A 101,882-nucleotide genomic window follows, 5' to 3' on the forward strand; every position below is an offset into this window, starting at 1 on the left:
CGAACAGGTGATTGATCGATGTGGAGGAAGCAGAGGCAAAAACGACTGTGCTGTGCTGTGCACTGCTTCTTCAACTTCAAGGTTCCCTACCAAACCAAGCCCAGACGTCTTGGTCACATCCCACGCAGCACCGACTCAGCAAGGCCCCGACCTCACCTAACGCGCGCATGTAACCGTCCGCCCCCCGCGCGCGTGTCCGCTCGGCTGTGGTGCCAACTGCCCAAGGCAAGCAACGCGGTCGCATGGGCGCCCACGCGCCGTCCTTGTCGCCCGCATTTAAGCCGGCAACAGGAGGGCCGTTGCGACGCCGACCCGGCGCTTCCTCACTGCTTCTGGATCTGCAGACGCGAGCGACGTCCGCGCGCGCGACGGGCGTGCAACGCAGACAACGCAATGCGCTGCGTGCGCTGCACGGCTGCACCGCTGCGCTGCGTTGTCACAACGACAAGGAAAGCCCGTGTGGCTACCTGCTCGGAAACAGATTTTGGCGGTGGGGCTCGGGCTCGTCCCTGCGCCTGGATTACTTCAGCGTATCTTCCTGCGGAGTACGTGCCCACGCAGGGCCGGAGAAGTCGCTGGAGAAACGGGGGACACTTCCGACGAGATCGTTTTCAGGACGATCCTGCTGTTTTCTAAGGCTGCGTTTAGTTCAGCGCAAAGTTTATATTTTGGTTAAAATTGGAGATGATGTGACTGAAAAGTTGTGTGTATGACAGGTTGATGTAATGGAAAAGGGCTGAAGTTTGAATCTAAATTTTATATCTAAATACAACCTAAGGAGATGGCAGGAGAAGTAACATCAATGATGATGCTTTGTTGTCAATTGTCATGCAGTGTACTAATGTCTACCACACGGTTCATCTGCGAAATGTGGTGTTTCTAGATACGACGAGAGAACAGTCCGAGTTCTGTGTGTGAATTTCAGGTGTTCTTCTGGGTGTGAATTTCAGGTGTTCTGGAGCTGCGATTGCACCTGAAATTCCCTCTTAGGATCGTAGTTTGGTTCTGTTTAAAAGTATGGCCGAGTTTAGATCCAAACTTTTTCTTCAAACTTCTAACTTTTCCATCACATCAAAACTTTCTCACACACGTAAACTTTCAACTTTTTCATCACATCGTTCCAATTTCAACCAAACTTCCAATTTTAGCGTGAACTAAACACACCCAACAGAATCTAAGTTGAGTTTGGCAGAGTAGCAGGGAACCACAACTTTTTTGTTTTGGAAAGAATGTTTTTCAAACTACTACACGATGTGTTTTATGCAAAAGTCTTCTATATGAAAGTTTTTTAAAAAATAAATAAATCTATATAGTAATTAATACTCTATTAATTATGCATTAATGACTTACATATTTCGCGTGCTATTCAAAATCCCATCCCAACTGCTTCCAAAATCCTTAAGAGGGATTGACGATAATTTTAGCTATAGGATATCTACTTTTCTTAAAAAATTTATTGGTACTGGACATCGAAAAAAGTTTCACGATGGGATAACACAAAAAAACAGATAATTTATCCGAGAACATTTCCGGAACAGTTGGAGAGAGGAAATCTTTAAAAAAAACAAGATTCTAAAAAATAATGCAACTCTCAATCAACCATCACTTAAAGTATATTGCTAGCAGATATCATATTTCATCTTTACTTCAATGTCAGATTAAATTCTCGTTACTCTAGGGACATTTCTGTCTTTTTAATAATTTCTATCTCCAATTTGAACTGAATGTACTTGGCTAAATTATTAGTTGTTTTTTCCTCCAACCATAACACATTTTTGTGATGTCTATCACAAATTACATAAATTTTGAATGTTCTATAGCAAAATTTTCCATTGACTTGTGTTGAATTTCATTTAGGGATTGACCTATGTTAAAACGGTGAAACAAATCCAACTTGTTTCTCTATAACTTGTGTTCTAAAATTATACTTTCTTTGGTAAAAAGAAGTTCACATCGACGTGGTAATCAAAATACAATTCTAACCAATAGTTTTTAATACAAAACGTTTAAAAACCCCAATACAATTATAACACAAATCTGCACATCGATCAAGTCCATTACAAAACGTTTAAAAAGTTCTAAAATTAATTATGAAAGTACTTTACGAGACAAATCTGCACATGGATTTCCAAATATTCAACAGAAATATTTAAGGTATTGATGTCAATGGTTTTTATGTACTTAAATTAACGATCGATGGTATTCACCGAACTGAACTGGCCTAGTTGGTTGCTTGGTTGTTAAGTATTGACAGTTACGGTGGCTAGATATACAATGTCGAGAGTGGCTAAACACGTTAGCTTGGCTCTTCAATAAAGCTTCTGAAAAGCCAAGGCAATGCCAATCACACAGAGCATGGCCCTGTTGAGTTCATGCCGGTTTATTCGTAATTTCTCTATTAAAAATGAGTTATATTCATAATTTTATTTCATATTATTATGATCCGGTTATTCTGATATATTTATCTCGTTAAGTATAGTTCAATGAATTAAAGTGCCCAACGGTGACATAATGCACCTAATCACTCTTGCCAATAATTCATGCATAGTATAGTAGATATATAGCTGTGGGATCAATTTTATTGGAAGTAAACTGATGCAATCAACAAGTTTTAGAGTGATGCTGACATGATTAGATCGCATAATATTTTTTCCTCTTATACCTTTTAGGCTGTAGTTTTATTTTATTTTATTTTTTTTTGAGAAAAGTAGGTTATACACGCATAGTTTCAGATGAAAGGTCTTGATTCATCAAGTCGATCAGTCTTGCCAATAATTCAGCATATTAATTAGCTAGTTCCAATAATACACACACACACACAAAATAAATCATTTATAGTCTGCGATACCAGTTCTCTAGAATAAAAGCCAAGAAGAGATGAGCTGAAGTACTGTAGTATGTAGTGTTGAACAAACATTTTTGGATTTCTCATTGATCTTGTACATACCACATGTATATGATGGCACTTTTGCCGTGGCACTATTTTCTCCAACACCAATCAAGAAATTTGATGCACTAAAATTTCTCCTACCATGTGTACCGGACTTGCTCCAAAGCCAAAAACGCCAAGCAATCCACCACAAACACCTACGACGCTACCACATATGCACAACAGATTAACCAGACCACACACAAGGCACACGACCAAGAAACCGACGACCCAACTTCGACGTTTGTTTCATCAGAGATCGATCGATCACTGCGCCTGCGCGACGGCCAGCTCCAGGTTCTTCAGGGTCACCTGGAAGCTGACGAATCCCATGAACCAGAACTCGAAGCCGTCGTCGGTCACCACCTGGACGTACTTCTGCTCCGGCCGGTGCTTGTTCTCGCTCGGCTTGGCCGTCTTCACCCTCCTCAGAGGGATGGCCACCTTGTACGGCACACGCACCGTGTCGCCGCTCGGGGTGGTCAGCGCCAGCGACCGGTCGCTCCGGAACGCGATCCTCTCCGTCGATATGAAGAGCATGCCGGCGATCGGGCCGGCCGTGGTGGACAGGTAGCACTGGGAGGCCCTCAGGAGCTTCTCGCCCTTGCCGACGGCGAACCACCGGCGGAAGACCTTCTCCACGCCGCCTGCCTGGAGGATTCTCGCGCCCAGCGTCAGCTTGCCTTTCATGGTCTCGTACAGTTTTGGTCCTAGAGTCACTGCAAATCATCAAGAAAAGATTGTTCAGTACCAATTCTCCAATTCGCAACCATGAAAAATCGAACTCATCCAAGATCAAAAGTAGTATGGTCCAAGATGGACTGGAGAAGAACGTACCATGTTCTTTGATGCCTTGAGCGAGCCTGTCCCCTGTCCTGCCAAATCTGGAGCTCGTACGCGCGGTTGCAGAGCTTTTCGCCTCGGCGTGGTAGGCGGCTGCTCCTTCGCTTGGGAAATCCGGCTCCTCGATGCCGAAAGCCCTGTTGCTCACTGGGATCCCGATCACATGCTCGTTGCACGCTGCCTTCTCCATCTATTGATCCTTGGGACGAGGAACAACCGAAAATTCCTCCCTGCTCTTGTGCGAGGCTGTCGTTGAGTGGTGAGATGACTCCTTGATGTGCGTGGGTGGTTGTTGCTCGAGCTCCGTGCTTCAAGTAGGAGGAAGAGGGGTGCCTTTTATACAAGGGTTTTCTCCTCAGAAGGATCAAATTAAAAAGATTTGGAGCCTATCCAGTACACTTTTGAATGGAACAGTCACCGTCTCCCACCGGGATTCAGGATAAAAGGAGTTTTTTCCTATATGGAGCTGGCCTCACCTAGTGCTGTGCTGCATGTGCAGAGGGGAGGGGAGGTGCCCACTACTGCACTGCAGCTTTGTACAGTCATCCAAGCATGGACTGATACTCTATCATCCAACCAGTTGTCACGTACATGCATGCATGTTATAGCATGGATACGGTTTGGGATACGGATAATTTATGACATGGACACATGGTACCAAATTTGGGAGGGGATCAGGGGAATCAGGTAGGGAAAGAACCAAATTAAGAGGCTCTGTGGCGTGACTGTACTGTGACTGTTCCTCGCCGTCGAGTGCGTCATTGATCTTTCTATGCGTGCAACGGTGCATGGGTAAAGCAAAGTAATAATCCCAATGTGCCCGGAGCAACTTTATGTGTCCAGATTACTCCAAGTTTTCTTTTTCAAGCATTTCTGCATCTGCATGAGCAATTACGCACTCGCGCTGATCTGACGACGGGGATGACGCGGAAACAGATGGATAAACTGGGCGATGGGTCCAACCCCCCCTACTACACGATCACCACGAGCGAAGAAGTACGTACGTACGCGGCCGCGCGACCATGGAAGACGCCGTCACACGTTCGGTCACCAAGGCCCCCCCCTTTTTTTTTTCTCGCGCACTTTCGCGGTTTCCCCTGCTTTTTCCCCTTCACGCCCACGTTGCACTGAGTCAGCGTCGCGTCCTACCGGGCACCGAGTCGGATCACCCAACCGTCCCCGGTTGGCAGCCGCGCGCGCCACCGATCGTGGCCTCGTGGGTTGGGTTGGGTTGGTGCCGACGTACCGATATATCGATTGATCGATCCAGCCAGCCTGCAGGCAGGCAGGCAGATCGATCGAGCTGATGGGCTCTCGCGTCGGTCGTTAGCTCGGTCGTCATTTTCTATGGCGGGATCAGCGGCGGGCGCCCTCGATCGAGAGTTGACAGTTCGCCGGCCGGCAGCAGCATGCATGTGCTGTGATCACTGATCAGGACATGCGCATGTGTGTGCGTTATGGCTTCCCTGTCAGTGATGATGCGATCTGGCAATGTGTACATGTCTCGTTTGGATTTTTTTTTATGTGTTGCTTTTGTGACCATGCTCTGTGTTGTTGCGTGGGATATGGTCATATGGAGATAGACATCGGAGTTAAAAGGTTGTTGGGGGAGCTGGCGTTTTGATTTCAGAGGTCAAAGTGGATAACTTTAGTTTGGCCTTCCATTGACTATAGCTAAAGCACTCTTGCTGTGACAAAAAAAAAAAAAAGGAAGGAAGAAAAACATGAGAAAAGGTGGAGAAACTGCGGGATATGCGCTGGGTTTTGCGTGGAAAATATTCCCTATGCACAGCTAGAATAGATAAGGACTGGAATATACAAATAAAGAGGACATGTGTGTGTTATCTCATATTGATAGATTATTAGTGTCTGAAAGGTGAAAGTAGCATGTATCTGGTGCGAAATTGGTCTATTCAAAATCTAAATCGGTATGTCGTCAAATTAGATATACTTGGAGCTCAATGGAAAGGAGAAGCTAGCTTCATTGTTATCCAATGGCAAATGTATATGGATGCAGACACCGCATGCATATTCAGTTACTGTAGTCGTAAGTGCTTTGTAGTATATTTAACTATGTATATGACCCCCCTAGTAGCTCATCCCACTATGCGTTTAAGGCACTATATCATATTCTTATACCAGCTGGATATGTTTACACCATGAGAACAAGGATATGCGTGTGAAAAGTGATGACCCACCAAACATTGATGAGCTAGCTCTTTTACTGTTTTTTTTTCCTTAGTCGGGGAGGTGCAAGTTAGGTTGTGAAGAATGACACAGGTCAGGCCCTGCCTGCTTACTTTCAGTGTTTGCAATTTGCAAAGTCCCGTTCTATTGGTTCCACCCGGACGCATGGCAAAAGAAAAGAATGGGGGTATCAACGTGTCGTGGCATTGATAAGCCATTCACATTAGTGTAAGTAACCCCATGTATAAAGTTCTCGGAAAAAAAAGGCTATAATCCATCTTCTACTATGGATAATTCTTATGGGTTATCTATCCCATGCTATATTCTCTTAAGATATGATACACGCTTGCTAAAGATCCACCAGGTGCAACATTATAAACATATTGGGAACGTAAATAATTGACAGCAATGAAATTCCAATCATCTGCTTTTATTTGCAAAGTCTCTATTTCTCAATGATCAAAGCCTAAGGATCTTGAACCATCTCATGTATGTCTGACTAGCCAATTAGATAACCAACATTATTTTGAGGCTATTACTGACCATTGCAATCCATGACTACTACAATAGAGTTAGGATAACATTTGCCTTTTGATATTCCTCGGCCAATTGAGATTTTCCTCATATCTCAATCTATCGATAAATGCCCTTGGATCAAGATCTAATGGTCGGCTTAGCAATCTTCTTCACATCTAGCCAAGAGTGAGGTAGAAAGATAACTTGAACTCCTTTGGTGACAACATCAGTGACGCCTAAACTCTAGTAGGCTTTGACGGATTAAGCTTTTGACATTAAAGACGGTAAGAGGATGGGGGCCAATGAGAATGGCTTTAATGGAATGGTCAAGTGTTGGAAGACTAGTGGTTTTGGAGCGGATATGGACAGGCAGCAAGGTATTGATAGCCAGAGATATAGGCACGAAGGAGGGCAGCGGGTGAAGTGAGCTGTGGGAGTGATAGAGGCCTTCTAGTTAGAAGGTTGGGGGTAGCGGTTGAGGATCCGACATCTCATGGTTGAGAAAAGACAAGGGGGAGGGATGGCGACATACTTGGAGATGACAATGATGAATCTTGTGGAGAAGGAGGGGGGAAGCGGCAATCGGCTGGCATTGGGTTGACAGAGACTGGTAGAGACCAAGAGACTGACAACGGCAATCAAGTCAGGTTGGCTAGAAGTGGTGAGGAGGAGAGGGTGGTTAGATAAATAAATTAGGGTTGAACGGATCTTGAAGCAATCCCAGTTGTAAAAAAATTAATAATACTTAAGGAAAAAATATCGATGACTAATGCTACGATGCTATTATATTTTCTAAAATAAACTACTAAAATTTCATGTTGGCGAAGGTACAAGTATAAGGATGAAAACATATGATCTTGGCATTAGCTCAACGCAAATTGATACATGCCATGATACAATCACACGATTTCCTATTCGGACGGTTGTGGCATGCTATATAGAACAGGAAAACGGTAAGTAAAGATTTTCCATTTGATCGACGCAATTGATTATGTTTATATCATGGATATTAAAATTAAGCATTTAATTTTTTGTCACTTTTAAGATGTGACAATTAAGGATTTACCACTTACAGTCTATGACATGTGCGTTTTCATGTGTCTATAACATGTGGGTTCAATGGTATCTTATAAATAGTTAAATATCTTATTAAAATTATGTTCCTTAAAAAATGGTTTATGATTATCTTACCTTGTGAGGGATGTCACGTTGCCACCATTACTTGGAAAAAGCAAAATGGAAAAAATCAACTTATTATTTTTGAGAGGGAAAGTTGCATTCCTCTCGAACTAGTCCAGTACTCTCCATTTGACTTGTGTGCATTGCAGATTTGCAGAAGAACTACTGATACCCTGCGATCGAGTCACCCTTTCACTCTACCGGTGTCCCAGTCTAGGTGGAAGCAGGGACATGCGCCACGAAATGGAGCCTTATAAAGGTGCAAATTGTTCGTCAGAATACATGCAGCAGAATTGCAGAAAGCAAAATGGAGGAGGAGAGGATAGTACGTACTAATAGATTACATGAAATCAAGGATGGACCTCCACCATGTGGTAGATAAAGAAGCAGATGCATGGCTTATATCAGTGTAAAGCTACGGTTGAGCTACGTGTGTTCCAATCAAAAGCTCGCAGCAGCTTGCTTCTGCTTGATCACCTAAAAACAAATCAGATCAAATAAAAAAAAAAGGCAAAGAAGAAAAGAAAAGTTTCGCGTAGCAGACAAGACCTGGTGGTTGGCGGTTTAATTATAGGTCCTTCTCGCGCTCCTTATTCGGTGGTGTTGCAGTTTGTGTCACGGATGAATCAGCTAACCAACTCTTTGGTTTTCCCTTGGCTTGTCCAAATGCAACGCACCCAGCATCTTACAGTTGTGTTGTGTGGGGGCTGCAGTGAACTTTTTGGCCAAATTTAAGTAGGCCATGCATAATCTCGATATCTTTTCCGGCGATTAGAATGGCATGGGTGCATTCAACTGTGGGCCATTCGGCGATTAACTTTTATCCAGGCCTCTCTCTCCTTATATCGATGATCTATGCATAATTTTTCACCATTTCACATCAAATATTTAGACACATGCATGTAGTATTAAATATTAAAAAAACTAATCACACAGATTGCGTGTAATTTGCGAGACGAATCTTTTAAACCTAATTGCTCCATAATCTGACAATATGGTGCTACAATAAACATTTGCTAATGATGGATTAATTAGGCTTAATAAATTTGTCTCGCAGTTTACAGGCGGATTCTGTAATTTGTTTTGTTATTAGTTTATGTTTAATACTTCAAATATGTGTCTGTATATCTGATGTGACACGCCAAAACTTTATACCTATGGATCTAAACACAGCCATAGTGTAAGCAACAAGCTTTTTTACATAAGAATGCATCATATCATAAAAGCATATTAGCCGCCCATATTTAAGAGTTTGGATAAACGACGACCATTGAATCAAAATACATGCACTTTTTTTAAAAAAAATACACAAATAAACTAAACATATGAAAATTTTCGGAGATTTATAATGTCTCCCGTTAGACACATAAACACGGAGAGAGAGAAAGAGGCAAAGACAATGAAAAAGATATATATAGGAACCTTCTAGTTATTTATAAAGTAATCTAATATAATTTAGCTAAATATATAGTTGGCTAGACCAATTGATACTTAAATGAACTTACATCAAAACCTTCTTGAAAGCTAAGATAAACTAACAAATTATATACAAAATTAAGTTCTTAAATTGAATCAAAAGTCACACAAACCACGACTATGTGACTAGTTAAAGAAGTTGTAGTATAGTAGCAAAAGAAAAGGAAAATAGATGTGGTTAAAAAAGTTAAAAAAGAAAACGTGGCTAGTTAAAGAAGTTGGAGTAGCAAAAGAAAAGAGAAAAAAAAAAGTGGTTTTCTCTTCTCCCATTGATCCATTCTCTTTTCTTTTCGTTTCCTTGAAACGGTTTTGTGGGGAGGAGAGTGATTAAAGAGTAGCATGACAGCAAAATCCCAACGGAAAGGAGGACCATTAAATCCCTAATACTCTGGAGCGAGCGAAAATAAGGACGATGCCAATCACTCGATCGGTTTCGCCGATATCGAGCTGTCCGTTGAAAAATACTAAATCCACAAAGGCAAATCAATCAGTCAGTCCGTCCACGCATGCACCCACTGGGGTTGCTGGCGATTACGCGGGAAGTAAGGTGAGGCCGGTGTGATCAGAGGGAGTCATGGCGATTAGAAAAGCTATAGCTCCCGACCAGCCACGCGTGTCTCCCTTTGTTTCGGCCGGCGGTCATGGGCCTCGCGGTGCTCTGCCGCCGCGACACTTGTGGTGCTCTCCGGCTTTGCTGATCGAAAGGTGGAGGAGTATGTCAGTTAGGGCACCCACAATGGTTATCTATAAGCTCTCTCTACAAGAGATCCATGTCAGCATATTTTCCTACTTGGAAGAGATTAAATGAAGAAAGAGAGCAAAACTATCTACTAAATGGAGATAGTCTATAGAGAAAAACGAGACAATGGATTACAGAGCTATAGATACCCATGTAGACATACCATTGAAGTGGTTTACTATTAATCTAGTCTATTGCTGAGGTGTACATGTTTTATAGATAGCACCTTACTTTACCATTGCGGGTGCTCTTATAGAGCTGGGAGGTGGAAGAAAACAAAGCGGGATCTTCCGATCTTCCGCGATTGGTTCGGAATCTTCGCTCCATTTGGCAGGAATCTGCCAGCCAGTTCACATTTCGTCATTGTTTATGTCGGGGAAGGGTGATGTGGCCCACAGAACAATAGGCCCAAAGACCTAATGGGCCGTTTCAAGGGTATAGCGAGAAGTTTGCGGTAATATCTTATTTCTATAAAGTTAATATCCACTAAACATCTAAAGTTCAACATACAAGCATTTATTAACACTTTTAAAACCTATATGCAAGTATGCCACACTAACCCATTAAACACACAAAGCTCAACATATAAAAGTATATAGTAATTATATCTATAATCTACTTCATTCTAAAACTAAACATACACATGCTAGATCATCATTCTCAAATCATTTTCATAATATCTCAATCCAAATTATTTCATCATTTCTCCATTATCTAACATATATCCCGCAGCAAAACGTGGGGCATCATCTATTAAGGCTATGTTTAGATTTAGGGGTGTAAAGTTTTGGCGTGTCACATCGGATATATGACACATATTTGAAGTATTAAACGTAGTCTAATAACAAAATAAATTACAAAATCCGCCTGTAAAACACGAGACGAATTTATTAAGCCTAATTAATCCGTTATTAGCAAATATTTACTGTAGCACCACATTATCAAAATCATGGCGCAATTAGACTTAAAAGATTCGTCTCGCAATTTACCCGCAAACAGTATAATTAGTTTTTTTTTGTCAACATTTAATACTACATGCATGTGTTCAAATGTTTGATGTGATGGGAAAAAAATTTACCGTGGATCTAAACACCCCTAAAAAAACGCAACGCCAATAGCCGAGTTTCACGTGGAGGAGGAAGAATGGAAGGAGTGAAATGAGCGCCAGGCGTCGCGTCAGCGCGCGTGTGACTTTGGTTGGTTGTCTTCCTCTTCGCTGCTTATTTGCCGCGCCTACGCTGAGGCCGGCCAAACCAACGCAACGCACGCATCACACACAAGCATAGCACACCACGCGGACGCAGGGGAGACAATTTCCTATTCTTCCTCGCATCGCGTTGGCTCTCGGCCTCGCCTGAGTCTAACTCTCCAAACTCCGTCCGGTGACGCCGCGACCCTTGCCCTTGCCCAAACTTTAGTAATATGGGCAAGGCCTTTCAAATAGGTAAACTGTCAGGTCAACCTGGTAATAACCAAATAGAAAGAGAACTGACGATGATCTCGCATAGACACAACTAGGAGCGAAAATGATTTGGAAAGTTTATAGACTCCTGACCTATTTTTAAAAACAGAAAGTGCCGGTCGGAGTATTTTTTTTAGAAAATTTTGGAAATGAAAACAAATTTGATTTTTTTCTTGGAAATGAAAGGCACTATCCATAGGAAAGCGAAAGTTGCCTAGAAACTTCCTGAAAAATTCTTAGAATTTTGAAGTAAAGGCCCATATTACCAAACATCAATTTGGTCCAACCCAAATAGTAGGGCCTACTACTCCTATATATTAAGATAGTCAAATAGGGGTGATCAAAAACAAACCATCCACTAAAGACTGAGCCGAACCGAAGATGTGTTTTCTTACTAAAAAGTTAAAAGCTCAGTTTAGAGGGTTTTATATTTCGACAAATATTCATTATGATATTCACTCCTATTTATGTATGATCCATTTTCATATTGGTTTTCGATTTCGAAAAGAAAATGATAGAGCTGGTTACCTACACAAGGCGCAGGCCACCACCGGCACCGGACGAGAATTCTGTGTTGCTGATCCTACCCGAATAAAGATCAAAATCAGTGCGGGGACACAACTTTGTCATATTCAGAGACATTTATAGGATGTTTAAATTGTATTTTTCTCGAAATACAGCAAGGGGATGTAGCTCAAATGGTAGAGCGCTCGCTTTGCATGCGAGAGGCACGGGGTTCGATCCCCCGCATCTCCATTTTAATTTTTGTTTTGTGTGACTCTGACTCTGCTGCCTTGTGTCCTTGACCCCCCCTGTTGTCAAAATCCAGGCAGCCCAAAACGAGCTGCCTTGTTTTTTTTTCCCCGTATTGTGAATTTTTGATACACGGCAAGTGCTTTCCCCTTCTTTTAAGAAAAAAAATTCCGTGAGACGAGAAAAATCGAGTTGGGAACTTGGGACTTGGGATTTGGGAATTGGTCCTCTCTTCAGCTGTAGTACGTGGGATTGGGCCGTAACTGAATAGCTCGCTGATCGCAGCGTGAGGAGGGCTTTGTGTTCCAATAATTTGGTTTGGCCCGGACCACGGACGCCTGTTGGACCGCACGGCCCAGGCGTGCCATCATCTTCGCCGCGTCTATTCGAAGCGATGCTGAATCCAAGACCGAATGCCTCCATCCTTCTTCAGTCATTTTCGGAGTGAATTTGCTCCCTCCTGCACACGAACGAATACGGCAACATCATGGACGATAACGATTGACAAGCTAACGAGAGTGATTCGTCGAGAAGAAGCTAAGAAGCAGCTTTTCATGTCCACTTCCTAAGCGTGTTCATCTATGGTTTTGAAGGAAGCGTCCAAAACTGGAGATGTGCAGCGATTAGCATAGCTCCCAGCCCAACGTGCTTCAAAGCGAGTCGAGGCCGGTTTTGACCGGACCGTAGATAGGATATTTGTATAGCATGAAGAGCAGTCTCTTTTTGTGTGTCATTAATTCATCTTTCTAGCATTGCGCGCGCGCGCACCCACATATATATATATATATATATATATATATATATATATATATATATATATATATATATATATATATATAGGACACTCATATGGGGCACCATGGTGCTCGGGCACCATGGTATCAAATACACAAAATCACTCAAATTTTTCAAAATTTTCAAATTGTGAGTATATACCTAGTTATAATAACTCGATTCATACCTATACCTATCAACAAAATAACTCAAATTTAACTTTATTTCACAATCCATGATTACATACCTAACTAATTATATGTATGGATGCTATATACCTAGAATCAAAATCTAACAAAAACAAGTTCAAATTCAGTTCAAACTTGCTTTGAACTAGTTAGTAAAGTAGCTAATGTTAATATCTAAGTAATTGAAAAAGTTTCATACTCATTTGAATTAGGTATATACTCAATTTCAACAATGGTGCCCGGGCACCATGGAGCACCAAACAAATTTACTATATATATATATATATATATATATATATATATATATATATATATATATATATATATATATATATATATATATATATATATATATATATATATATATATGTGTGTGTGTGTGTGTGTGTGTGTGTATGTATGTGTGCGCGCGCGTGCGTAATGCTAGAAAATCTTTTATATATATATATATATATATATATATATATATATATATATATATATATATATATATATATATATATATATATATATATATATATATATATATATATATATATATATATATATATATGTGTGTGTGTGTGTGTGTATGTATGTGTGCGCGTGCGCGTAATGCTAGAAAATCTTATAATATGAAACGGAGGAAGTATAAAATTTATATCCCCAAATTAATAAAACGGCAGCTCCTAGTTATTATTATAAAATTTATCTTTAAAAAATCTCCTACTTTTTAGGCTGTTTTTTTAATAAGTATAATAGATTATCTTGTAAATATAAATTTATCTTTGTAAATTAACTCCAAACCATCTCCTATCTCATGTCTCTAATCCCTCCCTCCCTGTAGTCATTGCCAACTCAAATACGCAAGACCAATCATGAATGCATATTGAGTAGACAATGACTAGAACTAGAACAAGAACGTGCGGTTGCCCTTGTTGAGTAGTCGAGGTGGCATAGAGTAGAGGGACGCTACCACCCTAATGGACCCCTTCGCAATCAAACCGATGATCTTGTACGTGCCACCGCTCCAGCTACTTCGACATATCGATGACAAGCCCTGGAGCGGTTCGAAGACTACAATCTCTACTTCCACTGCAGACATCACATAGGAGATCACTGGGATCGCATTAATGGTTTCTCATGGTGTTTGTCAATTTATGACCTTTAAGTCATTTCGACTTTTGTCAAAGTCAAAATGGTTCTAGTTTGATAAAGTTTGTAGAAAAAAATAGTAATATATTTAGCACAAGACAAATATACTAGAAAAATATATTCAATTATAGATTCAATGTAACTAATTTGGTGTTGTAATGTTAGTATATTTGTCCACAAACTTATTTAAACTTAGGGTGTGTTAGGTTGGGCTTTTCAACCTGCTTTTGCTTTTGCAAAATCCAAAAACCAAGGCCTAAAAGCTACAACTGTTTTTTTTCCCAAAGCCAGCTTTTGGTGTAGTACAAATCAAACACACCTCTACCCTTGCTTTCACATGCTTTCGAGGAAAAAATTACCTACCACTGCCATTAAAAAAAACGGTTTGCTTTTCTTTTTCTCCCATCCCTTCCACAAGCGTCGCTCCTCATCCTCCTCACTTCGCCATCGCCGCTAATCCTCCTCCCCGCCGCCGCCGCCGTCGCCGCTCCTCCAGTCGAGCTGCCCGTGCGTGCGAAGTCGTCGTTGTTCAGTCGTCGTCGGCGGGCATGGGAGGTGGCCGTAGTGGAGCTCCGGCGACGGCGAGCGCGCGTGCGCGGCGGCCTCCGCCCCACTCGCGTCTGCCTCTGCCTCCTCACCGAGCTAGCCGCCCACACGTGCGAAGTCGTCAGCCGCCAGCATGCTCGTCAGGGGAGGATGGAGAAGATACCTATGTATATGACATGTGGGGTCTACTCGTTAGGGGAGAAGCTTTTACAAAAGCCATCTGTGTGTAACCAAACGAGCTTTTGGTTTTTTCACAGCTACTTTTCAAAAAGTCACAGCACACAGCTATTTTTTCAAAAGCCACAGCCCAACCGAACACACCCTTAGGCTGCGTTCGGATATGGGAGATGGGAACTCATTCCCTCCGCACGGAAAACAGAGCGGTCCATTAGCGCGTGATTAATTAAGTATTAGCTATTTTTTTTCAAAAACGGATTAATATGTTTTTTAAGCAGCTTTCATATATAAACTTTTTGCAAAAAAGTTTAGCAGTTTGAAAAGCGTGCGTGTGGAATACGAGGGAGAGGGGTTGGGAACCCTTTGCAATGAACACGGCCTTAGAGTAGCTTGACTTTGATCAAATTCAAAACGATTTATAATCTGAAACGGAGGTAGTATTACACTAATCATGTTTAGGCTAAACACATATTCCCTCCGTCCCAAAATAAGTGCAGTTTTGTACTATTCACGTTCAACGTTTGACCGTTCGTCTTATTTGAAATTTTTTTATGATTAATATTTTTATTGCTATTAGATGATAAAACATGAATAATACTTTATGTGTGACTAAATATTTTTAATTTTTTCATAAATTTTTTAAATAAGACGGACGATCAAACGTTGGGCACGGATATCCACGGCTGCACTTTTTTTTAGGATGGAGGTAGTAAATAGTATAGTAGAAATCTACACTTGACTTTACGTGCACGATCACCCCTTCCTAGAAATGGATCCGTAGAGGTGCATAGGATGGGATGTTCGCCCCTGTTGTCCACCGTCTGATTTAGGCTGTGTTTAGTTTCTTCCAAATTTGAAAGTTTGGGTTGAAATTGGTACGATGTGACTGAAAAGTTGTGTGTATGATAGGTTGATGTGATGGAAAAAATTGGAAGTTTGGATCTAAAGTTTGGATCTAAACACAGCCCTAGTAAAATGGATTGATTGTCTAGATCGATTGCTATATCAGTCCACTCGCTACAGTATTCTTAGAGCATTAATTTGTTAATGCTATGATAGTGTTTTCGTTATAATGGTGCCACTCCCACCCCTAAAAAGAAGCCCCTACTAAGTTGGTGGAGAAGAAGGTGGCGAGCACGAATCTCCAAGCAATGTGACGCTGCATGACATCAAGTTTACATCATTTATTCGGGTTCCTACAAATTTGAAAAATACAAAATCGACTCCCTCCCCCGTGAAAAATACTCGAACCAATATTTGCAATAATGTCTTGGACCATCTTTAGCCCTCGAGCACCAGGTTTTCAAACAAATCCAGCCAAGGCGGCCGGTACCTCTCGAGTTCCGTGGTACCCCTGCCGGTCCAGGCGCGTGTACATGTGTGCCCACAGTGCGCTGCCATCCTTGAGGCGATCGGCCCGCGCCGCCTCCTTGTCGAAGCTTCACATCCGGCCAGCCCCAGGACGGTGACGCGCATCTCTCGAACCGGCCGGCCGAGACCGCGCCACCACCCTACTATCTACGACGCTCGGCGAAACCTGGTGAAAGATCGTACTCGTACGTACCGGTGTACCTCCACGCCCGGCCAATCCGCGCAATGTCACGGTGCCAACCGTCCGGTCAAACGCCCACCACCGGCGCGTGCGCGCCACCCCACCCGTTCGTCCGGCCACAGGACGTACGAGAGCCTCACGGCTGGGTGGTGGGTCTACGTCGTCCGTCACGTGAGGGTGGCGTTCCGCCACGGCGCCGTCCGCGCGGATCCGGGGCCGTGCAGCACCGCACGCGTGGGTGCGGCGCGCGCGCGATTAAATGCGCGACGTCGCGTGTTTGCGTGGACCGCTGCGGCTACGTGGTGGTGGCGGCCGCGGTGGCACCCCAGTACCTATGATGCATCTACGTATTATGCTTTTGGGTGGTAACGACCCGCGGGCCATCCACGGCGCTGCCCTGCCGCCGAGGGAGGAAGGGAAAATCACCCGCCGAGCCGCTCCGCGCGCTCGCACACGCGTTGATGCGACGGGCACGAGCCTAGCAGCCAAGCCATGGCCTTTTCGGGATATTTACGGAGGTGAGGCCCCGGGCCTGGCCGGCCGCAGCGTGCACGACGGAAAAGCAGAAAGCTAGGTTTTGGACCAGTTTGGCAAGCGGCCGGCGTAGGGGCTAGGGAGGGGTGTGCTACGTGGCGCGCCGTGGTAGCTCCGGCGGCGCCTTCCGAGCCGAAGCTTTGACTGCTATTCTGACCACCTGACCTCTCGATCGCGTCCTTCCCTCCCGGCTAATATCCTGCTTCCAGAACCTTCTATCCTGCTTCCAGAAGCTTCTTCCCGCCAGAGCCATATGCATCGTACGCGACACTGAAATCAGTACTGCTAATATATATAGCTATTCACGTTGTTAACTGTACTGGAAATGAGATGCTACGAATCGATTGTTCTTCATATTTCAGAAGTTGGTTGAGAAAAGATAATTGTTTCTTTCAGATTTCCATTACCTAGATTCATGGACTGAATTTTCACCCTGCACCTGACCGTTCTTTTTCTCAAGGGGGAGTTTGAGCTGCTGTCGAAACGCTGGCCACACAACTCACACCGGCTCATTTTAGGAGTTCACAAACTTCATCTCTACTGAAAACGAAATCTGATCGAGCTTAAGCAATAAAGAACTCCAAAACTGGTTCACCTATTGACCTGCAATCGCATTATTGACCAGTGCCGTGGCCGTCCTTGCATCCACACACACGCACTAGATATTTCCCATGGAACAGCTGCCATATCAAAATTTGACACTTGGGATCATATCGCTAGCTTGAAGGTCAATGTACCGGGCCACACCATCTGGTACTTGTGCCACTTGTCCGGACAAAATTTCCCCTTCTGAAATTGTTTATGAACATGAAGGTACACATAAGAGCGCGGGATCGATTGGATCGTGCCATCTGTCAAATACAGTTCGTGTTAGTCTCTCTTCGTTGCAATCATGCAACTGTTCATGCCCTTTGTTGCCTTGCAATTGTTGGCAACCTGAAATTCTTGGCCATACTGTTGCTTTTGGAAGTTGTTATGATCATCGAACAAGCAAGCAGAAAAGGCTAAGCTGAAGCGACTTACTGCAACAAGAAAGGAGGCGACGATATCATCATCCACAATCTAAAAATCGCCCTTTTGTATAAAGTTGGCTTTTATCATTTCTCTGGGCGAAAAGGTCATGAAAAGCTCTAGTAGTAACATGCTCGGGCCGGTCTCCCTGCTTTTGTTCAACTTTTAGCGAGGATTTAGCAACGGGCGTGTGATATCAGAAATGTATCTCACGCTACCTAGCTCTGCTGTTGGTCCTCGCTGTGTTTATCTGCACAGATTGTAGCGTAAGTTTGCACAGCTCACTAGCTTGTCGATAAGAGGGAACTGTCCGTACACTCCACAGAATATACAGTGTCAATCTTCTGCGAGGTAGAAATGCTAACTGTTAATTCTTGGTGTAATTAGCGGAAACAACTACGAATCTATGTCACACACAATACAGCTTTGCTCCACGGCCAAGAGATTAGCAGGAATTGTCTCCTCGCTTGTCAAATGATTAGCCATGTACTAGTGTCGTTCATACTGATTACACGATAACATCAATCACGTGTGGAATAACCTGTGTCCTAAACCTTTGTTTGGAAGCTAAGAAGGACGCTGGTATACTTATCCACAAAAAAGGAGGAAGCCTGCAACAACACTCAAGAGGCACCGTGCCTTTCCCCTTTCGGCACGAGAATGACACACGCGTTGATGTCAACCACAATTTGTTAGTAGCAGACACGGTAGGTGCCATCAGATTCTTCACTGTTTCTCTTACACATGACCACATTACAGCAAGATGGCATCTGCAGCAGATACGCATGGGATTAGCACTGGCAAAGAGACGAACCAAATTCAGCAGCGAATGCATGCATCCATACGCGTGCAGATTTGCTGAAAAAGATTTGGTCTGAAGAATCTGCATCCACAAACTGAAGATTGGGCACGAATTGGCTGTATTACTGGCAGTACTCCAGAGTGCAGACGGTATCTAACCCACTTGCTCACAAGGGTTATAAGCAGTGATTAAAATTATATGGTTTAATTAAGCACGTATATTTAGTATGACCACCGATAAATACTCCAAACGGGTAGCAGTCTGAGCCCAACTATACTATGATGAGCGGTGGCAGCCATATGATTATTTAATCTGATCCGGAGGATTAAACAAGTGGTGATTATGTCACGCCATGATCCAATTCTGGAGTTGGTTACGTTGTGACGTTTGGTTAGGCCTGCGAAAAACCTACTTGAAATATACTACGGCTTCTCCTACAGCAACAGCATCTAGTATATACGGCCACGTCCACCTCGAAAAAGAAAAGAACTTTGGAGTTGTAAGAAATTCGAACGTATATTTTAAAAAGAATTAAAATTTAGGCAAAATTTAATATGGTTGACCACTATTAGCGTAGGAAACAGAAACAGCTGTACAATAACAGTTCGATTACGATTTTATTAAGCAGTGGCAGCTTCTCTTTTCACAGGAGAGTTCCCAGTTTCAACGCATTTAGACGGATAGTACTTGTACCTGGCGACCGACATTATTCTACATTTCTACTCCGAAGACCAGGCACAGCCACACAGGTGTCCCCGATTAGGCTAGTAGTAAATCACACGAGGAATCTCCTGGTAGTTCACGTGACGATTAAACCGTTGGTGTGCAGACGAGGAGGAGATCGCTAGCTAGTTTGTCTCCGTCGAAGAAGTAGGCGTCGTCGAGGGCTCGAGAGATCTTTTTTCCTCCGATGGCCTCCGTGCAGCTGACCAGCTGTGCTGTGTGGTGTACTGGTGTGTGGGCTTAATAATTGTGGGGTAGATTTGCATTTGCATCAGCACGATCACAAAGCTTCTCCCCTTTAAATAGGACAAGTCATACACAGGAGTAGCCTAGTAAACATCTCTCTCTGCCTCTCTCTCCATCTGACTGCTCGACCAGCAGCAATAGGCTCTGGTTTCCTCTTCTTGCAAGTTGCATGCTCCCTAGTCCCTAGACTTGAACAGTTGAGCCCTTCCTGATTTTGTGGTTCTAGACCACCTCTGGCTTGCAGCGAGAAGCAACGTTCGCTCGCATGACGTTCCAGCTCCAAGATTAGGTAGGTTCTTGGTTTCCTCCGGATTTTCCAGCTTCGTTTCCATGATCTTTGAGAAAAGTTTGCGAATGCACTTTGTCGATTTTTTTAAACTGCAGTAGAGGTACGCTGATATCAGAGGCTAAATATCGGATGACGCATTGCAATTGCAACCCTTTCCTAAGTTTTTTTCTTTCTTTCTGATGGCACAAGTTGGAGGAACTGTTCTAAACACAGAATAATACTACCTCTTTCGATGCGAAAAGTATGCCAATTTGGCCGTACATTACGCCAAGTTGTGCTCTTGCTCTGATGTTGATCGGTCCCCTACGAACCAAGGGATAAGAGTTTTGCTTCCTTTTGTCCCTCCACTGTGTTTGCGTTCGGTGTGGTGCTGCGCGCCAGCCTGCAGAAGAAGAAGAAGAAGAAGAAGAAGAGAAGATAGTGGTGGTGGGTTCAATCAGAGCGGTTCTTGGTGTCTGAAGAAACGCACAAAGCCGAAGTGGAAGGAAGAATAAAGGCAAGAGCTTTTCTCCATCGCCTCACCCTTTTTTTTTTGTTCTTGTTCGATGGAATTCTCTCTCTCCAATTGCGAAATTACCGTACTCGCTTACAAGTTGTAGTTTTATTTTTACTCAATTTGATAAGTTTCATTCTTTTATACCTTATCTTGGTTTTACCCTTTTGGATGGTTCCGGCGAGTAACTGATATTTTTTCGATTGCTGGGTGTTCTATTGCACCGTGGTTCTTGCAGGGTGAGGTGAGCTAAGTCGTAGGCTGTCTGCCGCGCGCGTACCATGGGTTGTGGGCTGTCGAGGGAGAAGGACGCCGGCGGCGGCCCACGGCGGCGGCCGGGGAGCGTCGGCGACGTGGTCGTGTTCCTCCCGGGGCTCCGGGTGCCGAGGAGCGTGGACTTCTCCCAGGCGCTCGCCGGTCGCCTCGACGAGGCCTCGTCGAGGCTGTCGTCGCTGCGGGCGCGGGTCGTCGACATGGCAATGCAAGAATCGGCGGCGGCGCTGAAGCCGAAGCGGCGGGCGGCGGCGCGGCACGGTGAGTGAGGGTGGTGGTGGTAGCGCATCTGAATTGCTGGCTGGTTTTGCCTGCAAAATTTGGATTGGTTCTCATTTCTTTGGTTATTTTTTCTACAGGTTCGAGCACTGCTAATCTCCTACAGGCTCTGGAAGACTATCTGCCAGTGCTGCTAGGATTGGTGAAGGAAGGTGAGGAATTGCTCCGATATGGTGGATTGGTGTTCTGTTGGTTGACAATCTTGTTGTTTCGTTTGATTCAGCCTGTGAACTCTGCAGGTAGCGAATTGCGGCACGGAGTGCACTTCGTCTGGACTAACCAAGAGGATAATGCTGAGGTATGTGTTGGGTCCTAAAAATGTGGTGTGTCATCTTCCTCCATGATGCCCGACAGTAGCCATTAGATCTAACATTGGAATTGCCAACTGCAGGAAACGGCCATGGCAGATGCATGGTATGAAGTGTTGTCCGTTCTGCATTTGATGGCCATGGTCTGCTTGTTGCAGGCCAATTCTCTGCTTCTTCCCAGGTCATACGGTGATGGTTATGCGCCAAGGGTTTCTGAAGGTATAAAACTGTTTTTCTGAACTTCTGAAGCAATATGGGCATATGAAAATGTTCATGTCCTGCTTTCCATTGAGTTACTTCTTTCAGTGTTTTTGTGCTAATAATGCACCATGTATTGCCAATGTACACAGAGAGCAGACGAGCTACTGTTGATGTTTTCTTGAAGGCATCTGGCTACCTAGACTGCGCAATTAGACAAGTACTACCCCAAATATCGTCGGAGTTAAGGTTATGAACTTTTGAGAAGCTGAGTAGATGATTTTGAGGATTTAAGCTGAAAGAAGGTGTATTGACATCCATTTCAATGTATGCATTACAGGAGACAACTTCCAGTAGATCTGGCTGAAGGAAATCTCAAAGCTCTTAGCCTGCAAGCTCTGGGTCAGGTACAATTTTCTGGGCTCAGCTCATTTGGCTCTTTCGTAAATGAACTCAAGAACTGCATTCCTAAACCTAATGGGCATTACATTTGTTGTAGTACTTTTTATGAAGCTGAAACTTTTATGCTATAGTCCCAAGTGACATATTTGCTATATTACCCCTGAAGCTCCTATATTCTGATTAGGAATGATGCTTAGTAATCTATTTGCATTTTTTCTGTGGGCTGAAGTAGAAACTATTAGCACTAATTCAATTTATAGCAAATTTCATGATTCACTGTTCTACATTGGTCCAAGTTATTCTCGGTGCAGTGGTGCTTTCTCTGGTCAGTAAATTTGATATCATGTCCTGAGCAATCGGTAATCTTTGACCTATAGGGAGTCGACATGCAACTTGGTCTGGCAATTGATAGCCCAAAGGCCACTCTAGCGGTAAAACGGCGCTTAGCTTGCGAGATGGTCAAATATTGGCATCAAATTCAGGAGAGCATTCCAGAAATTCCGGTATCCGATGGATGGGGGAAAAAGCATTTATTGTTTGTTAAGTGGAAGTATGTTGAAGCAAAGGTGTGTAAGTTGGTTTAACCTTTATTTTCCTGATGTTAAATTACTTCAAGTTGCAATTGTACGTCTCAAAACTAATGTGCACTTTTTTTCAGGCTGCAGCATACTATTTCCATGGTTTGATTCTAGACGAGGGAAACACAGAGAAATCTCATGGAATGGCAGTAGCTGCCTTGCAAGCTTCAGAAGAATTTCTGAAAGAAAGCAAAAGGGCTTCTGAAGCCTTCCATGCAACTCCTCCAACATCAAGGCAAGACATTTTACCTTTTGAGCATTTCGCTTTTCAAATTTTCTTATGTTTTATTCTCAGCATAAGAACTTTACCAAGATGGTAAACTGATACTACTCAGTATACTGTTTAATGAATAGCTATTGCTGTTCAGTGTAAAAATCCACTCTTAAGCATGGATACTGAAGTCAATACCTGGAATTTTGCAGGAGCCCCACTCCTTTCGGAACAGCTAAGTACATGCTTGACAAGATTCCAAAAGATGCTTCAAGCAAGGTCAAGATCAATCAGGACCTGTATACGCAAGAGAGGTACTAAGAATTTGTGGTGTAATATGCATACAACAAAATTTCTTGCAACATAAATAGTACTACATCTAGTGATGTTCAGGGTATTGTGAACCTCAATAAGTGATGAATTTTTTCGTTGTGGGGAATCTGCAGGGTCATTGGAACACCGCCTCCATTGCCGGATTTTGCGTTGGCTCTAAAACCTGACGACTACGATCTTCCTCCATTAGATCCACTTTGGAACAAAGAAGACAGCCGTCAGTAGCAGTATATTCAGCAAGAATGTGAATGTTGTCTTTCAGAGGTTCAGGCTCTAGTATACCATGTCGAAGCCAGACGTGGTACGAATGAAGTGTACAAAATTTGTCCCAACAAATTGTGGTGTCAGCAAAATTTAAACAAGGCCTGGAGATAATCTCAAGAGCATTGTACAGGCGAATCTTATTCTGACAAAGGAAATGCTTTGCCAAAAAAAAAAGAAGAAAAAAACTAACCATTTCAAAAGATTCCAATATGACTCGTGGATCCATTTTCTCAGGATTCCCTTCAGAATGGCTTGGTTTTGATCTATACTGAGTACTGTGAAAACTGTCACATTTTGATCCTGCTGCAGCGACTATATCATCTAGACAGTTTCCAGTGTTCTGAGATACAACTACACAAGCGAACAAAACGAAACTTGACACGCTCGTTTCAAAAGCCTTTGTCTGATGTTCTACAATCGGTCCAAAAGGCAAGTATGCGTGCCAAATAACACAAAGAAAACCACGCGAAATGGCGCATATATAGTTTGCCTACTGCCGTGAGCACATATATGGCTACAATTTACAGACTCCAAATTATAAAGAAACATCATTATTGTATTATGTTATTTACATGTTACTCTTAATCATACACGATTGCTGTTTACATCAATTCTATTCTTTACCACTAGGTTTGTTTCTGTTCAATAATATTGCTATCAGGTATTCAGGCAGGAACATATTCCTTTCCAAAAACATTATACTCCTTGCCATAGTCATCAGTGTGACCGACTACCACCTTTTTATTTTGACAATACTAAACTTTTCTGGTACTGTAAAAGTAACTTTATATTTAAAACCGGGCACTATTCAACCTGAACTACTATAAAACGTCAAGTTTGCCCAAATGTAAAGTGGCTTTGGATGATGCGTTGTTGACCAAGAGTTATAATATAACTTCAGAGTTAAGAACAAAAATCATCTAACCAACCATATGTGCAATTGGTTCCATTGTCTAAAGACATATAGATGCGTCACAAGATCAGCCACCCATCCAAATGGAATGCCAGTACAATTGAAGTAAAATATTCCAAGATATATTGTAGGATTGCTGAATAGTACCGTAAACAGAAGTAGAAGGCAGCTTTCAGGGAATTATGGCATCCCCAAAAATATTCACAAAAAGCCTTACCGTTTACTTTCTAATGACAAGAAAAAAGAGAGAAGAAGTAAAATCTTATGATGAAATTAACCTTGAACAATAATGAAGACATATTTTTTTCTCACAAAATCCTTATCAAAAACTTAAAAAGGATCTTCAGTAGTTGCTACTCATCAGTCATCCTACCAACAATACGGTTTCCATACAAGATACTTGTTATCTCTTCAACAAAAGCCTGATACCAAAAGAGGCAGCCTTGAATTCTGATTGACATAAAAAAATGTTTTAGCAGCCAATATTATAACTTGGAACACGCAGCTCTAACAAGGATGAGATGAACAAAGTACAGGAACAATCATGGATGCCCAAGTGGTTACCTGTTCTTCAATTATTCACCAGATGCACATAGAATGTTTGAAATTCATTAAAGAGATCTCTTAGTTAAATGATGTCTCTTCATGTCGTCTACAAGAACTGATCTATAACAAAATAGTAGGACCCAACAAGTAGAAAAGATGCAAATCCACTTCGGGCCATTCGTTGACCAATACCACGGAACAGAACATTCCTATCGGCAGGAGATATTCCTGTCTTTCTCTCTATCCAATTTCCTGGTACTTTCCATTTAAGAAGCCTCCTCTCCATCGCGATATACTGAAGTAATACAAGCAGAAGTAAGGCATGCTTGCAAATAGGGAAATTGAGTGTTTACAAGTTGTAAGCTCTAACACAATGAACTACAAATTTGCATTAGTAAACTAACAGAACAAACTATTCAAAGTAGGGCGATGCCAATACCTTTGGTATAACAGTGCATTCCGAACGACTTTTGGCGGTATCAAATGTATGGGAAGCAGCAGCTGCTACAACTCCTGAGAAGCCTGCAGCAAGACTAGAAGCAAAAGGGGATACAGGGCCTGCTTCTTCCAGTTTGCTGACAAGAACAGAACATCAAAAGGTTAGACTAGACCTAATGCCAAAAAGATAAACAGTTATGATTCGATTACTATCACTATTTCCTGAAAAAAAAATACTACATTCCATTACCTGGGTTGAGGGTTCATATTAACAGCACTCCAAGTAAGCATCGCTGTGTGTATGAATTGCCAAGTTGAAAAGAACATTCCTCCAAAGACGCAGTCCCGGGTCATCCCTGGTCTAAGTCCTCTCCATAGAGCACCCCATCCTTCAAGTGCTATCACTCTTGAAGGAACCTGAACATCAGAGGGCAATGGGGGCTTCCCTGAACCAGTAAGCATCCACGGATGCTGTTTCAGGGCACCCATCATGTCAGGATGCTTTGGGGAAAGATTGGACAAAAGGCTGACACTGCTATTCCATACTCTGATGTCAGGGACATAACCAGGCAACAGTTTGGAGAGCAGTGGAAATGCCACTTTTGTAATGTTTGCTGGGTCTGTGGCTTTCATTGGTTTCACAGAACCAACTTGGCTCCGAAGTTTCAGAAGTTCAAATGGTGTGCACAAAACTGACTCAACAGCACCAGCAGCTATGCCGGCCAACATAGCCTCAGAGTAAGAAACATAGTTGTCCTCCTTTCCATCTGCGGGAGATATACAAAACAAATGTCATTTGTCATATTTCACCATCAAGTGATGAAGTCACCAACGAATCTGGTATAATCAGATATTGCAGTACTTATAGATATGATGTTTCGCGTAACAAACAATTCATAAGAAAGTACTTGCATTAGGAAAGGAATACTTTTAACTATCCAGAAACGCATGCATTTCAAAATGATCTACAGATTGTTGCATTGGACAGCAGCAAAAAATTGCAGTGTCAACGGTAATTCATAGTACAAATAACTAAACAGCATTTGGCAATTATTACATTAAACGATACAAGGAGGCTAACCATTCTGTAATAGAGGAAAATGATAATAGGAAGGCAAGAGAATATGACAGAGAAGTTGGCAAATCATATACTTAAATGAGTGTATTGTTTGTTCATAACTGCAAACAAATGGACAGACAAAATGATTCTATAAGGCAGACCATCCTGAGCAATAAATTTCTGGAACCATGCTGTACCTTTATAGAAGGCTGTTAAGAGTTCATAAGTTCCAAAACGTGCTCCCAACCCAGGCAGCTTGCCCAATACTGACCATCCAATGCCACTGTAAAGGCCTAAAAGCACACACAATAAATTCAAAGGAAAATAATTTCATTCCAATGTAACATATATATAGGTGATGAGAAATCATCACACAGGAATTAGAAAAAAGGGCAGGATTCACATGGTTTCTCCCTGTATTTCTCGACCAGGAAATTTTATAAGGAACAGACACCTAAGAATATGGCCAAAAACTAAAGAGGTGGCCTGGAATTCTATTACAACACCAGCTGCCAAGTATGACCAATATGATCAATTTGCAGCAAGTTCTTTTTACAAATTTGATAGTTTATAATGTGGGCACTACATAAAAATTACCATCCATTTTAGAATTTTCAGTCTCCCAATGCTACCATGATTTTTGGATGGCAGGCTGAGCAAGTAGTCACTCACCACTAACCGCAAAACTCAAACATCACCTATCCTCATAAACCCCCAGTAGCTTGTAGGTGTTGGAAAGCTATGCATATCGACATGCCCTAACGCAATTCACGATATGGGATTACCACCACTAAAAACAGTGGAAGATCTCTAATTATCTAGCAACTGGGCAAGAAACCCAAACCTGCAGGGCCGGAGGCGGACATGAGCCGGTCCACCACTTGGCCGAGCCCCATCTTCTGCTGCGACCCCGTAGCGCTCAACTGCACAGCCAGCACAGGAGGGAAAGTAAAACACCCGCGAATGAGTACCAAATCAAAGCCCCCGAGAAGGGGCCAGCAACAGCATCAGCGAGAGAATCTGAGGGAGGAGGGGGGCGCTCGCCTGGAGGAGGGTCTTGACGGTGTCGAGCGGGTGGACGGCGACCGCGGAGGCGGTGATCGCCGCGACGCCGGCGGCCGCGTGGCCGGCGAACACGCTGTCGCCCAGCGGCTTTCCCATCGTCGCCGGCGGCCTGGAGCTCCCCCGAACCCAAGCCGCGGTTTAGGCTTTAGGTTCTCCGAGGTCGCGAGCCATTCACCAAACGGGCCGGGCCGGCCCAGTAAGCCTGTCTCCGCGTTGCACGAATCTTGATGCGATTTGGACGGCTGGGAAAGCGCTCGCCGGAGTTGAACTCGGGTCCAATTTTGCTTCCGGTGATGTGGTGGTGCTCGGGCCTGTTATTTAGTTGGACTTGGACGCCGGCCGACTTGACCACGCTCCAACTCGCCGCGCCGCCGCTTGCTCCCGTTCTCGCCGTCGCAGCCCGGGAAGACGAGAGAGTGTGGCCGCCGCCTGCTTCTTCTCTAGCGCTACACCTCGATGGGTCAAGGTCTGAGCCAGCCCGCGCAGGCGGTGGAGGAGCCTTCTCCGCCTGCCGTCGAGGCGGCGCCGTCGTCGTCGCCGTCTCCTGCCCCGGCGCCATCTTCCCTCGAGGCGCTCGCCGCAGGTACATGCCAAAAACTCTGAATATTGTGATCCAATGGCGATTTTCTCGTGCACTCGTGACTTTTCATTGAGATGCGGTAGCCGCGCTAGATTGTTGTGTTGCTTTGGATTTGGGAAGCTTTGAGATGCAGTAGATAGTGCAGTGGCAAGAGGTGTGTGGTTTTAATACCAAATTTCTGTGTTCAATCCCTAACATGCTCATAATTTCATTCTTAAGAAAATGTTTGGAGCGAAGTCTCTCCCTCCAAATCTCTCTTTTTTTAGATCGAATTCGAGTATGTGATTGTGCAGGGCAGGCCGTGTACCGGATAGTGAACTGATGATAGCTGATATCTTACCAATCATTCATGCCGGAATTGACAATTTAGATAGATTAAAATATTAATGTCATGCACGTGATGTAATAAGTCAATTACACTGTACCTTGTTTCCCCCAAAATCTTAATGCATCGGCAGGCAATCCTTTTGTCTGATCCTTTTGTAAGTTAATAACACCCGGGTCCCTCTCAAAAGAATAAGAACACCCGGGTCAGAGGAGTCACTGAGCTAATATAGTATTAGTGGCAATTTCACTACTCTCAGTTCCTAGCAAGCTTGCTATCTCAAAACCCAGGGGTCTTATAGCTAGCTCCACAAGGTGGTAGGCTAGCCGGCCTAAGTTTGAAGCTTCACCCCTTATATTTATTTGATATTAGGTCCTTCCCTAATATTCGCGTTTCTTTTTATCTCAAAAAAAATTGAGTCAAAATTACTGCAATGGCCATCAATATTATGGACTTCTCTCTCTTTTTTTTCCTTAAAAAAATGCATCACTTAAGTTCTCCATAGTTTCTCATGCTAGCATTCTGAGGTTGGATTCCTTAAATGCAGAGGCTATGTCATTTGACGAGGATGGCAATGAGGTATGGTACTTTATTTTGCTTTTGACTTTTGAGTGGGATGCTTATATATCACTATCCTATTTGCTTTACTATTTCTTGGCACCCTGGATGATCAGTGAACTTAGTATTTTGTGTATTCAGTCAATTGATGTGAAGGTACAGAAAGCACTGGACTGTCCATGTGTAGCTGAGTTGAAAAATGGTCCTTGTGGAAGTCAATTTGTTGATGCGTTCTCTTGCTTCCTGAAAAGCACAGAAGAGGAAAAGGTCCTATTTCTTTCTCCATGGCACCGAGCTGCTTGCAATTTGCAATGCAAGAATGATTCATGCACATCACCATGGTGATAATATATTAATGGTGTTCATGAAAAACTTAGTCAACATAAGAATCACATTAATAAGTATTCTAAAATTTGGAGCTAATATTTACAAAAAAAGTTGTTTTATGGATGCAATTTTCTCATGTGCAGTCTTGCTGATGGGTAGTGTAACCTTTCTATCGGTTGCCATATATATATTTCTATGTAATCCATTGTTTTTACAGATATCTGATAATTTCCAGCTGATTTGGGCATTCAGGCTGAAGCCATGCCACTGTAGGAAATGTGTCTGTGTTTCTTTCTATTATACAAATATAAAAAGCTCCCTCAAGTTGTTCGTTGATCTAATTGAACATAAGGTCAATCTTTTCCTATGAGCAAATCATTTTATGACCCCAATATAATAAAAGCACAAAAATTCTTTGTCTTTTTCCTTTGCCACTCTTTGCAGTCATATTCTCCTCTACCAACAAATTGTTATTGCCCAGTCCAATTGTTCACCAAAAGACCATTATGTGTTTATGCATTTTGAGAATCCATGGAAAATCAAAATGTCACAAAAACTGAAGAACTTCAGGGATCTATGTTGCATTAAATGTTTAAAACTTTCTTGAAAATTTTGACATCAGAGAAATTATGAGGATGCTATATAAGGGTCTTTTAGGTGCAAACTTGATGGGCAACTGAGTAACTGGACAGTGGTGCCAAACAAGGAGAAGTGTAAGTTTTGAGGTGAATCGAAGTAATCTGGTCAGGATTTCACACTACGGCTTGGAGTTGGGTCGGTGTTGTTTGAGTCACCTTACTCCATAGATGCCACTTCTATCTTAGAGAAAAGGCTTCCTCTCTTATCAGAAGTGATAGCAGGGCCGTGATAACAGGAGAATTTTTTAGCTTGGGTTGCTCACTTGCTCTAGCCTCGATGGGAGAGTGCACTGCGTAACATCACCAGTATGCCTTTTCCCCAGGTCAAGTTGGTGGCAGAACAGAGATTAGGGCTGCAATGAGTGCATAAAGAAGATTTTCTCAAATCAAATTGGTTACACAACAATGTTAATGTAGGGCAGATTCTTTTAATTAAAGGCACTTATTCGGTTACCTGTTATTTGTTCAAATAAAATCTCAAGAACTGGCTGTTGTTCACGTTTGGAAGAATGCTAAGTTTTTGTTCATCGTCTGTTTCTCCGGAATAGTAACTACAATTTTGGACTCTTTGCCTTCGCAGGGATCAGATTGTGTGAAGCCTTTTATCGCACTGCAGGACTGCATCAAAATCAATCCAGAGGCGTTTTCTAAAGAGATTTTGGAAGAAGAGGAGAATGACGAGGAGGCTGAGAAGTCCAACCTGAAAGTTAGAGCACCAGCATGGTCCAGAGAATCTAAGCCAAAGCTTTGATTAGATGGTGTGGTGTTTGGCTGATACACTGATACAGGCATTCCTCCACCAGTCGACACACAACATCACCTTGTTTCTTCTACGAGTGCTTCCGTATTAGATCAATTGTTTTTGAGATGGTGGTACATAAATTTGAGTCAGCAATGAAGCGTCCAAGACACTTCGGCGGAAATAAGTAGTATTTCCACAATTTAATTTACAACAAACACTTACTGTTCAAATGGAGAACTGACGAACTTGTAATATGACGTCAGTTCTAGACGGATTATACGAGTGGGTAAAGATCAAAGTTAATTATTCTCGCGATTACTGTCAGCTAATGATGGATCAATGTATTGCCTTGAATTGGTAACTGTTCGTCAGATCAGCTGTCTGAGGTGAGGTCCGTGCTTGTGAACTGATCAGACGACTGCTATTTCACTGCTTGCCTCGCCTCTCTAGTTCACTTAGCACATATAACTTCGACTACATTCATATATATGCGTGACTTACTCCATCCGTCCCAAAATATAGCAACTTTTTGTTGGACCTCATGTCCAGATTCGTAGTACTAGGATACATCCAATCCAAATAAAACTTGCTATATTTTGGGATGGATGGAGTAATAATTTGTGACAGGAAAAACATGTTCAATTTACCGATTGGTTTCTTCAGATTTCTGAAGAACGGCCCATCCAACGCACTATGACAAGAGGCCCAAATATGATAGTACTCCAAGTTCGGCCTTTCGGCCCATTGCTTCTTCTTCCACCACCAACTTCACAAGTTTGGTTCAGCTACTTCCCACTGGGTCTCCGTCCTCGACAAAAGTGCTTCCAACCTCCGGCCCTCCGCCGCGATAAGCCCTAATCGTCGCCACCCCGCCCGCCTCCATGGCGACCGCCACCTCCTTCTTCCAGCCGCTCACGACCCCCATCGCCGGCGCCGGCGCCGGCGGTGCCGCCCGGCTCCGTCGCGGGACCCTCGCACTGCCCTTCCCCACCCGCACGAGGCCTCTCCGGCGGCCGACGCCCCTCCTCGTCGCGCGGGCCAAGCGCCCCGGCAGCCGGACCGCGGCGGCCTCGAGGCAGCCCGCGAACCCCAGCGACGTGCCGAAGCGGGAGGCGGACGAGGAGGTGGAGGTGGAGGAGGAGATGCCCTGGATCCAGGACAAGGCGCTGGACCTCGTGGAGTTCACCGGCACCGTCACGCAGGCCATACCGGGGCCCCGCGTCGGCTCCAGCCCCGTGCCGTGGCTCCTCGCCGTGCCGCTTGCCTACGTAGGCGTGTCGTTTGTGCTCGCCGTCGTCCGCACCGTCCGCAGGTTCACCTCCCCGCGCACCCAGAAGAAGCGAAGGGTAAGTTTTCCGTGTCAAAATCGTTTGTAGTTTGATACCCAGTGAAGAGCCATCGTTTATAGTTTGGTGCTCATTGGGAAGCTGGGGAAGTGACGTGATTCGGAATGTAATTGCACTTATATCATCAGGTAGCTGCTCTATAAGATCGAAATTATTCTATTCTGTTACGTTTTCTAGCTGGCCGTTCTCTTGAGAGTTGAGATCGACTTTTAACCTCTTGGAAATTTAGGTACATCATGGGGAAAAGTAGTTTCTTAGGATTGATCTAGCATTTAATTTACCTATGTCAGTGACTATAGGCGATGGGAACAGCAGGGGATTCTATATTTGGAAGTTTATATCTAGGCATAAAGTAGTGTATACCCCACTAAAAATTTCAGTTTGATTGAGTTTGTTAAGTATATGGTATTTCCTTTAATGTTGCAGTCTAGTATTTCTAGTGAGTAGAGAGGATCAACTATATTCACTTTATGCATTCATGATGTTTCAAGCTAGATTATAACTTAGCATACTCAGAAGGGCAATGAACTTGCAATGATTTTCTTTCAACCATGACTTAATTTCACTCCTCCATGCCTTTACGCAGATGCAAAGAACTGTCTTCTGAGTTTGCTTCCTCTTTTTTACTGCAATATTGAACTTGACTTTATTTATAGAATAATTATGGTGCTATACCTTCTTGGTATTTAATGGTAAAGCAGTGTTCCTTTGCAGGTGAGCAAGAATATTTTTTTGCTGAAGTCACTAGATGAGTTGTTTCAGAAGGGCAGGGAGGCAGTGGATTTTCCAGCTCTCCAAGAACTAATGGAGAAGGTGTGCCCTTGATTCAACCTTTATATTAGACTAGTTCTATGATATGCTTGCTTTATTGTCTATTTATGGATGATGAGTGTACTTTAGCCGGCATTAGTTAATGGATATCTTGTGATAACAGGAAATCTTGTTATGACAATCAACTGCTGATGGTGATATTGGTATCCTGTGGTATACATCTTTAGATTGCTAGCCACATTGTGATTATGATCTAAATTAGAAAATTTGCTGCACAAAGTAGAATGATGATTTTGGACATAGTAATTTGTTAATTCTTTGCACCAATACATCCATTGTTGATATGATGATATCTACTTCTGTTTCAGGAATGATTTGATGCCTTTGTATTTAGTGGCAAAGCTACCAACCACATGATTTAACTGTTGTTTTTGGCATGTATTCAGACAGGATTTGACATGGATGATGTAGTAAGGAAGTACATTCGATACACACTGAATGAAAAACCATTCAACCCTGATGTAGTCGTGGATCTCATACATCTTAGGAAAGCGTCAATGTTAGAAGATGCTGAAGTTGCTGAAATTTTGAATGAGATTTCAAGACGAATTGTTCGGGAAAAAGGTATTGCTCATTCTTTGGGTCTGATTCTACTATTCTAGTGGTAATAGTGGATACATGTATTTCCTAAATTCAACTCTGGCTTGTGTACTTTTGTAACTCAATGCTATTCCTCTGGTAATTGATAGTTGTGTGTCCCACAATTTCCTATCGAGTTGTTTTTATATGCTACCCCATGGGAACTGCACTTTAAAGAACAAATCAAGGTAGAAGAAGAAGCAATTACCATGCTTAAAGATTTGTGCAACACTTATTGAAGGATGACATCCCCTGCTTATATACTAAGCATGCCTTTCGGTTGTATCTCCCATCGTTCTCAATTACACATGCTCTGCTAGCCTTCAGATATGTCCATGACAAACAATTAGTAGTGGGGATTTTCTGTTATGTTGTTTCGTGCAATAGTACAATGTCCAAGCGTGAAAAACATGTCTGTATCATAATGTAAAATCTTTGACTTACTGTTGTCATGTTTTCCCAAGAAGCATTTTAACATACATGTATGTGGGGTAGCAATCCGCATCCAGTAATAAAATTTCTGCAATTCCTTGTTATTTTGTTTATGCCAGGTGCAAACTAATTAACTGTTTTTCAAAAGTACTGAAAAAGATTCTATGAAATCAACGCAGCATTTTGTACTTGTAAGCCATACCATTATGCTTGTACATTTTTATGCTTTATTTGGTGAATTTTTAAATATGTCAGTTGAAATCTATGATCTTACTGCTTGAAGGCAAAATTTCTTCATACAATAGATGCATGAGCCATATAGTATGAATATACGTAAGGAGAGTATCCTTGATTCCTTATGATTTATTTATCTCCTGTCACCTATCAGTACTTGGTAATCATGAGGTTATGCTTCTGGTTTGCGAGAACAAGTCTGTGAGAAGTACTCAAGAGATTTTGCATCTTTATGATCTTGCAGGACCAGTAGTCATGGACTTAGCTGGGTTTACAGAACAAGGTTTTAAGCGTAAGCTTGCTGTGCAAACGTTGTTCGGAAAAATCCTGTACTTATCAGAGGTAAGCTGTTGATAGTTTATTTCTCTTGACCAAAAGGTCCAGTTCTGTTGATGATAAGCCAGATTTTGCTTGACCTCTGTACTGAAATGAAAAGGCTTGATAGGGCACTTATTGCTCTGCTTGCAGCTCATGATAATCTTTCATTTTTCAAAAACATTATCTGTCTTTGTTCAGTTAGAATTTAGAAGTTGTTACTTGTATTATCATGGTGATACTTGTATGTTTGTTTTTTTGCCTATGGATTCAGTGGAGTGAATTCGATACAGTATTTTCAAAAGTTATATAAACAACTAGATTCAAAGACAACAGAATCTGTTTAGGTAATATTATTGTTATGATTTAAATTCCTTTGGAGAATAATAAAATTTGGGGTATAAAACTTATTCCATTATTGTTTTGATGCACCGTGCTTTGTCAACACCCAGAGAGAAAAATGGATTAAAAAGTCTTGTCTAGGTCCTGTAATAAGATCTTTCATAGTTTTTCAAACTGGTCCAGTGTCTGATTTTCTGTATTTTCCCTTGCTATATATAACTTATGACTGTTTTTTTGTGAATATCCAGCTCCCAGAGTTCTGCTCACGCGATGGCTCACTCGTTGTCAAAGAAATTTTCGGAGTTACAGAGTATGACTAATTTTACTTTGTGGTGGATCTTTCTTTTACTGCAACTGCTGTTAATGCTACTGTCATGACCTATGCTTTTCCTCTTTTTTCATGTGAGCAGTGAGGATGCAGACAGCATTAGGATTCACATACTTTCTGAAACCAGTGATATTGAGTCATTAGAGAAGATGGTCGATGATTCTGAACTGGGGCATGGCCCCTCGCCTTTATCATGAAGGGCATTAATGGTAAAACATAACTGAGCACCTTGGTGGATAGCTGGTGCTGCTCTGAGTTTTGAGTCATCGAAGAAGAGTTCCAGGATACTCAGCTGGAAGTTTTGTAAATCCTATTAGGATTATAACTTGTGGCAGTATCTCCAACCTTTCTATTATTACTTGAGCTGGCAAAAGTGTTGTTTAAGAGCCTGGTAGTTATGAGTTATACAAAGCGAGAATGCTGATTGAATTAATTATACATATTTTAAGTTTTTGTTTCGACTTACATTCCTTGTCTCTTCTGGAGGAAATGAACCAAGTTTGTAGATTTGATTCCCTGTTCTGTAAGATCGCTAATCTCGTCTGAAACAGCTGATGAAATTCAATGTTTCTATAGCCGCAACTTCTGCTACATGGGATTTTGACGACAGCTTAGAAGTACAAATTTGATAGTATTGTAGTGCTACTCATGTTATTGTAAGAAAGCAGTTCGGATATAGAACAAGCAGAATTATTTCTTTCAAATGTTCAAGCAGAATTATTTCTTTCAAATGTATCAGTGACTTACAAGTAATGCGTTCTAAGTTTGATCCAAAGCCCATAGCCAAATGCTGATGGTTTCCACAAATATTTGCAACTAATGTATCACCTTTTGTCTCCAATTTCAGCTTTCCCCGCCGCCGATTTTCGGGGCGCCATCCCCGCCACACGTGTCCCTCCTCGCTGACCACCTGTCGTCCTGTCCCGCTCAGGGCTCCTGCCACTCAACTAGCACTTCACCCGGAGGACGCAGGAGCACCAGGTGCAGACGAACGGAAAAAGAAAGGCGAAATCCTTCCTAGCTAGCTTGGTCGTTGTCAACCATGCTGCCAGGTCGCCACACTCCCCGCCGTGCTGACGCCGCCGCCGCTGCCGCCGCCATGGAGCCCCTGGTGCCGGGCGCCACCCGCGCGGCGCTGTCGGAGTTCGTAGCCACCGCCGTGTTCGTCTTCGCCGCCGAAGGCTCCGTCTACGGCCTCTGTAAAATAGCTACGCGAACCCAACCGCATGCATGAACGCCCGCACGCTCTCCCGTGCGTTTGTCTGAAGATTTTTTTTTTGTGTGTTTGGATTGCTGCAGGGAAGATGTACAGGGACACGGGGACGCTGGGCGGCCTGCTGGTGGTGGCGGTGGCGCACGCGCTGGCGCTGGCGGCCGCGGTGGCGGTGTCGCGCAACGCGTCGGGCGGGCACGTCAACCCGGCCGTCACGTTCGGCGTGCTCGTCGGCCGCCGCATCTCCTTCGCCCGCGCCGCGCTCTACTGGGCCGCCCAGCTGCTCGGCGCCGTGCTCGCCGTGCTTCTCCTCAGGCTGGCCTCCGGAGGCATGGTAACTAGCTCACTTTTCTTTATCTCTTCGTCACCAAAAGCCTACATTAGCGCTTAATTAAATCACATTTACAACTTACATGCTGTTATATATCAATTGATCATTATTAGCGACGCCGTATTTTGCTTCTTTTGGCCTACCACAAAAAACCAAAAAATTAATGTTTGCGTATTTCCTTTTGGCATGAGCTATCTACCACTACCAGCGTGTACAGGTGCGTCATGTTTGCCACGTCTCACTTTGACAAACGTTGTCCTGCAGCGCCCCATGGGCTTCACGCTCGGCCACCGCATCCACGAGCGGCACGCCCTGCTGCTCGAGGTCGTCATGACGTTCGGGCTCGTGTACACCGTGTACGCCACCGCCGTCGACCGGAGAAGCGGCGGCGGCGACATTGCGCCCCTCGCCATCGGCTTGGTCGCGGGCGCGAACATCCTCGCCGGGGGCCCGTTCGACGGCGCGGCCATGAACCCGGCGCGCGCGTTCGGCCCGGCGCTCGTCGGCTGGAACTGGCGCCACCACTGGGTTTACTGGCTCGGGCCGCTCATCGGCGCCGGGATGGCCGGCGCGCTGTACGAGTTTGTCATGGCGGAGCAGCCTGAGCCGCCGGCAGCTGCAGATACTCGGCTTCCCGTGGCCGCCGAGGATTACTGATGTATCGAGCTGAATCATAGCACCTGCATATTTGCTCTAGTGTACCATAAGCCACAAATTGCACATGGTGATATCATGGCTGGAAAATTACGGAATAATTAGCAGATTTCCATGTTCCTAAATAAATCATCACGGGAACAACCGAGCAACCAAATGCTACCACGAGAGAGAGGGCCACAGATGCTACTGCGCTACAACAAAATAACCCAACATTTGCAGGCGAGGACATTTAAATAACTCCCTTTTCTGAAGGCTGCATACTTTCGAGCACACACCTTGCAGTTTTTCATGTGAAAGTAAAACTCAATGTCAAGATAAAGTCTTGGTCTAAAACAAGCAATTATTCAGTACCAACTACGATGTCTCAGTGATTAGGATCCAATTACTGCAAACCACCACCGCAAAAATAAAAAGAAGAGAGAGTATCGATGCAGTCTTCCTTCTTGTACCCAGAACAACCAGCTCCGGCAACCGCTTTCAGCCAGTCAAGTTCGCCATGTCAAACTGCACTGGTACTTGCTTCGGTCAAGGACCTGTAGTGGATCAGGTTCCTGTTACTGTTGAGGAAGTAATTGAAGTCATGATGCTGGACGTCAAGCTTCTTCAGCCACGAGTCCGCCGCGCCGACGAGGGAGGTGGTCAGCTCTTGGTCGCCGGAGTTCGCGCTTGTCCATACATCTCCGTCCGTCTTGTGCGTCGCGAGGCCAATTGGGGGAAGCGTCAGCGGGTCCTTGCTGTCAAACGGCGTACGATCTACAATAAAATGTTCACAATGTTTCTGAATTAGATCGAGAACATTAATTTCACACTCCATATGCAAAACAAAGATTTCATTTCTGGAGAAAAACTGAAGCACTACATCTCACTATGTGTAGAAAGCCTGTTCGAAGAGCATGAACCAATATATGTGCAGTTGCATAGCAGGATTTTGACGAAACTCAAGTCATTGCAATTTGCAAACGGGGAGCCAAAATATTATTCATATTTGAATATATAGCATTCTTCCAGAGAGGAAGTAAAAAAAATTAATGGTAATGTGTCACTGTCTTTATTTACCTTCTAATGTTGACAGGCTATGGTAAGTCAAGAAGCAAGTAGTCAGGTCCTTCTTGTTCATCGCGGGAACATGGCCTATAGGATACCTGAAGTAAATATAAAAGATTGGCAACTGATTTGCTCTCTTTTTTTTAATAGATAATGGACCTCTGTTTTGGTTGGCACAATTAGATTAGAGACGCTAAATAAATCTGCAATCCTGCTTCAAGTTAATGGAAAGCTAACGTTGCCCTAAAATGTACTTGTGAATTTACATGATTAAATAAAAAACATGAGGAAGTTATTTTGAATTTGGAAAAATTACCAGAAAACTGACATCCAACTAGATGGAGAGAGCTCAATACTGCTAAGATATGATAGGGGTGGAAAGTTATAGCACAGCTCATACACCTGAATACATGATAGATAGAAAGAATGTCAGAAAGAGGATATATAACATGGCAGTTTGCAATGGAAGAACTAATCTGTACAATTCATTGGAATATGCAAATACTATGAACTACTAGTAAGCTTTAAAGTTAAGTGCAAGTTAAAAACTTAAAAAAAAACTGATGGAATTTCCTTTCCAGAGAAGAAGTTTGAAGCTATAGCTACTACTGCATGCGTACCTTGTCTGCGAGAGGCATCCTTTCATAAGGGGAATCACATTCAAAGTACTGAAAACATGGCCCTCCATTCATTGACCTCGGGCTGTCATACCTCGCTAATGATGTTGTTGCATACTGACCATTCCAGTTATCTGCCGCACTGCACCAGCCGTAGTTGTTCGCATCAAACAAGTTATTGCCGACCATTATCTCGCTGTCACCACGCCCAGTTCAGACAAAAAGAACCATGTAAAACTCTCAAACTCTTCATGCATCTGATGGCCAATTATACACAAAGAAACTGACATATATATACTTACTTGCATGAAGTGAAGTCTGAGATGGTGTGCAACTGAATGGCTGAAAGATACGGCACAAAGTACTGCTCAATTTCCTGACCGGAAGGGAGACGAACCGGAGTACCGACACCATAGGCGCTCAACGGGTAGAAGTGGTTCCAAAGGTCTACAAGGAAGAAGCATCTACCTAACTCGGGCACTCTACCAGAATAGCCGCCTGGCTGCAGACACAGATCATAATTATGATTATTTAATTCAGGCCAGTAGATAGCAATAAAACTAAAACTAAGGACTACTGAAAACATGTTGGATATTGAGGAACTTAGTATCAATGTATTTAAGAAAGATAGGAGAGGGGGTGAGGAACTTTGGTTCAAACCCAAGTCGTTGAGCATCTCCTGGCAGCACCCTACCAGCCAAGTACTCTACGTTCTCAACTAAAGCACTACTTAAGAACAAAATAAAAATCCTCCCTATAATAAGCAATTCATCCTGTAAAGTTGCTGCCAGCGGAGCTTAAAAAAACACAGTTCCACCACGTGGCCACCAACCCCAATCACCATCATCACTAAAATCAAAGAGGAGGCGTTGACCTGGATCAAGGCGGGAGTCGCAAAACTCGCTGAGTCAACCCTGATAGGAGAGCCAACGTAGTTTCTCCTTTTGTGGGCTCTGTTTTTTTTTCGGCAGGGCCCTGTAAATAACTTGTTTGGTTGTTTGATTGTTTTTTCTCCTGCTCTATTAATATATACGAGACAAAACTTTTGCCTTCTTAAAAAAAATATGGGACACTAAGGAGGAGCTTCGTGTCATTTATTTAGAAGGAAGGGAGCGTGTCACATGGAATTGAACTCGGGATGTCGAGTAGTATGAAACGACTGCTCTTGCCATATGTGCAGTTTCCTATATTAGTCCTATGATTTGGTCCTACTTAATAAGTGCCAATACAATCTATATAAGTCCTCTATATTTAATTAATACATTCTATCATTGGATGACCATATCAAAAGTTGTGGAGATGTTAAATACAAAAGTCAACATGAAGGTGGTTGTGTGCAAATGTAACTAATAAAGATTACATCTACGCACCCAAATATGAAAATAAATTAAATGTTTACTGTTGTGCACAGGATTCTAACCAATAGGTTAGCACTTGGTGAAGCATGCATGTTTGCGCATAAAAGGCTAAATTTGTTAGGAGGTAATGATAACCACAAGGTGTGGCAAAATAAAAGGTTTATGGATGAAAGGATCACCATTTTAGACATCCATTTCATATGGTGATTTTCCATGTTAAATGGTTATTCTACAATTCTATCCCACATAGAATCTTCGTAAAGATGCTATCAATCTGACCATTTTTCATGTATAAACCCAGAAAAAAAAATAGAGAAATGACCTCACTTAAATACAAACTAATAGTAATTGATCCCATAGGGTTAAATTCCTGGCTCCGCCACTGAATCTGACACGTGTCTCGCACGTGCCAAAAGCAAATGTTTGACTTGAGTGATACGTTACAATATGGGTGTTTCGCGCCAAAAGTTCGCACGAAGACACCATGCATGTCTCGCGCCAAAAAGTATTTTGAATCCATGCCACTTTACATACGCGTGGAATAACAAAGAAGGATGACATAGACAAAGACACCAATCCACAAGTAATAAATCTTACTGCAAAACAAGTTAGTATGATCATACATAGCTTAACATCTCCCAGCGAGAAGATACCAAGCATTCTATAGGGGAAGAAGTAAACAACCTAGAAAAGGATATGAGTTTTTCCTGGTTCTTGGAAACTCGTGATAATGTTAAGGCATCTACATCTTAGTAGATGTATTATAAACCATCAAGAAAATTAATGGAAAACCACCATATCAAGGGAAAATGGGCCAATAACATAGGCCAACAATAAAAACAAAGATGAAGAAAGAAGGGAAACATATGTAGATAACAAGATATATTTTCCCCCCAAATTCATGTGAAAATCCCACCTTCTAAAGTAGATCTCAAAAGGGAAATAATGACAAACCATGAGAAAAAGAATTTAACTAGCAAAACAAGAAACCATTCTATGAAGGGGGGAAAAAAGAGGAAAGCTGGAGATGCATATCCTTTTCATCAAAAAGATAGAGAAGATCGCATAGACAAGCAGTCTCGGAGCCAACTCCCAGGCTAATCAAATAGCCTCATAGGCTTGATGCCTTTGTATTCCATGGATATAACTACTCCAATAACCTAGGTGTCCATTCAAATGGGATTTTTCATTTCTTGTAATTTCTATGGAAACATAACTGATTCATACAGAAATCAAAGGAGAAAAGAATTTGACAAGCAGAAGCACAGCCTTTCTTTTTCTTAAAAGATAGCATGATGGTTTGTACCTTGGCAACGGTGTAGGGCTCCAAAGTTGGCGTAACACTGTGAAGGAAGGACCTCAGATTCGAATTGATACAAGCTTCAAAAAGCTTAATACCAGATCTGGAATCAGCAGTAGCACTTCCCATATCTCAAATCTCTATGTTGCTTCTAATCTGAAACATCTACTCCAAAACAAGTAAGCCGATGTTGAGGTGGGCTACCTAGCTAGCTAGATGTGTGGTCTGGTTCTTTTCTCAGGGAAGAGAAGCATATATAGCCTGTTTTAACTTATCAGCCATCTAGGAGATATGATCTTAATTACATTCCTACTTGGTACAGTCTCTGACATTTATAACTGGTTGTCTTGGGGGTTTGGGTCGTATGAATCATCACTTGTCAGGTGGAGATATCGCTGAGGTGGCCTTTTGGACTTATCTTCCCATTTTAGTTTCTGCCTTTTTTTCCTTTTTACCATTTAGTGCTCTATGTGTGCGATGTGGAAGCTAGTTTGTGCGTGCATCTTGTACAAAACTTCAAGCTATACATATGACAGGATGAGATAAACCTTTATTCAGATGGAAAATATGTGCTGCCGGCGAGGCCATGTCATGCGATGGATTAAGAAGCATTCTTTAATTTGGCTTATTTTGCCTGCATGGTATATTTCTGTCAACCCGTTAGCTTGTGCATCTATATATGATATGTTGCGTGGTACTATATCACACCCATAAGCTTTACTTGTCATTGCTTTCAGGAGAAAGACACATAATAGTTTCTGAAAAAACAGAATGAACTAGCTTTTTCTCGTGTAGCGAGCTAGCTAGAATAAAAATGCTTTGCTAGCTTTTTCTGAAATTTCTTTTTCACTTTTTTCCCACTGTTGCTCATGATCAAATCTGGCGTACGTTACCGTTTTACTAGATTAATCCTTGGTTCATGAAGCCAGTTACTGCTTCTATCCATCAGTCCAGCTTAAGCTTAATTATCACTCAAAACGGGACAGGGGAAATGCGTGAGCACTTGAAGTCTATCTCTACCCTCTACCTCACTACCTGTGGTCAGGCACCACTAAGCGGAACGGAGAAGCAGGAGTCAACAGTACACGACATGCATGTCGTCGACATGTACATATCTCATGCAGCCTCTAGCTAGCCTAGCCCAGCCTGGAGAGATTGCTCCTCTCCTCGATCGTCATGCGAGGAACAAGCTGGACTCCTGGAGAGAGAAGTAGGTAACTGACAAACCGACGCGTGCTTGCTGACACGAAAAAACAGCAGCAGCAATAAACCACAAAGGAACACCAAAAAAAAAAAAACGGAGATCGATCCAACAAGTCTGATATGAGCGAGGTGAGAATAGCTCGTAGACGGTAGATCGACGTATTTGTGCATCTCTGCCGGAGAGGAGATCGATCCGACCGGAGGCATCCATGTAGTCGCCGGCGACCTCACCGACGGCCGCCACGAGCGTCTCTGAGCTGTTTCAATCTCCGCCGCGCAGATAGGATCGGACGGCTCAGGCGAGCCTTGCGTATGCTCTCGCAGTCTCGCTGACGTAAACAGGTGACAGCCCGTGCAAGTGCAACTCGGCTCCGGCTCTCCAGTACGGCCCACCCACACTTTACACTCCATGGGCCTCACGTAGGTCACAATCCCATTCCGGCCCATATTATACGGGCCGCATGTCAGCGGAATCCCGTTTCGGCCCAGCCTGAGCCCATCTAGCGCGTACACGGCATCGAGGAAAAAAATCCTCCGCCTCCGGCAAACCTCGCGGCGTGGCGAACACTCGAGGCGTTATCCATGGCCGCCGCTGCTTCCTCCGCTGTACTCCTCCTCCCAAACTCGCGAGCTCCCGCCGCGGTAAAGCGCTGCGCTTGGAGCAGGAACGCTCGTGTGATCAGGCGAGAGGGTTTGACCTTGTACTGATTGCTTCTTCGTTTTTTTTTTTTTGTAGCTGTCGCGGAGGAGGGCTCCGGTTCCGAGGAGGGGCTTCGTTGTTGGGTTCGAGGGGCGGAGTAGGAGGGGAGCCGCGGGGACCGTGCGAGCTTGCTTCAATCCTCCCGGGGACGAACGCATCCTCCGGGAGGCCTTGAAGGTGTGTATCGTCCCCGACTCTTCCAGTTCTTTTTTTCCGATCCAGTGTTAGTTGTAGGCTTATAGCATGAATTAATTCGATGTGTCGAGGTCAAGCTGTAAAATCTCTAGTTGTAAATTCTGAAACAACACACCCTTTTGTGAGGTTCCTGACGAATCCATGGGAGTTTTAGGTTTACCCAACAATTGAGTTACATTTTACATATAGCTATTTCAGCGTTCTAAACAGGAATTGGTCCATAGGAGTTGATTCTTAAGCTGCAGATGCTCAATATTCCCATCAGTGCAAGGGAATTGCCTTTAATTTTCGTAGGCTCTTCCCAAAGCCAGAACATGTACTGATGGAGTGATGGTTTGCGTGCCTCTTGTGTAGGAGCCAGTTGCATTCATGGGTGGTGTGTTTGCTGGCCTATTGAGGCTTGACCTGAATGAGGATCCTCTCAAGGAATGGATCACTAGGACGGTAGAGGCTTCTGGAGTTGCTGAGGATAGCCGAACCGATGAATCAAGTGAGGGATCTCAAAATGATGCGCCCCAACAAATTGAGATTGAGTGAGGTGCATTAGTTGACTTTGCCATCTTTTACGGTCTTGTAATTTATACCGAATATTTGTAATATTTATGTAATAAAAATGCTTCTCCCAGTTTTGAATTTTCTTTGTCTTTGTGTTGTAACTTGAAGTAAAAAAAATCGGTCTGTCATTGATTTTTTTAAGCTGTATTTTCCTTAGTGGGTAAAAGCACCACTAATAGGTTACTATGGAAAATGTTAATTCAAGTGCAAAAGAAAGTCTTAGACCATATATAACTCATATGTGTACGTTTTGTTATATTAATGTTGTTCCAGGAATTTCCGAGCATTTAGCTAACCATCTAGACTTCCGTTTATTTCATTTTACGGCCTGATGGCCTTTTCTGACCGTTTGTAGGAACTGTACACCTGTCAATTTTTGGTTATCTCTTTTACTTTGTTCTGTCAATTTTTGCATTTTTTGGGCGTATACTCCTATTGTTATTTCTCTATATCCTGTAGATCCTTTTCAGTTGGGTTCTCCCCTATTGTTCTCAACAGACCATCCTTTCATACAACCTGTCAGATGCTTCTTATTTCCGAGCCATAAAATTCAGCACTCATTCTTCAGCAACAACAATTTAAAAGAACTGCATAATCTGCTTTCCGACATCTATTGATGGTTAGTTGAACATAAATCATTGCATGGCCTTGATATGCTGAGAAATATGCCCTTTCAAGTTCAACCTTGCTTGCTTGGTAAATAACATGACGTGGTGTTTAAAATCTAGAAAAGTCGCATTGCTTGTTGTCAAGCCTGATTTGCAACATAGCGTATTTATCATCCACCTGTGGGCATTTCATGGTGTTCCCCTGATATGAAAATGCATATCGTTTGCCTCATCTCATGAACCTGTGGTTTTGATAAATGCGTTAGCCTGAGTATCTATCCATCAGTTGCCATTTGCCAAGGGAAGAACATCTTGTATGGGGATTTTTTTTCCGAATTAGATTGTATGGGAGTTTTCAGTTGGATGTGATTTAATGATAACTCTTTCAACATGTTGTGTACTCTTGTTTAGGTAATTACACCCTATTAGAAACATAGTGCTTTGGTTCATGGCATACATATGCATTCAACAATTGTTTCTGGGGACTGAACTGCAAATGGAAATGTTGCAGTCTATCGTATCAACTTCTCTTCCAAATGATGAAAGTTAGTTTTTTACCTTTTTAGAGCCAAGGAACCACTTTGGAAGATCATTGCTCATGAACATAGTTTTACTATGCAGAAAATAATATCCCCACAAATTTACTTATGAGCTTCAAAGTTGGATTAAATAAATACTTAATAACTACAGTTCTATGTTTGAATAAACCCTGTGAACACCTAAATCTTGAATTGAGAAAACAGTTCCTTAGCCAGAATGTTTCATGTCTCATGTAACTCTAGGTTCAAAGTTGTTGTGGACTTATGGTCACTCTTGGTTAAATTTAGGTAGTATGATGTGTTGCAATAAAGTAACTTATATTCTTACCAGACAAACATCCATGTTTGATTATTCTCGTTCTCATTTGTTCCAAAATAAATAGGGCTTATATTTCTTGGTTAAATTACTACATTTGCTTATCTGAAATACTCATGCCGAAGGAGTTCTATAACTGTAGAATCATAGTATTCTGTCGCACTACTGTTAATGCATAAAGGTTATAGGGGATTTCTGGGTTTGGAACTCATTTTTGCACTTCTTAGGTTTATAATAAGAACTTTATAATTTGTTAAAATCTATCCAAATTGCTTATCTTCTGTGCTCCCTCTTTCATGAGCATAAAAAAGGTGTCATTCCAATGAGCTTCTATTTCCATATTTCGTCGGCGTGGAGTATATTGGGTTGATTGCTTTATTTTTGGAGGGGCCAGTTCTCTTTTGTGTCCTAATCATGATTGAATTAGAAATTAGGTGACCATATTTCTCTATATAAGTATGTAACATGCTACTATTTTGCTTTTCTTGTCAACGGTTTGTGTCAGGTGATCAACGTATTAACCCCATCATGGATAGTTGGATACTACAGCAGTACAGCAGTACAGTACAGTGGTGTTTGTTATATGTCTGCTGGGAGATTTGTGGCTACTAATTTAATGTTGGGGGGTCTAGTGTCATTTAACATGGGGGGTTGGACAGGTTGCTTTATTCTCAATGTATAGATTCTCCACATGCAAAACTCTGATAAAAAGGAAAACTTTATTAGTCGGTACCATTTTGAGTTCTTCATTCAAGTCTAACCTTCAGTTTGAACTAACGTACTCTTCCTCTACTCTCTAGCTGATCATGCTCGTTTATAGTCTCTTATTTTCTTCCGCTCAACCATGCAGGGGCTAAGCAGGTTGTTGGGAGGTGCTTTCCAACTATCTTAATCAGTAATGATGGATAGCAAGACTGGTCTGCAGAATATCCTTTGCCTGTAAGTTTCATGATTCCATCTTGCAGGTTGTTATGGACCTTAAGGTATGAAATACTTCATCCGTTTCACAATATAAGACTTTGTAGCATTGGCTACATTCATATAGATGCTAATGAATCTAGGCATACATATGTGTCTAGATTCATTAACATCTATATGAATATGGCTAATGCAAAGTAATATGAAACGGAGGGAGTAGCTGAGTAGCTGGCAATCCAGAACCGTAAGCTGTTATTGCTGATTTGAATCCAAAGCCACTGACGTGACACAAGTAATGAATCAATGCAGCTGCTAACTACTTGATGATGACTTCCCCTTGTTGGAAAAAGTTTTGTCTTTGAATGCTGACGAAATGTGGGGAATTCACCTCCATAACCTTTCACTGAAAAATGGAATTATCATGTGAACTCAGTTTAGTGTCAGTCAAAAATTGGAGAATTGTGTGGGTTTAAGTGATGAAAATAAGACTTATCTTGCCTTGGAGAAACTATGCCATCAAGTGCAAAGGTGCTTGCTTAAGGATAACAAGTAGAAATAAAACATTTGCAGAATGATTTAAGTGAGCGGCTTAAATTTTATTATCGCTTCACCAATTTCGTATCCAATTTAAATTTATTATAGCAGGTAACATGGTTTGGCTTTCTTGCCTTCCTGATGAAGCTTGCTTCTGGAATCCGGACATGCTGATTAAATGCATACCTTTTCTTATATACATTTATGTATGAATATGACTGAAAGCTATCCTAGTCCTACAATCCTATGCATGAGTGTGGTTGAATGATCTCGGTAGCAGGGTTTACCTTACCGCGCGGTTACCGGGCTTACCACGGTAACCTCCTTAAATTCAAATAAATTTTAAAAATAATTTGAATTTTTGATAAATTTTGCACGGTTTTTCACGGTTACCGCGGTTATCGTGCTTACCGCCGGGGCGCGGTAACCCCGGCCCCGGCGGTTTAGGAAACCCTGCTCGGTAGTTGTAGAATTAGAACGAACTCAATGAATATATTACCTATTTGCATTTTGCTTGCTCTAAAGAACCACACTATAATATAAAACCCACACTCTTCAGGATAGATGAAATAAGTTGTCCTAGTTAAAACTGTGTATATAATGAACCAGGTGTCTTGACATGCCTCTTTCTGTACACCTGTCTTTTACTGGCGTATGAAAAGAAAATTGTACTACAATCAAGCAAACAACTTGACCAGGCGGCGATGCACCCTTCTCTAGCCGACGTTCACATCAGCAAGCATGCCGGAACTATTACAAGGAAAGGCAGGCCGATTAATTGCTAAGCTGTTCCGTCCATGGTTCACACTTCACACCTGGGCTGCCTGTTCATCATCACGCGTTTGATGTTCACTGCAAATTAGGTAGTTCATGCAAATGCTTCCATGCCTTCGTTTGATCGCTGCAATGACCCTCCTATATAAGAGGGTAACAGTATTCACATGAGAACTCATGTGTACCGCTGTAACATCACGAGGTGTGACAGCCATGACGAGATCATGCTTCCTGATAGTGCTCCTGCTCGCCGTTGCCATGGGTGGTAGCAAGCTCTCGCTCGCCGCCGGCGAGAGCGGCGGTGGCGGCATCCCGACCACCCTCGGCCGCGAGCTCAGGGAGCTCATCTCCAAGGCCAGCGACTTCCTCGGCGCGGCGCCGCGCCGGGCCGGAGCGGACGGGTGGCACGCCGCCGCGGCCACCGGCGACGGCGCCGACGCGATCAGGGCGTCCCTGAGGAGCACGGCGAGGGGGAGGCCGGCGAGGAAGTCCGCCGCGAACTGCATCCCCGCCGACATGTGCCGGAAGAAGAAGGTGCTGTGCGGCAAGAGGTGCTACAGGTCGAGCTCCAGTAGCAGCCTCAGCCACATCCCGTCCACCAAGTGCGTTGTCAAGTGCAAGAAATGCGTGCCCACCTGCTAGATTTTCCTCCCTTGTACCGAGATTCCATTCCGCGGGTTGCCCCGGGGCCTCACCTCACGATCGATACCCATTCCTGTTCCTCGTCGTGATGTTAACTCTCCACAATTTACTTTCCTATATATATAGATTCAGTTGAATAAGCAGGCAAGTCTCATGCACGAGGTAGATAGGCAGGAGTTATAGAATTTGCTAAGTCGGATATAATTTTTCGCCCTCGTACTATGTTTCTTCCACGTGAATGATCGATGAACTGCACGAGCTACTACTATACCAGTACTTTTAGTACTACCCCTATATGTACTGATCCGTCATCCGTGTACTTAATGGTAGTAGTGCAGTTGTAGGGGATCGATGGCACTTTCAGGTTTTTGACGATAGACGAGAGACACCATCCAACAAACTACTGTTAATCTCTACGTACAGAATCATCACGTATGTGGCTTGGATGGTGAACTTCACCGCAACTATATAGGAGTAAGTACGCCAGTTTGGACCTAACATCATCATATCACATCCTAGATAGGTGGTACTATTAAGCTAGCTAGTATGCATAGCTATCTAGTATCTACAAGTGAACAGTACCGATACTACGTAACATTTGACGTCCTATTACAAGGGCTCTCTCAATACCGATCACTGTTACAGTCGTTGTACTGCATTGAGTAGCGCCGCGTGTGGTTTGCAGTTGAGGAATTGACACCCTGAATGGCATATACGCCGAACGGTTACAGGTGCGCTACATGTACAGTGACAGATCGACAGAGAACCTTCCCCTCCCACGCGGAAATCTCCCCGTTCCCATCCGTGATCCAACCGTGTCCTCACCGCGCGCGCGTCGGAGAAATCCCCACACGGATCGGCGTGGCAGCGGCTACACTGTACTTGCACCGCGCGCTGCGTGCTGGGCGGCGGCCTCGACCGACGCACGCACGGCAGCGCGCGTCGCCGTCACCGCGGTTGAGAGTATATGGCTTTTCCGGTCAGGTGAGACCTAGAGGGATGGGAGGCGGGTGGGGCGCGCGGGGACGGAAACGGATTACGGATCGGAACGAGATAGTAGTAATGATAAAAGCGCGCGGTTGGAGCTGCACGCGGCGCGACCTCATTACGGCCAGAATCGGACGTCCAACGGCGTAGCGTACGTGCGTAAGTTAGCCGGGCGGTTTGCCCGACTGATCGAATCGCGCGCGCGCGCGCGAGTGCCCCGACGAGCAACGCTACTGGATGGCGGCTCTGCCTCTACCTGCCCGCTGCCTCCCAACGCCTCGTTGACTACTACTCTGCCTCTCCCGCGCCGAAGCGGACAGCTTTGACGTTTGACCGTCGACTCCTCTATCTCGTTGGGGAGATGGTAGGTGAGACGCGCGCCACAGTGTCAGTACTACGTATTACCAGATGGGCTAGTAGCGCTCGCCGCCCAGCCGCGCAGGTATGGTGCTGACCGCGACTCGATCGCTCGCTAGCTAGCTCGATCTCGCGGCGCCGACGCCGACGAGCAACTGGACTCCATTGATCTGGAAGCGGACACGCCCACGAGCCCCGGTGATGACGCCTAAAGTTGCCATGTATATGGGCGCGTACGTCACCGCAAAAGTCGAAGCAAATTTGGCTAGCTAGCTACTAGCGGCAATACGCTAGGGTGCTTCTTCCAGTTCGGTCCTAGGTATATGCATGATGGATCGATCATGGACTAATTATCGTCTTGCACCGCGATGGAGGGAAATACCGCTGGCCTGTGACTATGCGGTGATGGTGGTCCAGAAAGAGAATTTCGAAATGTAAGACGGGGCGAGGGTCGAGATTAAATGAAGGGAATCAGCAACCGAGAATTATTATCGGGATGAAGGGAGAGTAGTAGAGGAGGAGAGGGAGGGAGAGAAAGAAGGCTGGCTTGGCTGGGCTGGCCGGGCAGGCAATAAAAGTACGACACCAACGTCTACCAGTACCCTATTAATGCACCTGCTCGCTGCTGCCGGATCTCGTCTCGTCATGTGCTCTGTGTGCGTGTGTGGACATGGTATCACACGCCGTAACGTGTTGCTGCTTCGCCAGCCAGCCCCTAATTAAATTGACTAGTGCTCTTTTAATTCCCTCCCATCTACAACAACATGTAGTTGTGGTGGTGTGGAGTGTATTATTTTTGCCACTGGAGACGTCATGTAAAACCATGCACTGTTTTTGTTCTACCCGTGTACGTACGACCTGTGAATTGGCATTGCGCGGCATATACGTGTGCATGTATTATTTGTTATTGGATATTTTTGTTAATAAAAAAATAATTAATCTAGATAAAATAAATTGATACCATCATCGAGGGTTGTAAGAATGTGTTAGTCTAGCTAGGAAGAGTCAAAATGTTTAAGGACTTTCACGCACAGCTATTATTATAGTACAACTTACAATTTGATCGGTAATTGATCACTTATAATCGAAGTACATATTATACCCCTATTTTGAATGATGATCAAAATTGATCAGAAACTGTGACGCATGTCATCGTCTCTCGCAGGCGCACAAATAAGATCCAGCGACTGCACCGGCACCATCGAGCATAAATTAGACTGGATCAAGTCTCAACCATGAAATTATTTAAAACCCTTTCTAACTTTCATAAAATTTTTAATTCGTCCATTCGTTGCTAGTATATAGTGACAGTATATTGTACTTATGGGTTCTCTAATTATTTGATGCTAGCACGCTCTGTAGATATTTTATCTGTACAGAATACTGATCACGGGATGTTACATTAAACTACCTGGGATTAATGATGAAAATTACACCTTATAATCCAACAAAACTAGTACTGTACGTACCAACAGTATTTTCCATTTCTAAGACACGACACTTCGTCGAAAAAAAAAAACTGTGTTCCATACTTGGGTACCACACGTTGCATGTAGAACAGGAGTGGTGACTAGTGATCGATTCGAGTAGGAGTAAGGGCTCATCTGCCTGCCAGCCAAAGCCTAAAAGAAGACATTTTGGTTGGCGGTTTGTTAAGTAGTGGCCCTCCCATGGTTGCTCTCTCTGATTGCTCCATCCATCCATTAACTTCCCTTCTTTATTATGCTTGCATGCTTTTCACCTTTATAACTCCTCCCTTGCTGCCTCTCCCCTCTAGCAAAACAGCCATTGCATCTCTCTCTCTCTCTCTCTCTCTCTCTCTCTCGTGTTCGTGTTCGCTTGCCATCGCGTCGTCGCTCACAGCTAGCTAGCTGATCGGTCGCTGCGAGCTAGAGCGCGCCATGAGAGCGGGAGGAGGAGGAGGAGGGGACACGAGGAGGACGGCGGCCGGGCAGGCCATGGTGGAGCTGCAGGCGAACGCGTCGTCGGCGGGCGGCGGGATGGTGGTGGGGCTGAGCCCGCTGAGCGAGACGCTGTGGCGGGACAGCAAGGCGATGCCCGGGGCGGCGGCGGCGCTCATCGGCGACGTGTCGGCGAGGCTGACGTGGAAGGACCTCTCGGTCACCGTGGCGCTCGGCCCCGGCAAGACGCAGACCGTGCTCGACGAGCTCACCGGCTACGCCGAGCCGGGCTCGCTCACCGCCCTCATGGGGCCCTCCGGCTCCGGCAAGTCCACCCTCCTCGACGCCCTCGCCGGCCGCCTCGCCGCCAACGCCTTCCTCTCCGGCAACGTCCTCCTCAACGGCCGCAAGGCCAAGCTCTCCTTCGGCGCCGCGGTACGCATACAAAAATCATATACTCATGTAGTACTCCATACCTAGCTTCTTGCTTCACTTGTTTTATCCAACAAAATCTCCATTTCTAGGAATCAAAATTGTCTCGTACCACAGCCCTTGCTATACTTTACTGTCTCCTTAGCTAGATAAGTTCAGTCATCATCCATAATAAGTATCCATCCCGTTTCAGCATTAATAGTCAAGCTAACTAACGAACTAGCTAGCCCTAGCCTGTGTTGATGGCGCCATGTGCATAAACACACAGTCACACTCCCATCAAGTGGCGTTTTACGAGTAGGCGACCACGGTCCGATCGACCGGCTAATTATCGTCGCCATCAAAACATACTGGACAAACGCAACGCGTACCTACGTCCGCTCGTTGATCCAGCGGGTTGCAGGGCTTAATTACTTTTGTCATCTGCCATGTCCCCGATGGCGAAAGGCTGTAAATATAACCCCCCAACGAAGCATAAGTGCACATAACGTGTACTGCTGCTTGTTAGGTGCAGCAATCAATTCGATCTGTTTTCTCTCTTCGATCTCTGATTCCATTCATTTGGGGCGTAGTACGCGAGATTTTTTTTTCTCTTTTCTCTTTTTTTTATAAGAGATGGAGAACTAGTGGGAGTAGTTTCGAAAGACGAGATTTAGAGGTTGTGGTGCGGCGACCTACATAGCATAAATACAGACAGTTGGATATACTTGGATTTGTTCGTGATCGAACCTGTGGGGAATTTATGGTGACATGAACCATTCAGCTGCAGTGACCGCGTGGTTTGTCCTACCAACGATTATACTACAGGAGTAATGGAAGGAAGGAGGGGGACTTTTCTGCATACAAAAAAAATAGTATTACAAATCTGATGGTTTATCCTCATAGAGCGAGACAACTTGGGCCGTTTAATTTGCTGGTCGTTTTCAAATTTCAATGCCTTAATAACTGACCAAACCTGTAGGCTCAAAGCTGTAACCAAGCTCGCCCAGCATGAAAAAAAAGTATCAGCTCATTTCTGAATCTACGTTTTTCTTTTCAGGCGGGTCTTTTAATTTACAGTGTACACACCATTATTACATGTACCAAAACTACGGCGCCGTTTTGTACCGTCACATTTACGTATTATATACTCATTTAAATGACTCTACTAGCGGTGCCATCTCATCACTGCTCTTTAAAGTTATTATTACAAATTGTCCTCAGATATTTTCTAATATATATACTCCAATATTTAGTTTCCAAAAAGTGAATACCAATAACCAAACAAGCAGGGCCGGCCCTGAGACAGTGCGGACGGTGCGACTGCACTGGGCCTCTAAAAATTAGGGGCCTCCAAAAAATGTATACTATGGTATCAGATCTGATAGGGTTAGAGGAAAGATAGAAAACCGATCGGCGATCGAGCATATCGTGACTTCTTGATTGTATTTTAAACTGATTAGTGTGAAATTCATTAATGACAATGAGTTTTTAAATATTATCTTGTATTTTTATGGTGAATGGGGGCCTTCATTTTTTTTCCGTACCGGGCCACTGAAAAGTCAGGGCCGGCCCTGCAAACAAGCGAGAACCTATTCGAAAAAAAATATTTATCTATGACATATGATAAGTGTATTTTCATTTATCTATAGCAAAGCAAGTGCATTTAGCGGTGAAACACGAGGTTTACGGAGGGTTTTTTTTTAGGCGTACGTGACGCAGGACGACAACTTGATCGGGACGCTGACGGTGCGGGAGACGATCGGGTACTCGGCGATGCTGCGGCTGCCGGACAAGATGCCCCGGGAGGACAAGCGCGCCCTGGTGGAGGGCACCATCGTGGAGATGGGCCTCCAGGACTGCGCCGACACCGTCATCGGCAACTGGCACCTCCGCGGCGTCAGCGGCGGCGAGAAGCGCCGCGTCAGCATCGCCCTCGAGCTCCTCATGCGCCCCCGCCTCCTCTTCCTCGACGAGCCCACCAGCGGCCTCGACAGGTACGCGTCCTCCCTGCATCCAGTCACAGCTGAGCTGACTGATGGTGTGCGCTGGACTGACCGCGGCGATGTGATGCCGGCTTGATCATGCGCGCAGCTCGTCGGCGTTCTTCGTGACGCAGACGCTCCGGGGGCTGGCCAGGGACGGGAGGACGGTGATCGCCTCCATCCACCAGCCCAGCAGCGAGGTGTTCGAGCTCTTCGACATGCTCTTCCTCCTCTCCAGCGGCAAAACCGTCTACTTCGGCCAAGCATCGCAGGCATGCGAGGTAAGTCATCTCACCAGTCACCAGATTCAGAAAGCAACCAGTATATATATATATCTGTCACCACTATCATTCGCCATGGTTTCTAACGTGACCATCTTGTGCTCGTGCTTGCAGTTCTTCGCCCAGACCGGCTTCCCGTGCCCGCCACTGAGAAATCCATCGGATCATTTCCTGAGATGCGTCAACTCCGACTTCGACAAGGTGAAGGCCACCCTGAAAGGTTCCATGAAGGCAAGGGTAAGAAGAGATCAAGACACACCAATGTTCATAGCTGATCTGCTCAAACTTGTTCGTGTCACGATGCACTTAAAATGATCTAATTTTTGGGCATTCTCATTGAAGATCGAGAGGTCGGACGATCCTCTGGACAGGATGACCACATCTGAAGCCATCAGAAAGTTGGTTGCATCCTACAGCAGGTCCCAGTACTACTACGCTGCAAGGGAGAGAGTTAATGACATCTCACGACTGGTACGTGTTCTTGGCGACCCTAATACAGCAGCGCGTATTGATATCACTCTTTTTCCTCTCTGTTTTTTTTTTCTTGCGCCCCCACGTATAGTTAAGACTGCATCCAGGACAGGCAATAACAGGATGAACACTAACACACCCATGTTATTCGTTGCAGAAAGGAACTGTGCTGGATTCAGGAGGAAGCCAGGCTAGCTTCTTGATGCAGGCAGGCACACTGACCAAGCGCTCCTTCATCAACATGTCAAGGGACTTCGGGTATTACTGGCTGAGGCTCCTCATCTATCTCCTCGTGACCGTCTGCATTGGCACCATCTACTATGACGTCGGCACCAAGTACACATCCATCCTGGTAAGAAATGAAGGAACTGATAAGCGATTCTTATGACTGGAATGCTGTAATAGAAGTTTATATTAAAAAAAACATAGTCAGATGAGTAATCTGTCATGAATCCATTAATTGGCTGGTTCTGATGTGTTTTGGTTTACACTCTGAACAGGCTAGGGCTGCCTGTACCGCATTCGTCTTCGGATTCGTCACTTTCATGTCAATTGGAGGGTTCCCTTCATTTGTTGAAGAAATGAAGGTGAATTCCAAGCAAACGGTTTCATCTGGATGCTAGAATTACCATGCCAAATTTGCTCAGTTTTCCCTTGTTCATTGACAGGTTTTCCAAAGGGAGCGGCTGAATGGGCATTACGGTGTCGCGGCTTTTGTCATCAGCAACACAATCTCGGCGCTGCCATTCTTGGTCCTGATATGCTTCTTGTCAGGGACCATATGCTACTTCATGGTGCGCCTTCACCCAGGTTTCTCCCACTACATCTTCTTCGTTCTCAACCTCTACGCCAGCGTCACTGTGGTTGAGAGCTTGATGATGGCCATTGCAAGTGTCATCCCTAATTTCCTCATGGGGATCATTATAGGAGCTGGGATTCAGGTACATCTTTATGCTTCTTTCATAAGCTTTCTTAACCTATATCTCTTGGTTTATTGTTGAAGTAATGGATGTTCATTTAGGTCTATCTTTAAAGTACTATCATGTTAACAATCATATTAATTAGGACCAAATGTATTAAATATAGTGCTATAGAAAGATTGGATCGAAACACCGAACTCGGTTGTTCCCGTCTGGTACAGTTCTTAAGTCTGTTTTTTTTTCCATGGCATTGTCCCAGAGGATCATGTGGCATTTAAGATATGTTCATGAATGAGAGCTTACAAAACTTTGAAAGGTTCTAATATAATCTGATATGAGTCAAATAAACCAGCAAGCTTGACAAAGAAATAAATGCTGGACAGCACAACTTTACCGTACGCTACCCAGCATTACTGTACACTACTCCCATCCCAGTTTAAAGACAGCTTGAGGTCGTTCAAGATCTTATTCCTATGTTTTGTTCTTCTAACTGCTGATCCTATCCTTTAGTGGCCGCATTACATTGCTGCCTTACAAAGGAAACGCTTTTTCTTTCAATTAAAATTTCAGAACTTCATAACTCAGTAAACATAACTCGTCTTACTTTTTTTTTCCTAGGGAATATTTATGCTTGTCTCTGGATACTTTAGACTTCCTTACGACATTCCGAAGCCTGTTTGGAGATACCCCATGCAGTACATCAGCTTCCATTACTGGGCGCTGCAGGTAAATTAAATCCCACTCTTTGACAGGGGAAACACACTAAATTTTTATCTTGAAGAAAATTTGACACCAAACTTTTATCAACCTGACAGGGGCAATGCCAGAATGACATGGATGGTCTCGTATTTGACAACCAGTACCCAGACCAACCGAAGATCCCTGGAGACTTCATTCTGAAGTACATATTCCAGATCAACGTGCACCGGTCAAAGTGGATTGATCTCTCAGTAATTTTCAGCATGATCTTCATCTACCGCATTCTGTTCTTCCTCATGATCAAGGTAAATGAGGATGCACTGCCATGGATTCGGGGGTACATTGCAAGGAAAAGGCTTCAAAAGAAGGAACCTCTTGGCAAGACACCCTCCCTCAGAGGCTACGTTGTGGATCCAGAGCTTGGTCCTAACGAAAGCTAGAATATAAACTGTTAGCAGATATAGGCCCATTTCTTGCCGGTTCTTGGTGGAATATGTATCTAAGATCAGAGAAACTGGTATTTATACGTTTTGAAACTGAAGCTCAAGCTGATCGGAATACAGGTATATACAGACATGTAATGTGTGAAAAATGGCATCAGAGATGCAGAGTTGACACATAGCTGGTGGTTCAGAATTTACCTGTCTCTTCTTTTACAGATAATTTACAGTTCTACATTCAGTAAAAAAAATCCTTCCTCTAGAATGGCAGTACCGCAATATTAACAATGAAAGAAATGGTTGGGGCCCTAAAGGCGAAAGCACCGTTCAAAATACGCACTACACCATCACATTGATTCTGCTCGCTTGCCGAAAGATCAGTACCAAAGTTGTAACGTTTAGATAGATAAACTTGTTTCAAACAAACATTTGGCATGGAAACATGGAATATTTCAAGTTTTATTTGTATTTTGTAAAAACCAACACTTTTTTTTGTTAAATTACTGTTAGTACTGCATAAAAAAACTGTTCGTAGGATTATACGTTCCATACATGTAAGAGCGTCGAGGTGGCTAGTACAGGACGCGTGTACAGGAAGATTAATGATTCCAGTGATTTTGGTCCCTCTTATGCCAGACCAAGGACATGGGGCTCAAGAGTATACATTTGCCCCATGCAATCATTGATAAAAAAATGTTTCATTTGCTCCAAAAATGATTACTATCTTCATACACTCAAAAGGGAAGTACTGAAAATTTTGTACTCGGTTAATAAAAAACATAATTCCGTAATTATCATTTACCGTAAATCTGGTTTCCTTTTATTTTTCTATGATACTGAGATCTGGATGTTTGAAGCAGTGGGATTGTAAATAGTAGTTAGGAAATAGATCGCATGCATAGGAGACTGGCTCAACTTGGAACGAAGTGATATCACAACAACAATGAGTGGAAGCAGTTCAGTTTTGCAGGTATCGATAATAAAAATGCTATGTTCCAAAATAGCGAATTATTGCTGAGCCAACATATATTGAGTCCACAAGCAAGTCATAACACATAAGATAGTAAGATATTGAACAGAAAGGTACAGTAGCTAAGCTAATAGTATTGCATATCCTTAGATGATATCAGAAGCAAGTCAGTAATTACCACGCTGTAATATGTTTAACTGCCAGGGTCAAGGACTGGAAGCCTGCAGTAGAAGCTAATGGACTTGTCCGTCAGTCTAGTTCCTGGAATGAAATACTGGAATATCACAGTCAAGCAAGCACCACCAGGAGAAATACCTGTGCCATTAAAAAGGACAGTATTTAAGCAAAAAGTGACTCTCCAACACAAATTTGGAACTTGTCAGTAAGATTACAGAAATAGCTGGAAAGCACACCATAGAAGGTACAGTCGGGCTTAGCCAAATGACATTGTAGACTTTTAGCTAGGTGCTTCATATTCACTTGCTGTAAAAACACAGAAAGACAGAAACTTGTGAACAGCTGCATGAAAAATGGTAAAAAAAAAAAACGTGAAGCTCTTAGGAGTAATACCACTGAGAGCGCCTCCCCTCTCTCAATTGCCATATTGGTACGAGTGGAAGCACTCAAATTTTGATCACCAACAGGTGCGGTTGCTGAAATGCAGAAAATTCATATAAAAATATGGATAAGATAAGTAATTTCATTCACGTTAAAACAAAAAGGTAATTTCAACATAATGACAGCACTGCTAAAAAGACATTATTGACACTTGCTTTGGAATGTAGAGCAGCTTACCACGAACACCAAGGATACGAAGTTTCCTGAATTCTGAACCAACAGTAACAAGAGAAGTGGCAACGTGTAGATGTAAGTCACCATATTGAGTAACAGCTACTGTCAGAAGATCGCCGACATTTTTTAGACGATCGACCAAACTCTGCAACTGTGGCAGATCTGGAACCTGAACTAGAGTCTACAGAAAGAACAGAAACCAAGTATCAACATGACAACATCCATTAGGATTTAGGGCTACAATTTTTGCAAAGAAGAATAAATTTAGAGATTAGAATCATCGAAATAGAAGATACTTTTAGTTGTCTGTGATTCTTGACGTTTATATTAAATCAACATAAACCTCCCTGAGTGAATACACAATTCCCCAGGAAAACTTAGTTGGGGTGTCTAATTTAGTCTCCTTGACATGGTATTATAAAGAAGCATGACTAAGATTTCAGGACGAAAATAAAACATGAATGGCAGTTCCAGACTAGTATACTTGCTATTCTACATTTTGCTTCTGTAATACTAACTTAGTGTGTACCGCCTGTGATCGGTGATCCTGAGTCTTGTTGGCTATTTATAAATTTTCTCAAGGTACAAACAAATAATGCAGTTAGTTTCTTATGACTGAAATAAACTGGACTAGTGCTTTTGCTATAGTGAACTATGAGTATGTCACGTGAGGTTTCAAGTTTCAATTTGATAAGGCAGCCCAAGTTGAATCCAACTCATCACTAATTCCATAGTTCAAGCTTTCGAATGAGAAAAGCCTACACTAAGGGATGTACATTTGATGCCTCCATCTAAAGCCAAAATAATCCCAGCAGAGATTGTTCAGTGAAAACCTATTCAACTTTGATTAACTAGTTCCACATTTGGGCGTCCAAATCCGACTCCGAGGAAATCTATAATCTAATGAAATATCACGAGCATTTCAGTAAAATGCATCGCACCTGAGGGAGCTCTTGGGCGGAGTCGAGGGCAGCCTGCAGCCGCTCGACGTCGGAGCGTGAAAGGGGCCGCGAGATGGGCACGTCCTGCACGACAGCAGAGCGGGCTCCCTTGGTCTCGAAAGTGAGGAACGGCGAGGCAGACCGGGACCCGGCCGGCAGCTTGTTGACGAGCTTCACCTGTATCGCGGCTGAGGCGTCCCCGGCGGCCGGCGACTGGGCGTGGACGGCGAGCGCGCTGCGGAGGGCGCGGTGGAGCAGCGCGACGTCGACGGCGAAGGCCACGCGGTTGCCGTTCCGCGACGACACGCTGTACTCCCGGAAGAGGAGGTCCTTGGCGAACTGCGCGACGCACTGCGGCCCTCCGCCGTCGGGCCCCGTCCCCGTGGGTCCGAGGAGGTTGTGGAGGAGCATGGCGTGCGTGGGCGTGAGGTAGACGTGGCACAGGCGGCCCACCTTGTCCATCGCCGGCAGGAACCCTGCGGGGGCAGACAAGACGGCGCGACGCGCGTGAGGTGCTCGACGAATTGCGGGGTAGAGAGAGAGAGATTGGGATCGGCGGAGGAAAAGTCGTGCCCCCCGAGGGCCTTACGCTTGTCGAGGAGAGCGATGCCGTCGTCGGTGAAGAAGGCCTTGAACTTCATGGCTTGCCCTCCGCTACGGCGTCGGCGGGCGGCGAAGCTGCTGCTGCTGGCGGTGGGTGCGCCGCTGGAAGTTCCCCAGGGGACTTTTTGCGCGCCTGGGAGTTCGAGGGGACTTCGCGAGTGAAGGACAAGGGTTGATCCGTTGATGTGTAGCAGCAGTTCCGCAGTTCGGGTCCTTCTTTGTCACGCCTCGCTTGGGCCTAGATGTAATGGGCCGTCTTCCTTCTAGAGAGAAACATGGGCTATGGTCTCGGCCTATCGGAAATTTAGGCCCTTTGGGTCGGATGCGGCTGACATGGGCTATGGTTTTGGTCCTAATCACCCGCAGCCTTTTCCTTTCATCTTCTCCCTTCTTTACAGGCCATGGTACTTGGTACATGTCAGAGAATAAATATTGGAGGAATCATCTCCATCGAAAACGAAAATGGAGATTTCATTCTCCCCTCCAATCTCTTGCAATCCTGAGTGATTTCTGTTGGGCGCTTTACTTTGTGAGTGATTTTTGTCTATCGTTTCAGCGAGGAACACGAACCAAAGCCGCTGAAAGTACACAACGGCAAAGCAACTCGGGAAGAAAAATGATTCCAGATGGAACCACCTATGCATCTGTCGGGTGATTTTTTCTCAAAAATCATCCAGATTTTTCCTTGCCCTTAGATTTTCATCCAATAGAGTTAAAAAAAAACCGAACAGACAGCCAAAAAAGGCCAAAAATGACTGGGCCAACACACTAAAAAAACAGATAAAACATGGGCTGCAATCTGGCCCAAACAACAAATTAGAAAAATAAATCAAACAAAGAACATATCTGAGAGGCCCAAAGAAGTAAAGTCAACCCTGTCCAAAAGCATCAACTTGGCTGCCAAGAAAGCTAAAAGAAAAAGGACAAACACAAATCCAAATTAACACACCAGATCCAAAAAAGCAACACCACGCACACCATGGAGAACGAGTAGGAGAGAAAGAAGAGAAAAAAGGTTGAACCAAAGCAAAATTCTTCAAATCAAAGTGAAATCACAGGGGAGAAACAGGAAATAAGGAAGAAATCCAAATTAGGTATGTTCCATAAACCTGTGCTCATCCTCAAAATTGTCTACAAATCTTAGATCATAGCACCATACGTGCCCCCATCCCATATGCATAAGGAGTGTTTTGAACAAAATACAGGGCACAGTTCATACACTGAAAGTAAAACTTACAGTGCATTTGCACTAAAATTACATTTGTAAAAACAGTATATATGACATGTAAGTGCACTGTAAGTTTAGTACAAATGCACTGTAAAATTATCAATCAATCAAACAAGTAGACCATACAGAACAACTTCTGTTGTTTACTACCTAAAAATTGAATACATCTATTCAAACATGAACTCAGGAGTTCCAGCACCAAATACATCATATATTCCAAAACATATATGTATCAGTTGGGCAGCACAAAAAAGAAAATAAAACCACAATAGTGAGTAGTATGGTGATATGGGTTAGAGACAACTAACCTGCATGATGGCTGCTGGGTTTGGTCTTGATGCTGGATAGGATAGTTGAGATCCATGGAGTCAGAACCAAACTAAAATTAAGAGAACACAAGCATGAATTAGGACATGTTCCACAGTAAACTTCAGTTACAAACCAATTGGTATAGGGCACAATCCATATGAAAAACAAATATATGCACAAGGGATAAATAATGAAAAACAAGTTCAGAAACTAAAAAACAACCCACCAAACCAATTTCACATTCATATATGCTCAAAAGTAGAAATTTACATTGCATTTGCACTAAAATTACATTTGTAAAAACAGTACATATGGCATGTAAGTGCACTGTAATTTTAGTACAATTGCACTGTAAATTTGGGTAACATAATTTTTTGCATTATTGAAGTGTAATTGATAAAATGATGCTTGATTAGTAATCTGTCATACAGAACACCTGCATATTTCACTCCTCAATACTAGGTATTCACTCATTTAAGACAAATGGCTGGATAAAATTTTAGTGATTTCCAATTTGGAACTAGCAAAATAGATTCATAGTTCTCTATATATTTGGCTTAGAATATAGACCATAGATCACATTTAATACTCTTATATAGAACATTCAGGAATTATATAGGAGCAGTACCTTCCAATAATCCATTCAAATCAAATCTAGGATTAAAAGAATATCACTCCAAGAACATCATAGTAAACAATCTAGGGTACTCAATATCTTGGAAATGTGTGATGACTCGATCTGCCATATAAACAATCTTAGTACATGCAGAGCCCGATCCACAATATTTTAGTACTTATTTAACTAATACAACTACAAGTATATATACATTATGCAACAGTTACATCATCATTGAGAATCATTTATGCACATCAAATCTATATCTCTAGATCAGGATAGATTCATTAGATCAACATGACTAGATGATACACATGGAATACAAAAATTACTGTCCTACATAACTAAAATTACATTTGTAAATTCAGGTCATTGTGTATGTAAGTGTACTGTAATTTTTATACATTTGTTGTGTAAGTTATAATGTATTACTCTATGATGTATTGCTGTATTCTAATACATTCAATAAAATTTTGCAGAAATGAAGTCATATGCAGATCCTGTCAAAATTAGCATCAGGTAGAACAAGGAATCTGGGGAGACAAACAAGGAAAAACTACAATTAGGTATTTTCTTTTAAAAAAATCACATACTATGTTGATCTGAACATCATGTAGAAATTTAAAAAAAATATCATAGTACAACTTTGAAAAAAAATCACAGGAAAATGTTCAGCTGCAGGGTGAAGGATGCAAAATATTAAAAAATACATTAAGGGTTAAACACTACTACTTTCACACCATTGTTATCAAAACTAGAAAAGGGTTAAACACTCAAAACACATTAACATAGCACCCAATCTTAAATAGCACTATCCATGCTGCCATACATATGCAAAATCAAACACTGGAAGTAGAAATTACAGTGATTTGAAATTAAAATTAAAATTAGAAATTACAGTTGTAAAAACAATTTATATTGCGTGTAACTTCACTGTAATTTTTGTGAATAAGCTATGTAAATAAATATGTAATACTTAACATTCTAGTAAGATGGTTTCAGTGGACATGTATACTAATTTATTCCATGAATTTTGCAGGAATGAAATTTACTGAACCAGTCAAGGTTGGATCCATGGAGAAAAAAGGTATTGAAACACTACACTACTTATTCAAGTACAAAACATCTCACAATTTCAAAAACTTCAACTACATAGCCAAATATAATAATCACATATATACCACTCCTTTCACTTGCCACTCAATACCAAACACACAGAAATACAATCACATATGTGCCTAAATACAGAAATTTTAAAAATATATGCAAAACCATTCTAGGCTAACAATCATAATTTGACCTAAATATTATGGCAAAAAATTACAGTGCTTTATATCTAAAATTACATTTGAAAGTTCAGTTGATACAACATGTAATAAATCCAAAAAGTATAAAACTTACAGTGATTTATAACTAAAATTACAATTGTAAAAACAGTTTATATGACAAGTAAGTGCACTACAAATGTGGTTCAGTTTATAACTAAAATTACAACAATTTATGACTAAAATTAGATTTGTAAATTCAGTTTATTTGTCATGTAAGTACACTATAATTTTGGTATAATTGAAGTGTAACATGTATGTGTATTGTAATTTTGGTGCAACCACAATGTATTTGAAAAATATATTCATGTTTGACATAAAACATGCAAATGCCACACTGAACATATACTGCTAAAGCTCAATACATGCTAAAAAATACAAATGATTCTCAAAAGACATACCTATTTAACAAATCAGTACCTCATATACTTCATTTCTCCCATGGCACAGGTCGTGAAGCAATACAAGAAGGAGAAACAATTAGACAACAATCAGAGGAGAGCAAAAATGATGCAATGCAGATTGAAGGAAGCAAAAGAAACATCAACATGGCTCCAGGTCAGAAAATATATTTGAATAAATTTTGCTCTAAGAATAAATAAAGGTAACTACAATTATGTTTGTTGATTCTAACATATGCTCTAATGATTTATATAAATTTTACAGGGAGGCTGGCATATGCAAGAAGTCCTAATATCTACAATTTGCAAGAGGGTGAAGGAAGCAGCAGCAAAATGCCCCATTTAGGTACTAACTAAGTTTCTAAACTACCAAGTCGACAAGCTCCAACAAAACAATTGCAACATACACTGATCTAATATTCTGATCTTTATCTTTTTCAAAATGCAGGATGCAGGAAAATACAACACGTAGGAAAAAACTTCAATTCACCAGAATTAAGCAATACCATAGGAACAATTGCATCAGAAGTTGTCAATTATGGAGGACAAATGCTATATGATCAATTCACATTGCTAAACTTAGACCCAAGACAGGTACACTAATCAAAAAGCATAGATGTAGCATATAAAACTATTTTATACATGCAGTTATAAACTAATAAACATATAACTGTGCAGGAAGGACAGTTGAGCTACACTAACCTCATACACCAAATAATTCATAGTCCAACTGTCACCATACAGCAACAAACAGTAAGCATATCAACTTACATTATATACCTGACAAAAAAAAGAGAAAATAATAAATGAATTGATATGTAAACTATGAATATGCAGGGAGGACAAGAAAGCTTTACAAGTCTACTTCGGACACCAGCATTTGATGTAAGAATAAAAAATTATGAATACTTATGTAACAATTCCCTAATTAGTCATTTAAATCAGTACTAACTACTGTTTTTTGATATTGCAGAATTCAATGATCTTAACAACCAGTAGATTTTCTCCAGAACTAGAAGAGCAGCAGGATATGACATATGAGCAACACATATCAACTACACACTGGAGCTATGAAGAATTTGATCAGATTTACAACAACAAATACATCACACCTTTTGCTGAGGTGATTTTAGCTAAAATATTGACTTCAAATTGTTTAGACTTAAGCTATTTTGCACTATTGATTAACAAGAACTTATTGTTTGGCAGAATACAACAGCAAGAATAGAAGAGCTGTATCAATCAAAAAATAGCCATTTCACTACAAAGGTAAAATAAACTTTGCAACAAAAAAACCCTATATCAGCAAGAATTATCAAGATATAAGTATAACCATCACAAAACATGCAGGACAATGAAGTGGATATGGCGACTGAAAATGATGATTATGTGGAGCTGAATTCAGATGATGAAAATGAGTAGGTATACTATCACTTATTTGAAAAACACAATACTTATTCAAATAATGTTAGGAGGATAGATCTGCAATGGTGCTGACATATTACTTGAACAAAATTTTCAGGAAGGGACTTCAAACATGCTTCAGCAAGATTCCCAAATCAATACAATCACAGCAATTGAACAAGTAGAGCAACATGTTGGGCAAGCAGAAACAACAAGTGAGACAAAAGCTACCTCAGCAGAGGACAATGACACTATCAATGAAGAAGACATTAACAACTACTTGGCTAATGAAGAAGATAGCCAAGATAACACTCCTGTAGTAATTGACAAGAAACACATACCTTGCATTGGCAAGAAATTCAGAACTCATGAAGAAGCGCGTAGTTTCTTCAACTTCTATGCATATCAAGTGGGATTTTCTGTAGTCATCACACACCACTACAAATCTACAAGCAAAAAAAGATTTGGTCAGATCACCAAGTACACATACCAGTGCTACAGGTATGGTAAGAATGATGATGGTCAGAAGAAGAAAAAAAAGAAAACTCAGCAGCAGAGGAATACACAGGTGATTGACAGAACTGATTGCAAATGCATGCTAACAGTGAGGCTTGATGGTGATGTTTGGAGAATACTAAGCATGAATCTCAACCATAACCATACACTCACACCCAATAGAGAAGCAAAGTTCCTCAGATCACACAAACATATGACGGATGAAGAGAAAAAGTTGATAAGGACTTTGAAACAATGCAACATACCCACGAGAAATATGATTTCAATATTGTCATTTCTCAGAGGAGGCATAGCAGCACTGCCATATACCGGAAAAGACGTCAGCAATGTTGGAACAGCAATTAACTCAGAGACAAGAAATACTGACATGAATCAAGTGATGGAATATCTAAGGCAAAAAGAAGCAAAAGATCCTGGCTACTATTACAAGCTGACTCTAGATGAGAATAACAAAGTTAAGAGCATGTTCTGGACTGATGGGAGGTCAACACAACTCTATGAGCAATATGGTGAATTTGTGAGTTTCGACACAACTTACAAAACTAACAGATATAATATGCCATTTGCTCCAATAGTTGGTGTTACAGGCCATGGAAACATATGCATTTTTGCATGTGCATTTTTAGGAGATGAAACTACAGAAACTTTCAAATGGGTTTTTGAAACGTTCCTAACAGCCATGGGAGGAAAACATCCAGAAACAATTATAACAGATCAAGACTTGGCAATGAGGGCAGCTATACGTCAAGTATTTCCAAACAGCAAACATAGAAATTGTTTGTTCCACATTTTGAAGAAATGTAGAGAAAGGTCAGGAAATACATTTTCAGACAAGAGAAGGAAAGATCTCTATGCAGAATTTAATGACATTGTGCACAATAGCTTGACAAGAGCTGAATTTGAAAGCCTATGGTTGCAAATGATTGCACAGTACAACTTGAAAAATATCAAATATCTGGAAATAATGTGGAGAACAAGGAAGAATTTTATACCGGTGTATTCCAAAACAGATTTTTGCCCATTTATACATAGCACAGCACTTAGTGAGGGCACAAATGCAAGGTTTAAAAGGGGAGTTGGCCCAACACATAGTGTCATGACTTTTCTACTGGAATATGAAACAATCAATGACATCATCTTCGACACTGAGTATGGGAAAGATTATGAATCCAGAAACAAGAAGCCAAAGTCTTTTTGGTCAAATTACATGATAGAAGAACAAGCAGCAGACCTATACAACCATGGGATATTTGATAAGTTTCAAGATGAATTGAAGGGAACACTAAATCTAGAAGTGGCAGCTATACAACAAGGAAAAGCATATGAAGTATATGCAGCGCCAAATCTGAAACAACAAGAATTCAGACCAAGAAGATATGTTGTGATGACAGACTTACCACAAGAAAACTTCGTGTGCATATGTGCAAAGTTCTCCAAAGATGGAATCCTATGCAGCCATGTTTTGAAAGTGATGTTGTATCTGAAAATGAGCAAGATTCCTGATAAGTACATAATTGAAAGATGGAGGAAAAAGGAGAGAAAATTAACGGTGAGCATGCAACTTGCAACAAATGATGAGAACAGTTCTGTGCTAAGGTTCAATGTATTATCTAGAAGAATATGCAACATGGCATCAAAGGCATCAAAAAGTAAGGAAACATGTGAGTACCTGTTAGGAGAGATTGATAATCTGGATAGCAACCTTGACTTGATAATTGAAGATGCAGCTCAAAATCAAGCATCAATTGATGAAAGCAACACGGTGGAAAACACAAGTGAGGATCAAGCAGAAAAAGAAACAACAAATGAGCAAGAAGATATTCAAGACCCTGACATAGCTAACACAAAGGGGAAAAAATCAGCAAGAACAAAAGGGATGGTAGAGAAGATAAAAGAACAGCCAAAAAAACATTGTACAAGATGTGGAAGAACAAGTCACACAATAGAAAATTGCCCGCTGATGCAAATTGCAAGAAGTACAAAGAAAATACAGAAGTCTACAACAACAAGTAAAAGAAATGAATAATATGTAAAATATTACAAACATGGGCAAGCAAAAAAATCAAGCTAATGGATATAAATTTTTGTATTGCAGGGACAATAGAGAAGCAAGCAATGCCCGCTAGGAAGAAGAAACATGAAGAAAATGACAAAGGAAGCAAGCTACCTAAAGATCAAGGAAGCACAAAAAAGAACAAATCAAATTAGAAGACAGAAAACAAGGATGTCAAATTTTGAGACTGAAAGTATTAGACCTTAATGTTTTTCACTGTATTACTGCACTACACACACTATATATGTGTATTCATACTAAAAGTATTTGATGTAAGTGAACATCTGTATTCACTACAGGAATATGTAATGGCACTGCAAAAATGCATTCACTATGATCCTATACATTCCACTATGCTAGCACACACTACAGTTTTATATAGCGACTAATCTTCTGGACAAATTCAGCCTTCACCAGCAAATTGATCCTACAATAACAAACAAAAATAATATTTTCAAAACTATGAAAGAATCCAAAAAACAAGAATGGCAAAAAATAAAAGACACTTACAAGATTAAACCAATTTTCATAGCAACTATCTTTCTGAAAAATTTCAGCCTTCACCAACAAATTGAGCATACAAATAAAAAATGAAAAACATTTTTTTCATAACTAAAAATGTATCAAAAAACAAGAATAGGAAAAAAAAATAAAAACACACTTACAGGATTAAACCAATTGAGCACAACTTCTTCAACTTCAGTCTGCAGCATTTTATTCGTTGGATGGAAGAATAACTGATTTGCATACAACATCCGAATATTGTCAATATCATCTGAAGAAAATTCATTTGGTAGAACAACCCTTGGTGACCACAATTCCATACACTTCATAACAAAAATTCCAGAATCAAAGCTACAAAAAAAAATTGAAACAACTCTTTAAATTACAAAAAACAAAGAAATAAAACCTAGGTAGTACTGTTCATGATATTGTTGAATTTAGTTGTACCACAATGGCATTTTTTCTTGTTTCTTGTATTATTATTATTATTATTATTATTATTATTATTATTATTATTATTATTATTATTATTATTATTATTATTATTATTATTATTATTATTATTATTATTAGTATGTTAAAAATTGGGCAAGTGTTATTACTAACATCCTAAGAATATATGCAATACGCAAAAAAATATAAAAATATATGCAGCACAGTAATATCACAAAATGTAAACACAAACTACTCACCACAGTAATATCACAAATTAAAATACACAGCAAAAGTGTGAGCATAGCATACACAGAATAAAAAAATATCTAGCTCACAGAATTACATGGTAATTTCACTAGTTAACAAATGAAGCAAGAACATTCTACAATGCCCCAATGAGAGGACAATTAATGATATTTAGAAAATTAGAAAACATTGGCCAAAATAAAGAAGTATTGAGAATTTGGACATCAACAAATAAGTAATGTAATACAAGCGTGACTCTGCACATTCCTGAAATAACGTATTTTGCAATGCTCCAATTATTTGAACAGAAAAGATTAAACACAAAAAATATACCAAGATCTCTGTTTTGGAACACAAGGGTAAACTTTCTTCAAAGTAGTAAAATCAATTGAAGAGCCATAATAAGAATCCCAGAATGTCTGTAAATTATTGATCTGAATACAAAATAAAAAAAATCAATCAACTACAAAAAAACAAGAAGAAAAAAACTGAATGAAAACGCATTTAAAATTAAAATATCATACCAGTAAGCATTCAATGTCTTCAAAATAGGGATCACCTTTTTCATGTAAAGAATCTAAGAGGACCAACATTCTGTCCTTTATATCAACAACAAAAAGGAACCAATGTTCAAGGTGTTCGATGGGGAAAAATAGCTGCAAAAAATCATTCAGAATTAACAACATAACTTTGGAAAATTTACATGAGCATGAAAACAAAAAAAAATACCATGTCAGAAAGGTGCAACTTCCTAGCACTAGCTGCTCCAAGAGACGATCTTTTCACCTTGCTCAAATCAGCACAAGATAGATCAGTTAACAATAGTTCCTGAAAAAAAAAATTAAAAGTGAAATAAATATACCAAAAAATATGTAACATATCAACATTAACAGAAAAAAGCACAAATTTGAAAAATAACTACTTACACCAATAGAAGAGAAGAAATAGTGTCTCTTGGAGTTTGAAGGATGATTGTTGTTGAACAAAACACGGCAAAACACATTGATAACATAGCTCAATACAGTACCACCTTTCATGAGAGATTGCCCAAAAGAAGAGAATTTTGCTCTAACATTATCAATGTCTACAGCATCATAACTACAAAAAAAAAAGATATAAAAAGAAAAGCAAAGTAAGAAACATGCATAATGCAAAAACTATAAAAATATATGTAAAGGAAACTGTACCTATGCCATTTAGAGCTCTCGGACAACTTGCATATTGCATTGTAATGTCTCTTTTCTTGATCTGACACTAGAAATCGGCGTCTAACAGAAAGAACATAAGGATCTGAAAATTTCCGAGAAGGAACTAAGACTCTTCTAGGGCCATGGGGAGGTAATTTTCCACCGGTAGAACTCAAATCCAGGTTGTTACTTTTCAACATGTTCTTGGCATTATACAAATTATCAGTCTGGGTACACAACACCTTGCAGCAATCAGGAAATGTAGAATGACCAAAATATTCCACATCAGGAGAATTCTAAAAAAAAAAGCAGAAACAAATAATTATAGAAAAAAAAGTAACTTAGGACAATATATAAATATAGTCAACAAGAATAAGAACATACAATAACATCATCAAAACGCCTCTTCTTCACATTCTGAATACAATGAGTTCTGCGTGTTCCTTCATTATTATTTATACCAATTACTTGAACAGGTGAATTGTCAAGACAGTGTAAAGATATACCAGGCTACAACAAATAAAAAAATAAGAGAAAGTCAAAAAATAAAGCATACAGAAACATGACATCACAAAATCTATTCAAGAATTTTTTAAAAAAGAAAAGACACAAGCCAATAAAAAAGGAATACCTGTGATGAAGAGGAAGTGACATATCGAGGGTTAAGATATTCCTTTTGACATGAAAGTGACTTAGCATAACCAACAGCTTCATCTTCACAAGAATCAATTAAATCAGGGAACAATGGTCCTCTTTTGTCATCATTGTTGAGTTGAGATAATCTTGATTTAATTTTATTTGCAACATTCCTAACAGCAGCAACAGCAGATACAGTAGGACCTGAAGCTGGCAAAATAACTATGATAAGAACTAACAGAATTTACAAATTTTTAAATAGAAAATTTAAGATAAAATCTAGCAAAGAAAAATCACAAACCAGATCGAAAATGTTCAAATCGTGAATTGGAGTTATTAGCATATCCAACTTCAGGGGTTAGTAAGCCTTGATCTGAGCAAAAATAAAAAATTAACAGCAACGCAAACTTAAGAAAATAAAAAATTAACAATGCATCACCAAGTACCTTTTTCAAAGTTTGGTGAAAGGGAAAATCTAACAGCAGATTTAGAGACAATAACAGAATCATCATTTACCTAAACAAGAACATAAAGTTAGAAAACTTAAGCTAAAAAAATAAATTATAATCATAAGAAGCAGACACATACCCCCAATTCCTTATCATGAGAAGGTGTATGGCGAAAACTTGTTTCATTAGCTTTACTAGCAACAGATTTATTGGTACCTAAAAAAATAAAACATCAAAGAATATATAAATAGAAGAAAAATTAAAAAATATAATAAAATTAAAAGAACATAGAAGAAAACTTACTTCCATTGTTATGAGCATCACAAGGGATTTCATTTTCAACATCAATTGCATAGTTAGGCTGAAACCCAGGGTTGATATCATCAAAAATTAAGTTTTCATCAGGATCACCACCATATCTAGAACCAGCATGTTCACATAGCAAGAGCATAATGCTGATAGCAATATCTTCACAAGACTCACTGTCAACAATGTGATTGGCAGAACAATGACTAACAACCATTGAACAAATTTTCTCCTTAATGAAAGCAGGTAACATGGTTCCAATAGCAGACTCCAATTTATCTCTGAATGTATTAATTCTATTTTCAGGGGGTACAACCTAAAACAAGGAAAATTTTAGGTTGTAAAGATGAATGAATGATAAGAATTAATTTATGAAAAGAAAAACACAAGTAAAAATAAATAAAACTAATTGAACTGAACATGTACCTTGAAATAAGTTGTATCATTGAAATCCTTAATGGGTCTAAGGCCAAAGTTTTCTTCATCAACTTTGTCAAGGTTAGAATACAAAGTAATCATATTATTCTTCCAGTGAGAAATTCTAGGAAAACCAATAGGAACATTCTTGCCAATAGGAACATTCTTGTCACCAAACTCAACATAATCCAGATAAAGCACCTAGCAAAATAAAATATGAAAAAGCAAAGAAAAATTAATTAAATAACAATAATAATATGGAACAAAGAGAATGGAAAAAAAAATTAATAACTTACTGCCCAGAGAAACCAGCATCCACCCAAGGTACTAAACTTTTGGATCTTTTTGATGGAAGTCATCATCCATTCGTACACAAATTTTGACCAATCATATGACCGAAGCTCATCAACATTCTCAAACACAGTCAAATACTTGGTGCTAGGGACCAAAGAAGAGTTTGGACAAAGAAAACAAGCCATTGCAACAATCAAAAATGAAGTAATAACTTCATCATCAGAGAGAGTTTCCTTTCAGATGAACTTATCACCAAAGAATCTCACAGATGGAAGAGCGCTCTTGCCAAACTTTGAAAGAATAAAAGACTTTCCAGCATCACAATCAGTTGGGAACTCCATACCACCAATAGGCAGACCCAAAATATGATGAACACATTCTTTATTAATTGCAATGACTTTATCTTTTAAAACAATTTGAGAAGACTTCACATCAACATGATTTGCAATCCAAGAAGCAAATTTGTTTGGGACATAAGCATTGTCAAACATCAGCAAAGAATTAAAACCATAGTCACCAATAATACGCTTCTGATCAGGAGATAAAGAAGATAGAACTGTTGAGAAATATTTTGTTGAGAATCTGCTATATGAGGGCTCAGTCTTCGAATGAACTTTAGATTTTTTTTTATCCTAAAAAACAAGTGTAGAAGTGTGTTAAAAACTTATTTACTAAATTATAATATTTAAAAGCTAAAAGAGAAAGAAATAATAATTACAATTACATATACCAGAACAGTACATTAGCATGAATAAAAACAAAAGAAATCATAGGGAGGTAGGGAGTGAGGGGGTAACCATATAAAGCCTAAGAGGCAACCATATACACTCATGAACAGAAACATATAAAATTTGGTCCCGGCTGTATAGCCTAACATTTAAAATCATAATATATCTGAAACCTTACTAGTAGGAAACTAATCCAAGCAAACTAACACAAAATCACACATCAAAACAGATATACTTGAGATAGCACCCAATCTTAATAGCACCATCCATGCTGCCATACATATGCAAAATCAAACACTAGAAGTAGAAATTACAGTGATTTGAAATTAAAATTACAATTGTAAATTCAATGCATATAGCATGTAAGTGTACTGTAATTTTAGTAGAAATTGTCTGTAAAATTTTGGAAACCTGAACTAAGCTATAAGTGCAGAAACCATCACTACTAGACTATTATTTTGCAACCTTACAAACCTGCACAACCCCGAAAAAAAGTTTAAGCTCATATCATATTAAAAGCTGCTGCGTGTAGAACAAAAAAAACACTTGAGAAAACTAATCCAAGCAAACTAACACAAATTACACATCAAAACAGATATACTTGAGAAAAAATTAGACACAATGACACACAAAAAAAACATATCCATAACACGTGTTATGGTGGCTATGTTTGCATAATACTAGATTGAATTAGTTACATGGGAAACATGAATATGACGTTGCATGCATGAAAGCTACCAAGGATACTTAGGTGCAGGATATGTGAAAGAAAACAAAGAAGGTATTAGTGCCAAACAACGAGAGAAGAAAAAACAAAAAACTCAACAACGTTGGCTGTACTGAACTGTGTTGAGAGAATAGATACGAATCTGTATAGTCACAACTACAACTTGAAAAATACTCACATCTTCAACATAACTAACAGTAGCCTATAATAGCATGGTAGCAAGGTTCAGAGTACCGCATTGTACACATGGACCAAACAGAACAAATATAAAATTTTATTTTGCAAAAAAAAAAAACAGAACAATTCCAATCTGAAAATAACTATCCACTTCATTAGTACTACATTTCCTTTGACCGAATTAATTCTCCGTTTCATTGATAAGTTAACACAAGATTATAAGCAACAAGAAACCCAATAAAATAGAACAAATAAAATGCCATGCATAATAAAATATGCTAATAAAAAAAAGATACATACAATGGGATTGTGAAAATTGACAGAAGAAGTGTCAACCAAATTCTTTTTCACTTCTTGAACAATCTACAAATATGAAATTGAGCAACCCATTAAACAATATAAAATTAAATTAACACAACTCAACAAAAAAAATATTCACATACCATTTTCCTGAGCACAACAGAGAGTAAACCATCAATTTCACCATGTTCAGGACCTTCATCAACCTAAAAAAAAGAAAAATAATGTAATACCAAATTAAAGGTAAACTTAAACAGCATAATACAATAATAAAAATTTAAAATATAACTTACATCATTACCAACTTCATAATCAACATGAAAATCTTCACCTCCATCAGAATCAACTTCAATGGGATTTTTACCCAACCTTGATGTTTGGACACGAGGCATCTGAAAGAACAATAAATAAACATCAGCTTGGACATGAGTTAAAATGAACAAACAATACAAACTTCACTTTACAACAAAAATCATACATAAAAAACACAATCATGTAGAAACTTCACTTTAGCACAAGTACAACATCCAGATCCATTTACATTGACATAAAAAATATAATCACTGTGAAGCTTTACAAAGTAATGAACACATCATGTATTTGCTGGCTACCAAATTCAGTAATTCAGTAAAAAAATTCACTAATACAAACATAACAAAAAGCCATGTCATGATTCTGAAAAATTGCTTCACGCCTAGAATTTGCCACTAAATCACACATCAACAAGCACAAAAACAGAAACTGGATTTGCTAAGCAAAAAGCACCCCTAAAATCAAAAGCCTCCCCTAAAACCCCCGAATCCGCGGGCTAAACAACCATTCCCCAACTCAAAAGCAACGCTTTGCAGCAACAAAAACAACAAAATCTCAGATCCATTCCGTGAACGCTTCCCACAGCCCAGGAAGAACAAATCTCCAAACCTGGAAGCGCAACTTGGCGAAGCAGCAGCAGCATCACGATTTCACCGACCAAAAAACATTGGATGCCACACAAAAATGATGAGACAAACTAAACAAAACTACGGCAACCAACGTCTCCGGCGAGCTCTCCATCGTATTACATCGATTCAAAAACAACTAAAGCCGAGATTGAACCCTAACACAATTTGAATCGGACCTACACTGAATCAAATCGAACAAAAACAACTAAAACCGAGATTGAACCCGAACACAATTTGAATCGGACCTAGACTGAATGAAATCGAACAAAAAAAAATCTAGACACTAAATCTTGCCAGCGACCAACCTTTCCGGTGAGCAAATCGGACCTACACTGAATCAAATCGAACAAAAAAAACAACTAAAACCGAGATTGAACCCGAACACAATTTGAATCGGACCTGGACTGAATCAAATCGAACAAAAAAAATCTAAACACTAAATCTCGCCAGCGACCAACCTCTCCGGTGAGCACGCACACCGACAAGACAGTCCTCTCCGGCGAGCACTTACACCGACGAGACAAACCTCTCCAGCAAGCACTCACTCCGACGAGATCTCTCTCTCGCCTCGCGGAGAAAACGAGAAGAGAAGAGAAGAAAAGGGGAAAGCGAGAGAGAGAAATGCGAGGAGAGAGCGGGATCAGCGAGGGGAAATAAAAAACGGCTACGGACAAGCGCGGAAATCGAAATTTGCATAGTGCAAAGTAATCAGGCCAGGGAATCCAACGCGAGGCCCTATCCACGTATGACCACGTCCACCCCATTCCTGGCACAAATCTCGGCGCAGATCCAACGGCAACAAAAACGGGAAATAGCAACAAAAAAAATCACCCGACAGATTCCTAGCAAAATCGATTCCAGATTGGTTTCAGTAATCTCTACTCCGCTTTAAACAACATGTTTTGGTCGTCAAATCACATAAAACTATGTTTGAACGATGGTTTTTACACAGTTATTCTATTTTGATTTGATTGATCCCTCCATGTTTAACGGCATGAGAGAGAGGAGGCAATAATAAGGATGTAGTATGATGTATGAACAACGAGATGAGAAAACCAATCGAGAAGACGAATATGACGTGTGTGACCCACCACAGATGACATCTACCGTTGATTGACTACGGGACATGGATCGGAATAGAGAAGCCACATCCCCTTGGGCTGGAACCTGGTGCAAATTTCATGGTAGCATGTCACCAGATAGTCAAATCCAAATTGACAAATTCGTATAGCAATTAGGACCGCCAATTTTTTATTTCCTTCCTTGAATTTACATTTGATTTTCGTCTGTAGCTATGAGGAAATGTAAACTAAGGCTGCGCTTAGTTCGTGTGCCAAATTTTTTTTAAGTATACGGATACATATTTGAAGTATATAACAAAACAAAGTACAGATTCCGCCTGTAAACTATGAGATGAACCTTTTGAGCCTAATTAATCCGTCATTAGCAAATGTTTACTGTAACACTATATTGTCAAATCATGGTGTAATTACGCCCAAAAGATTCGTCTCGCAATTTTACAGTTGGATTGTGCAATTGGTTTTTTCTCATCTACATTTGATGCTGCATACATACGTCTAAACACTGAGATGGTTTTCATTGAGAACTGAATTCAGGACTGATCTGTCAGCCCAACTCGAACTGACTGGAGTAACTGGATAACTGATGCGTTCCTCATGGCTGTCGCAGTACCAAAATGGTTACAGCAGCCCTAGCAGTCATGCATAGTACTCTGCAAATCAGCATCAGAAATTACAGCATTCTATTCCTGACAAGAAATTCATCCAAAGATCAATAAAATTATCAGGAGATCAACCACCGATCACCAAATCATAATGAAATCGATCACCAAAGCTCAGCGAAATGAACAACAAAGTATACATTGCAAATGTCACCGCCATGGTTACATCCTAAACAATGTATCATCACCAGAAAGAACGCAAACTCAAAGCTGAAACGGCAACCTATCTTGCCCCTACAAAGATGAGAACCTGACTACAATCTCCACCTGACATTGTTAAGCAATCGATGAGCTCACCGGAGCAGCACGAACATCGGATCGCGCATTGACAGCGCCTCCGCCGCCACGATGAGCGCTGCGTCCGCGTTGAGCATTGCCAGTTGGACCCACCCGCGAACGGCCACCACCACTTGGCTCCTGCGACGGGAGCTTCTGCTTGCCCTGCCACGACAGCTCCAGTGGGCTGACCGCGCCGCTGCTGAGCTGCTCCACCTCGTCGCCGTTGTTGGACTGCGACGCTGTCCATGTCCGGTCGGTGGAATCGACGGAACTGGGCTCCCACGAGGGCGTCCACGCGTTGCCGGCAAAGCTGTTGCTCCCGGCGGATTCCTGCGGCTCCGCCTCGCCTCGGATGTCACGCACGGAGACGTACTTGTGCAGGCTCGGCTCCATCAGGTCGTCCTTCACAACAACCTCCGACTCGACGACGAGCGTGCCGCCGCCGGCGACCTTGCCGTCGCCGTACCTCCCGTTTGCCGAGCACTTGTCGTTGGCCGACCGGTCCAGCTCGAAGCTCTTGTTCTCCGACGACGAGGAGTTGAGGTCCGCGACCGCCTCGAGGATGGAGCAGGCCTTGGACACGCAGGCCGGGAGCGAGAACGCTGGCGCCGGGGCGGCGGCGGAGCCGGTGCTCTGCTGGTGGTAGTTCTGGATGTCCTCGAGGAGCAGGGATGCGTACGAGTTGCCATTGTTGTCGAAGTCGTGGGAAGATCTCCTCGACGACCGGCCCTTCTGGTTGACGACGCTCTCGGCCACAATGCTCACCGAGTGCGTCGCCTTCATCCTCCCGGAATTCCCCCCTTTGGTGTCTGATGATGCCACGGGCACCTCCACGATCTCCTGCTTCTCCTTCGCCGCCGTCCGGCTTGCGGCTACCTGATCTTTAGCCCACTCCGCCACCTTCTGCGGCAGGGCGCCGCCACTCTCCGTAGGTTTCTGCAATGCATTTCGATGGTTTGAGTAATTCGGCGAGGAGAAATGATGGCTCAGATTGGGTGAACTGAAGTGTGAAGCTTTCATGCGTCTGTTACCTTTTGGGGCCTGCCATTGTTGTTGCAACTGTGGTGGTTGCCGAGCGTGTTCTCGTCGAGCTCCGCCATGGGGTTGCGACGGTACGGCGAGTGCTCGGCCTTCCGCGACGAGCTCCGGCTCAGAGACGGCCCGTGCGCCAGCTGCGCGGCGGCGTTCTCATTACCCGCGGCCCCCGCCCTCGCCGGGGAGTTGGACCTGGGCGACGGGTACCTCTTCCCGGACGCGGCCGGCACGGGCGACGGCGCCCGCCCCTTCTCCCTGGCCGGGACCGACACCATCTTCCCCGGCTGCTGCCGCGAGGCCCGCTCGCCGCTCGCCGTCGCGGGGACGCTGTCCGCGCGCCTCCCTGGCGAACGGCTCACTCTCCTGCTTCCACTTCCGCCGCTCCTCTCGTGGCTCCCCGACCGCTTCCGCTCCGGCGTCCTCCGGCGCGGCGACGGCCTGGACACGGCGGCGCCCTGCCTCTCCCAGTCGCAGTCGTCGTCCACGCCGCCGCCGCCGCCGCCCCTCCTCTCGCGGTCGAAATCGTAGCTCCTCTTAGATCCAGAGTACCTCCGGTGCCCGCCGCCGCCCTCACCCGACGCCACCTTCCCCGACGACGACGAGCTCCGGCTGAGCCGGCCGCACTGGATCAGGATGGCGTCCACCTCTTCCTTGGTGCAGCTCGAGGTCCGCACCGGCACCCTGCTGACGACGACGGGCTTCGCCTCCTCCTCCTCCGGGGCGGGCCTCTTCGCCTCCTCATCCGCCGCCTCGCCGCTCGCCGAGGCGGCGACCTCGGCAGCAGCCGCGGCCGCGGCCGCCTTGACGACGAACACCGTCCTCTTGTCGGCCGCCGGCTCCTCCGCCTTGGGAACAGCCTTCCTGGGCGGCGGCGCCTTCTTGGCCGCCTCCGGGACTATCGCGACCTCCTTAGCACCAGCTTTCTTGCCGCCGCCGGCCTTCCTGGCCTCATGGCACGGCGGCTGCTGCTGCTCCTCTCGCCGCCGCCTCACTTGCTGCTTCTTGCTGAAACAGAGACCCATGGGTGGTGGCGGTGTTTGGCTCCGGTGAGGCGTGGATGATTAGGGGAGGGTTTTTTGTGCGTTGGAGAGTGTGTTTTGAACCGTGGCGTCTGTAGCAACCGAGGAAAAGGTGAAGCCAGCTGCGGTGGACGGAGGAGGGAGGGGGGAGGGGGGAGGGGTGGGTGGATTTCAAATTTTTCTGTTGCGTCGTCGGGGTTCGTGCGCGGCCGCAGCGGCGCACGACGCGCGTGCTCCACAGGAGAAAGCCGTTGGGGTGACAGAGTATGCTTTGGCACGGCGTACAGTAACAGTAACAGTAACAGTAACAGTACAACTCACTCAACAAGCTTGAAGTTACAAGTGCTACCTCCAAATTTACAGTAGCTACGGTTCTCGTCATCTACTCCCCCAGGGAGAATTTGGGTCCATACTAATCCCAGGGATTTGTGCTGATAATTTCCCAAAAAGGAGTTCTTTACTGCAAAATACACCATAATTACTCAGCTGTCTGGTCCCAAGGTGGCAGAGGCACGCGTTGATGCATCTGGAAGGAAGCACACTGTACTGTGTGTGTAGTCCTACCGTTCAACCAGCTAGTAGGAGTACTGTATCAGCTATTGAGTGGATTCAAAATTGAGTCCTGTATCAAGCCGTAATAAGATACGATGCCGTATGATAGTATATACTCTACTGGGGTACTTCACTGTTCTGAGAGAAGGCCGGGTGATAGATAGATGCCGATGGACCATCTCGCATCTATCTATCTATCTAACTATTATATCTATTATATTATTAAAATAACTTTAAAAGGAGACACCACGTTCGCTGTGAGGGCTAGAAATTCCCACATTAATCGGAAAAAAGAAAAAAAAGAAAAGGAGAGTCCAATAGAAATACAATCTAAAAATAGCTGAAATTCGAAATTAAAAAATAAGCAATATTGAAAGAAGTTTCCATATAAAAACTCAATACGAGATTTATCCCAAGTAGAAATACAATTTAAAAATAGCTAAAATTCGGAATTAAAAATTAGCAATATTGAAAGAAGTTTCCATATAAAAACCCAATACGAGATTAATCAAAATTCGAAATAAAAATAAATTAAAAGCCAAAATTAGAAAAGGAAACACGAGTCCAAGTAGGAATACAATTTAAAAATAGCTGAAATTCGGAATTAAAAATAATGAATATTAAAAGAACAGTCCATATAAGAACTCAATATGAGATTAATTAAAATTTGGAATAAAAAGAAAAATAAATCCGAAATTAAGGCAAAAGAAAATAAAGAAGAGTTCAAGTAGGAATACAATTTAAAATTAATTAAAATTCCGAATTAAAAATAAGCAATATTGAAAGAAGAATCCATATAAGGACCCAATACGAGATTAATTAAAATTTCAAATAAAAATATAATAATATCCAAAATTAGAAAAACTAAAAGAGAGTTCAAGTATAAATACAATTTTGAAACAACTGAAGTTGAAAATAAGAAATAAAAACATTAAAAGAACACAATATGGTATTAACTAATTTTTTTAGAAAAAATAAATTCTGAAATTAGAAAAAAAAAGATTTCAATTAGGAATAAAATTTATAAATAACTAAAATTAGTGATAAAAATAAAGACTATTGAAAAAAAAGACCATCTAAAACACACGACGAAATAAATTAAGTAACAGGCCTATAAATAAGTAGAGTTGGTGGCGGTTGATATGGCATATAAAAATTGTTAATGAAACACTAAATAGAATCCTAATGACGATTAAAAGGAGGGACGTCAGGTAGGACGTGAAACAAACAAGTAAAGCGGTTGCTGGGACTTCTAGAAAGTAAAAAGAAAAAAAACCACATTGATAATTATTTTCGATTTTTAAAATCTTAATGACAATGAAAAGGAGAAGCAGCGGGCGGGGTAAGAGTAGGCGGCAGACGAGGGCTGCAGAGGGGCATAGTGGCATCGTTTGATGGGACTTCTAAAAATTATAAAAAATAAAACTAAAAGTCCAATTTTTAAAGGTTCGGAACTTCTAAAAAGTAAAAAAAAAAACCAATAATAATCATGTTCGATTTTAAAATCTCAATGACAATAAAGAAGGGAGGCAGCGGGCGAGCCGTAGAGGAGCATAATGGCAAAACCGCTGACGGTATGGCGGAACTTCTAGAAAGTAAAAATGAACCCAAACTATAATTATGTTCGATTTTTAAAATCTCAATAACAATAAAGAGAAGAGATAGTGGACAGGAGTATAATGGCAACGTTTGACGGGACATCTAGAAATTATAAAAACGAAACCCAAACGTGACAATAAACTCTAAAAACTATAAAATCCAATTTTTAAAGGCTCTAAGAATAATAAATAGAAATAGTGATAGATCGAGCAAGCAAATAAAGAAGGAGATGACATAAGAGGTAGCAACTGGTGTGATTTTAAAAACTATGTAATTAGAAACACGAGGATGATAAGGTTTGGTCTTTCAAAGTCTTAACATTGAGATAGCTCTTTAATAAATTTTAAGTAAAATTATACTTAAAAAATATATGATTTTTTTCTGCTAGCCGCATAATTGCGTGGGCTACCCAGCTAGTTCTTTGTATTATTTTGAACTTGAATGGGTCGACCGTTGTAATCCTGTACAGTACATTCGTCGCTTGCAAACAAGCAAACCATTGGTGGCTTGGAGCGACTCGCCGAGCTTTGTTTGGAGAGCATCTCAGTTTTTCACGTGATGGGAATTCGCAGCTGATGTTTCAGTTCCTGGGGTAGAAGACGATTCCGTCACCCTTGATTCGTTGACATTCTCTTATCAATTTGACCGGATTGGAGTATCCCACTGAATTTCAAGTACGCTTACCTCCTCCAACCAGCCGGATAAAACTTCAGCTCACGCAGTGCTTCCTCATTCCCATAAAAAACAAACCTAGTATTGTATGTGACCTTAGCCCAGATTTATTGTACTAGAATGTGTCATATCTTATCCTAGATTTATTTTTTTTAGACGGAGGGAGTACGTGCATCTGAACATTTCATTACCATGCCTACTAGCAACTCTCACATGTGAACTGGGGCAAACGAAGAAGCTATATGGTCTCATCTTTTCACTTATGCTTATGCTTATGCGCCAAAATTTAAATTTTCAACTTTAAAATTGAAGCTGATTTTATGGTATTTTCATCGAAGTTTATTTTTCAGCATTTGCTTTTAGATCGCTAATAACACGTATATAAAAATTTTATTCACAAATTATTTTTCATTTGCAAATATGTCGAAACAATGGCTCCGACTTCATAGTTCCTGGGTTAGGATTGCTCTAACGGCAACGGCCATCAACCATGCATCAAGGGTTAACTCGCAAGTGGACCATTCACGTCAGGTGAGTACAACTGTAGAAGGGCACTCGAAAGTCGATTGCATAGCATTATTTTCCAACACATCGAATGGGCTGAGGGCATCTACAATCAGGGACACTCTATAGGTGCCCTCACTTACTGAGGGCGCTCTCTGGGAAACTCCCCTTACAATAGAGGATACCACTAGTAGCCCAACGAGTGTCCCTAACCCAAAGAGCCCATGTAGGTATTTTACTATACTACCCCTCTCTTCTCCCCCCCTCTCTCTCTTCCCCTCATTTACCGGCGCGCCTCCTCCCCTCTGCCTCCACGCGTGCTCGCCTCCTCCCCTCCGCCGCTCGTCTCTCTCTCTCACTCTCCCTCGCACTGCCGCCGCTCGCCACTCTCCTCTGCCTGTCGCCCGTCTCTACCCCTTCTCCCGTTTTTCCACCGCCGCTCCGTGCTCCCGCTGTCGCCAGACCCACGCCCCCCCTCCGATCTCACGCCACACCGCGCTAGATCCAGCGCGCCGCTGCTCACCGGAGATGCGAGGCGTGCCCCACATCCCCTTGCTCGGCGATGGCGCGGTCCTTGGCCTCGTCGGACCCGGGGAGCGGCGTCACGGGGCGCCACGGGAGCGTCGGCGAGGACGACGAGGAGGGCCACCTCTCCCGTTGCGGGCATCCACCGTCGCCCCTCTCTCTCCCTCTATCCCATCGGCGTCCTCCCCGGCATCCTCCGCCTCGCGCTGTGGCCGGTCGGGGGCGCCAGATCCGGCGCCGTAGTGGGCGGATCTGGGCCCCCCGCAGCGCCGGCGAGGACGGGCAAGGCGCCGGCGGAGGAGGCCGGGCAAGGCGCGCGAGGCGGTGAGCACGGGCTCCTCGAAGCCGTCTCCGCCCGTCGCCGGCTAGTGGCCGACGGCTGCTGCGGCGCTCGGTGGCCATATCTGGTCATCGCCGTCGTGGATCCGTCGTCGTCGTCGCCATCGCCTCTTTCTTCTCTCTCTCTCTCTCTCTAAGGCCATCAGCAATGCATCGACGGTGGCGGTCCCGGCGGTGGTGGACGTGGCACCGGCGATGTCGGGCGCGACACGACGAGACCGAGGGGAGAGCGAGAGTGAGGCGAGGGTGCAAGGGGAAATTTGGGGGGACGATGCCGTACCCACGAGCTCCATACGCGCTCAGCGTGGCGCCTGGCTGCGTCTCCCATGAAAAGCTGGTGAGGCGCGGAGAGAGCCGCGTCCCCTACCAGAGCGACGCGTTCCATCGCAAGGAGACGACGCCGACGGAAAAGCGAACAGCTGTCGCTAGGGGCACGGTCCGAAGCACCACATTGGTGATGGCCTGAGAGATAAATCACCAACTTTCTTTCACTTCGTAATAATAGAATCCAAAGTTTTCAGCAGAACCCAAGCTGACGTTTACTGTACAAAGTTGGCGCATTCACAAAAGCTGAAAAGCTGAACGAAAACAGGATCTAGCAAAGTAAACAAAACGCTTACCCGCTAGAAGTACAATGCACTGCTACCTCATGTCTCATTCTCTACCCTCATCACACCCAACTTTTGATGATCACAACTGTCAACATAATCCTACATTCCTACGTATTAATGGGAGACATGGAACACATGATTGTAATTTGTACGAGCGCCTAAAACGAATAAAAGACATATCACATGCCTCATTTGGAAGACAGTCTCATGACCAAAGCATATTAATATAGTGCGATAGTGTAAAATAAAAGAAGAAAGCTTTGTTCAGATAAGACCTTTTGGAATATCTGATGCAATTCCGTCGATTCAGAGAATGACCAAGTTCCATGTGGTAATGTAAGCATTAATTTCCATTATGCAACGATAAATAAAGATTTTTCTCTAATTTCTACGTGTATATTGACCTGATTAACTATACATCCAGAGAATGGAAGAAAAATGCAGCATACTGTCAGTTACTATGTTGAAGTGTAACCTTCAACAGAAATATGATAAATGAACAATGTTTCAGAATGTGAACACGTTCCAACAGAAACTCAGGATCCAGCAGAAGGGGAAACCAAATCCACAAGTTGAGACCTTATGATCAACAAATAATGCAGGATGTGATAGATCATGCCAGAACAGATGCATGTTCTTTCAGAAATCCATACCAATGAACCACAAAAACATCTGTTCGGAAATAAAGGGACAAAACCTGATTACTCTTCTTTCAATATATTTTGTTCAACATAAAGGAAATGAAGAAAATATTTTCCTTCGAATGAACATTATGTCAGACCTCTAGAATTTGTTACTATCATCTCCCACAGTAAATTGCCTCCACAGAATCAGTATATCACCACCAGCATGCAAACTAAAAAGAACATTAGGAATGGTTGAACTCAGCTTGAATCTCTAGAATTTGTTACTATCATCTCCCACAGTAAATTGCCTCCACAGAATCAGTATATCACCACCAGCATGCAAACTAAAAAGAACATTAGGAATGGTTGAACTCAGCTTGAATTTGACCCTCATCAAGGTATGATTCACGTCACAATCATGCAAAATCAAAAGTTCGTTTATACTTTTAAGAATGAGTTTTCACAATTGGAAGTATCCGTTTAAAGATGAATGATAGATAGTCTTAAAAAAACACTTATTGGTCCTTGTTGAAGGTTTGTAAAAAAATAGAGAAAATTGACGATTTACTTTTCTTTATATAATTCCCTTGCATATTCTCATTATAAATGGGAAAAGAAAACATATAGGATTTCCCATGTATTTACCGGTAAAGAAAAAGAGTTGTGATAATTTCTTGCACAATAAAAAGAATCTACCCCCCCCCCCCCCCCAATCAACAAAAATAAAGGTCTCACAGCAAGGTCCCCATCGGTTGCTTACGGGTTATTATAAGTCATAACGGCTTATTAGCAATTAAAAAATGATATGTGAGTAAAACTTTTGTATAAATGTTCTTATCGACTTAAAAGCCAAACTTGAAAAAAATAACTATGTTGAAAAAACATCAAAGTCAATTTCAAAATCAAGTTTCAAAATTAAAATTTTGGCTTTGGCTTAAAATTAATATAAGCCATAGGGCAATCGATAAGGCCCCAAGACAAACTCTCACTCTTGATCACATCCAGACTAGCGTCATATCATAAAATTTGTTAGCAGCAATTCTGGTGCAATAGCAGGTTAGCAACCTATGGTGATGTGTACTAACTTTGTGAATGAACTAGAAAAAAATTAAAAGAAAGAACTTACGCTATTTTTCTAGCACCTGAAAGCATAGAGAAGCAAATGTCTAATTTCTAGATCAAACCAGACTTGAAAGATATACTGCAATATAACACTCATCTCCTTGGATAAGATAATATGCAAGATCCCTTTATCACCTACAAAGAATATATTCAGATCATCCATATTATAGACTTAAAAAGTAATAGTCCCTTCATCAAGCTATTGCTTATAAGTAAGCACTCCATCAAGCACCGTAGAGGACGAGGAGAAAGTATATCCACATAAGTAAGTTTTCCAGCATTAATGACCTGGTGTAATATATCTGGAGAGAATCACCACCAACATGTGCTATAAATAACTATGTGCACTTTACCTTCACACAGGACCTAATCACAAGGTCTAAAGTTGAGGCAAACTACAGTAGCTTAAATACCCTCCACAATCCAGTTCATGTGCCATCTATGTTTGGTCAGGTCCAAATATGTATGTGCACAGGCCAAACCTAAAGCATGGCTCTCACTCGACAGATCAAGATTCAAGGGAATTCAACCAGAACAGTGAATACATTTCAAACCATGTAACTCAATTGGAAACATGGAAGGCTAACTCAGCAAGGCCACATTTGATGGGCAGAGGGACGAAACAAGCCTACGGTAAAATCCTGGTGAACACTACTGGTAATTTACTAGTTTGTGGAGTAAACCGAGCCACCAACAATAACCGAGGTCTTGAGAAACCAATTGTGCTACTAAGAATTAACATGTCTAGTTTAGTTGGCTAGCAACCCTGAGCCAAGTTCTCAATGCTATTACTGCAGCAACTAAATAAGCTCATAACAATTGAAATTGGGACTGTGGGATAAATGTTCAAGTGAACAGACCAATAGATAAATACGATCCGATATTCCAATCAAATGCTAAAAGGTTACGCTAGTCAGAGAGATTGATTTCCATCCTGATGAGTAACATATTCTTATAAGCAGCGAATTCTCTTGAAAAGATAACTGGAAAAAATACTACTGAATACAGCCAACAACAGAACCATCAGTATAACCACTTTCATTCATAATTGTCATAATCCGAACCGTTCTCAGTTTCTCAAATCTCAAAATGTTGGTGTTTAACAGAACTACAAAAGAGTGAGGAAGAGCACGCGACAAGTAAACAAACAACAACTTACTTGCGATCTCCTCGCACCCTCTTCAATCTTCTCTTCTAATATACAGATACTGCATCTGCAGACTGCAGACGACGAGAGCACATTATTCTGTAAAAGAGACCTATTCAGCTATTCGTCTTCGACGAGCTCGAATTCGTCCTCTCGAAGGTGGGCGAAGAACCGGACCGGTTTGTCCTGCCCATCCACCCTGAGCTCGAACTCCACCTTGAAGGGGAGATTGGCCGTGATGCGTTTGCCCTTCCAGATGCCGACGTACTGCTTGACCACACCCTCCATGCCACAGATGTCCAGGTCCGGCGCCTTGGAGACGTGGTGGACGCGTACCGGCGCCGTGACGCGCACGCGCTTGCCGATCTTGGGGGCCGCCGCGGACTCCTCGGCGGCCACGTCCGAGGACGGCGAGGAGACGTCGCCGTTGGCGACAACCTGGCGAACGGTGCGGAGGCGCCCGCGGCACAGCGGCGGCCGGAGGCAGCGAGCGGCCGTGGGTGTTGGCGAGAGGAGGCTGCGGTGTAGGAGCCGGGAGGAGGTGGAGGGGGACGCCACGGCGGTGGCGGTGGCGGGTGCCATCGGCACGGTTGGTGGCCGTGTGGGGAATTTCATCGAGCAGGTGGTGCGCACGTGAGGATAAGAGATGCCGATTGCCGAGCCAGCTGAAGGTTGGGGGTGGATGGCGATTGGCGAGGTGGATGTCTACACTGACCTGCGACCATCCCAAGGGTCATTTGGTCCTCCGAGCCAACCAGTTTAAAGAAGCCGAATTTCATGCATCCTTGAGATTAAGATTTTTTTTCTAGCAAATTGTATTCAAATTTGCAATAATCTGATCCCCTTTTCTTTAACACTAGCATGGTGGCTAGCATTCTTATATTTCTCTTATATAATAGCATATATATATATATATATATATATATATATATATATATATATATATATATATATATATATATATATATATATATATATATATATATATATATATATATATATATATTTCTTATTTTATTATTAAAATATATTAAAATGACAATAATTTTAAATTTTGTACTCACTTTACCAAACTAGTAATGTGGAATATTCAAATTGTATTGTACATACATGATAGTTATTAGTTATTTTTAATATCAAATTTTAGTTATTTCTAAATTATATTCCTATATAGAGTCTAGATTCGTCTTCCAATAATCTTTATTATCTTTTGGTATTTCAATCACAACTTTGGGTGTTTATATGTTGTATTTAAATTTGGGCCTTGTCAGGGTTATAGATACCACATACCTAATAGTAGTTGACTAAATCTCAACATGATCCACCACATACCATGTGTTATACGGAAACAACCTTCGGATATAGGAGGAGTTCCGTATAAGGAATGATGACTAGAGTTCTATATGGAAACGACAAGGACTACTCGGATTGTATCCATATTGGTTTCCCTAGTTCTACTTGGATAAGAGGACACCTATGGGTATAAATACAAGGCCCCCTGGGAGGAGAGGGGACACGGACAACATAGACGCCACAAAGCCACAAAGCCAATACAAGTCAACATACGCCAAGACAAGACGCCGGATATCGACTTCAGGGATAAGCACGACTAGTCCCCTACGGTGTCTCCGGATACTGTCAGGAGAGACGAAAGCGCTATCTCTGATCTCGCCGGGCACGGATTCGAGGAGGAAGACTACCCTGTTGTCGACTACGAGTCAGACCTTCAGACCGCCATGTCGACAACAGTTAGATAAGCTACCCCAAATATTGTACTGGTGTGATTATGGTGAATAAGAGTAATACCGGCTTCGGCCAACATGATGTAGGGTTATTACCTGACAATTCAGGGGCCCAAACCTGTATAAAAATCCTCGTCTCCATCTCTTTTACTACAATCTCGCATATATCCTAGTACTAACGATCCCCATACTATGCAAATACCAAAATCGCGACATCAAACGTCGACAGGCCTTTTATTGTATAAATTTTGCATGGACACTTATTTGCATATCTGTTTATTTTATTCTAAAATTTTGTGATTGACTAATTTAGGTATGACGTTGTACAGAAATCAAATTGAGTAACTTTATTATATTTTTATTCCAAATTTTATCAACCCATATTGTGTTGTATATGGAGTTTTTTTATTTTCTAAATTTCAGATATTCAAATTGTATTTACAAATCCAATCTTCTATTTTATCATTTGTTTTTAATTTGAATTTAAAATTTTTAAAAACTGTATTTCTACATGGACTCTTCCTCCTTTCCTTTACTATTTTTTAAATATGTATTTCTTGTTTTCTTAAATTGTATTTCCACTTGGGGTCTCCTTTTAATTTCAGAAATTTTTAAGTGTATTTCACTTTGGACTCTGTCGACGGGGGATACCCGTAGACCGGATATAGAGGGTATTGGAGTACGTTGGAACGAGGATCTACGTAATACGACATCAAGCAAACAAAAGATAAGGATTATACTGGTTCAGGCCCCTTGGTAGGTAATAGCCCTTATCCAGTTGGTATGGGATTATATGATGGAAACCATAGATTACAAAGGGAATAGTGGAACTCGATGATACCGACGAAACCGTAGTCGAGTTGGTTCGACTAGATCACCCGGCGACTTGGCTCCTATAAGCTCCGACTCTGTAGGCTGTGGTGGATATGTTGGCGGTAAGATTCGATGTCTTCGATACTGCCCAAGGGGTCCCTTTTATACCGCGGGTCAGTTGATCTCCAAGTAGGACTCGGAGATATCGGACCCCTCACGATATGGTAACGACCCAGTATTGTCCGAGTAGGACTCCTTCCATTTGTGGATTCTGTTTCTATCATGTAATAGATTTCCTTAACGTATACAGGAACTACCCGTGTACGCGCGGGTATACCGTATCAGTATACAACGTATATCCAAGTATAAAGGGTATACCTTATCCGTAACACTGACAGACTCCCCTCTTTTTTTTGTCAAAATTGTATTTGTACATGAACTCTTCTTTTTTTACCTTTATTTTATTTTCTAATTTTGAACTTTGTATTTCTAGTTTGACTCTTTCTTTTCCTTTCTAAATTCGAATTTCATATACTTTAAATTATTTTTCGATTTGGCTTTTTTCTTTTTGGGTGAATAACTAATATGGTGCATGCAGTTTCGTTTCGGACTCAGTTTAGTTTTTGAGGTTTCAAATCGTCCAAACAAATCCTTCAAATTAATCAATTGGGTTAATATAGTACTTGGACCCTCAAAAAGTGTCACGTGAGCATGTCAAGTCATCCTCGCATGCAGCGATATGAATGAAATGACCATTCTACCCTTATATACCATATAGAAAAGAAAGAAAAAAAAAGAAAACAAGTATTTCACACATGTATGATCGTTTTAGAGTTGTCACTTATGATTGCTGCAGCCAAGCACTGATCGTATAAATTCCTTTCTCGGCCACCCTCCGCAACAATGTTGGGCTTGGGCTAGCCTGTTATTATTTTGTTTGTGTCTTTTATTTCTTTTCTATATGGTATATAAGGGTAGAATGTTCGTTTCATTCATACCGCTGCATGCAAGAATGACTTCGCGTATTCACGTGGTATTTTTTATGGGTCCAAGGACTATATTAACCCAAATGATTAATTTGGACGATTTGAAACCTCAAGGACTAAACTGAGCCCGAAGCGAAATTTCAGGGACCATATTAGCTATTCACCATTTCTTTTTGCTTTTGTCTGATTAATATGACAATTTCAATTAATTATTAAGACAAAATTAATTGAAAGGAAAGATTGTCGGCGTGATTGAATTAATTGGATTGCGAAGAGAGGATTTCTGCTAGTTAATGTTGACGAAGCGGACTGTGGTGAAAAGGTTTCTATGGTGCTAATTGTTAGTTTGAATTAATTTGTTGTGCTTGGAGTATGATTTTGTTGACATGGCATGTAAGTATTGTTTAAATTTTGATAACGGATAACTGATGGCCATACAAAGTACTATAATTATGGTTGGTTTGTATCACGTGGATTTCAAAGAATCTTGGTCTGTTGCACAATATTTATATCATTCCTTTGACTTTTGTTTCCTTTTTTTCCTTGTCCGTTTCCACTTAAAATTTTCTTGTCCGTTTACACAACCTAATCCTAATACACTTTCATTTTCATTTTTTTTTCATATTTTCTTTCGATTAATGTGGGATTTTCTATATCGTGAGAGTGAACATGGAGGCTCATTTTTCTACTAATTTATTATAAGTTAGTAATAGACAGATTTTGGATACATTTGTTACACGAGTGGTCTACGATGATGACAACACGTGAACCCCCGAAATCGTGGACGAGACAACAGACGCAACGGAGTAGGTTCAGGACTCTGGAGAAGGGGGGCTCCTAGCGCGCGCGTACGCGCCAGCAATTTAGCTGGTGCGCGCGTCAGCTGGGCCCCCACGCGCCCTTTTTTTTTCTTTTTTTGTAATTTTTCTCGACGCGTTTTTTCATTTCTTCCTATTTTTTTCAATCTTTCGCATACCTCTTTACAAATATAGAATTGAAAGTTTTCAAATTTGACTTGAAAGTTTTCAAATCTGGGTTGAAAGTTTTCAAATATGGATTGAAAGTTTTAAATTTGAGTTGAAAGTTTTTCAAATTTGAGATGAAAAGTGGAAAGTTTTCAAAATTTGATTTCGAAAAATTTAAATTTCAAGTTGAAAGTTTTCAATCTTGTGTTGAAAGTTTTCAAATTTGACTTGAAGTTTTCAAATCTAGATCAAAAGTTTTCAAATTTTAAATGAAAAGTTGAAAGTTTTCAAATTTTGACTTCAAAAAATTCAAATTTTGAGTGGAAAGGTTTTCAAATCTGCATTAAATGTTTAAAATTTCACGTAATTTTCAAATTTGCAATAAAAAAAGAAAAGATTAATTAATACGGTTATTATGGAATGCGATTTTTCCTCCAATAGCGCGTCAGCATGTGCTCCCAACGTTTTTTTTTTTTTTTTGCTTGGAAAAGTAGGACTTCTTTTTCACTGGTGGGTCGGCTGGAACCGCACGCGACTAACTGGGCCGGAGATATCTAATTAGCACGTCTGCGCTAATTAGCATTCTCGCCGGAGAGGCCTATTGACTGTTCGGCCCATTAAAGTGGTCCGAAGGATTCAACCACTTCCATACCATGGGCCTATCAAGTCCTTCACAAATCTAAACGTAAAGCTTTTTTTGGACCCCAGGGCCCAGAGGCCATGATTATCTAGGCCTAATCTGCGGCAACATGCATATCCACTAGTAGACCGCTAGAACTCCAGTAGTCCAGGTCCAGGATGCATGTCCACAGTACTCTCCTACTACCTCACAAGTCACGGCACGGCATCAGCAGATTGGATCCGCGGACACCGACGGCAGCGCGCACAACCGCACATGTCCGTGGGAGGCATGCGGCATGCCGCCGATCAAACTCGATCGCCACCCACCCAGGAGGAACACACAACACAGACTGCGGCGGGCGTGGTGCTGGGACTCCTACACGGCTACACCTGCAGCTGGGTGACGACGAATTTAACGAGCGCTCGCGTGGCGGCGTGAGTGAGAGCATCTCTAACAGATTGGCTATTTTGAGCTCTCCAAATACTCATTTGATCATCCATCTAAAAAATTAGAGAGTCAAATTTGCCTTTCACTCCAACAGTCTCTCCATTCATCCTCTCTATTTTAGCCATGGGACCCACACGTCAGCCCCTCTCTCCTTTTTTCCCCTTCTCAAGGCTGACGCAGGCCGGGGGGCGCCGCTGCCACCACCACAACGAAGCGAGACGCCGCCGGCGCCGTCCAGCCCACCACCGCTGTTGCCGCCGAAGGCGAGGGCCATCCTGCTCCTGCGCATCCGGGACCCGCCGCCGCCGCCACCTCCAGCTTCAACGACGGCGATGGCGTGCAGGGCGAAGCCTGCCTCCTCGCCGCCCTCCCGAGCCGCACTCGCAGCGCCGGGGAGGTGTAGGCGGAGGCGGCGGAGGCCGCGCGACAGAGGTTGCCCCCTCCTCCCGAATCCACGCCGCGCCGCCCTGAACCCACGTCACGCCGGAGGCAACGGAGGTCGGGCATATCCGGATCCAAACGACGGCAACGGCAACCTCGGGGACGACAGCGGTGGATGGCGACGACTGGCGACGGTGCAGACGACGGCGACAGCGGCTGGCGACCTCGACGACGATGGTGGCGCTTTGGCGTGGGTTCAAGACGCGCGCCGTTGTTCTCTCCGCCGCCGGCCCGCCCTTCTGCGCCGCATCGAGGAGGTCGTGGCTGCGCCGGCGGTGGCGTTGAGATCGTGGCTGTGCACGGCGGCGGCGGCGTCGAGTCGTGGCTGGACCGCTGGAGAGACGAAGGAGATGGGGGGTGGTGGAGAATCTGTGTGGGGCCCACGATTGGCAAGTGATTTGTGGCTAGCCAAATTTGGCTAGTGGAGGGGAGGTTTTGGCCAGCCGGATAGGGTTTAGGGTTAGAGAGGCTGTTGGAGCACGTTTTTTTTTTTTTGCTAGAATAGCTAAAATTTAGCTTGGAGAGTGAGATGGGGAGACTGTTGGAGATGCTCTGAGGTCGTCGATTGGTCGATCGGAGACTCGCGTGTTTCCCTGCACGTACAGCACTAAAGGCACGTAAGTTAAGTTCACGGTTACATATACATGGCGGCATATGGCAGCGCACGTTCTTATCAGTCGGAGTGTCGGACTACCACTTGCAGGGTTGCATCTGATATAAGTGGTTGGCCACCTATCGTGGTGACGCTGCCATAGTCAAGTTGCGCCATGCCTTGATTATTTTGCCGTGTGATTCAGTTGCGCACGCTGTCACGTACATACGTTGTGAGTTGTGTAGTTGACAAGAACTCCCCGGCTGCTCTGCTCGCTCGAACTTACGAGAGTTATAATGTGCTTGCCTTTAGTACACGATTCGCAACAGTTTGGCATCGTTTGCTCTGAACTATCTGCACTAAATATCTCGAGAAGCAAATAGTATGAAGTTACTAATCACCTCCCCAGAGTATACACAAAAACAGTGGAATGCCAGAGATGTTCCAGAAAACGGAGGGTACAGGATAATTAAATATAAGTAAAACTAATCATCACCTGAACACATACATGCATGAAATATTCTAGTAGCTAGTAAATTAACTGAAGTAGTAATTAATCTCCCCAAGAATCAATACCTAGTTAGATCGACAAAGCCATCGCATGAGTAAAAGAAAACATGAATACTTCAAATCTTTTGAAGTCGAGTTCAACGAATATCTGACACACACAATCTTGGGAAGATACGAAATAAAGGGAATTGTACTGTGGTCACCCCAACAAGCTGACCTAAAAATCGCAGCCTAGAACAGGGGTTCCCTTGTGGTTTAGAAGTCTTGAGAATTGATATAGGTGTGGCTGTTGTACGTAGAGCTGTGTGATGCTGCAAAATTGTCTTTAAAACTGCAATCTGCAAGCATCTCTACCCTAATCATACCTTTGTGGTTGAAGTCGATGAGTAATGAAAGAGATCGTCGAAGTCGATGGGAGATGGAAGAGATAGTCGTCTCGTCGAGGTGCGTGGCTGTGTGCATGCATGCTTAGTCCTCCTTCCACATGAAGGTAGGAGTCTGAGGTGTCCCTTGGGGAGGGAGATCTGAAGAAGAAGAGGTTACCGGAACATCATCGCATGGCATGCTCATCCCTGCCGCTGTTGCTGCCACTGCCGGCACGGTTGCTTGCGTGCCGGAATGATCCATGCTAGTTTCGTCACCGGTGAAGCGAGGGTGGAGGAAGAGGCCGCGAGCGCTGTCCATGTCGTAGTCGTCCCAGAAGGAGCTGCCAGGGCCCCACGTGCTGAACCATGACTCGTCGGGAGCAACCCACATGCCGCCGCACGCCGCCGGCGCGTGAAGCATTTCGGCCGGGTACGGCGCAGCTGCGTCGCCGCCAGAGCACCCTTCTTGACGAGAGGTTGGAGCTGGAGGCTGTGGTTGTTTCTTCTCCATGGACACTCCTGCCGTGTCCCGCTGTTCTCGCTGCTGAGGAGCTTGTTGCTGCGTGTTTGCGTCGTCAGGTGTCTCCGGTGGCGATAGCGACGACGACGAGCACGACGCGGCGGCAGCGGCCGAGGAGCTTACGCTGGTGCGGCCTTTCCCGCCGGCGCGGCCCTTCCCAAGGAACCGGTCCGGAAAGTTGAGCCGCGCGTTCTCGCCGCGGAGCTTGAAGGCCTCGCGGTCGTACGCCATGGCGGCGTCCTCGGCGGTGTCGAAGGTGCCAAGCCACAGCCGCGTGCGGTTCCGTGGCAGGCGGATCTCCGCGACCCACTTCCCCCAGTGCCTCTGCCGCACGCCGCGGTAAAGCTTCTGCGGCGGTGGCGGGACCCGGAGCAGCTGCTGGTACAGCCACGGTGGCACGCCACCGGGGCCACCGCGCGGGCTCAGGTTCAGCGCCTCGCTCCAGTACCGCAGCAGCATCTGCTGCTGCTGCGCGTTCTCCGGGACGACGAACTGCGTCGTCGAGCACGGAGGCGACGCGCCGAACGATATCATCTGCTGGTGCTGCAACGGCTGCTGCTGCTGTTGCTGTGGCGACGCGGGCTGGGACATGCTGGATTGCTGCCACGACAGCGGGTGGAGCCTTGGGCTCCCACCCACCGTCGTCGTGGAGGCCTCGTACGCGAAGGGGAAGATGTGTCGCGCCGACGGTGGCGAGGGCGACGACGGCGACGACGAGATGACGCGGACTGGAGCATCGGAAGCCGAAGAAGAGCGAGGCGAAGGCGGAGCCGACGAGGACGTGGAGAGCGACGATGCGGAGCGGAGGAGGCGGTCGGGGCTCCGCCCAATCTTCTTGAGCGGCCGCAGCAATGCCGCCGACGAGTCCTCCAAAACCGTCCCCAGCTGCCGCCGCGGCTGTATGGGCGTCACCCCCTTCCCCTTCCACCTCCTGCCACCACCGCCGCCGCCGCCGCCGCCGCTCTCGCCGCTCGGAGCGTCCATGCGGAGAAGAAACGCAGCTAGCGCCGCCGGTGTATCGGCTGTATCTGAACGCCTGTGCAAACGTATCAGCCGCGAGACAGGGTGCAGCCAAACGTACCCCGCGCCCGCCGTGCTGCAGCAATATATAGATCAGACAACCTTGTAATTAAACTGATCCTGACACCAACTTGCACCTCTTGCCACGCTGTATAGACGTACGGGCGCGGTGGCGATTGGGCGACCGGTGAAACAGTGCGAGACGAGACGATCGCTTGGCGTCCGCGGGCGAGTGGGCGACCGGTGCGGCGCGCGCGGGGGAGCGCGCGCGCATGCGTTTGTGTGGTGGTGGGGTTTGGTTCTGATTCCGCGACGCGTGCGACCGATAACCCCCGCGCTTATAAAAAGGTCGAGAGAAAAGCCAGAGACCGGTGCTCCTGTGAAAAAAGAGAGGGCGGAAACAAACGGTTCTGCGCGCCAGGAAAAAGATCCCGGTCGGTGGTCTGGCCCCACCGCCCATTGACCCCGACGAGGGGCCCTCCGATGCCGACACGTCACGGGAGCACGAATCTCAAGGACGATGTCAGGATCGCGACATGGCGTCTTTCTGTTGCTGTCACGGCTGCGTGGACGGTACTGATCTGGAAAGAAATACTTGTCAATGTGGGCTTTGCTAGATTGACCCCTCCCATTGCTTTCCTTGTACTCCAATCTCTCGAGAGGACTAGCTTAGTGGCTCGTTTTTATACTCGAGTTTATGAGTTTTCCGCCAATCCGATCACGCTGCCAATAATTGCTTTGTTAGTTTCATGTTTAAGAAAAAAGAGAGGAAAATTCTGATGTTCCTGAATCCTGTTGGACCGTGTTAATAACATATTCAGTAGGTGACGAAGGGCCTAGGGAGATTAGTTTTCTTAATGACATATGACAACCCGGCTTGTAGGGCTTCGCGATTGGCATGTTCTAGCGGCATGCCAGAAGGGGAATGGATTAATTAAATCATATCGAACTGTTAGAACTGTATAATATCTTATCTCCCCGAATTAGTTAAGGGAAGTGATAAGCTTTGTCGCATAAATTATTAACAGGCTAACATAATCAGAGCTTCTTTTGTCGTACTGTTAGCTGCTTAATTAGGCACCTCACCACGTGATTTGTCTGGACGATCCATCGGCGTGAATTTCTCGATCAGGGCTAGCGATATATCTCTCTCCTTTTCTCTCAGAGGCTAATTAAGCACGCCTGTTGGCTTCCTCTCCTGATCACCTTGCGGTCACTTGCTACATGCACTGCATCATCACGGTGAGGTTAGCTTGCTATTTTACGAGCTGTATATCTACTGATGTAAACTCTGCTGTTTTCTTTGGAACAATCGCGGTTATGAAAGGCTACGTTACCCCGATACGCTGATACGAATACGCGACACGGCGATACCGGGATACACCATCTTCCTAAAAATATGGATACGGGGATACGCGAATATATATATATATATATATAAAAAATTGAGTGTGGAATATAGACTGAAAAAATAGGAAGCAAACAGCATCAAACCACCAATGCACCAATCATCATATATATGATATCTCAGTACGACAGATTCACAGGCTCACAGCATCTCACCAAGTCACCATTTATTGAAGAGGCATGCATAAATAAGTGCAAGACTATACAGTAGATGAAATCATGAAAATAACATAGTTCTTCAAATAGATGGTAGACATTAGGCAACATTGTTCACATAGTAGATGATGCAGGATTTACCTCAAGTCCTCAACGTCGTTGTCGTTGGAGGTGATGCAGGATTGATCAGAGGCAGCGGCGCAATGCCTCGTGGAGGAGTCTGGAGCTCCTGGAGGAGAGTGCAGAGGAGGGGGCGCGGAGAAGGCTATAGGCCGCGGCGCGGCGCGGCGCTGGCGAGGCGGCGTAGCGACGGCATAGGCGCGCACGGCGCGGTGCGGCGCCGGTCGCTGGCGGCGGGCCGGCGGCAAGGCAGCGCAGCGAAGGCGTAGGGCAGGCCGGCGGCGAGGCGACGCAGCGACGGCGTGGTCGGGGCGGCCGGGTGGCGCTGCGATGGGGATTGGGTTTTGCAAGCGGCGGCGCGTTTGGAGGGGGAGAACGGGAGATGCGTTTTGTTCTGTGTGATTTAGGGCTCCCCGTATCATGTACGTATCCCGCCGTATCGAAGGAGTATCGGTATTTTTTTAATTATCTGAAAAAGAGAAAAATGAGGGATACGTATGGGATATGTATCCGGCCGTATCCCGCACGTATCCGTATCCGGGCGCGTATCAGATACTGATACGAGGGTCAGCTGCCATATCGGGGTAACGTTGATGAAAGGGTACGTAGGCCTTGTAGGTCCTTATGAACTTCAATTAGTACTATGATGAAACTGAAAACGAAGTAAAATAGTCAATACTAGCAACGATTATTGTTATTCTCCCATCTGTGAAAGGCCGAACGAGACTGAGACCACGACGAGCACAAAGCTCTCATGGTAAGTCGCCATCTCACGGTACAGAGAACCAGTGAATTAAAGCTCCCCGGGAATGCACGCATATCTGATCTTCTCTGGCTGCTCGATCGCCATCTGACGGTACCGAAAACCGGTGAGTTTAAAGCCTCCGAGGAAAGCACGCATCGATCTTCTCCGGCTACTCGTATAGCGATCGATTGGCGCCGCAGGCAACGCTGTCACTTGATTCTCGAAAGATCAAGCCATGGATGCATCAAGGCATTGTGTGATTGCCGGTCCACTTCCATCGACCAAGTTCAGATTCCCCGGGGAGATATGTGACAAAAAGGAGGAGCTAGCCAGATCGATCGACCGAGATCGAGGCAGCTAGTGGCCGTTGGTTCGCGACCGCTCCCCAGCTTTCTTTTTGGGCGCATCTTGGGGCACGCGTGCGTGAGTACGTACATCCTGCCCAGATACCTAACTCTCGCAGCAGCCGGCCGGGGCCGGGGCCGGCGCCGATCTCGCATCGCTTTCGGCAAGAGCGGCACAGGCATTAGGGGCTGTTTAGTTGCTGAAATAAAAATTTTTGGGTGTCACATCGGACGTTTGACCGGATATCGGAAGAATTTTTTTTGACACGAATGAAAAAACTAATTTCATAACTCGGCTGGAAACTGCGAGACGAATATTTTGAGACTAATTAAGCCGTCATTAGTATATGTGGGTTACTGTAGCACTTATGACTAATTATGAACTAATTAGGCTCAACAGATCCGTCTCGCGATTTACATACAAAATGTGTAATTTTTTTTATCTATATTTAATGCTACATACATGTGTTCAAAGATTTGATGTGATGTTTTTGCGAAAAGTTTTTGGGAACTAAACATGGCCTAATCTCTAGTAATCTCTACTATATAGGCCGTGTTTAGTTTCCCTCCTATTCTCAACTTTCCATCACATCATATCACATAAAAATTTTCCTACACATATAAACTTTCAACTTTTTTTTTCAAACTTCCAACTTTCTTCCAACTTCCAACTTCTTTCAGAAACTAAACACACCCTGCCAGCACGGAAAAAAGTCCGCGCGCGTACGTGCCAGTGTGCCACACTGCCACACAAAAATCTACTAGTACAAAATACGGCAGGGCATCGAAGCTGCAGGCTGCTGGCCCGCGCGGCCACCACCACCCACGTCGGCCGCCCCGCGTGACGGTGGACAGCCGCCCAACCCCACCCACTCCCAACGGAGCACCGGCCGCGACGTACGAGTAGCTACGTGCGCTTGTGGCTAAGCCCATGTATGTGCTGTGCGTGCGCCGGGCGCGCGCGCGTGGCCGGGGCCGTTGCAACGGTGGTGTGGGCGCCGGCGCCGTCAGCCGCGACCGACCAAGCTGGCGTTGTGTGGTTTCAATTCCGTGCAGGGCTAGCTTATTGCTCGATGGATCGCGTGCATTGGCAGCTCCGGCGCTGACCTTGCCGCATGTAAGTAGTGCGCGCGATGACTTCTTTTTTTTTTCCTTCCCTTTTTATAGCAGCGCGACGTCAAGCTGCACGCGCCGCCACCGCGCAAAGTCATTAGCACTCGAGGCGTGCTGCCGTAGGCTGCCGCGTTGGGATATTTATCGATCGAGTCCGAAATTGTACAAGTGGTTTTGACTAGCCACAACTTAGTACACGCCACATATAGATTGCGTTGAGGAGCAGGTATATTACTACGTACTGGTCACCACTTACTCCCCAGTCTCCATCGAAGGTGAGATGATTCTGTCGCGTCCAACTTTCACACTCTTGCAAGGTACGAAAAATACGCGTTGCTTGCAACTATTTAGCTCGCGCGCACAACGAGTACTCAATGTGAGGCTTGGCTATAGTACTATATCAAACTAATTTTGGGGGCAAATGCGCATTGTATGCTCTCGTAAGCTTTGTGAGAGAAAGCATAGCACGTTTACACGTCACCCACCGCCATTGACCCACGCCCTATATATACATACTTCATACGGTCATAATTATTATGATGCTACTCTCCAGTACCAATCTACCTATACAATTTTTTAAACAAAGTACATATTTAAGAATTTATATATTGGTGGTCAAAATTTCAATAGAAAATGATAAAATCTTGTTAAATATTTATGACCAGAGAAAAAATGTTTATTGTTGGCACACTATCACAGAAACAATCATCACTTCCGGTTCTACCATTGCCCATTTACCACAGTTTCTCACGATTTCCTGCCCAAACCGGCAAGTCGGCAGTGACACTCATTATTTCTAGGTTAGTGGCACTAAACGTCAGAGGGCATGTTTGGTACAGCTCCAACTCCTAAATTTAACTCTAGGATCGAGTTAGGTCTAGAGTGGAGTTGTGGAGCTGTCTAAACCCAGCTCCACAACTCTAGTTTATTTTGTGAGAGAGCTCCACTCGACTCCACTCCCTTTTTGGTGGAGCTGAAACCATTTGGCTGAGCTCTAGCTCCAGGAGGGGTGGAGCTGGAGCTAGAGCTGTGCCAAATAGGCCCTTAGTATCATAGTCGGTTGTGCCACGAAAAGACAATGGAACACTCTCGATCACTGCTTGCCCCACGGCACAAACCGATAGTGGTACAACACTGTCACTTCTTGCCACCAGCCGACAGTGATAATATCGACAGGACTAAGGTACACCATTGTGCAGACTGTCTGAGCTATGTACTCCAAGGGAGATGAAACAAATAGACCAATAGATTAAGAGAAGTAAAATTATCATGTTGTATTGGGGTAAGTGTGATTGAAGTATCATGTTGTATGCATTACTTCTTAATTAAAAACTAGATGATGTGTATAAATTTAGAGGTGGCTATCACCTCCACTATAAAAACTTGCTATGAGCCGATAACACAAACGGTTCACGAGGAGACCAGCAATGATTGTCCATATTTCACTTGCAATATGCTCCACAAACTGGTAGTGATACTTCACTTATTGCCATATAATTACGCCATGAACTGGCAATGATACATCGGTTCTAAAACTAATGATGTTGCTCTCATTTAACATTGTCGACGGCCTAATCCAGACGGAAAACCGACAGTGATAACAAATTCCGTGGTAATGACATCTTCAAATATAAAACATATGTACTTCACAAGGGAATAAAAAAGGCCTTTCAGTTTCACCTAAACTCTTTGGATTACGTAGTATGTACGCATGGCTAAATTAAGTCTTCGCTCAACAAATCGC

General features: G+C 43.0%; 15 protein-coding genes and 1 non-coding gene across 25 annotated transcripts; 8 read left to right on the forward strand and 8 right to left on the reverse strand.

Moving 5' to 3' along the window:
* Positions 1-2,900: 2,900 nt before the first annotated feature.
* LOC4336457 (GEM-like protein 4) lies at positions 2,901-4,079 on the reverse strand. Its single transcript, XM_015778598.3, has 2 exons — positions 3,767-4,079; positions 2,901-3,648 (listed from the first exon to the last, which is right to left on the reverse strand). The coding sequence occupies exons 1-2, from the start codon at positions 3,960-3,962 to the stop codon at positions 3,197-3,199; spliced, it is 648 nt and encodes a 215-aa protein (XP_015634084.1). The 5' UTR covers positions 3,963-4,079; the 3' UTR covers positions 2,901-3,196.
* Positions 4,080-12,014: 7,935 nt separating this feature from the next.
* TRNAA-UGC (transfer RNA alanine (anticodon UGC)) lies at positions 12,015-12,087 on the forward strand. Its single transcript has one exon. It is a non-coding gene; the product is annotated as a tRNA-Ala (tRNA).
* Positions 12,088-19,856: 7,769 nt separating this feature from the next.
* Positions 19,857-23,647, forward strand: LOC4336460 (uncharacterized). Of its 5 annotated transcripts, none has more exons than XM_015780585.2 (12): positions 19,857-20,160; positions 20,250-20,556; positions 20,792-21,087; positions 21,186-21,257; positions 21,345-21,403; positions 21,497-21,632; positions 21,764-21,860; positions 21,952-22,018; positions 22,391-22,579; positions 22,672-22,826; positions 23,015-23,116; positions 23,249-23,647. In XM_015780585.2, the coding sequence occupies exons 3-12, from the start codon at positions 20,835-20,837 to the stop codon at positions 23,358-23,360; spliced, it is 1,242 nt and encodes a 413-aa protein (XP_015636071.1). In that variant the 5' UTR covers positions 19,857-20,160; positions 20,250-20,556; positions 20,792-20,834; the 3' UTR covers positions 23,361-23,647. The 5 variants fall into 5 exon arrangements, with proteins under 5 accessions (XP_015636071.1, XP_015636070.1, XP_015636069.1 ...); XM_015780584.2 differs by having other exon boundaries at positions 19,857-20,060; positions 20,156-20,556; XM_015780583.2 differs by having other exon boundaries at positions 19,857-20,060.
* A 920-nt stretch (positions 23,648-24,567) lies between these two features.
* Positions 24,568-27,542, reverse strand: LOC4336461 (mitochondrial thiamine diphosphate carrier 1). 2 transcript variants are annotated; one of them, NR_185093.1, is made up of 7 exons: positions 27,401-27,542; positions 27,201-27,279; positions 26,554-26,649; positions 25,547-26,063; positions 25,298-25,433; positions 24,877-25,153; positions 24,568-24,762 (listed from the first exon to the last, which is right to left on the reverse strand). NR_185093.1 is itself a non-coding variant. In NM_001419695.1 (6 exons), the coding sequence occupies exons 1-6, from the start codon at positions 27,515-27,517 to the stop codon at positions 24,965-24,967; spliced, it is 1,134 nt and encodes a 377-aa protein (NP_001406624.1). In that variant the 5' UTR covers positions 27,518-27,542; the 3' UTR covers positions 24,801-24,964. The 2 variants fall into 2 exon arrangements, 1 of the variants encoding a protein (NP_001406624.1); NM_001419695.1 differs by lacking the exon at positions 24,568-24,762 and having other exon boundaries at positions 24,801-25,153.
* Positions 27,543-27,771: 229 nt separating this feature from the next.
* On the forward strand, positions 27,772-30,894 carry LOC4336462 (mitochondrial intermembrane space import and assembly protein 40 homolog). The gene is made up of 4 exons (NM_001419683.1): positions 27,772-28,004; positions 28,874-28,905; positions 29,026-29,151; positions 30,430-30,894. The coding sequence occupies exons 1-4, from the start codon at positions 27,878-27,880 to the stop codon at positions 30,598-30,600; spliced, it is 456 nt and encodes a 151-aa protein (NP_001406612.1). The 5' UTR covers positions 27,772-27,877; the 3' UTR covers positions 30,601-30,894.
* Positions 30,895-31,435: 541 nt separating this feature from the next.
* Positions 31,436-35,504, forward strand: LOC4336463 (uncharacterized). Its single transcript, NM_001419688.1, has 6 exons — positions 31,436-31,937; positions 32,652-32,750; positions 33,155-33,332; positions 34,258-34,355; positions 34,919-34,980; positions 35,081-35,504. Exons 1-6 carry the CDS (start codon positions 31,473-31,475, stop codon positions 35,193-35,195), a joined length of 1,017 nt encoding a protein of 338 aa, NP_001406617.1. The 5' UTR covers positions 31,436-31,472; the 3' UTR covers positions 35,196-35,504.
* Positions 35,505-35,974: 470 nt separating this feature from the next.
* LOC4336464 (probable aquaporin TIP3-2) lies at positions 35,975-37,317 on the forward strand. Its single transcript, NM_001419696.1, has 3 exons — positions 35,975-36,197; positions 36,298-36,545; positions 36,807-37,317. The coding sequence occupies exons 1-3, from the start codon at positions 36,041-36,043 to the stop codon at positions 37,197-37,199; spliced, it is 798 nt and encodes a 265-aa protein (NP_001406625.1). The 5' UTR covers positions 35,975-36,040; the 3' UTR covers positions 37,200-37,317.
* Positions 37,318-37,521: 204 nt separating this feature from the next.
* Positions 37,522-41,796, reverse strand: LOC4336465 (uncharacterized). Its single transcript, XM_015781791.3, has 6 exons — positions 41,525-41,796; positions 39,163-39,362; positions 38,864-39,056; positions 38,560-38,645; positions 38,256-38,341; positions 37,522-37,952 (listed from the first exon to the last, which is right to left on the reverse strand). The coding sequence occupies exons 1-6, from the start codon at positions 41,645-41,647 to the stop codon at positions 37,699-37,701; spliced, it is 942 nt and encodes a 313-aa protein (XP_015637277.1). The 5' UTR covers positions 41,648-41,796; the 3' UTR covers positions 37,522-37,698.
* Positions 41,797-43,278: 1,482 nt separating this feature from the next.
* On the forward strand, positions 43,279-47,354 carry LOC4336466 (UPF0426 protein At1g28150, chloroplastic). Of its 4 annotated transcripts, none has more exons than XR_001544956.3 (5): positions 43,279-43,363; positions 43,458-43,598; positions 43,971-44,154; positions 46,485-46,573; positions 47,195-47,354. XR_001544956.3 is itself a non-coding variant. In XM_015778351.3 (4 exons), exons 1-3 carry the CDS (start codon positions 43,304-43,306, stop codon positions 44,151-44,153), a joined length of 384 nt encoding a protein of 127 aa, XP_015633837.1. In that variant the 5' UTR covers positions 43,279-43,303; the 3' UTR covers position 44,154; positions 46,485-46,882. The 4 variants fall into 4 exon arrangements, 2 of the variants coding, with proteins under 2 accessions (XP_015633837.1, XP_015633838.1); XR_001544957.3 differs by having other exon boundaries at positions 47,198-47,354; XM_015778351.3 differs by lacking the exon at positions 47,195-47,354 and having other exon boundaries at positions 46,485-46,882.
* A 683-nt stretch (positions 47,355-48,037) lies between these two features.
* Positions 48,038-48,775, forward strand: LOC136351133 (uncharacterized). The gene has a single exon (XM_066309355.1). It carries the CDS (start codon positions 48,038-48,040, stop codon positions 48,500-48,502), a length of 465 nt encoding a protein of 154 aa, XP_066165452.1. The 3' UTR covers positions 48,503-48,775.
* A 2,846-nt stretch (positions 48,776-51,621) lies between these two features.
* On the forward strand, positions 51,622-57,154 carry LOC4336468 (ABC transporter G family member 11). Of its 2 annotated transcripts, XM_015781497.3 has the most exons (10): positions 51,622-52,182; positions 53,866-54,155; positions 54,253-54,424; positions 54,539-54,661; positions 54,767-54,895; positions 55,053-55,247; positions 55,396-55,482; positions 55,564-55,836; positions 56,434-56,541; positions 56,631-57,154. In XM_015781497.3, the coding sequence occupies exons 1-10, from the start codon at positions 51,748-51,750 to the stop codon at positions 56,952-56,954; spliced, it is 2,136 nt and encodes a 711-aa protein (XP_015636983.1). In that variant the 5' UTR covers positions 51,622-51,747; the 3' UTR covers positions 56,955-57,154. The 2 variants fall into 2 exon arrangements, with proteins under 2 accessions (XP_015636983.1, XP_015636982.1); XM_015781496.3 differs by having other exon boundaries at positions 54,253-54,661.
* Positions 57,155-57,947: 793 nt separating this feature from the next.
* LOC4336469 (uncharacterized) lies at positions 57,948-60,416 on the reverse strand. The gene is made up of 6 exons (XM_015781499.3): positions 60,247-60,416; positions 59,658-60,133; positions 58,720-58,897; positions 58,495-58,577; positions 58,338-58,407; positions 57,948-58,239 (listed from the first exon to the last, which is right to left on the reverse strand). The coding sequence occupies exons 1-6, from the start codon at positions 60,296-60,298 to the stop codon at positions 58,118-58,120; spliced, it is 981 nt and encodes a 326-aa protein (XP_015636985.1). The 5' UTR covers positions 60,299-60,416; the 3' UTR covers positions 57,948-58,117.
* An 8,099-nt stretch (positions 60,417-68,515) lies between these two features.
* Positions 68,516-75,571, reverse strand: LOC136356230 (uncharacterized). The gene is made up of 20 exons (XM_066309829.1): positions 75,542-75,571; positions 74,812-74,910; positions 74,662-74,724; positions 74,519-74,581; positions 72,589-72,819; positions 72,302-72,493; positions 71,873-72,191; positions 71,709-71,785; positions 71,567-71,636; positions 71,422-71,493; positions 71,116-71,330; positions 70,869-70,994; positions 70,485-70,780; positions 70,224-70,395; positions 70,027-70,125; positions 69,822-69,953; positions 69,631-69,731; positions 68,778-68,967; positions 68,623-68,670; positions 68,516-68,539 (listed from the first exon to the last, which is right to left on the reverse strand). The coding sequence occupies exons 1-20, from the start codon at positions 75,569-75,571 to the stop codon at positions 68,516-68,518; spliced, it is 2,619 nt and encodes an 872-aa protein (XP_066165926.1).
* A 1,710-nt stretch (positions 75,572-77,281) lies between these two features.
* LOC4336470 (uncharacterized protein At1g65710) lies at positions 77,282-79,666 on the reverse strand. Its single transcript, XM_015779142.3, has 2 exons — positions 78,511-79,666; positions 77,282-78,415 (listed from the first exon to the last, which is right to left on the reverse strand). The coding sequence occupies exons 1-2, from the start codon at positions 79,534-79,536 to the stop codon at positions 77,477-77,479; spliced, it is 1,965 nt and encodes a 654-aa protein (XP_015634628.1). The 5' UTR covers positions 79,537-79,666; the 3' UTR covers positions 77,282-77,476.
* Positions 79,667-87,086: 7,420 nt separating this feature from the next.
* On the reverse strand, positions 87,087-87,958 carry LOC4336471 (ferredoxin-thioredoxin reductase, variable chain). The gene has a single exon (XM_015778770.3). It carries the CDS (start codon positions 87,843-87,845, stop codon positions 87,351-87,353), a length of 495 nt encoding a protein of 164 aa, XP_015634256.1. The 5' UTR covers positions 87,846-87,958; the 3' UTR covers positions 87,087-87,350.
* Positions 87,959-94,251: 6,293 nt separating this feature from the next.
* On the reverse strand, positions 94,252-96,577 carry LOC4336472 (ethylene-responsive transcription factor ERF054). Its single transcript, XM_015778605.3, has 2 exons — positions 96,416-96,577; positions 94,252-96,329 (listed from the first exon to the last, which is right to left on the reverse strand). Exon 2 carries the CDS (start codon positions 96,215-96,217, stop codon positions 94,817-94,819), a length of 1,401 nt encoding a protein of 466 aa, XP_015634091.1. The 5' UTR covers positions 96,218-96,329; positions 96,416-96,577; the 3' UTR covers positions 94,252-94,816.
* Positions 96,578-101,882: the final 5,305 nt, after the last annotated feature.

The sequence above is a fragment of the Oryza sativa genome, chromosome 4, assembly GCF_034140825.1.
Source record: "Oryza sativa Japonica Group chromosome 4, ASM3414082v1".
NCBI classification, from domain to species: Eukaryota; Viridiplantae; Streptophyta; class Magnoliopsida; order Poales; family Poaceae; genus Oryza; species Oryza sativa.

Bases quoted from the DNA above. Each gene is read 5' to 3' on its own strand.
- LOC4336470 (XM_015779142.3), bottom strand. From the start codon at position 79,536: ATGGGTCTCTGTTTCAGCAAGAAGCAGCAAGTGAGGCGGCGGCGAGAG. The intron at 78,416-78,510 runs GTAACAGACGCA...AATGCATTGCAG, and splicing joins ACAATGGCAGGCCCCAAAAG to AAACCTACGGAGAGTGGCGG.
- LOC4336457 (XM_015778598.3), bottom strand. From the start codon at position 3,962: ATGGAGAAGGCAGCGTGCAACGAGCATGTGATCGGGATCCCAGTGAGC. The intron at 3,649-3,766 runs GTACGTTCTTCT...GATGATTTGCAG, and splicing joins TCAAGGCATCAAAGAACATG to TGACTCTAGGACCAAAACTG.
- LOC4336466 (XM_015778351.3), top strand. From the start codon at position 43,304: ATGGCCGCCGCTGCTTCCTCCGCTGTACTCCTCCTCCCAAACTCGCGA. The intron at 43,364-43,457 runs GTAAAGCGCTGC...TTTTTTTTGTAG, and splicing joins ACTCGCGAGCTCCCGCCGCG to CTGTCGCGGAGGAGGGCTCC. The intron at 43,599-43,970 runs GTGTGTATCGTC...CCTCTTGTGTAG, and splicing joins TCCTCCGGGAGGCCTTGAAG to GAGCCAGTTGCATTCATGGG.
- LOC4336462 (NM_001419683.1), top strand. From the start codon at position 27,878: ATGGGTCAAGGTCTGAGCCAGCCCGCGCAGGCGGTGGAGGAGCCTTCT. The intron at 28,005-28,873 runs GTACATGCCAAA...CCTTAAATGCAG, and splicing joins CCTCGAGGCGCTCGCCGCAG to AGGCTATGTCATTTGACGAG. The intron at 29,152-30,429 runs GTCCTATTTCTT...TTGCCTTCGCAG, and splicing joins AAAGCACAGAAGAGGAAAAG to GGATCAGATTGTGTGAAGCC.
- LOC4336472 (XM_015778605.3), bottom strand. From the start codon at position 96,217: ATGGACGCTCCGAGCGGCGAGAGCGGCGGCGGCGGCGGCGGCGGTGGT.
- LOC4336469 (XM_015781499.3), bottom strand. From the start codon at position 60,298: ATGAAGTTCAAGGCCTTCTTCACCGACGACGGCATCGCTCTCCTCGAC. The intron at 58,578-58,719 runs GTAAGCTGCTCT...TCTGCATTTCAG, and splicing joins TCGTATCCTTGGTGTTCGTG to CAACCGCACCTGTTGGTGAT. The intron at 58,408-58,494 runs GTATTACTCCTA...GTGTTTTTACAG, and splicing joins GAGGGGAGGCGCTCTCAGTG to CAAGTGAATATGAAGCACCT.
- LOC4336461 (NM_001419695.1), bottom strand. From the start codon at position 27,517: ATGGGAAAGCCGCTGGGCGACAGCGTGTTCGCCGGCCACGCGGCCGCC. The intron at 26,650-27,200 runs GTTTGGGTTTCT...GTGTGCTTTTAG, and splicing joins GTCCGCCTCCGGCCCTGCAG to GCCTTTACAGTGGCATTGGA. The intron at 25,154-25,297 runs GTATTGGCATCG...GTATTACTTCAG, and splicing joins AATGCACTGTTATACCAAAG to TATATCGCGATGGAGAGGAG.
- LOC4336468 (XM_015781496.3), top strand. From the start codon at position 51,748: ATGAGAGCGGGAGGAGGAGGAGGAGGGGACACGAGGAGGACGGCGGCC. The intron at 54,156-54,252 runs GTACGCGTCCTC...TCATGCGCGCAG, and splicing joins CCCACCAGCGGCCTCGACAG to CTCGTCGGCGTTCTTCGTGA. The intron at 55,483-55,563 runs GTGAATTCCAAG...GTTCATTGACAG, and splicing joins CATTTGTTGAAGAAATGAAG to GTTTTCCAAAGGGAGCGGCT.
- LOC136356230 (XM_066309829.1), bottom strand. From the start codon at position 75,571: ATGGAGAGCTCGCCGGAGACGTTGGTTGCC. The intron at 70,126-70,223 runs GTAAGTAGTTAT...TTTTTTTTTCAG, and splicing joins ATTTCTTCTCTTCTATTGGT to GAACTATTGTTAACTGATCT. The intron at 68,671-68,777 runs GTAAGTGTGTTT...TTGTTGGTGAAG, and splicing joins TGCTCAATTGGTTTAATCCT to GCTGAAATTTTTCAGAAAGA.
- LOC4336465 (XM_015781791.3), bottom strand. From the start codon at position 41,647: ATGGGAAGTGCTACTGCTGATTCCAGATCTGGTATTAAGCTTTTTGAA. The intron at 38,646-38,863 runs GTACGCATGCAG...TCATGTATTCAG, and splicing joins GGATGCCTCTCGCAGACAAG to GTGTATGAGCTGTGCTATAA. The intron at 38,342-38,559 runs GTAATTTTTCCA...TATTTACTTCAG, and splicing joins AGTTGGATGTCAGTTTTCTG to GTATCCTATAGGCCATGTTC.
- LOC4336463 (NM_001419688.1), top strand. From the start codon at position 31,473: ATGGCGACCGCCACCTCCTTCTTCCAGCCGCTCACGACCCCCATCGCC. The intron at 32,751-33,154 runs GTGTGCCCTTGA...GCATGTATTCAG, and splicing joins TCCAAGAACTAATGGAGAAG to ACAGGATTTGACATGGATGA. The intron at 33,333-34,257 runs GTATTGCTCATT...ATGATCTTGCAG, and splicing joins ACGAATTGTTCGGGAAAAAG to GACCAGTAGTCATGGACTTA.
- LOC4336464 (NM_001419696.1), top strand. From the start codon at position 36,041: ATGCTGCCAGGTCGCCACACTCCCCGCCGTGCTGACGCCGCCGCCGCT. The intron at 36,198-36,297 runs GTAAAATAGCTA...GGATTGCTGCAG, and splicing joins AGGCTCCGTCTACGGCCTCT to GGAAGATGTACAGGGACACG. The intron at 36,546-36,806 runs GTAACTAGCTCA...GTTGTCCTGCAG, and splicing joins GGCTGGCCTCCGGAGGCATG to CGCCCCATGGGCTTCACGCT.
- LOC136351133 (XM_066309355.1), top strand. From the start codon at position 48,038: ATGTGTACCGCTGTAACATCACGAGGTGTGACAGCCATGACGAGATCA.
- LOC4336460 (XM_015780582.2), top strand. From the start codon at position 20,835: ATGGGTTGTGGGCTGTCGAGGGAGAAGGACGCCGGCGGCGGCCCACGG. The intron at 21,258-21,344 runs GTGAGGAATTGC...TGAACTCTGCAG, and splicing joins GCTAGGATTGGTGAAGGAAG to GTAGCGAATTGCGGCACGGA. The intron at 21,633-21,763 runs GTATAAAACTGT...CAATGTACACAG, and splicing joins TGCGCCAAGGGTTTCTGAAG to AGAGCAGACGAGCTACTGTT.
- LOC4336471 (XM_015778770.3), bottom strand. From the start codon at position 87,845: ATGAAATTCCCCACACGGCCACCAACCGTGCCGATGGCACCCGCCACC.